At 45.4% G+C, this 135,356-nt stretch overlaps 1 protein-coding gene across 1 annotated transcript; it reads left to right on the top strand.

Moving 5' to 3' along the window:
• The first annotated feature begins 37,277 nt into the window (after window positions 1-37,277).
• On the top strand, window positions 37,278-110,731 carry SOCS7 (suppressor of cytokine signaling 7). Its single transcript, XM_077252276.1, has 10 exons — window positions 37,278-38,041; window positions 72,514-72,578; window positions 72,662-72,766; window positions 84,666-84,767; window positions 90,954-91,084; window positions 91,173-91,341; window positions 92,058-92,186; window positions 92,515-92,650; window positions 105,609-105,766; window positions 109,174-110,731. Exons 1-9 carry the CDS (start codon window positions 37,293-37,295, stop codon window positions 105,727-105,729), a joined length of 1,707 nt encoding a protein of 568 aa, XP_077108391.1. The 5' UTR covers window positions 37,278-37,292; the 3' UTR covers window positions 105,730-105,766; window positions 109,174-110,731.
• Window positions 110,732-135,356: the final 24,625 nt, after the last annotated feature.

The raw sequence follows: 135,356 nt of genomic DNA on the forward strand, positions 1-135,356 counted from the left end.
CACCCCTGGCAGAGACCCTACAGTCTCTCCCTTCACAACACCCCCTGCCACAGGGTGTTGCTCCGTTCAATCCCGTCAGCGTTCTCTCTCTAACTTCCTGCCTGACCCCCAGTTTACCCACTATGGTGGGGAGTGGCCTAATGAATAGCACCCTTAGCTCCCCCCGGAGGCCCAGCTGTGAAACATATTGGTGTCTGTGATACCTGATTGGAGGAACTCCTTCGGTGCCATCGAACGTACCATGGCTCCCCTTAGCGGCGAAGCCACAGCACTGCAACGACCAGGACTCTGGGGCGCTGCACTCCCCCCTGGTTAAACACAGTACTCCGGGACTGGGAAGAAAAACAACAATACAGATTAGCAAAAAGACATACAATTTTGTTGAGTGCAAAACGATAAGTATACTTGAACAGGCTTCCCTTTATGGGAGGTGAGGACACTTTTAACGTTACAAACATGGTCAACATTATAAATTACAGGCTATGCATAACTCCTGTTACCCAACCGGGTATTCTACTTAGTGCAAATTCTGGAACAATAAATTAACATTGCCTTTAAGAAACATACACTCTTAGTTTACCAAAGGCCTTCCTATAATCACATTACAGGGTAAGGTAACTTCACATTCTCCTACTTTGAACCTGCAGGACCGCCTGTCCCTATGGCACCAGACCTACTGCCTCTCCTTTCTTTTACAGGACCGCCCCGTTCAGCCAGGGCCTACTGCCTTTCGCTACTATACATAGTATAGACATAACATTCCTTTCGTTTAAAGAACTCTGAGCCCGCTCTACTCGGCTCCTTTAAGGACTCACTCTCTAACCCCTACGGGTTCGCCTTCTGTCCTTAGTAACAAAGTAACTTTCTATGGGGACGCAGGGTTGACCTTCTATCCTCACCTTCATCATTACTTCCTTACTTTCAGCTATGCAGATCTCTATATCTACCCCTACGGGCTCTCTGCATCTTTTCTTTCTGCAAAACATTATTTTTAGATTTCACAATTCAAACAAATTCAACACATATAACTTTTCATGTAAAACAGTTACATTTCTTTTCAAAGCATCATCATGGCATTACTGTTCTGCAACAGTATCTTTCTCAAGTTCAATTCTTCACATCCCCTTTAAGAGGGGACCAAGTCTTTCTGAGGTAGCTCGTCTCCTCAGCCTACCAGTCCACGCAAAGGTTCCGGTATGGTATCTTCGCAAAGTGTCTTTAACTAGAACCAGTAGAAAAGGTATCTTCACAAAGTGTCTTTGGCTCAAACCAGTAGGGAGCACCTTTAAGAAGGTGCAAACTATTTACAAAGGAAAGTTCGAATCATGCACAGTTCATGATTTCTGCAGTTTGTATAACTTTAAAACTTGTATAAACTTCAGGAAAACAACAGTGACCCCGGGTCAACAAAGGGATCCATTAACCCTGGACAGGTTTAGCAGCAACTTAAAAGAACAAACAGTAACTATTTACATTTTCATGGTATCGAGGTTTATTCTTCTTCCGGTGGCTTGGGTTCCTGAACCCCGGCCACTGTAGCACGGACACCAGCGGCAAGCTCTGCAGGGACCACCTGGTCGCCTGCTGTCTGAATTTGAAGCCTAACTCTGTCGGCAAGTTCAGGAGCTGCTACAAAGCGTACAGTAGAAACAGTAACAAGGTCTGGCAGCCCTGGAGTGACCACAGTTGGGGCCACAGGTGCCATTCTCTCAGACTCGTATCGCTGAACTTTCCGGGCACGCCATCCTTGTGTGTTCCAGTGACGGGTATACGTCACCTGATCCCCCTCCCGGAGTGGTTCACCTTCTCGATCACAGCAGGGAGTCTCCACATCGTAGCCGGCAACGAAGATGCCAGTAGGTAGACCCGACTCCCAAATGGAACCCCACCCCTTCTTTGGGTGGAACGCCGCCACCGTCCCTCGCCTGACAGCATCCGTCCCATCATAGATCATTTTTTTGCCCTGCAGTTCCCGTTTTTCAACTTCAGTGCGCTGCCCCCAATGCTGGAGCACGCATTGTTTGTATTGGTCCCAGGTAAGTATCGCAATAGTGAGACCTTCCATTGGAATCCCATCCTGCTCGACCCAGGGAACATCCCATCGGAACATCACCCCTCCTGGGTCCATTTCTATGGGCTCTCCCCACCTGGTTGGCAATGGTGGTAACAACTTCCCCAACGCGCCGGGGGTGAGAACCGCCCGGTCGATTGTAAACGCGGGGTTACTGTTGTGGGGAGGATCGGTCGGGAGAGCAGAACCGTCCAGGGGAGTAGGGGCGCCGCCCATACCTGCGCCTGATGTGGTTCCACCGGCGTCGCTCTGGTCCGTTAACGAGGACGAGGACGCTGGAGTCTGCTGCAGCCCGGACCGGGGCTCCTCCAATGGGATGCTCGGACTCCGCTCCGCTTGCTGTGGTTCCTCCTCCTCTAATTCCGAGGTCGGGATTGGTGGACGTAGCTTCGCTGTCGGATCCGCAGGCTTCCGGTCCATCTCCGGTGAAGAAAGGCAGGCCTGAACCGCTTCTTCCTCGCTCAGGCACTCGCCGTTCATCATCGCTGCCTGATAGTCGGTGGCAGTGCATGCACCTAGCTCCGCCATTTCTCTGAGGTCGGGCTTCTCCATCACCCGCTTCCCGCCGTTGCATATCAAGGGGTGTTTCTCTTCTGCTTTGGGGCAGGTCATTCCTCTGCAGCCAGAAGTGCAGGGGGCGGTAGCCATTTCTCGCGCCACACTGGGAATCTCCGCCCATAACACGCCCTCCTTCCCCTTGGGTGTAGCAATGGCGGCGCCTTTTGGCGGGAACTTTTGGCGGCTAGTGGCGCAGCACAGTCTTACAATAAAGTACAGTCCAAGCACAACAAATCACAGTCTCTAGGCACACATGACCTGATTCTTCAGGCTTAAGTAGGTCCTGTTCGTGACGCCAAGTTGGAGCGCCCCCACACCGCCGCAGGGCCGAGGGGTACCCGGAGCCAGGCCTCTAGTTCTCAGTCTCGGGGTTGTCACGGTGGCTAGACCCGGTCCGTGGCCCTGTCCGTCAGTGGGGGACGTCCGGTGCAATAGGTGGTAGTAATGGTAGCGATGTAGCGGTGCAGTTGTGGGGTGTAAGTCGCGGTAAATAACGAGGACACCAGGTTGCAGTCTCTTTACCTCTTTACTGGAGATCTCTGAGTCCTCAGTCCGGAATACGGTTCACCAGGCTACGCAAGTCCGGCCGGTCCAATGGCACCTCCAGAGTTCTCCTCTCAGGTGGAAATCTGTGCCTTCCTTCTTAGCGCTATGTGTTGTAGTCCTTCCCTGCTGTGCTCACGGAAAGTGACCCCACAACGGTTGTGTCTGTTTCTTAAGTTCCCTCACAACTCGATTTGATGTTCCTCTGTAATCCACCCCTTCCCTGTATTCAGGTTGGAATGGCACCCGTTTGTCGGGTAGGCCTGGAGTTCTTCCGGGACCCTAGAGACGCCCCTCTCCCGCAATTGCCCCCCAAGACTTCATAGGTGATATGTGGTAGACAGCCAGCCTGAGACCGACTGCCCTGCCGCTGTTTGGAGTATGGCTTGAAGCTGTATCCTAATCCACTCCCTCGGCGTTCCGGCCACCGGTATTGCGCCTCAGCAAGGTGCTGCCTCTTTCAGCACAACCCCTGCTGGTATTCTCCTTCTGCTTGATCTCGTTTCTCACTCAGCACAATCTGTCTCGCTTCTAGTCCTTTCTTGAGTCCCGCCGCTTCCAGGAGCCTGCGCGGACCCGTTACGTTCTTTCAATGCCAAGCCTCTGCCAGGATCCCACCCCTGGCAGAGACCCTACAGTCTCTCCCTTCACAACACCCCCTGCCACAGGGTGTTGCTCCGTTCAATCTTGTCAGCGTTCTCTCTCTAACTTCCTGCCTGACCCCCAGTTTACCCACTATGGTGGGGAGTGGCCTAATGAATAGCACCCTTAGCTCCCCCCGGAGGCCCAGCTGTGAAACATATTGGTGTCTGTGATACCTGATTGGAGGAACTCCTTCGGTGCCATCGAACGTACCATGGCTCCCCTTAGCGGCGAAGCCACAGCACTGCAACGACCAGGACTCTGGGGCGCTGCACTAGCGCTATATAAAAATAAAGATTATTATTATTATTAGGGTATAACATGAGAACAGTAAGGGTATGTGCACACGTTGTGGATTTGGCTGCGATCCGCAGCAGTTTTCCATGCAGTGTACAGTACCATGTAAACCTATGGAAAACCAAATCCGCAGTGCACATGCTGTGGAAAATTCCATGCAGAAACGCAGCGGTTTATTTTCCGCAGCATGTCAAATCTTTGTGCGGAATCTGCAGGGTTTTACACCTAGTCCATTATAGGAATCCGCAGGTATAAAAACGCAGGCGAAATGCACACAAAATCTGCACAAAATCCGCAGAAAACCCGCAGGGAATCTGCAGGTAAAACGCAGGTCATTTTACCTGCCGATTTTGCAGAATCCGCATGGAAAAATCCGCAATGGAATCCGCAACGTGTGCAAATAGCCTAAGGCATGTGGTCCAAACCTCCTCACTATCAGAGGTACCTTTGGGAGCAGGGATAGTTAGGGCCACAGCCTTAGGGACGGTGCACGGCTCCTTTCCCTAATCACGTACTGTCACAGTGTGACACAAGTCAATTACACACAATTAGCAGGGGAATAAGGTATGTGAATTTAAAAAAATAACTTTTATTAAGTAACTATTAAAAACAATCAGTAAGAGAATTAATGATATATATTATTATTATGATATATAAAAAATTATTAAATGACTTATGAATCGCCATACTTAAACCAGAAGTCTCAATATAGTAGTGCGGAAGACAGTACAATTATATCAATCCGCATAAAATACTAGCCAATGCCCCTTTAATAAATGTGGCTGTAAAACTAAGTTAGAGGGATAGCCAGTAAGTAAATTAATACACTGCTAAGCTGAGTAGTGAGAGTAATAAACTATCAGCAAAGAGAAAAAGTAGCAAAATCAATTAATTTGAGTAAAAGGGAATCTTAACCCCTTTCTGCCAGCTGACGGAATAGTACGTCAGCTGGCAGATCCCCTGCTTTGAGGTGGGCTCCGGCAGTGAGCCCACCTCAAAGCCGCGACATGTCAGCTGTTTTGTACAGCTGACATGTGCGCGCAATGAGCGCGAGTGGAATCGCGATCCGCCCGCGCCCATTAACTAGTTAAATGCCGCCGTCAAGCGCTGACAGCAGCATTTAACTAGCGCTCCCGGCCGCGCGGCCGGAGGTGCTCGCACCGCTGACCCCCATCACATGATCGGGGGTCAGCGGTGCATTGCCAAAACAACCAGAGGTCTCCTTGAGACCTCTATGGTTGTTGATGGCCGATTGCTTTGAGCGCCACCCTGTGGTCGGCGTTCAAAGTACACCTGCATTTCTGCTACATAGAGGTGATCTGTACTTCACCTCTATGTAGCAGAGCCGATCGAGTTGTGCATGCTTCTAGCCTCCTATGGAGGCTATTGAAGCATGCCAAAATTTAAAAAAAAGTGTTTAAAAATATAAAAAAAATAAAAAATATATAAAAGTTCAAATCACCCCCCTTTCGCCCCAATCAAAATAAAACAATTAAAAAAAAATCAAACCTACACATATTTGGTATCGCCGCGTTCAGAATCGCCCAATCTATCAATAAAAACAAAGGATTAACCTGACCGCTAAATGGCATAGCGAGAAAAAAAATCAAAAAGCCAAAATTACGTTTTTTTGGTCGCCGCGACATTGCATTAAAATGCAATAACGGGCGATCAAAAGAACATATCTACACCAAAATGGTATCATTATAAACTCCAGCTTGGCACGCAAAAAATAAGCCCTCAACCGACCCCAGATCATGAAAAATGGAGACGCTACGGGTATCGGAAAATCGCACATTTTTTTTTTTTTTTTTTTTAGCAAACTTTGGAATTTTTTTTCACCACTTAGGTAAAAAATAACCTAGACATGTTAGGTATCTATGAACTCGTAATGAACAGGAGAATCATAACGGCAGGTCAGTTTTAGCATTTGGTGAACCTAACAAAAAAGCCAAACAAAAAACAAGTGTGAGATTGCACTTTTTTTGCAATTTCATCACACTTGGAATTTTTTTCCCGTTTTCTGTTACACGGCATGGTAAAACCAATGATATTGTTCAAAAGTACAACTCGTCCTGCAAAAAATAAGCCCTCACATGGCCATATTGACGGAAAAATAAAAAAGGTATGGCTCTGGGAAGGAGGGGAGCGAAAAACTAAAACGAAAAAACGGAAAAAGCTCCGGGGGTGAAGGGGTTAATGTCATGTTCTCCACTAGTTACAAACTGGAAGTATTATGACAGGTGCTGTGTGCATAGTTAAAGGGAATCTGTCACCTCCTTTTAGGCCTATAAGCTAAGGTCACCGCCATCAGGGGCTTATCTACAGCATTCTATAATGCTGTAGATAAGCCACCGTTGTAACCTGAAAGAGAAGAAAAACAAGTTAGATTATACTCACCCAGGGGCGGTCCCGGTTCGGTCCGGTCCGATGGGTGTAATGGTCCGGGTCCAGTGCCTCCCATCTTCATAGGATGACGTTCTCTTCTTTGCTTTCTGCCGCCGCTCCTGCGCAGGAGTATTTCTCTGCTCTGTTGAGGGCAGCGTAAAGTACTGCAGTGCGAAGGCGCCGGAAAAGGTCAGAGAGGCCCAGCGCCTGCAGACAACAGGGCAGACAAAGAACACCTGCACAGGAGCCACGACAGGAAGCAAAGAAGAGGACGTCATCGTATGAAGATGGGAGGTGCCAGACCCACACCGCGACGCCCATCGGACCGGAACGAACTGGGCCCGCCCCTGGGTGAGTATAATCTAACTTGTTTTTCTTATCTTTCAGGTTACATCGGGGGCTTACCTACAGCATTTCAGTAGAGCTGTAGATAAGACCCTGATGGCGGTGGCTGCAGCTTATAGGCCTAAAATGGGGTGACAGATTCCCTTTAATGTGTGAGCGGCGTGGCTGTGCTATGAAATGCACAGAGCACAGGGCTAAGGTGAATCACACCCCTGTCCGCACTGTCACTGAGGTGCGTTAACTGCATGAAGTACACTGTCCTAGAACAATGTTCCTCTCAAATTCAGTGGGGATGCTCCACTCAGGCACAGTGTAAGGCCGGGGACACACTTAACGTATAAAAAAACGGTACGTTTTTCACGGCCGAGAATCGCACAAATGTTTCAAAAACAGTGATCCGTGTGCAGTGCGAGGATGCGATTTCCTCGCATCAAATGATCCGTGTGACATCCGTATGGCATCCGTATGCCGTGATTTTCTCGCAAGCTTGCAAAACCGACATCTAATGGATTTATGTGCTCAAATGTTCGGGAAAACATATATACAGTATATATACACTCACCGGCCACTTTATTAGGTACACCATGCTAGTAACGGGTTGGACCCCCTTTTGCCTTCAGAACTGCCTCAATTCTTCGTGGCATAGATTCAACAAGGTGCTGGAAGCATTCCTCAGAGATTTTGGTCCATATTGACATGATGGCATCACACAGTTGCCGCAGATTTGTCGGCTGCACATCCCAAAGATGCTCCATACAAGGCAGGATGGATCCATGCTTTCATGTTGTTTACGCCAAATTCTGACCCTACCATCCGAATGTCGCAGCAGAAATCGAGACTCATCAGACCAAGCAACGTTTTTCCAATCTTCTACTGTACAATTTCGATGAGCTTGTACAAATTGTAGCCTCAGTTTCCTGTTCTTAGCTGAAAGGAGTGGTACCCGGTGTGGTCTTCTGCTGCTGTAGCCCATCTGCCTCAAAGTTCGATGCACTGTGCGTTCAGAGATGCTCTTAGGCCTACCTTGGTTGTAACGGGTGGCGATTTGAGTCACTGTTGCCTTTCTATCAGCTCTAACCAGTCTGCCCATTCTCCTCTGACCTCTGGCATCAACAAGGCATTTCCGCCCACAGAACTGCCGCTCACTGGATTTTTTTTCTTTTTCGGACCATTCTCTGTAAACCCTAGAGATGGTTGTGCGTGAAAATCCCAGTAGATCAGCAGTTTCTGAAATACTCAGACCAGCCCTTCTGGCACCAACAACCATGCCACGTTCAAAGGCACTCAAATCACCTTTCTTCCCCATACTGATGCTCGGTTTGAACTGCAGGAGATTGTCTTGACCATGTCTACATGCCTAAATGCACTGAGTTGCCGCCATGTGATTGGCTGATTAGAAATTAAGTGTTAACAAGAAGTTGGACAGGTGTACCTAATAAAGTGGCCGGTGAGTGTATATATATATGTCATTGAGACACATATATATATATTCTGTATTTAGATTTCATTCAGCGCGATATCTGTGAACAGCCGGTAATTCAATTGCCGGCTTTGCATTTCTCCTTCACAAACCCGACATGATATGAGACATGGTTTACATACAGTAAACCATCTCATATCCCTTTTATTTGCATATTCCACACTACTAATGTTAGTAGTGTGTATGTGCAAAATTTGGCCGCTGTAGCTGCTAAAATAAAGGGTTAAATGGCGGAAAAAATTGGCGTGGGCTCCCGTGCAATTTTCTCCGCCAGAATGGTAAAGCCAGTGACTGAGGGCAGATATTAATAGCCTAGAGAGGGTCCATGGTTATTGGCCCCCCCGTGGCTAAAAACATCTGCCCCCAGCCACCCCAGAAAAGGCACATCTGGAAGATGCGCCTATTCTGGCACTTGGCCACTCTCTTCCCACTCCCTGTAGCGGTGGGCTATGGGGTAATGAAGGGTTAATGCCACCTTGCTATTGGAAGGTGACATTAAGCCAGATTAATAATGGAGAGGCGTCAATTATGACACCTATCCATTATTAATCCAATTGTTTGAAAGGGTTAAAAAACACACACACACACACATGATTTAAAAGTATTTTAATGAAATAAACACAGCGGTTGTTTTAATATTTTATTGCTCTCTCAATCCATTTTCAGACCCTTGCTTGGCAAAACAATAAACACACAATATACATACCCTCTCTGATGTCCTATCACGTCCCACGAGGTAATCCATCTGGAGGGGTTAACTAATATTACAGGCAGGAGCTGCGATAAACCACTCGCTCGTGCCTGTAATCCCCGGGTGCTGAAAGGAAAGCAGTGATCTATACTTACATTGAGTCGCGGTGATGCGCCCCTGCTGGATGTTCTCATGAACTGCAGCCTGGGAACTTTTTCCCACGCTCCAGGTCATATGAGGACATCCACCAGGGGGCGCATCACCGCGACTGAAGGAAATGTAGGTCAATGACCTACATTTCATTCATTCGCCGGGGAATTACAAGCACGAGCACACCGCTGCATTTAGCAGGGCTCCTGCCTGTAATATTAGTTAACCCCTTCAGATGGATTACATCGTGGGACGTGACGGTTCAGCTGAGGGTATGTATCTTGTGCGTTTATTATTTTGCCAAGCGAGGGCCTGGAATGGATTGAGAGAGCAATAAATTATTAAAACAACCGCTGTGTTTATTTCATTAAAATACTTTTAAATCATGTGTGTGTGTGTTTTTTAACCCTTTCGTACTATTGGATTAATAATGGATAGGTGTCATAATTGACGCCTCTCCATTATTAATCTGGCTTAATGTCACCTTACAATAGCAAGGTGGCATTAACCCTTCATTACCCCATATCCCACCGCTACAGGGAGTGGGAAGAGAGTGGCCAAGTGCCAGAATAGGTGCATCTTCCAGATGTGCCTTTTCTGGGGTGGCTGGGGGCAGATGTTTGTAGCCAGGGGGGGCCAATAACCATGGACCCTCTCCTGGCTATTAATATCTGCCCTCAGTCGCTGGCTTTACCACTCTGGCGGAGAAAATTGTGCGGGAGCCCACGCCAATTTTTTCCGCCATTTAACCCTTTATTTTAGCAGCTACAGCACCCAAATTTTGCACATACACACTACTAACATTAGTAGTGTGGAATATGCAAAAAAAAGGGGGATATGAGATGGTTTACTATATGTAAACCATGTCTCATATCCTGTCGGGTTTGTGAAGGAGAAATGCAAAGCCGGCAATTGAATTACCGTAGGCTTTTCTAGAGAACACCGCTGCGTATTTCTCGCAATGCACACGCATGGTCCGTGTGTAATCCGATTTTTTCTCGCACCCATAGACTTGCATTGGCAAGTCTCGGCCGAGATACGCTGACAATCGCAGCCTGCTGCGAGTTCCCTCGGATCCGAAATACGGTTGAGAAAATATCGGATGATGGGAGCTGAACCATAGATTAACATTGGGCCGAGTGCTATGCGATTTTTTATCGCATAGCACTCGTCCGTATTACGGTCTAGTGTGACCCTGGCCTAACACTCGATATGACCACACAGGGTGTTATTAGGAGATGCACGTTGAGAGTACTCTGACAGACTGCTGGGTGTACAAACAGAAATGTACACTCTGCATTAAGGGTACCGTCACACAGTCACACTTTGGACGCTACGACGGCACGATCCGTGACGTCGCAGCGTCGTATGAGTATCGCTCCAGCGTCGTAGACTGCGGTCACACGTTGCAATCACGGCGCTGGAGCGATGCCGAAGTCCCCGGGTAACCAGGGTAAACATCGGGTTACTAAGCGCAGGGCCGCGCTTAGTAACCCGATGTTTACCCTGGTTACCAGCGTAAACGTAAAAAAAAAAAACCGTACTTACTCACATTCCGGTGTCTGTCCCCCGGCGTACTGCTTCTCTCCACTGTGTAAGCAGCAGAGCCGGAAAGCACAGCGGTGACGTCACCGCGTCACCACTGTGCTCGCTTTCCGGCTGGCAGGCGCTCACAGTGCAGAGAAGCTGAGACGCCGGGGGACAGACACCGGAATGTGAGTATGTACTGTTTGTTTTTTTTTACTTTTACGCTGGTAACCACGGTAAACATCGGGTTACTAAGCGCGGCCCTGCGCTTAGTTACCCGATGTTTACCCTGGTTACAAGTGAACACATCGCTGGATCGCTGTCACACACAACGATCCAGCGATGTCAGCGGGAGATCCAGCGACGAAAGAAAGTTCCATACGATCTGCTACGACGTACGATTCTCAGCAGGATCCCTGATCGCTGCTGCGTGTCAGACACTGCGATATCGTATGGATATCGCTAGAACGTCACGGATCGTACGGTCGTAGCGATCAAAGTGTGACTGTGTGACAGTACCCTAAGTTACCTTCAGATAAGGTTTTTACATTTTTTCAAAAATTATTCTATTGGACACCACTTAAGGACACACTCCTTCGCAGAGTTTTTAGGCTGCCGTCACACTAGCAGTATTTGGTCAGTATTTTACATCAGTATTTGTAAGCCAAAACCAGCAGTGGGTGATAAATACAGAAGTTGTGCATATGTTTCTATTATACTTTTCCTCTAATTGTTCCACTCCTGGTTTTGGCTTACAAATACTGATGTAAAGTACTGACCAAATACTGCTAGTGTGACAGCTGCCTTAGGCCTGTCCCACACGTCCAGATAATTCCGGTACCGGAAAAATCGGTACCGGAGTCATCCGTGTCCGTGTGTCCGTGAGCTCACGTAGGCCATCCGTGTGGCACACGTGCGGCACACGTGCGGCAGCCGTGTGCCGCCTGGGTACCACACGGACCGTGCAGGAGAGACAGTGCTACAGTAAGCGCTGTCGCCCCAGCATGGTGCTGATGCCGCCATTCATCCGTTCTCTCCAGCGCTCGCTGGGGAGAAGGGATGAAAAATCTTTTTTTTTTTGTGTTTCAAATAAACTTTAGGGCATCCTCCCCCCTCCCACCCCCTGTGTGCCCGGCCGCCGGCATTAAAATACTCACCCACCTCCCTCGACGCTTGCTCTCCGCCCCGCAGCTTTCCTGTATGAGCGGCCACGTGGTGCCGCTCATTACAGTTGATGAATATGCGGCTCCACCTCCCATAGGGGTGGAGCCGCATATTCATCACTGTAATGGGCGGCACCACTGACCGCTCATACAGGAGAAGCTGCGGCGCGGAGAGGAGAGAGGAGACATCGCGGGAGCTAGGTGAGTATTTCTCTGCATCTGCAAAGGGCCGGGCAGCGCACTGGGGATGGGAGAACACCACCAAAGTTTATTTTTAACAAAAAAATAGAAAAAATTTATCTTTCATCTCTTCTCTCCAGCGAACGCTGCGGGGGAGAAGAGATGAATTAAGCCTTCAAAACCACGCGGGGGGGACAGCGCTTACTGTGAGCGCTGTCTCCAGCACGGCACACGGACTGCACACGGAAAACATCCGTGTGCGGTACGTGTTTTACACGGACCCATTGACTTTAATGGGTCCGTGTAATCCGTGCGCTCCCACGAACACTGACATGTCTCCGTGTTTGGCACACGGAGACACGGTCCGCAAAAAATCAATGACATCTGCACAGATGCATTGATTTCAATGTGTCTACGTGTGTCAGTGGCTCCGGTACGTGAGAAAACTGACACCTCACGTACCGGAATCACTGACGTGTGAAACCGGCCTTAGAGACGTCTTTCTTTTTCAAATATTTTTTTTTCCTGAATTGCTTTTGACAGCTTTCTGATTGGGCAGTGCCTAGCTTGGAGCAGATTCCTTCAGGAGACACTCCAAAGAAGTGACATGCACTTTTTTTTCCCACCAGGTTTTTTTTTTTTTTTTAAAGCTGAAGCGGAAAAAATATTGTAAAAAAACTGAACATAAGAACAGCAAAGTAGTTTTACAGTAGAAATGAATAGGAAGAGTCTTCAAGTGATTTTTTTTTTATTTTGAGCTGCACTGCGTGTGCACATACCAATCACACTCGTTATAAAATGGGAATCTACAATGAAACAACATATAGCCTATGATGTGGCAATGGAGTAAAGTGAAATCTAAAGGGAGGACCTGGAGAGCATACTTGTGCCTTGGGACATGTATTCTGGGAGTAAGAAAAGATTGGGTCTCTCTCTATTCATATTCACATATTTGTAGACATGACTGATTACGATATCGGAAAAGTATATACGGTATATCCAGTGAACAGCCGCTTTCCATTCTTTTTGCTCATTTCAAGTCATTTGTGTTTTTGGAACATTGTGTGTCAACAGCATATACAATATGTTTTCCCTAAAGCCTAAAAATGGTTTATTGCATTCATTTCTGCAATAGTCTCATGAACTGACAGTTCTAATCTGCGATTTAAATGCCAGATTATGATAGAATTCTGATCCAGCTTTTCTTTCAGTATGTCTGTAAATCCACACGTTTTCTCAATCATGACACTGGCTCCATCTGATGTTAAACCTACAAAGTTTTTTTTTGTTCACTTTTTTTTCACAATGCACACACATTAGGATTTGACTCCCCTTGCTGGTTCCAATGGTCATCATCACATGACTGTAGGTGTGCAGTTTGCATATTAGCGGTCACATGCCGAATAGAGTATGAATAGAACATTACAAAGAGTGACTACAACTGAGGCGGTCGAAAAGGATGAGTTTTCCAACAAAAACAAATTCCTTCTTAATTCCTTGTTTAACCCCTTCATGACCTTGGGATTTTTCGTTTTTCCGTGTTCGTTTTTCACTCCCCTCCTTCCCAGAGCCATAACTTTTTATTTTTCCGTCAATTTGGCCATGTGAGGGCTTATTTTTTGCGGGACGAGTTGTACTTTTGAACAACATCATTGGTTTTAGCATGCCGTGTACTAGAAAACGGGAAAAAAATGCAGTCCCACACTTGTTTTTTGTTTGGCTTTTTTGCTAGGTTCACTAAATGCTAAAACTGACCTACCATTATGATTCTCCAGGTCACTACGAGTTCATAGACACCTAATATGACTAGGTTATTTTTTACCTAAGTGGTGAAAAAAAATGCCAAACTTTGCTTAAAAAAAAAAAATTCCGCCATTTTCCGATACTCGTAGCGTCTCCATTTTTCATGATCTGGGGTCGGTTGAGGGCTTATTTTTTGCGTGCCAAGCTGGCGTTTTTAATGATAGCATTTTGGTGCAGATACGTTCTTTTAATCGCCCGTTATTGCATTTTAATGCAATGTCGCGGCAACCAAAAAAAGGTAATTCTGGCGTTTCGAATTTTTTTCTCGCTACGCTGTTTAGCGGTCAGGTTAATGCTTTTTTTTTATTGATAGATCGGGCGATTCTGAACCCGGCGATACCAAATATGTGTAGGTTTGATTTTTTTTTATTGATTTATTTTGATTGAGGCGAAAGGGGGGTGATTTAAACTTTTATATTTTTTTTTTTTTTTTTTCACATTTTTTTTTACTTTTTTTTTTTTTACTTTTGCCATGCTTCAATAGCCTCCATGGGAGGCTAGAAGCAGGCACAGCACGATCGCCTCTGCTACATAGCAGCGATTTGCTGTTCGCTGCTATGCAGCAGAAAATCAGGTGTGCTGTGAGCGCCGACCACAGGGTGGCGCTCACAGCTGCCGGTGATCTGTAACCATAGAGGTCTCAAGGACCTCTATGGTTACAATTCTGAAGCATCGCCGACCTCTGATCATGTGACGGGGGTCGGCGATGCCGTCATTTCCGGCCACCCGGCCGGAAGCGCCGGTTAAATGCCGCTGTCTGCGTTTGACAGCGGCATTTAACTAGTTAATAGGCGCGGGCAGATCGCGATTCTGCCCGCGCCTATTGCGGGCACATGTCAGCTGTTCAAAACAGCTGACATGTCCCGTCTTTGATGCGGGCTCACCGCCGGAGCCCACATCAAAGAGGGGCTTCTGACCTCGGACGTACTATCCCGTCCGAGGTCAGAAAGGGGTTAAGGAGTTTTTGGAGAAGTGTTCCATTTCATAAAGAGGTTTTGAAGAAATCTCGGGCTTTGTGCAAATGGCGTCACTTAGACACAATCACGAAAACACCCGCCGCTATTAACTAGTTAAATGCCGCTGTCAAACGCTGACAGCGGCATTTAACCCCTTTCTGACCTCGGACAGGATAGTACGTCCAAGGTCAGATCCCCTGCTTTGATGTGGGCTCCGGCGGTGAGCCGACATCAAAGCCGCGACATGTCAGCTGTTTTGAACAGCTGACATGTGCGCGCAATAGCGGCGAGAGGAATCACGATCCACCCGCCGCTATTAACTAGTTAAATGCCGCTGTCAAACGCTGACAGCGGCATTTAACTACCGCTTCAGGCCACGTGGCTGGAAATGAGCTCATCGCTGGCCCCCTTCGCATGATCGGGGGTCAGCGATGCATCAGGATAGTAACTATAGAGGTCCTTGAGACCTCTATGGTTACTGATGCCGGCTTGCTGTGAGCGCCACCCTGTGGTCAGAGCTCATAGCAAGCTTGTAATTAAGCTACATAGGAGCGATCTGATGAACGCTGCTATGTAGCAGAGCCGATCAGGCTATGCCAGCTTCCAGCCTCCCATGGAGGCTATTGAAACATGGCACAAGTAAAAAAAAATGTTTAAAAAAAAAAATGAAATAAATAAAAAAAATCAAAGTTTAAATCACCCCCCTTTCGCCCCATTCAAAATTAAACAATAAAAATAAAATCAAATATGTATATATTTGCTATCACCATGTTCAGAATCGCCCGATCTATCAATTAAAAAAATGTACCTGATCGCTAAATGGCGTAGCGAGAAAAAATTTGAAATGCCAAAACTACATTTTTTTTGTCGCCGCGACATTGCATTAAAATGAAATAACTAATGGTATCACTAAAAACGACAGCTCGGCACACAAAATATAAGCACTCACCCGACGCCAGATCACAAAAAATATAGACGCTGCGGGTATCGGAAAATGGCGCAAATCTTTTTTTTTTAGCAAAGTTTGGAATTTTTTTCACCACTTAGATAAAAAATAACCTACACATGTTTGGTGTCTATGAACTCTTAATGATCTGGACAATCATAATGGCAGGTCAGTTTTAGCATTTAGTGAAGCTAGCAAAAAAGCCAAACAAAAAACACGCATGGGATTGTACTTTTTTTGCAATTTCACCGCACTAGGAATTTTTTCCATTTTCTAGTACATGACATGGTAAAACCAATGATGTCGTACAAAAGTACATCTCGACCCGCAAAAAATAAGCCCTCACATAGCCATATTGACAGAAAAATAAAAAAGTTATAGCTCTGGGAAGGAGGGGAGCGAAAAACGAACACGGAAAAACAGAAAATCCCAAGGTCATGAAGGGGTTAACTAGCGCATCCGGTCGGAAATGAGCGCATCGCTGACCCTCGTCACGTGATCGGGGGTCAGCGATGCATCAGCATAACAACCAGAGGTCTCCTTGAGACCTCTATGGTTGTTGATGCCGGATCGCTATGAGCGCCACCCTGTAGTTGGCGCACATTGCAATGCTGTCATTCTACTACATAGGGGCGATCTATACATCGCTCCTATATAGCAGAGCCGATCGAGTGGTGCCAGCTTCTAGCCACCCATGGAGGCTATTGAAGCACGCCAAAAGTAAAAAAAAAAATGTTTTAAACACTATGAAAAAAATGTAAAAAATATAAAAGTTTAAATCACCCCCCTTTCGCCCCATTCCAAATAAAACAATAAAAAAAATCAAACATACACATATTTGGTATCGCCGCGTTCAGAATCGCCCGATATATCAATAAAAAAAGGATAAACCTGATCGCTAAACAGCGTAGCAAGAAAAAAATTAGAAAAGCCAGAATTACTTTTTTTGGTCGCCGCGACATTGCAATAAAATGCAATACCGGGCGATCAAAAGAACATATCTGCACCAAAATGGTATAATTAAAATTGTCAGCTCGGCACGCAAAAAATAAGCCCTCGCCCGACCCCAAATGGAGACGCTACGGGTATCGGAAAATTGCGCAATTTTATTTTTTTTTTTTAGCAAAGTTCGGAATTTTTTTTTACCACTTAGATAAAAAATAACCTATGCGTATATTTCAATTCTATCTATTCTATTCTAACCTATTCTATACTGCATGCGGCATCTGCCGGCTTTTAAAATTGCATTGCATACAGATTGTGCAGCGCCCCAGAGTCCTGGTCGTTGCAGTACTGATGCTCCCCCGCTAAGGGGGGCTATGGTACGTCTGATGGCACTGAAGGAGTTCACCTGACCAGGTATCACAGACACCAATACACTTCACAGTCTGGCCTCCAGGGGGAGCTAAGGGTGCTATGTATTAGGCCACTCCTCACAATCTGGTAAAACTGGGGGTTAGATAGGAAGTTAGCCAGAAGCTGACTGGGTTGGAACCAGGCAACATCCTGTGGCAGAGGGTGTTGCAGGGGAAGATTCAGGGGGGTCCCTGTCAGGGGTGGGATCCTGACAGCGGCCTAGCGAACAGAAAGAACGTTACGGGACCGCGCCTGCACTTCATCGCGGCGGTACCCCAAGAAAGGACAAGAAGCGAGGTTTATTGTGCTGAGTGAGAAACGAGATCAACGCAACAAGGAGAAACACCAGTAGGAGTCGTGCTGTAAGACGAGGCAACATCCTACTGAGGGGCGTAGCCGGTGGCCGGAACGCCGAGGAAGTATTGAGCTCCAGGCCTTACTTCAAACCTATGGCAGGACAGTCAGTTATAGGCGGGCTGTCTCACCCAACATCATCTAAGCAGACACAGGGGGCAACATCTGGAGAGGGGCGACTCTAGGGTCCCGGAAGACCTCCGAGCCTACCCGTCATACGGGTGCGTCCTAGCCATATCATCTGGGGGACCAAACAGAACATCATAATCGAGTTGTGAGGGAACTTCAGAAACAGACACAACAATTGTGAGGGCTATCCCATAAGCACAGCAAGGAAGGACTACAACACACAAGTGCTAGAAGGTAGGCACAGATTTCCACCTGCAAAGGGAACTCTGGAGGTGCCATCGGACCAGCTGGACTCACGCAGCCCGGTTAACCGTATTTCGGACTGAGGATCCAGAAGCCTTCAGTAAAGAGGTAAAGAGACTGCAACCTGGTGTCCTTGTTATTTACTGCGACCGACACCACACCACAACAGCATCACTCTCCACCTTCATTGGATGCCCCTCAGCAGGGTCACGGGCCGGGTCTAGCCACCGTGACAACCCCAGGACTGAGACACAGAGGCCTGGTACCGGGTACCCCTCGGCCCTGTGGCAGTGGGGGCGCTCCAACTTGGCATCACGAACAGGATCTACTTAAGCCTGAAGGATCAGGTCATGTGTGCCTTGGAACTGTGATTTATTGTGCTTGGACTGTGACTTATTGCAAAGACTGTGCACTGCCATTTGCCGCCAAAAGTTCCCGCCAAAGACCGCCGCCATTGCAGCGCCACAGGGAGCGCAGAGGAAGAAGAAGGGCATACCATGGGAGGAGACTACCAGAGTGGCTCCAAAAACGGCGACCGCCCCCTCCGGCTATTGCTGCGAGATGATGACCTGCCCAGAAGCAGAGGGGAACCACCCCCTGATTTGCAACGGCGGGAACGAGGTGAAGGGGGAGCTCGACCTTGGAGAAATGGCAGAGCCAGGTGCATGCACTGCCGTCGAATGCCGGACAGTGAAGACGATCAGCAAGTGCCCGGGCGGCGGCGAAGTGACCCCGGGTTGTCCTCACCAACCAGAGATGGATCCGAACCCACCGCAGCTGAAAGACTCGAACTTCTTGGAGACGCTGGCGGAGAATCCGAGCCCGCCTATCCCGACCACGGAGCCATGGCGAGCGGAGCCACATCGGGAGGCCGCCTTGGAAGAGCCGCGGTCCAGGCTGCAGCCGACTCCAGTGTCTTTGTTAACGGAACAGATCGACATCGGTGGAATCACATCAGGCGCAGGTATGGAAGGCGCCCCTACTCCCCTGACCGATCTTGCTCCCCTGACTGATCCCACTCCCGCGACCGTTCCTCACCCCGACAGTGACCGGTTCCTCTCAGCGGAGCTGGTGGTGCTAACCCCCGACACAATGGGGAAGCTGGTGCCTCCGCTACCGATCAAGATGGGGGAACCCCTAGATGTGAGCTCAGAGGGGGTGATCTTTCAGTGGGATACCCCCCGGATTGGGCCAGATGGAGCTCAGGAGGAAGGCCTCACCCTTGCTGTGCTCACTTGGGAACAATATAAACAATGCCTGATCTTACACTGGAAAAACCGAAAAGAGACAGAACAAACTGACGCGCCAAAAGTGAAACACCCAAAGCCTGCGCACGGCAGGAAAGACGTGGTAAAGCGGGGAACTGTGCTGGCCTTTCACCCAAAGCGGGGTTGGGGCTCCATACAGGAACCGGGACTACCCACTGACGTCTTCGTTACTAGTCACGATGTGAAGACTCCTTTCCGCAATCGATACGGTGACCCATTATTGCAAAGGGGGGATCAGGTGACCTACACCCGCCACCAGAGTGCACAAGGATGGTGCGCTCGGAACGTCCAACGGTGTGGGCCAGAGGGGGTGTCGCCCGTTGCCTCGACCATGACCGATCCGGACTTGACAGATCTTGCTACTATCGCCACCGTACGCCTTGTTGCAGCTACCGAGCTTGCAGCCAGGGTTAGCCTTCGAATCCAGACACCGGGTGACCTGACTGCACCCGAGAAACCAACCACCAATACTGACATCGCATCAGACGGAGACCAGGGACCGAAGCCGCCACGGTCAGGAGATGTCCACTACCGGCTGATGTCTTGCAATTTACTATGAAGCTTTAAAGTGCTTTGCAAACTGTATATAGTTAACTGTCCGTCTTTCTATGTGTCTTCTTGCTGCTATAACCCCCTTAAAGGGATCCCTTAGTTTACCCGGGATCCCTATTTTTGCCTTTTTGCTTTTGTTTCTCGTTCATCATTGTTGAAAAGAACTGCTGGATCATGAACACTGCATGATTACAAACTTATTGTAAATAGTTTGCACCCTCTTAAAGGTGCCCTCTACTGGTTTTACAAAGAAAAGGACTCTTTGCGAAGAAACTGTTCTTGGAAACAGCACCGGAGTCCTTGCTGTATACGAACTTGCAGCTTGAGAAGTTGCACTACCTCTGAGAGACTTGGTCCCTTCTTAAAGGGGACGTTCACCAATAGCACTTAAAGTCGGATAATGCTTACATGTCAAAGTTATATGTAGATAGCTAGTTAATTGTGAGAAATGTTTAATAATGTGTTAAGAGAATGGGGCCAGGAAGTGAACCCATACGGGGTTAGTCGTTGAGTCCTCCTAGGAGCCATACAGAGATGGCTCAGTGATCTTGAATTGAGAGAAGGTTGATAAGTTCTATACTGTGTATAGTAGCAGAAAGGCAGTAGGCCTGGGCGAGAAGGGGCGTTCCTGCAACAGAGCGAGAGGCAGTAGGCCTGGGGCAGATAGACAGGCGGTCCTGCAGATGTAAAGGTGGAAAATGAAGAAAAGTTGATTAGCCTTATAGTGTTTTATAAGAAGGTCTTTAGTGGATTCAGCGTATACATCCTTAAAGGGAATGTTAAATTATTGTTCAGAAATTGCACTAAGTAGAATACCCGGTTGCGTAAGAGAAGTTATTTATAGTATGTTATTTAAAATATTTAACCATGTTTGTAACGTTCAAGTGTCCTCACCTCCCATAAAGGGAAGCTCTGTTCAAACTTACTTGTTATTGCATTTCAAAAATTGTATGTCTTTTTGCTGACATGTATTGTTGTTTTCTTCCCAGTCCAGGAGTACTGGATTTAACCGGGGGGGAGTGCAGCGCCCCAGAGTCCTGGTCGTTGCAGTACTGATGCTCCGCCGCTAAGGGGGGCTATGGTACGTCTGATGGCACAGAAGGAGTTCACCTGACCAGGTATCACAGACACCAATACACTTCACAGTCTGGCCTCCAGGGGGAGCTAAGGGTGCTATGTATTAGGCCACTACTCACAATCTGGTAAAACTGGGGGTTAGATAGGAAGTTAGCCAGAAGCTGACTGGGTTGGAACCAGGCAACATCCTGTGGCAGAGGGTGTTGCAGGGGAAGATTCAGGGGGGTCCCTGTCAGGGGTGGGATCCTGACAGCGGCCTAGCGAACAGAAAGAACGTTACAGGACCGCGCCTGCACTTCATCGCGGCGGTACCCCAAGAAAGGACAAGAAGCGAGGTTTATTGTGCTGAGTGAGAAACGAGATCAACGCAACAAGGAGAAACACCAGTAGGAGTCGTGCTGTAAGACGAGGCAACATCCTACTGAGGCGCGTAGCCGGTGGCCGGAACGCCGAGGAAGTATTGAGCTCCAGGCCTTACTTCAAACCTATGGCAGGACAGTCAGTTATAGGCGGGCTGTCTCACCCAACATCACCTAAGCAGACACAGGGGGCAACATCTGGAGAGGGGCGACTCTAGGGTCCCGGAAGACCTCCGAGCCTACCCGTCATACGGGTGCATCCTAGCCATATCATCTGGGGGACCAAACAGAACATCATAATCGAGTTGTGAGGGAACTTCAGAAACAGACACAACAGTTGTGAGGACTATCCCGTAAGCACAGCAGGGAAGGACTACAACACACAAGCGCTAGAAGGTAGGCACAGATTTCCACCTGCAAAGGGAACTCTGGAGGTGCCATCGGACCGGCTGGACTCACGCAGCCCGGTTAACCGTATTTCGGACTGAGGATCCGGAAGCCTTCAGTAAAGAGGTAAAGAGACTGCAACCTGGTGTCCTTGTTATTTACTGCGTAATCAACTGGAGATGACCCCTGTTAAGGGCAACCTAAAGAATCATCTTCAGAGGAAATGTGCCGTAAAGTGAAGGCCATATTTTTGGAAGATCGTTGGGTCAAAGTCAATGTTATATAGCTCTTGACTTAGGCATTTCAGTTGGCATGATTGCTAGTATCATTCATGATGTTAAAGGTCATTTCCTGGTGAGTGCCGCGAGTGTTGACGCATGAGGAAAAAACATGTCAAGAGCAATGTAGCCAAATGAATTTAGAATTGTTTAGAGAAAGCTTTGTTTTCATATTCAGGTAGATAAATTATTGAACACCCCTTGCACTTTCCAGCCATCGTCTTCAGCTGATTTTCGGGCTGCGCTAGTCCTGCGCCAGTATCTTTTTACCTCAGCTACTGACTGACCGGAAGACAGAGGTAATGGTCACATGCTCTTAAGGCAAGTATATGAGAGCCTCTCGTAGACTTACACTGAGTTGTGACTTTCGGATGACGTAGGAAACACTGCAGCGATCTGGCAGGTCACAATGTCCAGAAGATTGACCGCAGTGGCACCTATAACAGATGAAGAAGGCAGCTGGTAAGTATAATGCTAGGGGCAGGGAATGTAGATTACCACTCCAGTACTGCAATAACAAAAAAGCTGGAGTGGTGCTTTAAGTGCTTTTTTGCAGATTTTTGATTGGACAGTGCTTAGTTTGGAGTGTTTTCTATCAGGAATTGTTTCAAAGAAATGACATGCACTCTTTTTCCACCACCATGCATTTTTCAAAAACTGAAGTGGAAGAAAACGCACAAAAGACTGAACATATGAACAAGCAGGGTGGTTTTACAATAAAATTTAATAGGAAAAGTCTTTAAAGCATTTGTTGAGCGGGGTCTATAAAGCTGATAAAGCTCTATAATTTATGCTAACTGGTAAACGAAAGCAAGTTTCCCCATATAGTTGCATTTTTTTTTAATATGTCCTGATGTCTTGTTCTGGCCACACATCATATGACTCTGCCTATCAAGCTATACTCTTTTTGCAATGACGCCTGACCATGCTACCAGCATGCCTAACTGCATATAGATGCTACATCAGCTTAATGTAATCTCTAAGGCCATGTGCACACGTAGGTTCGGGTCCCTGCGGGTTCTCCCGCAGCGGATTTGATAAATCTGCAGGACAAAACCGCTGCGGTTATCCCTGCAGATTTATCGTTTTGTTTTGCGGTTTCCGCTGCGGGCTTTGGTTTTACTATTGATGTTGCATATGCAGCATCAATAGTAATGTTAAAAATAAAAAAAAAAATTGTTATACTCACCCCCTCTGACGTCCCGATCTCCTCGGCGCTGCACGCGGCGGTCCGTTTCCAAAGATGCTGTGCGAGAAGGACCTTCGTGACGTCACGGTCATGTGACCGCGGCGTCATCACGGTCATGTGACCGCGACATCACCGCAGGTCCTGCTCGCACAGCAAACCTGAGACCGGACAGCCGCGTGCAGCGCTGAGAGGTGAGTATAGCATTATTTTTTATTTTTATTCTTTTTTTTTACCACAAATATGGTTACCAGGGCCTGGAGGAGAGTTTCCTCTCCTCCACCCCGGGTAGCAACCGCACATTATCCGCTTACTTCCTGCATCGTGGGCACAGCCCCATTCGGGAAGTAAGCGGATCAATGCATTTCTATGTGTGCAGAATCGCTGCGATTCTGCACAAAGAAGTGACATGCTGCAGGTTGTAAACCGCTGCGTTTCTGCGTGTTTTTTCCCGCAGCATGTGCACAGCGGTTTGCGGTTTCCATAGGGTTTACATGTAAATGTAAACGCTATGGAAACTGCTGCGGACCCGCAGCATCAAAATCGCCGCGGATCCGCGGTAAAACCCGCAAAGTGTGAACATGGCCTAAAGGGCTGAAAGAATGGGCCCTATCTTCTCCCGACTGCACCTTTGCTTATACGGGTCATATACACAGATGACTGAGATGCCAGAGTAAGAAATGTAGTCTAAGGTGCTGGACTAGAAGTTCCTCATTTAGCTTTCTATAGATGTTTATTGCCCTTTCAGAAACTTTCTGTGGACTGTAGAAAACCTTTTGGTGGGTTGTTTAAATTATAAGCCTATATTTCCACGGGGCGTAATCTCTGCGCTTTGGATGCAGCGGATACCTCGCTCCGCCCAAAGAGCCGCTTCCTGTTGTACGTGCGGTGATTCCACATGTGTTCATTGAACACATGTGGAATCACCGTATCGTACACTGTGTGCAGAATTATTAGGCAAGTTGTATTTCAGAGGATTATTTTTTATTATTGATCAACAACTATGTTCTCAATCAACCCAAAAGACTCATAAATATCAAAGCTTAATATTTTTGAAAGTTGGAGTGGGATTTTTTTAGATTTGGCTATCTTAGGAGGATATCTGTTTGTGCAGGTAACTATTACTGTGCAGAATTATTAGGCAACTTAATAAAAACCAAATATATTAACATCTCACTTGTTTATTTTCACCAGGTAAACCAATATAACTGCACAAAATTTATAAATAAACATTTCTGACATGCAAAAACAAAACCCCCCAAAATTAGTGACCAATATAGACACCTTTCTTTATAATGACACTCAACAGCCTTCCATCCATAGATTCTGTCAGTTGCTGGATCTGTTTACGATCAACATTGCGTGCAGCAGCCACCACAGCCTCCCAGACACTGTTCCGAGAGGTGGACTGTTTTCCCTCCCTGTAGATCTCACATTTTATGAGGGACCACAGGTTCTCTATGGGGCTCAGATCAGGTGAACAAGGGGGCCATGCCATTATTTTTTCTTCTTTGAGACCTTTACTGGCCAGCCACGCTGTGCAGTAGTTGGAGGCATGTGATGGAGCATTGTCCTGCATGAAAATCATGTTTTTCTTGAACAATACCGACTTCTTCTTGTACCACTGCTTGAAGAAGTTGTCTTCTAGAAACTGGCAGTAGGTCTGGGAGTTGACCTTCACTCCATCCTCAACCCGAAAAGGTCCCACAAGTTCATCTTTGATGATACCAGCCCATACCAGTACCCCACCTCCACCTTGCTGGTGTCTGAGTCGGAGTGGAGCTCTCTGCCCTTTACTGATCCAGCCTCTGGCCCATCCATCTGGGCCACCAAGAGTCACTCTCATTTCATCAGTCCATAAAACCTTTGAAAAGTCAGTCTTAAGATATTTCTTGGCCCAGTCTTGACGTTTTATCTTATGTTTCTTGTTCAAAGGTGGTCGTTTTTCAGCCTTCCTTAACTTGGCAATGTCCCTGAGTATTGCACACCTTGTGCTTTTTGATACTCCAGTAACGTTGCAGCTCTGAAATATAGCAAAACTGGTGGCAAATGGCATCTTGGCAGCTTCACGCTTGATTTTCCTCAATTCATGGGCAGTTATTTTGCGCCTTTTTTGCCCAACATGCTTCTTGCGACCCTGTTGGCTATTGGCCATGAAAAGCTTGATTGTTCGGTGATCACGCTTCACAAGTTTGGCAATTTCAAGACTGCTGCATCCCTCTGCAAGAAATCTCACAATTTTGGACTTTTCAGAGCCCGTCAAATCTCTCTTCTGACCCATTTTGCCAAAGGAAAGGCACACCTTATATAGGGTGTTGATGTGATTATACAACACCCCTCCTCATTACAGAGATGCAAATCACCTGATTTACTTAATTGGTAGTTGGCTCTCAAGCCTGAACAGCTTGGAGTAGGACAACATGTATAAAAAGTATCATGTGATCAAAAATACAACTTGCCTAATAATTCTGCACGCAGTGTATTCATAGACTGTGTTATTTATCTTGCGGAGACAGAGCGTCTTCGCAAGATAAATGGACATACTGCAGTCTGTAAAGACACGCCGCATGTCCAGTTACGCAGGGCTGCCGGATGCGGCCCTGAACGCATAGTGGAGACAGGATTTCATAAAATCCCTTCCTCTATACTGTAACATCTGGATGCTGCGGATTGGACGCTGTGGATGTACGCAGCGTCCAATCCGCAGCAAATACTGAAGGTTTCCTGACAGTAGAAACATATCCTTACTCGCCCGAAATTGTCTCACTTCCCAGAAAAAATGACTGATGGGTATGACATCACAATTATCAGTTCTTCTTGTCAGATCAAGCTGTCTGCCTGGAGTTATTCTGCAGGGGACTATTTAGAGAAGCATCAGACTGGTAAGAGGGTGTCTAGTGGGAATTATGATGAGCAAAACTCTAACAGCTTCTGCGGCCCTCTGCAAATTTTTGAAAGGGCAGAAGCAGCAATAAAGGAATTGCTATGCACTGCAACCACAACACCATTGATGGTTATGATCCCAAACTAAAAATGCGAATATTCAGAAGGCTAGTAGGTCAGAATACAGAAAATCAACCAGAATAAAGTCCAGTATGAAAAAGGGCGGCTACACACCAGAAACTAGTCAGATTTTTCACAAAGGTAATGTATCATTGATACTTGTTTTTTAGCTGAAATAGAATAAAGAATTGACATTTTTATATGAAAGGAATTAGGATGTGAGCTTTTCTATCTTCTATACTATTATCTTGATTGATGGCCTGCAACTACAAACTACTGCTTTATCCTAAAACTGTTTCTACTAATACTAGCTGACATCAGAACTACAATCGTGGTAAGCTCTGCCTTTTTGTTTTTGAGGATTATAATGCACCAGGAGCAATAAACAGTACAACATCTGGCACTTGATGGGTGCCACAATGGATTTAAATTGGGCAACCTGCTGTCCTTTTGGACACTGAACTGTGCCCCTTTCATTTGACAGACCTATCGGCAGAATGACATTCCCCTGCAAGAAAACAAGACTTGCAGCGCTACACAGTAAACTGGAATTCACGTTGTCTTATAATAGATTTTGATGGAGCAGTAAATAAAATAAAAATTATGGTTTCACAGTTTGCTGCTCCAGTTTTTATAGTGGCAACTTGTATTAACTCTTGGTTGTTATGAAGAGTGATCGGATGAGTTGCAAACTCAATCCTTGCCATGAAGAGACTGAAGGTCTATTTACATGGACCAACTGGAGTAACATTTCAACTGTACGACTGCCGAATGGTACATTTTTACCTATGGGCGTGCGTCTAAATGCCTGTTTACGAGGCAGACCAAAGTAAACGATACGCAATGAGTGATTTATACTAGATCGCTCAGTGGGCATAGGATGCTATAATTATCAGCAGTCCAAGTCCTGTTTCACAGGATGATGTATGGCCAAGAACGAATGATCTTTAGTGCTACACAAAAGATCATTTCACCCAGTGAATGGACGTTTTGCACATTCATCAGGTGTTCAGCTATCTGGTTACACAGCAAGATAATCGTGAAAACAGCGTTTTAACAACGCTTGTTCATGATTATCTTGCAGTATAAATGCCCCTTTGGGGCTAGGTGAACAAAACATTGACATTTTGGGTCCATGGCTAGGAAACTTCCCAGATCTAAAGGTATGTGCACACGTCAGGATTTCTTGCAGAAATTTCCTGAAGAAAACCAGAAATTTTCTGCAAGAAATCCGCATTTTGTTTTTGCATTTTTTTCCCGTTTTTTTCGCGTTTCTTTTAGCATTTTGCAAGCGTAATTAGCTTGCAGAATGCTAAAGTTTTCCAAGCGATCTGTAGCATCGCTTGGAAAACTGATTGACAGGTTGGTCACACTTGTCAAACATAGTGTTTGACAAGTGTGACCAACTTTTTACTATAGATGCAGCCTATGCAGCATCAATAGTAAATGATAGAATGTTTAAAAATAATAAAAAAAATTAAAAAAATGGTTATACTCACCTGCAGACAGCCGATCTACTCAGCGGCTTCCGTTCCTATAGATTGTGTGTGTGTGTAGGACCTTCCATGACGTCGCGGTCACGTGACCGCGACGTCATCGCGGTCATGTGACCGCGACGTCATCGCAGGTCCTTCACACACACCATCTATAGGAACGGAAGCGGCACCATGCACCGCTGAGAGTCGGGAAGACTCCGGGGGCCATCGAAGGTGAGTATATAACTATTTTTTATTTTAATTCTTTTTTTTTTTACCAATTATATGGTGCCCAGTCCGTGGAGGAGAGTCTCCTCTCCTCCACCCTGGGTACCAACCGCACATAATCTGCTTACTTCCCGCATGGTGGGCATAGCCACATGCGGAAAGTAAGCAGATCAATGCATTCCTAGGTGTGCGGAATCCCCGCAATTCCGCAAATTTAATGAACATGTTGCTTTTTTTTCCGCGATGCGATTTTTTCGCGGAAAAAAATGCAACATTTGCACAAGAAATGCGGAATACACTGTAAATAATAGGAGGCATATGTAAGCGTATTTTTCGCGTTATTATCACATTTTTATAGCGAAAAAACGCGAAAAAAACCGCGAAAAATACTGAACGTGTGCAGATGGCCTTAATCCCATTGAGAACCTTTGCTGAATCCTCAAAAAGTGGATAGACAAACACAAACAAAGAAATTGTGATAAACCCCAAGCACTGATTACACAAGAATGGGCTGTCATAAGTCAGCATTTAAGTCTTTGCGTTTACGTAGAAAATAGTTGCTTTTTATTCATGTGCACAGGCACCACCAGATTATAAAGAAAAACGGATGATTGCGGACAACAGGGTTAACGTTTCGACCAGGCACGGTCTTTCTCAAAACCTCACTTGTGTACGAGGAGTGAATGAGAAAATAAGGGTATAGGAGGAGAGTCCCAGAGAACTGCTCCAGGTAGATTTCAAAGGTAAGGTGTCCGTCTCATTGGTGATGCAGTATGAGACGGACACCTTACCTTTGAAATCTACCTGGAGCAGTTCTCTGGGACTCTCCTCCTATACCCTTATTTTCTCATTCACTCCTCGTACACAAGTGAGGTTTTGAGAAAGACCGTGCCTGGTCGAAACGTTAACCCTGTTGTCCGCAATCATCCGTTTTTCTTTATATATTATCTGGTGGTGCCTGTGCACATGAATAAAAAGCAACTATTTTCTACGTAAACGCAAAGACTTGAGTGCAGCTGTTTTTCTTGTATATTTGACTTTGGATGTCCAGCCAGCACCTCCCTTTCTGAACTCTACAGTGTGCACATCATATCTCCCTCTGGATAAGTCAGCATTTAGCACAGAAGCTGATATCTAGCATGTCAAAGCGAATTGTAGAAATCTTGAAAATTAAGGGACAACACTGTAAATATTTAGTTTTTGTATAAAGTTGATGTATTTGTCATTAAAAGTGTGAAACCTATGAAATGTTTATAATTGAATTTATCTTTATTTATTTTACTCACTTATATAGCACCAGAAGAGTGTTTTACAGAGACCTGTATCGGCACTGTCCCCATTGGGGCTCACAATCTAGATTCCCTATCAGTATGTCTTTGGAGTGTGAAAGGAAACCGGACAACCCGGAGGAAACCCATCCAAACACAGGAAGAACATACAAACTCCATGCAGATGTTGTCCTTTATGGGATATGAACACAGGACCCCAGCTCTGTAGAACAATGTATACCTTAGAAATATCTGCATAAAAGATCTAAACCAAAGGAAGAAAACCTGGTAAAGAATAAACTTTGTGTCACGCTCAAAACTTTTGATCTCGGCTGGACACTCAACTCCCTCCATTAGCCAGCAGCTACTCTGTGGAGACAACTCAGGGGCCTCTTCAGCGAAAGCTAAATCTCCACATAAGGTTGAAAAGGTGAATACTAGAGCGTCCCTGGGATCTGGTAGGTGGAGAAATTTGGGCCAAGTCTGACTATGAAAGCTCTATCAAGGGTTGATGGACCCACTTAACATTTAGAACTATTTATTGGTTTTGGGAAAAAGACTGGACCTTCTTCCAATGTTACTTATGGTATCTCTTATGGAAACTAACAGAAAAATAAAATGTCAGTATGAGCTAGGTCACAACAAATGAAAAAAGGGCCTGTTCCACAAGGTACAATTTTTTTTGGGATAGAGGCTCAGGATGGATGATGGTTGCCAGTGTATATTATACAAATGTGGAACGCCCGCCAGGGCCTAGGGGTTACTCGGTACCGGGTCCGGTCATCATTAAAGGGATATGTCACGGTGGCAGCGACCCGGTCCATGGCCCTGGGTGTCCAAATGAAAGGGAAGGTCTTTAAAGGGGTTTGTAAAATAATATATGTTTGTGACGCCACCTGTGGTACTCGGTCAGGGGTGACTGACGCTGCTTAAAGGAGTCCACTGGGGAGATGGTATGGCAGCAGGGATGGTATGGCTTCCAACAGGTGAAGCTGGGTCCCCAGGGCTTCTAGTGTAGTAGATGAAGATGGTGTAGTAAGAAACAGAGGATACAAGTTGCAGTCTCTTTACCTCTTTACTGTAGAATTCAGGCAGCCACAGTCCAGGGTACCAGATCACAGGTACTGGTATGGTCCGGCCGGCTTGGAAGCGAATCTGGAATCTCCCTAACCAGGTGGGGTTGGAAGCCTTCCTTCTAGCTCTGCATTGTAGTCCCTTGCTGCCTTAGGCCTCACACAAGGTCCTCACGTTTTCTCTCTGTCCCCCTTTAGGTAGGACAATACCCATATGACAGGTAACTTGAGCCTTTTTACAGGGTCTCTCAGATGATTCCGGGCCCTATCTGCTACTGTGTCTTCGGGTGTTAATTGTAGACAGGTGACTTGAAATCTAGCTGTCCGACGGTTTCTGCCATGGGGCATGAAGTTACCCCCACAACCTCGATCTTCCAGCTACCGGAATTCTGCGCTTCAGCATGGAGGAAGCTCATTCGCAGCTTCCCTCCAGCTCTTTACTCTCCTGCGCTCCACTTCCTCTCTCAGTCTCCTACAGACTGCTCTGTTCTCGTTCCTTCCAGGAGCTGCAGCACCTCACTTGGCTGCACGGCCCCAGCTTTCCTCTCAGACTCTCTCCATCTGCTTCCACTCTGCTCTGTCAGACTCCTCTCACTGTCTCTCCCTCCGACAGACTAACTAACTCCTCCTCCAGACCAGAATATATATCATCTAGGGACGCTCCCCTGAAGCCGGGTTCAGAGCTCCCCCTTCTGGCCTGGAGTCAGAACAGTGTTGTATATGCTGCATACCTGATAAAGAGATCCTTCCTTGCTTCCAAGCATGACATCACTCTCCCCATGAGGAAAGCATTGCCACTGTAACAACCGGTTACCTGGGGTGTTACACTCCCCTCGTTAAATCCAGTACTCCCGGGCTGGGAAAACAAAAACAACAATAAACTGGTTTGAAATGTTCAAAACATTTTTGATATGCATATCAACAGGTACAAACTTTTGCTTCCCTTTATGGAAGGTTGTTTCCTTGAACGTTGCAAAACTTTAATACAGGGTAGAAAATAACTTTTTCAAAAACAGAACTTTCTTATGACACTAAATATTAAATATGAAATGATGATCACCCTTTACGGGTATACTATCTTTAGCAACATCAAATACTAGCACTTGCTCTAGTAAAGTGCAACAAAGTCAAGACATTTTCAGGAACTGAGGTAGTGCAACTGTCAGTATTCCGGGTTTTCCAAATCACCTTGTGAATGATCTTGCCCTTTGTTAAGATGAAGTTTGCTGTTTTTGTCTGCCCTACTTCCTGTTCGTTTGTTTAAAACCCGATTCAGGTGTCAGCTTCCTTGCTGGAGTATTCTGCATCTGTTCTCCTTCAGCTCAGCTGCTGGTTCTGAGTGTGTCTCTACCTCTGGCTCTGGACATTCTCTGCATATGTAAGCTACACTCTCTATGTTATTATTAGTCTGCTGACTTGGAACTTAACCCCTGGTTCATTCCTCCTGGTAAGAACTGTGTTTTTGAACTATGTTTCTGGACTTTGTTTCTGGACTGTGTGTTGCTACTTAATCCTTCATTTACTCCCCCCGGTGGGAGCTGTTGGAAACAACACCAGTATAATACTTAAATGTGAACCTGTTTCTGAATTTACCCATGTTTATGCCACGTCTGGAATCAACTTGTGAACTAGTTTCTGGACTTACCCGTGTTAATGCCACACCTGGGATTAACTTGTGGACTTGTTCTGGACTTCCCTGTGTTTACTTCATACCTGAATTTGACTCTTTCTGCACTGACAGTGTTTGGATCTGCACCACGTCACCTGTCACACTCACCTTTTTTATCACCTTGCTGAGGACTCTGCCTTAAGAACTCTGCCGATTTGCTATATATGTTTCAAGGACTTGTTTCATTCCAGGACACTGCGGGTTATCAGTATATTGTTTTGGGTGTTATTGCTGTTGTACAAATACACTATTTGCACAAAAGAAACCCGTCTCTGTCTGTTCATTGCCCCACGCTATCAGAATCCTCGAGTTTCTACAATAGTATTATAGCAACCTTTAAAAGTGCAAACAGTATTCAAGTCTTCCAATATCACATCAATAACACACTTATTCAGTAAATGGTGAGATCTTTCCCACTAACAACAGCAATGACGTGGGGGACCCACCCTAAACCCCCAACGTAGGTCTTGTGCAGGCTGCAAGGCATAAGTGGTCTCCTCTTTCGACAGCTTCTTCGGTCACGCCTAACGGGTTTTCCTTCTCGGTCCCTTTAATACAAAACAACTTTTTTTTAAGGTAAACATTAATAAACAGTTTATTCAATGGTTCCATGTAAAACCAGTAGAAAGCACCTTAGAAGGTGCCAACTATTTACAAGGAAAGTTTGTGGACCATTCACAGTCCATGGCCTCAGTTTCCCTTTAGACAAATTAACTTTTCAAACGGAAACCTTGACAGGTTAAACGAACTTTAACTGTTTGAAGTCTTATCTGTACAAATTTTGCTTCCAAGGGTATACCTATACATTACAGTCTCCTTGTAGCGCGATCATGTCCTCCTCCGCAGGTCCCTGTTCAAACACCACGGGTTCAGTATAGCTAACCCAGGGCCCACTGGTTGGAACTAGCGGGGCTGTCATCTGACCCAAGCTACAGTCTCCCTGTTCCCAGCACAGTCGACGATCTGCCCCTCCGAGCTTCGGCATCAGCGGATCGGTAGGGGGCCCACCAGGGTGTCGTCTGGCGCAGGGGTTGCAGCGGGACTTGAGGCCAGGGTACCCTTGGTGTACGGTGACATTTCACTGAGGGACTTAAAACCCTGGTCGGGGGTGTACAGCGGTAGGGGTGACTCGGGCCTAGCTGTTGGACCTTCCGCCGCCGGGGTCAGGGTCGCACCCCTTACCTTTTCTTCTGGAGTACTGGATCTTCTTTCCCGCTCCGGGCCGGACAAGGTTGCTGACGGTCGCCCGATAAGGTTTCCAGGCCTCTTTCCACCTGGCCACAGCCTCCAGCTGCATCTGCATGAGCTGCAGGGTGAGTTCCTCCACTTCTTTCCGCAGGAGGTCCGGATCCAAAGTCGGTGGCTGGTACAGTTCTTGTGGGTTTCAGCTGGGGGAGTTTTCCTGCTCCACCCCACGCTCCGATGCTCGCTCACCTCCCTCTGCCATTCTGCTTTCCGGCACTTCCTCCTCGGTCTGGTTTCCCGCAGTTTCACTCCACCACGTCTGTCTTCGTGGGCAGTTCCTTTTCTTCCCGCCATCCCAGACCAGGAGGCGGACCTATCTCGTTGATGGCATACTTCTCTCACATAGTAGTATTGGTGAGGGGTGGCCATGGCTCTCGTGCCATTTCTCCAGGCTCCTCCCACGACAACACGCCCTTCTCCTCCTGCACACCACATGGTGCTATAATGGCGGCAGTTTTGGCGGCAATTAAAGTTCAACAGTCTCTCAATATCTCAATAAAGCACAGTCTCTGAGGCGCACAAGACTCACTTTAATGGGTCGGTCCATCCTGTTCATGATGCCAAGTTTTGGAAAGCCCCGCAACTGTGCCGTGGGTAAAACGCATGCGGAATTGGCATGCGTTTTCCCACTAAACACTAGCGTTTTACAAGCGTAATTAGCTTGCAGAATGCTAGCGTTTTCCAAGCGATCTGTAGCATCGTTTGGAAAACTGATTGACAGGTTGGTCACACTTGTCAAACATAGTGTTTGACAAGTGTGACCAACTTTTTACTATTGATGCTGCCTATGCAGCATCAATAGTAAAAAGATAGAATGCTAAAAATAATAAAAAATCGTGATATTCTCACCTTCCTGTGTCCCCTGCAGCCTTCCCGCTCCTCGCGATGCTCCCGGTAGCTTCCGTTCCCTGCAATGCCTCGCGGCAATGACCCCGGATGACGTAGCGGTCTCGCGAGACCGTTACGTCATCAGAGGTCATTGCTGCAAAGCATCCCTGGTAACGGAAGCATCGCGAGGAGCGGGAAGGCTGCCGAGGACGCCGGAAGGTGAGAATATCACAATTTTTTATTTTAATTCTTTTTTCTACAGGTATATGGTTCCCAGGGCTTGAGGAGAGTCTCCTCTCCTCCACCCTGGGTGCCAACCGCACATGATCCGCTTACTTTCCGCATGGTGGGCATAGCCACATGTGGAAAGTAAGCGGATGAATGCATTCCTACGTGTGCGGAATCCCAGCGATTCCGCACAAAGAATGAACATGCTGTGTGTTTTTCCGGAATGCGATTCCACTGCGGAAAAAAATGCAACATGTGCACTAAAATTGCGGATTGCATTGTAATAATAGGATGCTTAATGTATGCGTTTTTTCGCAGTTTTATCTAGTTTTTATAGTGAAAAAAACACAAAAAATCCTGAACGTGTGCACACAGCCTTACAGCTATCAAAACCAAACAACCTGCCATAATATGAAAGATAGCTGCTGAATTTATGGGTGATTAAGGGTAATAAATCATGCTATGGCTGCCCACTGGCGTGGGTAATTGTCTCTCATTGTTACTTATTTCTGAATGACATTATGATTCCATAAATAAAATGAGATCAGTTCTACACGATACAATGTATGTATGGGTAATTATTCTACTTGTAGGCAGAAAATGTAAAATAAAAATCAGTTGTTACAAACCCAAAGCGACACATGCAAAACACATGATGCAAGACTGAGCCAATGTCCGCAGGGAGTACAGAACATGAGAAATGTTACTGTAATCCCTAGAGAATGAATGGCAGCTCAAGTCATAATAAAATTAACTGTTACTGTATACTTACCCATATACAGCAGAACTAGCACTGGTTGTATATCAGATGTTCTAAGGTTACTATCACGTCCACAATACCCCTGCACATAGTGTCGCCATATAGTGTCCAAATAATACTCCTTTAAATCCCCCCTTCTAACTGCAAGACCTGGAGAGAATAGATACCGACAGTCCAGAACCTACCAGTACTGTACTCATTTTTCGGAAACAATCCTGGAAACTTTAGGGATGTGTAAGGGTGAAGGTTTCCAAGTGGGACTGTGGTCAGGAAGGCATCATACCGGGGAGAGGAGAAGGCATCACACCGTGGAGAGGAGAAGGCATCACACCGTGGAGAGGAGAAGGCATCACACCGTGGAGAGGAGAAGGCATCACACCGTGGAGAGGAGAAGGCATCACACCGCGGAGAGGAGAAGGCATCACACCGTGGAGAGGAGAAGGTATCACACCGTGGAGAGGAGAAGGCATCATACCGGGGAGAGGAGAAGGCATCACACCGTGGAGAGGAGAAGGCATCATACCGTGGAGAGGAGAAGGCATCATACCGGGGAGAGGAGAAGGCATCACACCGTGGAGAGGAGAAGGCATCATACCATGGAGAGGTGAAGGCATCATATCGTGGAGAGGAGAAGGCATCATACCGTGGAGAGGAGAAGGCATCATACCGAGGAGAGGAGAAGGCATCATACCGGGGAGAGGAGAAGGCATCATACCGGGGAGAGGAGAAGGCATCACATCGTGGAGAGGAGAAGGCATCACACCGTGGAGAGGAGAAGGCATCACACCGTGGAGAGGAGAAGGCATCATACAAGGGAGAGGAGAAGGCATCACACCGTGGAGAGGAGAAGGCATCACACCGTGGAGAGGAGAAGGCATCACACCGTGGAGAGGAGAAGGCATCACACCGTGGAGAGGAGAAGGCATCATACCGTGGAGAGGAGAAGGCATCACACCGTGGAGAGGAGAAGGCATCATACCGTGGAGAGGAGAAGGCATCATACAAGGGAGAGAAGGCATCACACCGTGGAGAGGAGAAGGCATCACACCGTGGAGAAGAGAAGGCATCATACCGTGGAGAGGAGAAGGCATCATACCGTGGAGAGGAGAAGGCATCACACCGTGGAGAGGAGAAGGCATCACACCGTGGAGAGGAGAAGGCATCACACCGTGGAGAAGAGAAGGCATCATACCGTGGAGAGGAGAAGGCATCATACCGTGGAGAGGAGAAGGCATCACACCGTGGAGAGGAGAAGGCATCACACCGTGGAGAAGAGAAGGCATCACACCGTGGAGAAGAGAAGGCATCATACCGTGGAGAGGAGAAGGCATCATACAAGGGAGAGGAGAAGGCATCATACCGTGGAGAGGAGAAGGCATCATACCGTGGCAATGGACCTGATCAGGGTGCACATTTTGACTCTCTATTTCCAACTTCAGGCTGGGAGGATGGAATTAGAGGGACACTTTTAAGGGTCAAATAATACTGTGATTGAACTCCCAAATAATACCGCCATACACTACTAAATAATACTGGTTGCTCATGGTTAAATCCTAAGATTGCCATCCTCATGGCACCCTCGGTAATGGAGTAACCCTGCCCAGCTTGCCTTCCCTCAGAGACCAGACCTGGGCTTGTTGCAGATATATTCGTTATTAGATCATTATCAGAGCGTTCCATACCTTGGAGACTGACATCTTCTGGAAGCAAAAAACAAAAGTTCTTTCACTTACTAAAAGTAGAAACCTTAAAGAGATTGGCCCCTATCAAGAAACGTTTGCCTCTTGGTTCCGTAAGGTTTTAAAAAACATACTGAGCTTTATCTAACATCCCTGAATCCAATGCTGGGCCTCTGCTCCGGCCCCAGTCTCTGTTGTTAGGCTGCAGCGGTGTTGTAACATCGATGGTGCTGCAGCCAATCAGTGAGCTTAGTTACCCTGCCAACATACACAGCCAGTCAGAACAATGATTTCACCCGTGCAGCCAAACAGTAGAGACCAGGGCAGCAGTGGAGACACACTGCTGGACCTGGGGAGGGTAAGTAATGCTCAGTTTGTTTGTTTTTAAAGGTGACTGATCCTATGGGCAACCATTTTTTTAAAAAGGGATGTCTTTTAAATTGTCAAAAGAGAGACCTTAAATACCTCAAAACAGTCTAAAAGAAAAAAAATAACTTTGTTGCCCATAGCAACCAATCAGAATACAGCTTTCATTTTACCAGGACTGCTTAAAAAATGAAAGGTTGAATGGTTGCTATGGGCAACAGAGTCAGTTCTCCTTATATTACTGCACACTAGAGCCTAGAGAATTTTTCATCCATATAACAAATACATTACATACGCTCTGCCCCAGAAAGCACGGTTTTTTAAAGTATGTTAGAGACAAGCAATCTGATTGGTTGTTCCAGCTGCTCTTCACCTGTTGTAAGGCCCCTCCCACCAAATGTTTACATTCACACATTCATAAACAGGACAATCACAGGTAGCGTCTGATCCACCAAGAAAATGGCGGCCCTCTTATCCAGCGACACTTTTCTGATGACTTGGCGCATTTGACAGCTCTGTGGGCGGAGCGTCATTCCACTGCATGGAAACAAGCCCCGCAGCTGTCACTCAGCAAACCGGAAGTGACGTCGTCCTGTATCGGATACGGGGGGCGGGCTCCGATGAGGGAGCTGTCGGAGCTCGGGCAGCGGAGCTGGGAGAGGCCGAGGCTCAGGCCGGGGCCTGCAGAGCCACCGGGGACATGCGAGGCGCAGCGGCAGAGGAGGAGGCCGCGTCCTACCGGGTGCTGAGCCGGCTGCTAGGCTGCGGAGCAGAAGCCGGGGAAGAGGCGGCCAGACCCAGGCTCATGGTGTTCCGGAATATGCTACGAGGGGAAGAGGTGGACGATGCGGAGGCCTCCAAAGAGCCGGGGGCAGGAGTGGAAGCGGTGCCCGCAGAAGGGGCTCCTCCTCCGGCAGAGCTCTGCAACCGGCACCGCAAGGCCGCGCAGCCTGGGGAGGGCCTGGAGCTGCAGCTGGGGGCGCTGGGACTGCGGGGGGCCGGCTGTCCGTGCGAGGAGACCAGCGATGCCCTGCTGGTGCTGGAGGCCCCCGAGGCCCGGAGACTGGAGGAGGAGGACGACGGGGAGGCGGGAGACGGACAGGCCGGAGCGGCGGTGCGGAGGAGTGCGGGCAGGAAGGGCTCTCTGCGGATCCGGCTCTCCAGGATCTTCCGCACCAAGAGCTGCGCCGGCTCCGCGGGGGCTGCGGACAGGAGAGGAGGCGGGGAGCTGGGGGGCTCCGGGGGCAGCCTGACCGACATGTCCCGGGACAAGGAGCTGGAGCTGGGCAGGTGAGAGGCCGACAGGTGCTGGCAGGGGGGGCCGGAGCGGTGGGTGCTGCTCAGGTGTAGCAGAAGGTATATTTCCTGGAGGCTGTGATTGTTGGGGTCCTCCAGCCCCGCTCCCGTCTGGGGTGAGTGGTGACAGTACACGGGCAGAGGGTCAGCAGTATGGCGGCCATTCACCCCAGTGGGGAAGTGGAGCCAGAGAACAAGCAACTCCGTCATTTACCTGGAATCAAAAGTCATCTCTCTCCTCCAGAACAGGAGACTTTTCTTGTGTTCTGCTCCTTGCAACCTGTCTGAGGCGAGAAGTGCGGGGCTTGTCTAGGTCAGCGACGCAGTCATGCCCCCAACCTGCGCTGTCAGCCGTGCAGGATCCCGGGAGGCAGGAGAGCGCTGCGCACAGAATGGCGTCTTGTAAAGCTCTGTTCACACTGTCAGGAAGTCCCAGCTCCCAGTTTTGTGAGAAAGTAATTCATGTAGATACAGGACAGATGCAAATCGCACCGGAGGTTCCCATTGCCTATAATGGGGTCAGTTTATTTTCTGATGTTTACTTGGATAACTGTCATTGCACTTTGTTTTCTGGTAGAATAACGGATGCCATAACAGAGTCCAATCCCGCCCCATTATAGGTGGTGTTTCCTGGTGCTGTCTGCACCTGTCCTGTTACAGGTTCATCTCTAAATGATCTGTTTCTGATCCGCGAACGCAGATGTGGAAAGAGCTGATTTCTATCTGCACAGAAACTGACCGGTTCTTCTGATTTCATAATTCACAGCTTCACCACTTCTGTTTTGGATTTCACCTCCTTGTAAGCGCTCAATCACATGTCCGTTTTTCATGGACGAATGCCATCCTTTTTTCAGGGATAGCAGTCGTATCCATGACAGACTACTGGGCTGTTCACATGTCCGTGATATTTTTTTTCTGGACCCAGTGGGCCGTACAAAATTGCAGACATGTCTGATATTGAGCCGAGCGTCTGATCAAACTTGGCAATAAGTCTGAGTTCTTGAAACAAATCAAACACCACTCAGATGCCATCTTTGTGCTGTCTTGTTTCTGAATGCTAGAAGGTGAATAAACTTTTTTTTTTTTTTCTTTCTAATCCGTGAAAAAACTGATAAAACACTTTCTGTGATTTTCTTTTTGTCCCAAGGGTGGTCCCATCAGTGATTGACAGCTATGTCTGTAGCCACACTTGTACAAAGAAAGCTGCCAATCACTGATAAGACCGCCCACTGAACCGAAAATCCCAGAAAGAGCAGAGGATTAAATGATTAAATCTTGGGTTATACTGAATCTTTTATCCACAACTATATATCCATGCACTAAGTTCCCCTGCTCTATAACGTGGTGCCTACACATTGGACTGCATTTTCATGGTGACAGGTTCCCTTTAAATGTTGCTGTCAGAGTTGATTGAGATTTTCAAAGAGAATACTTGTGCATCCATTTTTTGTAGAGCTAGGAAACCCAGGGCCATCGATCATATTCCTTATCGCTAGGCTAACTTCCGCCTATCTACCTTTATTATATAGGTTAATGTACTGGCATGTAAATTTATTACAGCACATAATGGTTAAATATAAATGAAAGGAAATCGGACAGCAGGATTTGTGCTTCAAAGCTATTAAAGAAGCCCTCCCTTAAAGTTTTTTTTTCTTGCACAAAATTTGTGTATATGTAGTGTGTATGCTCACCTACTGCCGCCTATCCCCTGTTAATATACTTGCCTCCCACTGCCTACCCCATTCCAGCTCCTGTTCTCAGTGACGTTACCTCTCTTCACTCTCCGGATCACACTGTGCTCTACGTGACCCAGAAATGTTTTTTACAATTTAAGTCTATAGAGCGTCAGAACTTTGCTTTATAGGTTACATTGTAAGAAGAGGCTTCTGGCTCACTCATGGAACACAGTGATCCGGAGAGTTTGAGGAACGTTGATGTCACTGAGAGAGCAGAATGATGCTGGATATTGGAGAAGGGGGTCGGTGAGTATATTGAAATACACAATGTACACACTATATTATGTATACTGATTTAGTGGAAAAAAAAAGAAATTCATTGGAGGACTTCTTTAAGAAGCACTTTATTACCCCTCTCTGATATTGTTTTTAACCCCTTAAAGGGCCACTGTCACCCCCCTCCAGCCGTTATAAACTAAAAGAGCCACCTTGGGCAGCAGTAATGCTGCAGTCTAACAAGGTGGCTCTTTTAGTTTTTGATTCATTTATTACCTCAATAAAGCGTTTTAAAAATTGGCCACAAATACCAGATATTGTACCTGGAGGCGGTCCGAATCGTCCTCTATCAATCTCCCAACTGCCGTCACTCTTCTCTTCAGGGGCGATGGTCGCCGCCCCTTTCGCGCTGTTACTTCTTAAATCCGGCGCCTGCGCTGTGCGTGCCTGCCTGGGGCAGGCGCAGTCTTCATTGTCAGTCACAGCTCAGACGCAGGGTGCCTGACTGCGCCTGTGCGGGCAGTGCGGCCACCCTGTTCCTAAATCCCCGCCCCGCACTGTGTTATTCATTATGCACAGTGCGGGGCTGGGGTTCCTGGGCATGCGCACTGTGCTTGTCAGACGGTCCCCCGCCTTCCAGCGTTGTTCTTTGTGGCTGTTCAAAACGTCAGCAATGAAACCTGTATATTCCGGCAATGCTGGAAGGCGGGGGAGCGTCTGACAAGCGCAGTGCGCATGCCCAGGAACCCCAGCCCCGCACTGTGCATAATGAATAACACAGTGCGGGCCCCAGGCAGGCACGCACAGCGCAGGCGCCGGATTTAGAAGCAACAGCGCGAAGGGGGCGGCGACCATCGCCCCTGAAGAGAAGAGTGACGGCAGTTGGGAGATTGATAGAGGACGATTCGGACCGCCTCCAGGTACAATATCTGGTATTTGTGGCCAATTTTTAAAACGCTTTATTGAGGTAATAAATGAATCAAAAACTAAAAGAGCCACCTTGTTAGACTGCAGCATTACTGCTGCACAAGGTGGCTCTTTTAGTTTATAACGGCTGGGGGGGGGTGACAGTGGCCCTTTAACTACCGCTGATACGCCTGTTAACGGCTACAGTTAAGTGGCCTTATTCCTCAGCGCCACTTTTTAACAGTGCTGAGAAATAAGGGCATAGTGCACCCCCAACGTCGGAAAATCTCTGTGGTCTCGGAGAACATGATTCCAGTTTTTTTTTTTTTTATCATCCCCAGTCTCGTAATCGCCGTTATTTGAAAAAAAAAAAAAAAAAGTCAGATTTTCAATTCATTTCTCTCTCCTCTGATATGATCTAGCATACCAGAGGAGAGAGAAATGGGGTCCCCCTACCCACCACGTCATCTTCCTGGAAGAAAATGGCACGCGTAGTGTGCCCGCTGAAATCTGGCGGCTGGTACCCAGCAACAATAAGAGATTTCTTCTATTGGTTCATTTTGATAGACCCTATATCAGTGTTCAAAATAAAAAAATAGTAAATCACCCCCCTTTGTCACCACCTTAGATAAACTAAAAAAAAAAAGTACCATATTTCTTCTTGCCTTCTTTGCAGCTAGGGTTGAGGTTAGGGTTTGGGTTGGAGTTAGATTTGAGGGTTCTACTGTTTAGGTACATCAGGGGGTCTCCAAACACGACATGGCACCACCATTGATTCCAGCCAATTTTGCGTTCAAAAAGTCATATGTTGCCCCCTCCCTTCTCAGCGCTGCCATGCGCCCAAACAGTGACTTTCCCCCACATATGGGGTTTTGGAGTACTCAGGAGAAATTGCACAAGAAATTTTGTTTCATTTTCTCCTGATATCCTTGTGAAAATAAAAAAAAGTTTGTGTTTTAAGTAACTTTTTTTGTGAAAAAAGTAAAATGTTAATTTTTTCGTTTCACATTGCTTTAGTTCTCGTGAAGCACCCAAAGGGTTAACAAACTTCTTGAATGTGGTTTTGGTGCAGTTTTTAGAATAGTGACTTTTGGGTATTTTCTGTCATGCTGACACCCCCCCAAACGCACTTGAAATGTGAGTTAGTCCCTTAAAAAAAAAAAAAAAAAATTGTAAATTTTGTTGGAAAAAATCAACTTTTATCTTTTATAACGTCCTAACAAAAAAATTGTTTTCGGAATTGTGCTGATGTAAAATAGTCTTGTGGGAGATGTTATTTATTAACTATTTTGTGTAATATGACTCAGATTTAAGGGCATAAAAATTAAAAGTTTGAAAAGTTCAAAATTTTTGCCAAATCTCTTGTTTTTTTTTTTGTTTTTTTTACAAATTAAAGCAAGTCATATCAAATCAATTTTACCACTAACCTGAAGTACAAAATGCGTTCCAGAGCTATAACCTCATAAAGTGACAGTGATCAGAATTGTAAAAATTGGCTTGGTCACTAAGGGGTTAATGAACCCAGTACTATTCTTGAGTGTCATCAGTGTTTAGCACACACATGGCCTGCAAAAAACATAGGCATGTGAACAGCCCTATATATTATAAAGGGAATGTTATCTGTGTACTGTATATACTCGAGTATAAGCCGACCCCCCCCCCCCCTAATTTTGCCACAAAAAACTGGGAAAACTTAATGACTCGAGTATAAGCTTAGGGTGGGAAATGCAGCAGCTACCAGTAAATTTCAAAAGTAAAAATAGATACCAATAAAAGTAAAATTGAGACATCAGTAGGTTGTGTTTTTGAATATCCATATTGAATCAGGAGCCCCATATAATGCTCCATACAGTTCATGATGGCCCCATAAGATGCTCCATACAAAATATGCCCCATATAATGCTCCATAAAGTTTGATGGGCCCCATAAGATGCTCCATATTAAAATATGCCCCATATAATCCTGCATAAAGGTTAATAATGGCCCCATAAGATGCTCCATAGAGACATTTGCCCAATATAATGCTGCACAAATGTTGATTATGGCCCCATAAGATGCTCCATAGATATTTACCCCATATAGTGCTGCACAAACGTTAATTATGACCCCTATGGGAGGTGGAGCCGCATATTCATTACTGTAATGAGCGGTACCATGTGACCGCTCAGTACAGGAAGAAGCTGAGGCGCTGGGAGAACCAGGAACCGCGCCAGAAGCAGGTGAGTATTACTAGACAGCCCCCGCTCCCCCTCCCCTGCCGACCCCTGGGTATGACTCGAGTATAAGCCGAGAGGGGGACTTTCAGCCCCAAAAAATGGGCTGAAAATCTCAGCTTATACTCGAGTATATACGGTAGTTTCATTTAACCTCTTAGGCTATGTGCACACGTAGAATGGTCCACTGCAGATTTTTCCGCAGTGGATTTGATAAATCTGCAGGGCAAAAACGCTGTCTTTTTGCTGTGGATTTCACGGCGGTTTTCTATAGGAGCAGCTGTAAAACCGCTGCGGAATCCGCAGAAGGAAGTGACATGCTGTGGAATGTAAACCGCTGCGTTTCCGCGCGTTTTTTTCCGCAGCATGTGCACAGCGTTTTTTGTTTCCCATAGGTTTACATTGTAATGTAAACTCATGAGAACCTGCTGCTGCGGAAACACTGCAAATCCGCAGCGTTTTCCACATCGTGTGCACATACCCTCAGTGACGGAGCCAAATTTTTGAAATCGGTATCACTTTATGTGGTAATAACTCTGGAACGCTTCAACAAATCCCAGTGATTTTGATAGTTTTTTCGTGACACATTATACTTTATGATAATGGTAAATTTAGGTCGATATGTTTTGTGCTTATTTATAAAAAATATTAGAAATTTGAGAAAAATGTTAAAAAAATTGCAATTTTCAAACTTTGAATGATTGTCCCTTTAATCCAGATAGTCATACCCCAGCAAAACATTAATAAATAACATTTCTCTCATGTCTGCTTAAGGCTACGTTCACACTAGCGTTGTGCGTCGGCGACGCAACGCACAACGCACGCAAAAACGCGTCAAAACGCACGCAAAAACGCTGCGTTTTGCGACGCATGCGTCGGTTTTTGCCGAAAATCGGACGCAAGAAAAATGCAACTTGTTGCGTTTTCTTGGTCCGACGCTTGCGGCAAAAAAGACGCATGTGTCGCACAACGCAACAAAAAAAACGCATGCGTCCCCCATGTTAAGTATAGGGGCGCATGACGCATGCGTCGCCGACGCAAACCCGATGCACATTAGCTTAACGCTAATGTGAACGTAGCCTTACATCAGCACCATTTGTAAAATGTTCTTTTATTTTGTTAGCATTTTAGGAGGTTTAAAAATGTAGCAGCAATTTTTCAGTCTTTCAAGGAAATTTAAAAAATTTGTTTTTTAGGGACTTAGCCATGTTTGAAGTGCCTTTAGGGGTCCCATACATTGGGAAACCCCCAAAAGTGATACCATTTTAAAAACGGTACCCCCTGACATATTGAAAACTGCTGTCAGGTAGTTTATTAACCATTCAGTTGCTTTTCAGGAATTAATGCAAAGTGACATGACAGAAATGACAATGTGTATTTTTACCACCTAAATGCCTCTAACTTCTGAAGAGGTTACAACAGCCGGCAGACTTGGGCCCGAATTTGGTCATGAATTGCCAATCGCAAACATCAGGACCACACAATCATGATCTGAGGGCACCAATTGGGATTAGGAGGAAGCCCCCACACTGTTAACCATTTACAATGATGTAGTCACTATTGAAAGCAGCATCTAAGGGGTTAAACAGATTTGAATGCTGCAAACACTGATCATGGCTGATGCAGCAAGTTGTCAGCTATAGTGTACTGCCGACAGCTGCTGGATTGTCACCTGTGCGGGGAGGCTATTCTCTTATATCTCAGGTCAGTTAAGACGTATTGGCGGTCATTAATGGGCTAAAAAAAAAAATCTGTGTTCTAATGTATACATGCCAAATTGACCTGCGTATAGTACATTATGCAAACCCTCACCACAGCCAAGGTGAACACATGCAAAAAAAAAAAGTTTAACCCGTGGCATGTAGAATGGAAAATTAATACTCTGGTCTTAGGGCCAAAATTAGCCCAGTATTCAACTGTTTTAAAGGGATTTTTCTAACTAAAGCTTCATTGAGATGTCAGTGTTTTTTCTCATACACACAGAAAAGTTCTGATTTTCATCAGTGTGCTGGTAAGATTTTCTTCAGCGTTTAGGTAGTGTCAATTTTTGTAATTAGTTTCAGCACATGAGAACATTTCTCTAGCTTCTCCTGTCAAAAATGAATATCAGAAAGAAATATAATGCAACTTATGTTGACATCCTAGTGCTGTTAAAAATTTTTTTTTTTTCTTCTTCCTCAGACCCATTGGCAAGTTTGATCCTTGATTCTGATCTAGATTGGAAATGTCTCCACGTTTTGATGTGGACCATGTGGTCCAAAAAAATACATGGACGTGTGGAGAGTTCTATAAATTATAATGGGATTTGAGTTCTATCTGTGAAAACCACTGATAAAACCAGTGCATAAAAGCCAATGTCTGAATAAAGGTACCTTCACACGAAACGACATTATAACGATATCGCTAGCAATCCGTGACGTTGCAGCGTCCTCGCTAGCGATATCGTTTCGTTTGACACGCAGCAGCGATCAGGATCCTGCTGTGATGTCGCTGGTCGCTGAATAAAGTCCAGAACTTTATTTGGTCGTCCGATCGCTGTGTATCGTTGTGTTTGAAAGCAAAAGCAACGATACCAGCGATATTTTACACTGGTAACCAGGGTAAACATCGGGTTACTAAGCGCAGGGCCGCGCTTAGTTACCCGATGTTTACCCTGGTTACTAGCGTAAAATGTAAAAAAAACAAACAGCACATACTCACATTGCGTCCCCTGCAGTCTGCTTCCTCCTCTGACTCAGCGCCGCAAAGTGAAAGTGAAAGCAGCACAGCGGTGACGTCACCGCTCTGCTCTCACTGTACGGCGCTCAGTCAGTCAGGAAGTGGACGCAGGGGGACGTGAATGTAAGTATGTGCTGTTTGTTTTTTTTAGATTTTACGCTGGTAACCAGGGTAAACATCGGGTTACTAAGCGCGGCCCTGCGCTTAGTTACCCGATGTTTACCCTGGTTACCAGGGGACCTCGGCATAGTTGATCGCTGGAGAGCGGTCTGTGTGACAGCTCTCCAGCGACCAAACAGCGACGCTGCAGCGATCGACATCGTTGTCGCTATCGCTGCAGCGTCGCTTCGTGTGAAGGTACCTTAAGGCCGATGATGTGAACTGCACTGTTGGTTGAATTTTCAAGATGAGCCGTGGTGTTCTTCCCTCTCCACAGACTTTTCCTTGATAGGCAGTAGGTGTAATTTGATGCATCACTCCAGACAGATTTGTAGGCAGATATAGGCTACTTTCACACATCAGGTTTTTTGCATCAGGCACAATCCGGTAAATGTTGGAAAAAAACGAATCCAGCGCAGATTGTGAAAAACTGATGTGACGGGTCCGGCTAGCATATCCAGATAATTGGATAAAAAAAATTTGGAGCATGCTCAATTTAAAAAAACGGAATCTGGCTCCGGAATCTGTCATTTTCTGGATCCGACACCTTCCGGCTCCCATTCTAGCAAACAGCTTCCATTCTAGCTTTTTCGCCAGAGACAAAAAACATTGCTATGGACGTTTTTTCCAGAAACCGGAAAAGGCAGATCCTGCGAAAACCGGACGAAACGCAATGTCATCCGGCGCAATGCGGCACTAATACAAGTCTATGGGAAAAAAAATAGATCCGGCAGCAACATTCGCCGGATCCGTTTTTTTTTTAAATTTAACCGGATTGAACCTGACAGCGAAAACCTGATGTGTGAAAGTGGCCTAAGTTTTCAAGCATGAATGATCAGTGTAGGAGACAAAAAGTGACTGATAAGTGTGAAAAGTAACATTTTTCTCTACTAACATATTGCAAAGTGTCGAATCTTCACTTGTAGTTGTTTTATTAAAGTGTAGTTGCTATACAAGTTGTAGCTTAATGATCTATTGAACATTCTGATTGGTCTGAGAAAAATGACCAACCCCCCTCCACCCCGCTTCTATCCGTTCCAAAAAAAAAAAAAGAATGTACAGTAAACTGTTCACTGGGCATAAATAGTTCACAAATTGCTCTATTGACAATTTTTCTGATTTATTAGGGTACCGTCTCACATAACGATTTACCAACGATCACGACCAGCGATACGACCTGGCCGTGATCGTTGGTAAGTGGTTGTGTGGTCGCTGGGGAGCTGTCACACAGACAGCTCTCCAGCGACCAACGATGCCGAAGGCCCCGGGTAACCAGGGTAAACATCGGGTTACTAAGCGCAGGGCCGCGCTTAGTAACCCGATGTTTACCGTGGTTACCAGCGTAAAAGTAAAAAAAACAAACCGTACATACTCACATTCCGGTGTCTGTCCCACGGCGTTCTGCTTCTCTGCACTGTGAGCGCTGGCCGGCCGGAAAGCGAGCACAGCGGTGACGTCACCGCTGTGCTTTCCGGCTGGCGCAGACACAGTGCAGAGAAGCAGAACGCCGGGGGACAGACACCGGAATGTGAGTATGTACGGTTTGTTTTTTTTTTACTTTTACGCTGGTAACCACGGTAAACATCGGGTTACTAAGCGCGGCCCTGCGCTTAGTAACCCGATGTTTACCCTGGTTACAAGCGAACGCATCGCTGGATCGCTGTCACACACAACGATCTAGCGATGACAGCGGGAGATCCAGCGACGAAAGAAAGTTCCAAACGATCTGCTACGACGTACGATTCTCAGCAGGGTCCCTGATTGCTGCTGCGTGTCAGACACAGCGATATCGTATGGATATCGCTGGAACGTCACGGATCGTACCGTCGTAGCGACAAAAGTGCCACTGTGAGACGGTACCCTTAGAGATGCAAGTGAGTAGTTATCCAATATACTGTAATAGAGCTCTGAGACCCCAAACCACTTAGACACTACTCTGAGACTTCTGCTACTGGAAATCTGTCCCAAACAAAAGTTAAAAGATCTCTGAAATCCGAGAATCATAGATTCCAATAGAAAATGTATGAGCATCACCAAGGGGGGTGTGAGCCTTACAGGGCTGATTCATTCTAAACATTGGTGGTGATCACGGACTTCACCCTCGTCGTCTTCTCACATGCATCTATGACAACAGTTTATCATAGGTGTCCTATTTGTGCTCTATTCTGTTTATACCACAGACAGAATATTTCTCATTTTGAGGGCAAATTATCGGATGGAGAATTACATTCAGAGGAGCTACAGATGTAATGTAATAGCGTAGAGCTTATACCCCTTTTATACTGCTCAGAGATCTGTTATGGATACCTGACACCATCTTGCAATTTCCTTGTATTGTTCAGTTATTTATCCATATGGCTGCCATGTAATACTACAATTACCCTGCAGTAGCCACTACAAGGGAAATGCGCCCTTCTGGCCTGCTGCTTGCCAGGAGCAGGATCTGTGGCATTACGGGATGCATCTGATTGTGGCAGCGCTCACATTCTGGAAGGGGCAGTCCAGGTCATTGTGGTCTGATCTGCAGCTCTCAGCAGCTGGCACTACAGTGTATGAATCTGTGCTGGACCACTTCATGCAGTGTTGACATCCAATTGTTGTAGGATAATTTTGCTTGTGCTGCTAATTGGAGCAATTTGCAAAGTAAGCCATGTATATTTGCTGCAGTTTCCCGAATGTATTCTTGTGGTGCTTGTAGGTGGTTTGCAGACGTACCTGTGACACAGAGGTCCACAGGTAGAAAGTGTTGCCCATCCAGCCATCACATCAGAACAGGAGCTGGAATATATGTGAAGCATGTAATTTATGGTGAGCAGTGGTTTTATCGTTTAGATATATATATATATAGTTGACATTAGGAGCTGATGTTGCTGCAAAGAACTCCACATCCTGCCTCACTCTAGTTTTCCCTGATAAACTATTTATGTACTGTCCGTATGCTAGACACTAAATGTGTGACTGGTTGTAGTTACACCCGTGAGATCATCGGCCAAAATGCAATGGTGGTAATAACTCTCTAGGCACCTTCAGTGCAGTCCCCACCAAGCTGACTGTCCCTGTCTATGTGGCTCAGTGCTGCTACTACAGTGAATGCATTCCCTGGCTCATTTTCTCTGCTGATTGGTTGGAATACCAAGGGTCCGATCGTTTTTTTTAGAATTGGCTATCTTAGGAGGAATCTGTTTGTGCAGGTAACTATTACTGTGCAGAATTATTAGGCAACTTAATAAAAACTAAATATAATCCCATCTTACTTGTTTATTTTCACCAGGTAAACCAATATAACTGCACAAAATCTACTATATAATTGTCTAAGGGTCACTTCCGTCTTTCTGTCTGTCTGTCCTTCTATCTGTCACGGATATTCATTGGTCGCGGCCTCTGTCTGTCATGGAATCCAAGTTGCTGATTGGTCTCGCCAGCTGCCTGTCATGGCTGCCGCGACCAATCAGCGACGGGCACAGTCCGATTAGTCCCTCCCTACTCCCCTGCAGTCACTGCCCGGCATCCGCTCCATACTCCCCTCCAGTCACCGCTCACACAGGGTTAATGCCGGCGGTAACGGACCGCCTTAAGCAGCGGGTAACTCACTCCGTTACCGCCGCTATTAACCCTGTGTGACCAAGTTTTTACTATTGATGCTGCCTATGCAGCGTCAATAGTAAAAACATCTAATGTTTAAAAATAATTAAAAAAAAATTAAAAATCATTATATACTCTCCTTCCGCCGGCAGGTTTCGGTGGCAAGGATGGTATGCGCAACGTTATCACAGGGCCTGCACGAGAAGGACCTGCCATGACGTCACGGTCATGTGACCGCGACGTCATCACAGGCTCTGCGCGAGAAGGACCTGCCATAACGTCACGGTCATGTGACCGTGACGTCATGGCAGGTCCTTCTCGCGCAGGCGCGAAGAAGCTGCGGTACCATGGGACAGGCAGGGACAGCGCCAGGAGCAGGTGAGTATTTCATATTCACCTGTCTGCGTTCCATCTGCCGGGCGCCTCTCTTCCCGTCCTCTTGCAGTGACTGTGCAGGTCAGAGGGCGCGATGACGTATTAGTGTGCGCGCCGCCCTCTGCCTGAACAGTCAGTGCGGAGAGACGAGATGCTGAGGAGCAGCGACGAGAGGTGAGTATGTGTTTGTTTTGTTTTTTTGTTTTTTTATTGCAGCAGCACTACATGTGGCACAATGCTGTATGGTCTATATGGGGCCATAAAGAACTGCATGGAGCATTATATGGGGCATCTATGGGGCCAGAACTGCATGGAGCATTATATGGGGCATCTATGGGGCCAGAACTGCATGGAGCATTATATGGGGCATCTATGGGGCCATAACTGCATGGAGCATTATATGGGGCCATAACTGCATGGAGCATTATATGGGCCATCTATGGGGCCATAACTGCATGGAGCATTATATGGGGCATCTATGGGGCCAGAACTGCATGGAGCATTATATGGGGCATCTATGGGGCCAGAACTGCATGGAGCATTATATGGGGCATCTATGGGGCCGGAACTGCATGGAGCATTATATGGGGCATCTATGGGGCCGGAACTGCATGGAGCATTATATGGGGCATCTATGGGGCCAGAACTGCATGGAGCATTATATGGGGCATCTATGGGGCCGGAACTGCATGGAGCATTATATGGGGCATCTATGGGGCCAGAACTGCATGGAGCATTATACTAAGTGACTGGGCAAAATACTACGTGGACATGCATATTCTAGAATACCCGATGCGTTAGAATCGGGCCACCATCTAGTTTAGAAATAAACATTTCTGACATGCAAAAACAAAACCCCAAAAAATTAGTGACCAATATAACTACCTTTCTTTATGATGACACTCAACAGCCTTCCATCCATAGATTCTGTCAGTTGCTTGATCTGTTTATGATCAACATTGCGTGCAGCAGCCACCACAGCCTACCAGACACTGTTCCGAGAGGTGTACTGTTTTCCCTCCCTGTAGATCTCACATTTTATGAGGGACCACAGGTTCTCTATGGGGTGCAGATCAGGTGAACAAGGGGGCCTTGTCATTATTTTTTCTTCTTTGAGACCTTTACTGGCCAGCCACGCTGTGAAGTAGTTGGAGGCATGTGATGGAGCATTGTCCTGCATGAAAATCATGTTTTTCTTGAACGATACCGACTTCTTCCTGTACCACTGCTTGAAGAAGTTGTCTTCCAGAAACTGGCAGTAGGCCTGGGAGTTGAGCTTCACTCCATCCTCAACCCGAAAAGGTCCCACAAGTTCATCTTTGATGATACCAGCCCATACCACTCCCCACCTCCACCTTGCTGGCGTCTGAGTCGGAGTGGAGCTCTCTGCCCTTTACTGATCCAGCCTCTTGCCCATCAAGAGGCACTCATCAGTCCATAAAACCTTTGAAAAGTCAGTCTTAAGATATGTCTTGGCCCAGTCTCGACATTTTATCTTATGTTTCTTGTTCAAAGGTGGTCGTTTTTCAGCCTTCCTTACCTTGGCCATGTCCCTGAGTATCGCACACCTTGTGCTTTTTGTTACTCCAGTAATGTTGCAGCTCTGAAATATGGCAAAACTGGTGGCAAATGGCATCTTGACCAGCTTCACGCTTGATTTTCCTCAATTCATGAGCAGTTATTTTGCTCCTTTTTTGCCCAACACGCTTCTTGCCACCCTGTTGGCTATTTGCCATGAAACGCTTGATTGTTCGGTGATCACGCTTCAAAAGTTTGGCAATTTCAAGACTGCTGCATTCCTCTGCAAGACATCTCACAATTCTGGACTTTTCAGAGCCCGTCAAATCTCTCTTCTGACCCATTTTGCCAAAGGAAAGGAAGTTGCCTAATAATTAAGCACACCTTATATAGGGTTTTGATGTCGTTGGACAACACCCCTCCTCATTATAGAGATGCTCATCACCTGCTTTACTTAATTGGTAGTTGCCTCTAAAGCCTGAACAGCTTGGAGTAGGACAACATGTATAAGGCTGCCGTCACACTAGCGAGTTTTACGGACGTAAGAGCGCATAAAATACGTCCGTAAAATACGCCTAACAAACGGCCCAATTATTCCCAATGGGTCAGGTCCTATCAGCCGTATATAACGCATCCGTAATATACGCCTTTCTACGGCCGAACAAAATCGCAGCATGCTGCGTTTGTCAGCGTATTGCGCAAAAAATACACCAATAAAAGTCTATGGGGGCGAGAAAAATACGGATTCCAACCTGTTTGTTTATTTCATTAAAATACTTTTTAATAACGTGGGGTTTTTTTTAACCCTTTCAGACAATTGGATTAATAATGGATAGGTGACATAATTGATGCCTCTCCATTATTAATCTGACTTAATGTCACCTTACAATAGCAATGTGACATTAACCCTTCATTACCCCATATCCCACAGCTACATGGGAGTGGGAAGAGAGTGGCCAAGTGCCAGAATTGGCGCATCTTCCAGATGTGCCTTTTCTGGGGTGGCTGGGGGCAGATGTTTGTAGCCAGGGGGGGCCAATAACCATGGACCCTCTCCTGGCTATTAATATCTGCCCTCAGTCACTGGCTTTACCACTCTGGCGGAGAAAATTGCGCCCACGCCAATTTTTTTCCGCGATTTAACCCTTCATTTTAGCATCTACAGCGCCCAAATTTTGCACATACACACTACTAACATTAGTAGTGTGGAATATGCAAAAAAAAAAGGGGATATGAGATGGTTTACTGTATGTAAACCATGTCTCATATCCTGTCGGGTTTGTGAAGGAGAAATGAGAAGCCGGCAATTGATTTTACCGGCTTTTCACATATATCGCGCTGAATTAAATATAAATACAGAATATATGTGTGTCTCAATGACACATACCGTATTTATCGGACTATAAGACGCACCGTGTTATAAGACGCACCCCAAATTTGGGGTGAAAAATGCAGAAAAAAAGATTTTTTATAAGATGGGGGTCCGTCTTATTGTCCGAATTTAAGATCTCTTACCTGAGGGCAGGCAGTGGCAGAGCAGGGTCACAGGAGGCATGGTGGTGGCAGAGGTGAGGTGATGCTGAGGTGCGGTGGGCGGAACGGCGTGCACCTGAGCAGGGTCCCATCCTGCTTAGGTGGGTGACGCCGTGGCCTGGTGTCCATGGGGAGGTTGCTGTGGCGGTGGCAGACGTGCGGTCACTTCCTCAGGTGGCAGCGGCCAGGGTCCCTTCCACATTTGAGGTGACGCCACAGCAGTAGTGAAGGAGAGCAGCAGAGCTGGGTGGTTTTCCTGGTGGCGGCGGGCTTACCGGCATTGTGGCGGCGACAGAGGTGCGGGCATGATGTGGCACGGTGAGCTGTATGGCGTGAGCAGGTCCCATCCATATTTGAGGTGAATCCGCGGCCCGGTATTGATGGAGAGCAGCAGCGCTGGTGAGTTACGGTATTTTCCGGTGGCGGCGACCATCTTGCTGAGGCCGCGCGTGCGCAGATTCACTACTCTGCGTTCCAGGGCTTCAGGAAAATGGCCGCCGCGATCTCCATCTGCGCACGCGCGGCCTCCCGCGGCCATTTTCCTGAAGCCCTGGGACGCAGAGTAGTGAATCTGCGCACGCGCGGCCTCAGCAAGATGGCCGCCGCCACCGGAAAATACCGTAACTCACCAGCGCTGCTGCTCTTCATCAATACCGGGCCGCGGATTCACCTCAAATATGGATGGGACCTGCTCACACCATACAGCTCACCGTGTCACATCATCCCCGCACCTCTGTCACCTCCACAATGCCGGTAAGCCTGCGTTCCGAATATAAGACGCACCCCCCATTTTCCTCACAATTTTTTTGGGGAAAAAGTGCGTCTTATATTCCGAAAAATACGGGATATAGATATATATATATAGATAGATAGATAGAAAAAAGGAACAGCACACTGCTATTACTTATCTCCGGGTGCATAGCCTCCAGGCAACCTGTCCACTGGTCGTCCACATTCAATAAATATCAAAGAAGAGGCAGCACTCCATTTCTTCCAAAAAGTATAGGATTTATTCAAATCCACATGTCAGTGCGACGTTTCAGCTCTACTGAGCTTTTCTCAAGCAGTGGATACAGCTTCCTTAGTGCATATATATAGTACTCAGCCATCCTTAATTACAGCCGTTTGTGTTAAGTTATATACGGTACTTAAATATTTCTAATAAAGTGCATCTGTGCATTATATGTGTAAACAGTTTATGGGCCATGCCGTTCTTACCGCCACAGGAGCTTGTTAGTGATGGAGGACGCCATTAGATCTGTCGGCGTTCATAGACATCTATTGTGCATGTCCGTTACGTCATATTGCTTGGTTGAACTGCAGGTCAATGGTTGAATTCGGCGCATGCGCAGTAGCGCTAGAATTCGCCATCTTTTTGGTGGTATAGTTCCTTTAGTGCTATACGTGTATATGCGCAGGCGAAAGGGGCGTATTAATGCGCCATTTAGCTAATTAAATATGTAAGCAGGCAAAAAAGCGTCAAATGACGCCACCTACTGAAAATATACATAACCATTATCGCCACCATTCAGCATATATAGAATTCATAGCATTTTTTAACTGCCAGTACCGTCTACATTCTATATGGACTATAGTCCGTAAAAAAATATATATATATCGCCTTAGGGACATTATTAACACTGCCCTGATACTACGAGTATAACCTTGTACAGGCCACACCCGCAGTTCCAATAGCGTTCAGCTATACGCAAGTCAAACCCCTACGGTCAAACTGCCCACAGTCAGAATTGCTATATGGCAGTGTAATATCCCGGCGTATTACCAATGTTCTCCTACATACAACATGTTACTGTTATGCTTTTAATTTAGGAAATGTAATTAATGCATTTTCCTAATTTTATTCTCTGTTTAGATAAGAAGTCGACCATGCTGGAATATTGCCTGGAAGGACCTTGTGAACATGGAGGACACATATATTAATATTAAAAAAGTCTGGAAATTTATATATTATGTAATATAAAATTTTATTCAATTTACTTAGCATGTATTGCGTTGAACTGAGGCCAATTAAATAAAGCAAGTTAAATGAACGCTATAGTATCCGTCATGTTGTATGTAGGAGAACATTGGTAATACGCCGGGATATTACACTGCCATATAGCAATTCTGACTGTGGGCAGTTTGACCGTAGGGGTTTGACTCGCGCATAGCTGAACGCTATTGGAACTGCGGGTGTGGCCTGTACAAGGTTATACTCGTAGTATCAGGGCAGTGTTAATAATGTCTCTAAGGCGATATATATATATATATATATATATATATATATATATATATATATTTTTACGGACTATAGTCCATATAGAATGTAGACGGTACTGGCAGTTAAAAAATGCTATGAATTCTATATATGCTGAATGGTGGCGATAATGGTTATGTATATTTTCAGTAGGTGGCATCATTTGACGCTTCTTTGCCTGCTTACATATTTAATTAGCTAAATGGCGCATTAATACGCCCCTTTCGCCTGCGCATATACACGTATAGCACTAAAGGAACTATGCCACCAAAAAGATGGCGAATTCTAGCGCTACTGCGCATGCGCCGAATTCAACCATTGACCTGCAGTTCAACCAAGCAATATGACGTAACGGACATGCGCAATAGATGTCTATGAACGCCGACAGATCTAATGGTGTCCTCCATCACTAACAAGCTCCTGTGGCGGTAAGAACGGCATGGCCCATAAACTGTTTACACATATAATGCACAGATGCACTTTATTAGATATATTTAAGTATATAACTTAACACAAACGGCTGTAATTAAGGATGGCTGAGTACTATATATATATATATATATATATATATATATATATACATACATACATACATACATACATACATACATACATACATACATACATACATACATACATACATACATACATACATACATACATACATACGCACTAAGGAAGCTATATCCACTGCTTGAGAAAAGCTCAGTAGAGCTGAAATGTCGCACTGACATGTGGATTTGAATAAATCCTATACTTTTTGGAAGAAATGGAGTGCTGCCTCTTCTTTGATATTTATATATATATATACTGTATATATGTTTTACCGAACATTTGAGCACATAAATCCATTAGATGTCGGTTTTGCAAGCCTGCGAGAAAATATTGCAGTACGGATGCCATACGGATTACATACGGAGGATGCCATGCGCAAAATACGCTGACACACCCTGCCTACGGATGACATACGGACCACTATTTTGGGAACATTTCTCCATATTACGGCCGTAAAAAACGGACCGTATTGTCTTACGCTGAGTGTGACGCCGGCCTAAAAAGTATCATATGATCAAAATACAACTTGCCTAATAATTCTGCACACAGTGTATTTTACTTGTGGTTTTGTGCCGCATCCTGTCTTGTGACTGGTAAGGAAATGCTGTATAGTAGCACATCATTTGGTTAGAGGAGCTTTATTATAGTCAAAGTTGATGAGCTTTATTAGAGACCTCAGTTATATATCCTGTGAGGGGGATCATATGCGAGGGTCAATGTGTGTCCCCCAGGATGCAGACAGGGTCCTATTAGACCCGCTGGAGCCCCTTGTGTTCAAAGCAGAACGCCTGTGAATCACAAGTCCAAATAAGTGTGGATTGGGTCCAAGTAGTTGACCCAGTCAGATTTTTAGGAAAACCCGTCAAGGGCTTTTATTTTTAGAGGGATTTGCGGGTTTGGTAGTGGGGAGAATCCCTCTCTCCACTCTGGGTTTTAGAAATGGCTCTATAGTCACGATTCCATTTAATTCTGTCAGTTTTGTCTTGGTTTGGTCAGTTTGGAGTTTTCAAGCTGCAGAGCAGAAAGCTCTGTGCACCCAGGTCTGTGTGGACCTAACACAGAGCCAGGGACTTCAAGGAGGCTGACGCACCCAAAAAACACGGCGGTGTCATTGCCCACGGCAAGGGGTTTTGATCACGGACTGTATTTGTGGAGACCCGGCTGCGATCCGGAGGATATCACTCCTGTATGTGAGTCTGAGAATAAAGACCTTGTTTATGTTGAACTTACTGTGATCTCTGCCTGTCTATCACACTGCACCAACCCCGCTGCACTACAATCTATCATTGCAATACTAAGTAATCGTCTTCTTTAAGACTCACAAAAAACAGTGCGTCATCCCTTGTAGAGTCCGTGATAGGCCCTTAAAAGCCCTGAAGATTTGGGGTCCTGAGGTTGCCAACCCATTGCTTGAAACAATTGTCTGATGAAAGCCTATAGTAGTCACAGCATAGTGCGAGGAGGACATTGGTAAGTATAAAGCCTATAGTAGGCACCAGCGTAGTGGGAGGATGACAGTGGTAAGAACTTTTCAACCTTTTCCCACATATCATGCTTCAAACATAAAGATACCAAATGTACATTTTTGGTGAAGAATCAACAACAAGTGGAACACAATTGTGAGATTGAACTAAATTTATTGGTAATTTAAAATTTTTGTGGAAATTCACAAACTGAAAATTGGGCGTGCAATATTATTCTGCCCCTTTACTTTCAATGCAGCAAACTCACTCCAGAAGTTCATTGTGGATCTCTGAATGATCCAATGTTGTCCTAAATGCCTAATGATGATAAATATAATCCACCTGTGTAATCAAGTCTCCGTATAAATGCACCTACTCTGTGATAGTCTCAGGGTTCTGTTTGAAGCACAGAGAGCATCATGAAGACCAAGGAACACAACAGGCAGGTCCGTGATACTGTTGTGGAGAAGTTTAAAGCCGGATTTGGATACAAAATGGTTTCCAAAACTTTAAACATCCCAAGGAGCACTGTGCAAGCGATCATATTGAAATGGAAGGAGTATCATACCCCTGCAAATCTACCAAGACCCGACCGTCCCTCTAAACTTTGATCTCAAACAAGGAGAAGACTGATCAGAGATGCAGCCAAGAGGCCCATGATCACTCTGGATGAACTGCAGAGATCTACAGCTGAGGTGGGACAGTCTGTCCATAGGACAACAATCGGTCGTACACTGCACAAATCTGGCCTTTATGGAAGCGTGGCAAGAAGAAAGCCATTTCTCAAAGATTACCATAAAAAGTGTTTAAAGTTTGCAACAATCCACCTGGGAAACACACCAAACATGTGGAAGAAGGTGCTCTGGTCAGATGAAACCAAAATCAAACTTTTTGGCAACAATGCCAAACGATATGTTTGGCATAAAGACAACACAGCTCATCACCCTGAACACACCATCCCCACTGTCAAACATGTTGGTGGCAGCATCATGGTTTGGGCCTGCTTTTCATCAGCAGGGACAAGGAAAATGGTTAAAATTGATGAGAAGATGGATGGAGCCAAACACAGGACCATTCTTGAAGAAAACCTGTTGGTGTCCGCAAATGACCTGAGACTGGGACGGAGATTTGTCTTCCAAAAAGATAATGATCCCAAACATAAAGCAAAATCTACAATGGAGTGGTTCACAAATAAACGTATCCAGGTGTTAGAATGGCCAAGTAAAAGTCCAGGCTTCAATCCAATCGAGAATCTGTGGAAAGAGCTGAAGACTGCTGTACACAAACGATCTCCATCAAACCTCACTGAGCTCCAGCTGTTTGCCAAGGAAGAAAGGGCAAGAATTTCAGTCTCTCGATGTACAAAACTGATAGAGACATACCCCAAGCGACTTGCAGCTGTAATCGCAGCAAAAGGTGGCGCAGCAAAGTATTACCTTAAAGGGGCCGAATAATATTGCACGCCCCACTTTTCAGTTTAATTTCCACAAAAATTTAAAATAACCAATAAATTTCATTCAACTTCATAATTGTGTTCCACTTGTTGATTATTCACCAAAAATGTACATTTGGTATCTTTATGTTTGAAGCATGATATGTGGGAAAAGGTGGAAAAGTTCCAGGGAGCTGAATGCTTTCACAAGGCACTGTATAAAGCCTATATTAGGCACCAGTGCAGTGCCAGAAGGACAGTGGTAAGGATAATGCCTATCGTGGGCACCAACTTGATGTATGAGCTCAATAGTAAATCAGTGAACCCTTACTCCATTTTTTGCATTCTCAAAGCTATTGTGCCCGTACACAGCTTTGTTCACACGCTTAAGACCATTGTTTTGAGGGATAAATGGGGATCTCATGCCTAGGACCCCCTCCAAGCCGCAGGACATTTAAGTGCCTATTACATAGTTAAAGAACCTCTCCTTTGAAGATTTTTTTTATTTTTGCATATTCAATTGAAACTAGAAGTTTTCATACACAACATAAAATGACACGTGCGTGTTTTTCTCAATATCTGACATGGAATCAGAAAAACGCTAACGTTTTAGGTCAATTAGGATTACCGTAATTATTTTTGCCAAATGTTTTGCCCAATATCTGGTCATATAATGGTTAGATGGAGACCTGGAGAGGCGTACAAGCCAGTGTCTTGCACCTACTGTGAGATTTGGTGGAGGATCGGTGATGAATATGAGGACGCTTTAGCTGGAATTGGGCAGGTTGTTCTTTGCGAAGGACATATAAATCAAGCCCCTTACAAGGTTATCCTGGAAAAACAGTTGTTTCCTTCTGCTCAGGCAATGTTCCCCAACTCTGAGGACTGTTTTTTCCAGCAAGACAATGCGCCATGCCACTCATCTAGGTCAATCAAGGTGTGTATGAAGGACCACCACATCAAAACCCTGTCATGGGCAGCCCAATCTACAGACCCACTGAAAACCTCTGGAATATAAAGAAGAAGATGGATAGTCACAAGCCATCAAAGAAAGAACTGCTTAAATTTTTGTACCAGGAGAGGCATAAGGTCACCCAAAAGCAGTGTGAAAAACTGGTGGAAAGCATGCCAAGACGCATAAAAGCTGTGATTAAAAATCATGGTTATTCCACAAAATATTGATTTCTGAACTCTTCCTGAGTTTAAAACATTAGTATTGTTTCTAAATGATTATGAACTTGTTCGGGTTGTTTTTTTTTTTTTTTTTTTTTTTGCATTATGTGAGATCTGCAAGCAATGCATTTTTTTATTTTGACCATTTCTCATTTTCAGAAAATAAATACAAAATGTATTGCTTGGAACTTCGGAGACATGTTGTCAGTAGTTTATAGAATAAAAGAACATTTTACTAAAAAATATACCTATAAAGAGAAAAATCAGACAAACTGAAAATTTTGCAGTGGTCTCTTAATTTTTGCCAGAGCTGTAAATATATAATTTTAAAATAAAAAAAGGGAATTAGGTAGAAGTTTTGGCACCCTTGGAGATTTGTATGCGCCAATAACTATGATCAAGGTTTCAGACATTAACTAGACTGTTAGGGTTATGTCTTGTTCACTATCGTCGTTGGGAATGGGCAGGTGATGCAAATTTCTCAGCTTTATAAAAACCCAGCCTCCTAACCTTGTACCAAAAAACAGCAGCCATAGGATATTCTAAGCAGCTGCCTAGAACTCTGAAAATGGTGGAGGCCCACAAAGCAGGAGAAGGCTATAAGATGGCAAAGCGTTTGCAAGTTGCCCTTTCCTCAGTTCAAAATGTCATCAAGACATGGCAGTTAACAGGAACAGTGGAGGTCAGGTAGGATCGGATTGGTATTGGTAAAGAGGCGAATCAGAACCCCTACTTGACTGCAAAAGACCTTCATAAAGATTTAGCAGACTTGGGAGTTGTACATTGTTCTACTGTTAAGAGATACCTGCACAAATATGGCCTTTATGGAAAAGTTACCATAAGAAAACCTTTCTTGTATTCTCACTAGTGATGAGCGAATATACTCGTTACTCGAGATTTCTCGAGCATGCTCAGGGGTCCTCCCGAGTATTTTTTAGTGCTCGGAGATTGTTTTTCTTGCCGCAGCTGAATGGTTTACAACTGTTCGCCAGCATAAATACATGTGGTGATGCCCTAGCAACCAGGCAACCCCTACATGTACTTATGCTGGCTAACAGATGTAAAACATTCAGCTGCGGCAAGAAAAACTAAATCTCCGAGCACTAAAAAATACTCGGAGGACCCCCGAGCATGCACGAGAAATCTCGAGTAACGAGTATATTCGCTCATCACTAATTCTCACCATAAAATTCAGTGTCAGAAGTATGCAAAAGAACATCTAAACAAGTCTGATGCATCTTGGAAACAAGTCCGGTGGACCGATGAGATTAAAATAGAACTCTTTGGCCACACTGGTCAAAGGTATGTGGAGAAAAAAGGGCACAGAATTTTTCAGGAAAAAAAACATCTTGCCAACCATTAAGTATGGGGGTGGATTAATCATGCTTTGAGGTTGTGTTGCAGTCAATGTTAAGGGGAACATTTCATGGGTAGAGGGGGAAAAATAGATTCAATGCAATTTCAACAAAGTCTTGATGCAAACGCAACGCCATCTATGAAAAAAAAGCTGAAGTTGAAAAAAGGATGGCTTCGACAAATGGATAATGATACTAAACACACTTCAAAATCCACAATAGACTACTTAAAAAGGCACAAGCTGAAGGTTTTACAATGGCCCTCGGTCTCCTGATGTGAACATCATTGAAAATCTGCGGCTAGACCTCAAAATAAACGTGTGCAAGAAGACACAGGAAGGTCAGAACTGGAAACATTTCTCAAGGAAGAATGGATGAAAATCCCTTAAACAAGAATTGAGACTCTTGGCTGGCTACAAAAATCATTTGCAAGCTGTGATATACGCAAAAACGGGTGCTACTAGGTACTAACCATCAGGGTCCCCAAACTTTTGTGTATAGCCCCATTTTCTGTTTTGTAATTTCTAAGATGTAATGGAAAACAAAAATATATATTTTTTTAACTGTTCACAATAACAGCTATTTTGACCAGTGGCACCCCAACACATATATTACAACCACACTGTTACTCACCCTTATTGGGTCAAGCGCTCTCTTTCCGCTACTGATGTGTGACAGCCCACAGCACTAACGTCACTTTGCCAGCTCAGTAGCCAATCAGTAGAGTTGTGAGCTGAGAATTCCGTCTAAGTGGTTAGAGGCACTGAGCTCGCTGGCTGCCACACTGTCAATGTGTCAGCACCATGGCCACTATGAGGTATTTGAAGTAGCCTCAACACTAGACTTGGTGAGCAAAGTGTGATGACCCAAGATTGTGCTCTGCTTCTGCATGTATGGTAGATAAGCCCCGCAGCAGCACATCTGACACACAAGTCGCTGGGATAAGGGGAGGTTTGCCTATTAACATGGAAAGTCTCTCGACGTTTTTAGAGTACACTCCAGGAAAACTAATACTGTTGCACTAGGAATCTCTGGTGTCATGGTCGGCTCCCTCACAACTTACACGAAGGAAAATTTAAGTTTTAAGGAGTTATCTACCCCCTAAAAAATATATATCTTTTCATAAACTGTCAAGCATGTGCCATTATAAAAGAAAGCATAGCATACATGTCTTATCAATCCCTCACCAATTCATTCCCACAATTGGCTCATGATCCCTGCCAGTCTGCATGTTTCTTCTTCTGGCCACACGGCCATGTGATGCTGTAGCGATCACATGCCTGACAAAATCTGATTCCTGTGGCCGCAAATGATTTTATTTTGTAAAATGGGTTCTTAATATGTATTCATTACCTTACACATTGATCTGCCCTGTCGGTAAGAGCTTTGTCCTCCCTCTGTCCCGGCAGGGGTGGTCACAGGCCACTCCTGCCATGTGATGGCATCATATTTCGACTAATAATGACCATGCTGATGTCTGTCTGCGTTATTGAAGCAGGCTAATCATGTGCTAGGCATAATCGCTCATTTTTGCTGGCCAGTTCTACATGTTGAAGGAGGTGTTCTACGGGCACAGAATGATAGTTGATGGTTTATTCTGGTTTAGGCAAGGCAAGACGTGACGTAATGCAGCATGGACATCCACATATGAACGTCTGGGGCTTGGGTGGTGATAACTGCAGGCCGAGCTGCTATTTAAGATCTGTGCTTTAGTGGTAACAAGAATTATTTTCTATGGCTGCTGTGACATAGGAAAGCACCAGATTGTAAAATCTGTACACAACGTGTCATCCCATGACCAGGTAGAGCCACGTACAGGTGGATATACGGCATGCTCTGAGACGGGGAGACGCTTGGAGTATGTCATTTGTGTTATGACTGCTGCAACTTGATATTTTTGAGTTTCTTTGCCATGGGAACTCTGTATTTTCTTGCATGATTTGTGACAGGGTGCCAGGCCCTCCTTCGGATCCTCTGTCTGCACACAGTGGAGGTGGCATCACATTGCTCTACAGGCTTTCTGTGTTTTTCTCTATAGTTATGATAAGTTGGAGAAAAGTAATTTTGAGCGATGGAGAGGGTTAATTAAAAACAAACAAAAAGCACTGGACCGACACATGGTATTTTGGTTAATGCAATTGAGTTTTGAGTCCTCAAGTGGTGAGGGCTGCTTGGCATAAAATCACGCCATGGGCCACAATTAGTATTTACTTCAATGACTGGAAGTTCATGGAAAATCCTCATATTCTTCATTGATCTATATACATCAAGTTTACAACCTGGAAAGTGATCTGTAGTGTTATGAGCTGTGACTAACACCTTCCAATATTGACTGGCTGCGTTATACCAGTGTCGGGGTCGTAACGACAATATACCCTCATTCACCAGTCATTCCAAATTAAACTATAAGCATGTGGTACCGGGTAAGAATGAGTCAGACAGGTAGCTGGTTCAATCTCAGTGCATGCTCGTGGATCCACACACATGTGTGTAACCGTCACAGCAACTGAGCTTTATTTTCCAAATAAACGGTACTAAAAAGGAATGCAATAGGCGGGGTTTATGCAGTATACATCTAGTGTCCAGTCTCTCTCTCCGATTCGTCAGAACATCTCCCGGTGGTTACTTCTTTCTTCACATTCCTGAGTTATCTTTTCAGAAGAAATGAAACTTTAACCTTTCAGATTCTGAAGTGAAGAATGAACACTGGCAGCCATCTTTAATACAGTTACATTTGCATTAGCAAGGGAAAACTTATTGTTTCACAGTATAAGTTATATAAAAGTACAAAAGGTATATAAGAAAATATATTTTCACCTTGACAATCCCCCCTAAACACTACGTTTTTCCCTTAAAGAAAGATCCTTCGAGACTGTCCATGTGATGGGAAAAGGGGAGGTGGATTTCTTCATCCAGACGCCTCAGAAACTCTCCCCTAGCGAGAGGCCTCCAGGCAGCTGAACCCTTCACTAACCTCACATGGAGTTCTCCCACTGTCCCTAAACTAAATCTCTTGGCATCATCTGAGAATGGGGTTTTTTGTCTATTCTCTTGAGAGGAATATACTTCGGGATCTCCCCTGGATCAGTACCATTGTACTCTGGTGGATCTATTTCTTGATTGAGGAAGGCGCCAGTCGGAGTTGCTTTGGCAATAACCTTTTTATACAAGGGAATAACACAACAGAGAATTATCGATCCAACTATAAGGAGGGCAATCAGTACCAAACAAACTTATTGAAGGAATCCCTTGATCCCACCTAACCAACTGGAGAAGAAAGATGTGTCTGCTCCAGCATACATGACACGTCGTTTTATTGTCCTAATTTGTTCAACTTCTTTAGAAACCTTCAGGTCTTTCGGATCTACATTTCGCCATTCAGGTCTGGCTGTCTATATTTCATCTCGTAAGTCTTTGGTCATACCGTCAATGAATGTATTTACCAATACTCTAACATCAAGTGGGTTTATGGGACTGTACTCCATGTCTTCCCATTTCAGCTATAACCGTCCAAAGTATAGCTCTACACTCTCTCCTTTGTCACATCTGTAGAAAATCTTAATTTGCGTCCTAGCACGTCACCTATTTTTGCGCTCACTAACTACCTAGGCCTGCCTAGGTGCACTTATACGTCCATCATATTGTCTTTATCTGAAAAATGGGAAAGTTTGGTTCTCAGGGTCAGCCAATTGTTTTTGCGTAGCTAGCTAGTCAGAGGGCCTCCAGGGATAATACTCCTGTATCTGTCTTACCCTACCTGATGTGGTTGGTTCTCTGGTGGTGGGGGCGTGACATGACATGCTGGTCTACAGCTCCTTCCCAAAAGGATTACTGTCAGCCTACTCCTAAAAGTTAATGTCCCCACTATCCGCCAACCACAATCCTGTGTCAGCTTCTTATGTCACTACATGTGATCTTGTCTGGACAGGATTCAGTGTAATTCTCTTAGGTCGGGTTGCAGCACTGGTCATACAAGTGTTAGGGCCCAAACCCTCAACTATATCCTGAAAGGCATCTTGGCTAAAATTGACGAACCTTTGTTCCCTGTAATATATATAATTGATCCATTCAACATTTTTATTAATCTGCACCTGTGGGATTATAGAAGCAAAGCCGGCATAAATCTGGTTCTGGGCTTTAAACTGGTCAGGCACCCCCCTTGGCACTCCAATGGCATCAATATATACTAGTGGATCTTCTTCATAACTCATATGGAGCTAATCAAGACTTCTCCTCTTTCTGGTAGGTTCATCAGGTATCTTTGGATCCCAAGGTAAAATCTTGAACTGCATGGCTAGTTTAACAAGGGTGCATTGGCCTATCCAGGCATTAGGCAACCTAGGACGGAGCTTACCATCCCCACATAACCAATAAATGTCATACATATAATGTGTATGTTTGATTAGCAAGTCAGTATCTAGGGAACTGTTCTCCTTGCAGAAACCTGTCTCGAAGATGCCTACTGGTGTACCTGTGGTGTCGTGGGAATTATAACAGGTGTAATTGTCAGCTAATACGGTTACTTCTCCTGGGACCTTTAGTCTGGGTTCCTTATGAATTAGTGGGACATAATCTGGGCAATCAGTGGGCTTCAAACCTTTCAACAGATTAATGACACAGGCAGTGGTGTTGTCATCAGGAAAAAGCAATGCATGTGTGTATAGGTGTGTATTCGCAGCAGCACAAGCAATACATCCTACAGAGATATTCTGGACTCTTACATTGTATCTCACCCATTCTAACCATAGGTTTTTCCTTGGGGCTGTTTGTGTTTCTATGGAGAAAACCTCTTGCCAACTGAGACCTGGAATGGGGATCACTTCATTAACTACATTTCGCAAACGCTCACCTGGGCCTGTTTTAGGTGTACTGGTAACAGGGGCCTTGGTTGGTCTAGAGCTAATATCCTGGAGCTGTATATGGCCTAAATACCCATAGGGTCCAGCACTAAATACATAATTATAATGCCTTCCCAATACGAACGTCTGCAGATCAGCAGATTGGGGGTTTTCAAGATTCAGGAGGAGGGGGTGACAGCTTCTACCCCATTTACAGCCTCTAGGTGGTTGCAGAAGGGCTATTAGATGCATTCTCTCACAAAGACTCCTACCGTCCCATCCTTGGGGAACATGGCTTCGCTAGGTTTATATCCCCAATCATCTCCCGTATAAAACTGGATGATTCCCTCTACCACCCGTTCAGTCTCAAGGCACTTGACTACATCACAGAAATCAAATTGCCAGATATTCACCAGGGCTGTCAGGTTTACCCAGAGAATAGTGGGGCCAGAATTCTTATTTACAATAGGGGCCGAAGAGGTAGGGGCGAGGATGGCCCCCAGTCCCAAGGTCAAAAACAACAGCAACATTTCCCTTCAGTCACTACTGTGACTAAACACTGGTTCGGTCTCTTTACAATATGAGGCGTGGATCCAGGTGCTCTTTCCTTCAAGTTTTACTGCAGTGGGGGTGACCAGGATCACCGTGTGGGGTCCTTCAAATCTCGGCTGGAGACAATCTCTGCACACAAACTTTTTCACATACACCAGGTCTCCTGGCACAAAGGGATGGTGTCCAGGAACCTTGTCTGGGTCTGGAAGAGAACTGAAGACAGTTAAATGCACTTTGGCAAGGTGTCCATGTAAGGCCTGCACATAGCTAGTCAAGTCCTGGTACTTGAGTTGCAACTGTTGTGGAAAGAAACATTCAAGATTGGGGCCCCTGCCAAACAGATTCTCATACGGTGACAGTGCTGTCTTCCTGTTTGGGGTATATCTTACTGAAAACAAAGCTAGAGGAAGGCATTCTGTCCATGGTTTACCAGTCTCTGCTATTGCCTTCTGGATTTTAAGCTTAAGAATTCCATTTAGTCTCTCCACTTTTCCACTGTTCTGCGGATGGAGTATGCACTGCTTGACTTACCCCCAGTGCTGCCATTACCTCTGACATGATCTCTCCAGTAAAATGGGAACCCTGATCGCTTTCAATGACTTCAGGAACTCCATACCTGCATATGATCTCAGCCATCAGTTTCTTCGCCGTTGTGTTAGCCGTAGCTTTGGCAACTGGGTAGGCTTCTGGCCAACCTGAAAATAAATCAATGCAGACCAACACATACTCATACGTCCCTACCCTAGGCAACTGAATTTAATCAATCTGCAGTCTCTGGAATTGGTTAAAGGGGCCGGGGAGTGTGTTTGGATGGGGTTTTCACTGTCCTACCCTGATTATGTGTGGCACATATCATGCAGCTCTGTACCTGCCTTTCTGCGCAGGTGGAAAACCCCGGGGGCAATCCATTGTTTCTGTAGGGTGTCACACATGGCTGTCTTCGAGTGGTGCACATTCCCGTGCAGAACCTGTGCCATCATTGGGTACAGTACCTGTGGTAGGCAGACCTTTTCACCCCTCCCCCATAGTCCAGTGACTGTATCAGAGCAAGCCCCTATCTTTTGCCACCTATTTTTCTCCTCCTTACTTGCCTGTTCTTGTAACCGGGCTAAGATGTCTTTCAACACAAGTGGAGATGGTGGGGTGTCTAGGTGATGTACTTGAGAGGCTACAGGAGTGCTTGCTGCTTTCTTGGCAGCCTGGTCTACCAGTGCGTTACCCTTTGTCCGTCCATCAGTGCCTTTGGTATGTGCCTTTACCTTTATGATGCCTGCTTGGGTGGGAAACTGTAGTGCATTCATAAGTTGCTAGACTGCCTCAGCATGTTTAAAGGGGTGGCCATTTGCTGTCAGGAAAGCCCTGGCTCTCCAGATAGGCCCATAACCGTGTGCAATGCCAAAAGCATACCTAGAATCAGTGTAGATATTTACAGTCTTACCTTCTGCTAGTTTGCACGCTTCTATGAGCGCCTTGAGCTCTGCTTCTTGTGCAGACATATGAGCTGGCATTGACTCTGCCTTGATTACCTCATGTTCTGAGACCACAGCATATCTGGTACAGTAGCATCCTCGGTCATCTTGGTGACGGGATCCATCTACAAAAAGCTCAAAATCAGCATTAGAATAGGCACACTAGAGACCAGCCGTTTCCTGAGACATCAATTCTAGACAATCATATGGTTTGGAAACCTAAGCTTGTTCCTCTGGATCCATTCTAGAAAGAAAAAGAGTGTCCTTGCTCATGTCACCTATTCCTCCCCCCTTTGGATCCAGGGGAACTAGGAGAAAAGTAGCGGGGTTCAGGACAGTGCACCTTTTCAAAGTCACATTAGTAGGCATGAGAATAGCACACCAAAGTCGCAGCTGTCCAGCCATGGACATGTGGCTAGGTTGTACCTGGTTAAGGATACTATGTACATCGTGTGGGGTGTGGACCATCAGTGGGTAATCCAAAACAATCTCTGAAGATTTGTGTAGCAACAGCTGGACAGACAACACAGCCCAAACACATGAGGAACTTCCTCTTGCCACCGTATCCAGGCGGCCGCTGTAATAAGCAACAGATCTCTGTTTGTTTCCATGAAGCTGAGTCAGCACACCTGTAGCATGTCCTGCATAGGTGAGCTCTGTCTGCAAGGCAGTCTGCAATACTGTACGGCAGTGCTCGGGTGTCTTGTAATCATATACGGGGCCTGCAGTGTGTAACACTATATCACAGGGCAAATTCCCTCTTTGGATGGACATAGCGTCTCCTGGATGCAAGGGGTCATAAGTGGCAAGGTAGGCCTGACACTCTTGGGCTATGACTGGGCTTCCCTTGTTAGCTATCTGTTGGGCCAAACAACCTCTATGTGACAGGGTAGAGTTAGCTGGGTTCACTATGGCTCCTATCTGGTGGGTAATTATGTCCCCATACCCTACTGAGAAAAGAACCTGGGATTCCTGAAGTGTGATGTAGTAGCGTGAATGACAGGGGAACCAAACTTCAGATTCCTGGAAAGTCTGGCCTTGTAAGTGTGAAGGTTTCACGGGCACACGAAGAGGAGATGTAGGAGCCTTTCCGGGCTGGGGGGTCTGCCATTTACACCGATTAAAACAAACTCTTAATCTGAAAATTGACATAACGAAGCTAGGGAGGGACCATATTATCCAACAGGGAGCCCCCCTGTTGATCTTCAATTTGCTATATATAAGCAGGTAATCTTTTACCAATCTTTCAATTACTTACAAGTTTTCCTCTAAGACTAGGCACAGGTCTATTTCACTTCCAATTTCATACAGTACTTATTGCTTTAAACATAAATCTCTCAGCGTGTACTAATCCAAGGACAGAGAAAACTTAGAATGCAATACATGGCCCCCCTTCCCTCTAGCCCACAGCACCGAGGGGAAATATTTCGAGCAGGTCGCGCAGGGATTCACTCACCCCTCCCCTCTCCTACACAGCACTGATAAAAAGCTCCGTATCTTCTACAAAGTCACAAATTGCAGCAGTTTTCAGACTTAATTTCTACAAAACTTTCCTATGATCCTCCGTGGTCTGGGCGGAGCCCCAAGGACAGCCCGTACACACACACACGCGGCAGGTCTCCACCCAGGTTGGATTCTGCACAACACAAACAGGACACACCTACGCTTCTGGAAAGCTCATCCTGCCGCCATTACAGGTGGCTGGGACTGCATTTTCATCATCAGTGGCACGGCGGGCATTTTACAATCTGTAAAATCACAGTTCAAAGGCATTTTATAACCAAACACGGGTTCTACATTGTCTGATCCTCCCTCTCCATCAACCTATTTTCATCCTTTGTTCTTTAAGCTTCGCGCAACTCGCAGATGAGCTTGCGCTTGTTCTAACAATCCTTTATCTTTCAACATGCCCCTTTTATTTTCTATGAGATTGGGCTACATAGCCGGCTGCAAACCCCCTGACGAGGGCAATCCTACATGCTTATACAATCTCTTCAACATTCTTGACTGCCTTCTTTCCCTCCCGTGACTCCACTATTGCCCTGACTTCCACAGCATCCTCATCTAACTTGTGGGGCACGGACTTCTTCTGCTTTAAGATACGCAACATGACTCACAGAATACTGTGTCCTCCTGCAGTAGGCCACTGGCAGCGATCTTCAACACTGGTGTTTTAAAAACACGGAGCCTCTCGCTCAACGTATAAGAAAAAAAAGCCTCGCGCTCAATATTTCCTGTCCCTAACCTGAGCACCAGTGATTAACAGACTATCCTGCCACGATATTCCAAACCGTTGGGAGGCGGTCTCCTAGTGAGAGCCCTTCACAGAAATACAGGTGGTCCCCCTCCGGGACGTCTTAAATTACCTAGTTGGTACAATATCACAGAGGCTGCGTCTCCTATCCCTTCCTCTAAGCCGCCCCACAATCTACAACTAGCTCAATCTTTCACTCCACTTCACTACTAGACAATAGTCATGGGTAGGGTGGTTGAACGGAGTACAATGACCGGTGGAGGAGGTGTGGTGTACATGAGGACGCGCCGGATGCGACGTCTCTCAGTTGCTGGTTCAGAGCGTGGCACAGGATCGCGTTCGATCTCACCACTCGACCGGTCACTCCCCAGACCCAAGGAGACCACAGACAAACCAATAACGGCTGAGACACTAGCAAGTGTGACACATACAGTGTATATGATCGCCACTTACCGTGTGCGGAGGGTGATCAGTCCTCGAGGTCAGCCACTACGGGTATCATCCGCAGACATCCAGGCATGGGTCCAGAGGGTCTCGGATCGCTGTCCACGCCCCCCGTTGGGCTCCAAATTGTCGGGGTCATAACGACAATATACCTTCATTCACCAGTCATTCCAAATTAAACTATAAGCATGTGGTACTGGGTAAGAATGAGTCAGACAGGTAGCTGGTTCAATCTCAGTGCATGCTCGTGGATCCACACACGTGTGTAATTGTCACAGCAACTGAACTTTATTTTCCAAATACACGGTACTAAAAAGGAATGCAATAGGCGGGGTTTATGCAGTATACATCTAGTGTCCAGTCTCTCTCTCCGATTCGTCAGAACGTCTCCCGGTGGTTACTTCTTTCTTCACATTCCTGAGTTATCTTTTCAGAAGAAATGAAACTTTAACCTTTCAGATTCTAAACTGAAGTGAAGAATGAACACTGGCAGCCATCTTTAATACAGTTACATTTGCATTAGCAAGGGAAAACTTATTGTTTCACAGTATAAGTTATATAAAAGTACAAAAGGTATATAAGAAAGTATATTTTCACCTTGACACCAGTATATACTATGGTGAAACAATAGCGAGTAAAAATTAGTGTATATATGACATCAAGAGTTGTCATAGGACTCGGTCTAGTTTGGACAGCCTCATGGGGGACACCTGACAGTTAAGCTCCCTAACGACATCAACAGGTTTGGCCGACATTCTATATAATTGTATGTTCTCCCAGAGATAAGATGTCACCAGACATGTCCGATGACCGCTCTCTCATGGAGATCCCACTCACGGTCAAACAAGAGTTCCTGTGTATGGGAGAGCCGACTGCTACCTAATAAATATGGCAGGCTTTAGACAACAAAAAGATCAGCAGTCCAAAATCGCATAAGCCGGATCCTTAATGCCCCCAACAGTCATCTCTCTGGGATTCTCATGGTCAGCTGAGCTCTGCAATATCGTCCTGTCAGCTGAGCTCTGCAATATCATCCTGCTCAGTGGACCTTAGTCAAATGTGTAGAGTTATACCACAAAGTATATTTTGATAAATATATCTTGAAATTAAAATTAGTTCCACAATTGGATGTTAATTATTTTTTTTTCCCCCCTGTGCTGAGATAATCTTATAAATGTGCCCCTGCTGTGTACTGTGTAATGGCCGTGTCTGACCATACAGGAACATGGTCTGATCATACCACAGCTCCTGGCCGGGGGAGGAAGCAAAATAGTATACAGACAGGACAGCTTGGGATCACAGCTGCTTTCTGTGAGGTAAAACATTTTCCTATCTGTTTGAAAACATGTTTTCCTTATAGAAAGAATCAGCTGCGTCCCCATGCTGTCCTGTCTGTATACTCTTTTGCTTCCTCATACCATGTTCCTGCATGGTCAGATGCAACCATGACACAGTATTTTTTTTTTTTTTTAGCACATACATCCAATTGTGGAAATAATTTTTACTCCCAAGATCTATTAATTAAAATATACTTTGTGGGGAAAACCCTCTTTTAAGTTCTGTCATAATCACAGGCAAGGATTATTTGAATCTGTATGGTCTGCTCTGCTAGGTGACGAGTAATATTCTTGTGTTATGATATATCCTGTATTGTCCTGTTTTCATATGATATCTGGGTTACCATAGAAATGACAATTTATTTTTTTTTATATATACAGGAAGCCCCGTTTGACCAGAACTCAAAGTGCCTTCTCTCCGGTCTCCTTCAGTCCCCTCTTTACCGGTAAGTGGTTAAAAATGCAAATCCTTTCGCCCTGATTATGCGTGTTCCCATTACATTGTTTAATGTGGTTTTCTTTGTGACAGGTGAAACGGTATCTCTTGTGGACGTGGACATATCACACCGAGGTTCATGCTCTACCCACCCGCCTACCCCACCCCCACCTCCTCGCAGGAGCCTAAGCCTTCTAGGTAATGCCCTGTCAGGTGTCGTCTTTTATGCCACTTTAAAGGGAATGTGTTATCCAAGAATTACCTATTGTTAGTTTTTATGTCAAAGGGAACCTGGCAGCCGAATGAACACCTAGAAACTAATTATATGGCTCCATCTGTCTTTTAAGCCTGATACTGTTCAACAACACAGTTGCATAGGTTAAAAAAAATTCCTCGCTCCATCAAGTTCAACCTTCCTCCACCAATTGTACATTTTGTCACTAATTTAACTATAACCCACAATGTTATGTGTATCATGGAAATCATCCAGCCCTTTTTCAAAATGTCAGTGTCTGCTATTACCGCCTCTTGTGTTAGCCATTTTTACTAACTGTAAAGAACCCTTTCCTATTTAGCTGCCGGAATCGCCTTTCTTCTACCAGTAATTTGTGGCCCCGGTCCTCAGTATGGTCTTAGGAAGGAATAAGTCATGTGACAATCCTTTGTACTGACCACACATATATTTATACATGTAAATGAGATCTCCTCCGAAGAGGCTTTTTTCTAACGTTTCCAACCTCTCACCATATGACAGGCCTTCCATCCCTTGTAATAATCTCGTTGCCTGCCTTTGAACTGACTCTTAACTTCTGAATTTCCTTTTTAAAATGTGGAGCACAAAACTAGATCCCATATTCTAGATGTGGCCTCACCAGTGATTAATAAAGGGGTAACAATACGTTGGGATCATGGGATTGTATCTCTTTTTATACATCCTAAAATCTTGTTTGCTTTTGTGGCTGCTGCTTGACATTGAGTACTGCTGCTCAGCTTACTTGTAACCAGAACACCCAAGTCCTTCTCCTGTTCTGTAGTCCCAAGTATGGTCCCATCTAATGTATATGCAGCTATAGGATTACTCCGTCATAGGTGCATTACTCTACATTTATCTACATTAAACCTCGTTTGCCCATTCATACATCTTATCCAGATCGTTTTGCAACATTATAACAAAATTGTAAATTGAACAAAAGTAGCTAATTCATATATATATTTGATGCTGCTAAAAATGAAAATGACAGAATAAATTGAGAATTGGCTCTATTTTTTAGTTTACAAGTGTTTATTGTGGAGAATTGTATTGCAGTAAATGTATGGAAACAAATACCCTATTTTTCCGACTAAGATGCACTTTTTCCCCCCAAAAGTTGGTTGGATAACGGGGGTGCGTCAGTCGGAATGTACCTACAGTTATCGTGGTGGCAGCAGGAGTCAGGTGATATTTCTGGTGGTCCGACGCTGCAGGGCAGTGATCTTGCTCTCATCCCAGCCCGGTGCGGCAGGTTCAGAGGCGGAGGGGGGGCGCTGGGCTCCAGCAACATTTTGTGAAAGCGTGAAAATGGATGCATGTGCAGATTGAGACAAAACAGCTGACACGTGCGGAAAAAATGTGGGCTCAGCGCTGAAGCCCACATCAAAGGGAGGGGGCCCGACATCGGCGTACTATTACGGCCAATGTCAGAAAGGGGTTAACATGATAACTAAATGCTAAAATCTGTAAGAAAAAAATTGTCACCATTTTCCCACACCTGTAACTTCTCCATTCTTTGGGATTTGAGGCTGGGTGAGGGTTTATTTTTTTGCACCCTTAGCTGACTTTTTATTGATACCATTTTGGGGTAGATATAATATTTTGATCGCCTGTTATTGCATTTTATTGCAATGGTGTGGCAGCCAAAAAAACATGATTTTGGCCTTTTTTTTTTTTTTTTTACCAATCTGATTAATTTACTTTTATATTTTACTACATTGGATATTTCTGAATGCAGCGATATCGAATGTGTATTTTTTTTGTTTTCAATTTTCAAAGGGGGGTGATTTGAACTTTTGTGGTGAGGTGTGTGTGTATGTGTGTGTGTGTGTGTGTATATGTATGTATGTATGTATATATATATATATATATATATATATATATATATATATATATATATATATATATAGTTAGTGTGTGTGTGTGTGTGTGTGTGTATATGTATGTGTATATATATATATATATATATATATATATATATATATATATATATATATATATATATATATATATATATATATATATATATATATATATATATATATATATATATACATACATATACATACACACACACACACACACACACATACACACACACCTCACCACAAATATATATATATATATACATATTTACATTTTCTCTGTCGCCCATGACGGCACCACGGAGAGAGGGGATCCGCCCACCAAGGACAGGAAACCTACAGATAAAAAAGGCGGTACCACTCTCCCGCATCAGTTGGTTTCCTGTCCTTGATGGGAGACCTACAGACTCACCAGAAGAAGATCATCGTGGGATTCCGGGGCCAATCAGTCCGACTCAGGCAGCTGGGGTCCCTCTGCCTCGGCTGGTGTGGTGACCCGAAGCGCCACCGCTGGGGCTAGTGGGCCTCTAGGGTGTGCGGGGGAGGTGACATGGAGTTCGCGGTCACCTCCCTAGGTAAGATGCAGCAGCGGCAACATCCAGGGGGGTCCCTCTGTGGTTGCGGGAGAGGTAGCGCGGCTCTCCCCCCTTCAAGCGTCAGTCTGCACACTGCATGGCCAGGAGGCGTGCAGGGACCGCGCATACAGGCTGCAAGCAAACCGGGAGCTCCGGAGAGGCAGCGTTTCATGTGCGCCATGGGCAGCGCCATCTTGGGCCGCCCGCGCGTGCGCGGGAGCTCCTGCGGCGCCGAATGGCGTGGGCGCCGGCGTTCTGCGAGCGCTTCTGCGCAGTCACCGGATGGGCGCTTCTGCGCAGGCGCCGGGTGGGCGCTTCTGCGCAGCCGGCGGCGGCGTTCGCTTCTGCGCAGGCGCCGGCGGGGGACTCTTCTCGCAGGCGCCGACAGAGCGCTTCTGCGTAGGCGCCGGATGGGCGCTTCTGCGCAGGCGCCGGATGGGCGCTTCTGCGCAGGCGCCGGATGGGCGCTTCTGCGCAGGCGCCGGGAACGAGGCCGCAGCTATTGCGCAAGCGCACCACGGGAAGCGCGGCGATATAAAATGGACCTGGCTCCAGTCATCAGGAGGCGAAAGACCGCAGCGCAAGCAGCGGCACAAGCCTCAACACCAGCGCAGAGCGCAGCACTAGTGCAGAGCACGGCACCGGCGCAGCGGCCAGAGCAGAGCGGCGGCAGCCGCATCATCAGTCGATTGACAGCAGCCTACGTGAGGCCATACCTGCAATCAGAATGAGTGACATGGCATCACCCTTACCTGAGTCACCACCACCACCATCAGCATCGCCGCAGCAGCAGCAGCAGCAAAAACGGCGACAGCAAAAAGGACACCAGGACACCACCGGTAAAGAACGCCAAAGGTCCCAACATAGCAAGGAGTCCAGTACGGCGTCGGGGAAAAAGACGGACATGGAGCATCCTCAACCGGTATTTATGGGTCCTGGAGGTGGTAAGTGATCTTCGTGAAAGTTAGAGACAGTAAGGGTATTATTTGTCTCTTTTTCTCTAGGGAAAGAAGAGCTTAGGGAAAACCAAGCATAGGATTTGTGCCCTGTGTAAAGAAGATCTTCCAAATACCTGGGAGAAAAGACTTTGTAGTATATGTATACAGCAAACAGTATCCGAGGGGCTTCCCGGGTTTGCAGCTGACCTCAAAACCCTGATTAAGAATCAGGTAGAAGACACCTTTAAATCTCTGAAAAGGGGAAAAAAACGGAGGAAGACTAAACACAGGTCTCCGTCCCCGGTGTCTAATACAGACAAGGATAGTGCGGACTCAGATTCATCTGACTCCTCCACCACCTCCTCCTCTTCTTCGTCATCTTCCTCTGGGGGTCACAGCTGTTTCCCCTTAGAAGACACCGATGGCCTCATTAAAGCAGTGAGGAGCACTATGGGGTTAGTAGACTCTCACCCCAAAAGGTCGGTTCAGGACATCATGTTCGGAGGTCTTGAGCAAAAGAGAAAGAGGGCTTTTCCACTCAATGAAACTATTTCCGCACTAATCAAAAAGGAGTGGAAGAAACCCTTGAGAAAGGCGTTATTGACGCCAAAAAGGAAGTACCCCTTTGAGGACGAATCTTGCTCCTTCTGGGAAAAAGCCCCCAAGCTAGACGTAGCTATTGCCAAAGCGTCTAAAAAATTTGCCCTTCCTTTTGAAGACATGGGGGTCTTAAAAGACCCTATGGACAAAAAAGCGGATGCTTTTCTCAAAAGTGCCTGGGAAGCATCTGGAGGAGGTCTAAAGCCAGCAGTCGCAGCCGCATGCACGTCCCGTTCATTAATGATTTGGTTAGACCAACTGGAGGGCCAGCTAAAGGGGAAGGCGTCCCGTGACTCCATACTGAACACCTTGCCGGTACTAAGAGGGGCGGCCGCATTTTTAGCAGATGCTTCTGCTGATTCTATTAGATTGGCTGCCAGGTCAGCGGTCTTCTCTAACGCGGCAAGGCGCGCCCTCTGGCTTAAGTGCTGGCCAGGGGACTTACAGACGAAGTCTAAATTATGCACTATTCCTTGTGAAGGGGAATTTCTGTTTGGCCCCACCCTGGACGACATCCTGGAGAAGGCAGGAGATAAAAAGAAATCTTTTCCTGCCCTGGGTTTCCCCGCTTACAAACGGCCCTTTCGGAGCAAGAGGTTTTTCCGTAAAAAGCAAGGGAGAAACCAGGGAAAATGGGAGGATAAGAAAAACAGAAATAAAGGGTACCTGTTTAATAAAAACCCCGGCGACAACAAGAAACCCTCTCAATGAAGGTTGGCCCCGGGTGGGGGGGAGATTGTCACTCTTTCTCCCGGCCTGGGAAAAGATTACATGCAGCCAATGGATCCTGGGCATAATAAAATCAGGTCTAAAGCTAACATTTCTGAACTCCTCGTCCCTTCTTTTCAATAACCTCTCCAAAGTCTTCAGCGGAAGAACAATGGGCATTAGAGAACGAGGTCCTAGGACTAGTGGACAAGGGGGTTCTTCTAGAAGTCCCTCCACAAGAAAGAGAACAAGGTTATTATTCCCCTCTATTCCTGAGAAAAAAACCAGATGGGTCTTACAGGACTATCATAAACCTGAAGAGCCTAAACAAATACCTAGAGATTCAACCATTCAAGATGGAGACGATAAAATCCTCTATAAAAATGCTTTTTCCTCGGTGTTTTATGGTAGTCCTGGACCTGAAGGATGCCTATTATCACGTCCCCATCCACATAGATCACCAGAGGTTTCTCAGGATAGCAGTTCATGTCAGGGGGACATTACGCCACTTTCAATTCTCAGCCCTACCGTTCGGACTGGCAATAGCCCCGAGAATATTCACAAAAATAATTTCGGAGGTAATGGCTCATCTCAGAGAGCAAGACACCTTGATTGTACCATACCTGGACGATTTTTTGATAATAGGCTCCTCCCCCCAACACTGCAGCAATCAGCTGGATACAGTGACAAGGTCCCTACAGGATCTGGGTTGGCTGATAAACTTGAAAAAGTCCAGACTGGTACCTTCCCAGGTCCAAGAATATCTGGGTCTAATACTGGACTCTATAAAGGAAGAATGCCGTCTTCCAGAGGAAAAAATACAAAGCATGATAAGACGAGTGGCCAAAATACAAGCCCTCCCTTCTATAACACTACGCCAGGCTATGTCCCTCTTAGGATCCATGACTTCGTGCATACCGGCGGTCCAATGGGCGCAGCTCCATTCGAGACACCTTCAATGGCAGATTTTATCAGAAGAGATCTCTCTGGGAGGGCATTTAGAAAGTCGGTTGAGATTATCTCCAAAAACAACTCAGTCACTAACCTGGTGGGCATCACTAAGGAATCTTTCCCAGGGAGTCCCATGGGTAATCCCAATCTCAAAGATACTGACGACAGATGCAAGCCCCAGTGGCTGGGGGGCTCATTTAGGCGACCTAGTAGCTCAAAACACCTGGCCAACATCCCTGCGGGAGGAATCCTCCAATATGAAAGAGCTCCTTGCGGTCAAGTTCTCCCTCCAGGAATTCTTGGGGGCCCTTCACTCCCACCACGTCAGAGTCATGTCGGACAACAGGGTGGTAGTAGCATACCTGAATCACCAGGGGGGGACTCGCTCCAAAAAACTGATGGAGGTAACCAACGAAATTTTTCAGATAGCCGAGAGCAACCTTTTATCCCTGACAAGTCTACACATAAGGGGGGTGGACAACTTCAAAGCGGACTTTCTAAGCCGCTCCAGTTTAAAGCAAGGAGAATGGGAGCTAAATCAGACGGTATTTACCCAGATTACAAGAAAATGGGGGGTTCCCAACATAGATCTCTTTGCCAACAACACAAACAAAAAAGTAACCTCCTTTTGCTCCATAAATCCTCAAGGGAACCCGGTAGCCCTGGATGCGTTTCTGATTCCATGGCGGCATCATCTAGCTTACGCATTTCCCCCATTTGCCCTGATTCCGGCAGTGCTGAGGAAGATTCGGGAGGACGGGGCTCATGTAATCTTGATAGCCCCGTTCTGGCCGAAGAGACCTTGGTTCTCTTGGATGAGGAGAATGTCGATATCCGACCCGTGGGTACTCCCAGACCTCCCAGACTTGCTCTCCCAAGGGCCGATCAACCATCCACAAGTTATGAACTTGCACTTGACGGCCTGGCATTTGAGAGGAAGCTACTAGAGGATAGAGGATTTTCACCAGCATTAGTATCCACTCTCTTACAAAGTAGGAAACCGGTCACGACAAAACAATACGGGAAGATATGGAAGAAATTCCTATCATCATCAGGTTCCAAAGTAGGAGAAAAGGTTCCCCTTAAAACTGTATTAGAATTTTTACAAAAGGGGTTGGAGATCGGTTTAGCCACAAGTACCCTGAAAGTCCATGTGGCAGCATTGGGAGCCCTGTTTAATTACAATCTGGCAGGGAATCGATGGGTTTCAAGGTTTATCAGGGCAGCAAGCAGATCAAGGCCAATTCCAATTAAAACCTCCCCTCAATGGGATTTAAATTTGGTCCTTAGAGCCCTGACTAAACCTCCCTTCGAACCCTTGGAGGAGGTCCCATTAAAAATCCTATCCCTCAAAACTTCCCTGCTGGTTGCCCTCACATCCGCTCGTAGGATTAGCGACATACAAGCTTTATCTGCTAACCCTCCATACACTCAGGTTTTAGAGGATAGAGTTATTCTCAAGATAGATCCTGCATACCTCCCGAAAGTGGCTTCCCGGTTCCATAGAACTCAAGAGATCTCTCTTCCCTCCTTCTGTCCTAACCCTAAAAATAAAGAGGAGGAAGCATTACATACGCTAGATGTAAGGAGATGTCTCATACAATATTTAGAAGCCACTAGAGAGAGTAGGGAGGATGCCTCTCTTTTTGTATGCTTTCAGGGTCCCCGAAAGGGGAAAAAAGCCTCCAAATCCACTTTGGCAAGATGGGTCACGGACGCTATCAGCTTGTCATATTCGTCAAGTGGAGTGTCTGTTCCAGGGGAAGTCAAGGCTCACTCAACGAGGGCAGTGGCGGCTTCTTGGGCGGAGAAGGCCGGAACCTCTATCGATCAGATATGTAGAGCCGCTACTTGGTCATCACCTTCCACATTCTATAGACACTATAGATTGGACCTTATTTCCTCTTCGGACCTTACTTTCGGTAAAAGGGTTCTGGAAGCGGTGGTCCCTCCCTGAATGTACAATCTATGAAATCTCTCCGTGGTGCCGTCATGGGCGACAGAGAAAAATATAGTTCTTACCGATAACGGTATTTCTCTGAGCCCATGACGGCACCCGTACATTCCCTCCCTTCACTTATGGGTGTGCACGTTAATATAGTGCCATAGTTTATTTTTTGATAGGCCACGGGGTATCTCAATTAAGTTAATATAAAGTAATGTTGAAACTAATAAGCTGTTCCATAGTCTCCCATCGTTCTCTAGTAAACAACTGATGCGGGAGAGTGGTACCGCCTTTTTTATCTGTAGGTTTCCTGTCCTTGGTGGGCGGATCCCCTCTCTCCGTGGTGCCGTCATGGGCTCAGAGAAATACCGTTATCGGTAAGAACTATATTTTTTTCTTTCTACTGGCTTCAGTAGTCCCCTTACAAGACTTGAAGCTGCGATGGATTGCTTGTGCTTACCCATAGCAGGGCTTCAGCAGTAGAGATGCTGCAGAGCTACAAACTGCAGGCAAATCTCCGAACTTGAAATTGCAATAAATGTAGTTTAGTTTATGTTCTTTGGCCTGTGTAACGATAGTTTGTCATAAAAGTTCCCAATAAAAATGTGGAAGGTTTTTTTTTTTTCTCACAAATTTCACTTTGTATCCCTGAATTGTGTATATAATTAATTTCCTTGCCCCACATCTCCTATTTTAAAAACAAGAGCAAATGATTTTGCACTATGATAACATTCTGTTCTCGTGTGGTCATAGAAATGTGAGTGACATCATTTGAATGCATTTACAAAGAATTCACGAAAATTTGTTGGAACGGTGTTATAGGCAACCCGGCCGTGTGGGGGAAGTTTACAGTATATAGTGATACAGTACTTACTTTTTCTAACTTCTGTTGCCACATATCCAAAGGACCTTGTCTAGTTGGAAAATGGTGCAATATGAGCGGACCAGTTGTGTCTGCTGATGGCATGCCCACTGAGACATTACTGTGATCCTTGATCTGGCCTCGCTATTTTCTTCCTTAAAGGGAACCTATCACCCCGTTTTTTAAAGATTAGATAAAAATAGTGTGAAATAGGGGCAGAGCTGGGCTTTACATTAGTGCCTTTTTGGTGCCTTTACACCCCCGTTAGGCTGCCGAAATACCTTTGTGAAGTGGCCGTTTTGTCCTGTCACTCAAGTTGGTCAGGTCGGATGGGCGTGGTCACAGCGCTGTTTCTCCCCCAGATCAGGCTCTTCATTACGTTGGTGGCGTAGTGGTGTGCGCATGTCCAAGGTCCCGAATCCTGCACAGGGGTGTGAAAATAGCAGCGATGTCCGTTATTCCATTGGTGGTCGGTGGGCGCGGCCATCTTGCTTTGGCCGCGCGTGCGCAGAAGCGGCGCTCTGCTGGCCGCGGCTTCAGGAAAATGGCCGCGGGCATCCGCACGTGCGCAGATGGCTATCGCGGCGGCCATTTTCGTGAAGCAGAGTTCGCATCTCGGCTTCACGAAAATGGCCGCCGCGATAGCCATCTGCGCACGCGCGGATGCCCGCGGCCATTTTCCTGAAGCCGCGGCCAGCAGAGCGCCGCTTCTGCGCACGCGCGGCCAAAGCAAGATGGCCGCGACCACCAATGAAATAACGGACATCGCTGCTATTTTCACACCCCTGTGCAGGATTCGGGACCTTGGACATGCGCATACCACTACGCCACAAACGTAATGAAGAGCCTGATCTGGGGGAGAAACAGCGCTGTGACCACGCCCATCCGACTTGACCAACTTGAGTGACAGGACAAAACGGCCACTTCACAAAGGTATTTCGGCAGCCTAACGGGGGTGTAAAGGCACCAAAAAGGCACTAATGTAAAGCCCAGCTCTGCCCCTATTTCACACTATTTTTATCTAATCTTTAAAAAACGGGGTGATAGGTTCCCTTTAAAGGGTACCTGTCACCCCCAAAATCGAAGGTGAGCTAAGCCCACCAGCATCAGGGGTTTATTTCCAGCATTCTGTAATGCTGTAGATAAGCCCCCGATGTAACCTGAAAGATGAGAAAAAGAGGTTATATTATACTCACCCAGGGGCGGTCCTGCTGCGGTCCGGTCGGATGGGAGTTGCTGTCCGGTCCGGGGCCTCCCATTTTCATAGGATGACGTCCTCTTCTTGTCTTCACGCTGCGGCTCCAGCGCAGGCGTACTGATTTACCCTGTTAAGGGTAAAGTACTGCAGTGGGCAGTCGCCAGGAAAGGTCAGTGAGGCCCAGGCCCTGCGCACTGAAGTACTTTGCTCTGCCCTCAACAGGGCGAATCGGTAAGCCTGCGTTGGAGCCGCAGTCAGAAGACAAGAAGAGGACTTGGCTCATCTTCCATTTTGGGGGTGACAGGTTCCTTTTAACTTTGCATCCCGTGGCTGCTTGTGAACTCTGCGAGTACAAGCATGCGCAGTGTGGCCTCAAACCGCTGGCATGTAGGGAGAGGTGCACTGCGCATGCCCGGAGTCGCAGCATACACAAGCAGCCATGGGATGAAGAGGGTGAGGCCGGATCAGGGAACACAGTCCAGCCTCAGTGGGCATGCTATCGGTAGACAGTCTTTTAGAATAGACAAGGTCCTGGTTTTGTGGCGATAAAAGCGCTTTATACTGTAAGCTTTCTCCATACAATGGGGTTGCTTGTAACCAGCAGTAAGACACATGCAGCCACAAAATTAGTTTCTAGATGTTGATCCATCAGTTGTGTTCTTTTTAAATGTATTTTTAAAGATCTTTTTCTTTTTTTTTTTTCTTTTTTTTCCCTTTCTTACAATTTTCACAGATCCTTGTTTGTATAGAAGTACAAGGTCATTGTGCAAGCTGGGGGTCTTGTGCGATCAGTTTTGGATAGAGAACCTGTCCGCATGATTTTGCATGTTAAAGTAAAGGCATGGCCATAATGATGCTATTATACAGATAACTTGAATGAAGAAATCCACATTTGAAGTTTTAGTGCAATAAGGTTCAGATGCATAGAGGTGGGAATGTGGGTATGATTTTTTTCTTTGCTTCTGTCCTGGCCCCTCCACCCGCCTCTGATGTCTTTATTTGCCTCCTGTTTGAAAGTTTGCGCCGATGATGTCCTCACAGTGGGCGGCAGTTGCTCAGATTGATCTTCTAGCCGTCTTCAATATAATGTCGCTGGTGGAGGTCTTGGGTAGTTAATGAGCGGAGTCTCGATCTGTGCATGCACCGCCACCAGCGTCATTTTATTGAAGACCACTGGGAGATCAATCTGTGTAAGCGCCACCCTCAACGAGGACGGCACCGCCTGTGCAAACTTTCAAACAGAAGTCAGATACAGACACCAGAGGCAGGCGGAAAGGCCCGGGCAGGAGCCGAAGACCCTACCCCGTTCAGCCCCTATGCATCTTATTAATTATAAACTATTTCAGGGAAGGGAGGAAAGGGGGAAAATGGATGGGCAAGCATAACCAGGGAATAAAGAGGACTTGGAGGTATCAAGGTTAACCGTGGAACAAAGTGAACAAGAAAATTACAATTAAAATCACATTTACAAAATTAAGTACAGTAATTCCAATGAAGATAACAGAAAATGAGTAGGTACATTTCACAATTGGGATTTCACGGAGAAATTTCCAGCCAGTGTGACCATTTTTTTTTTTTTGCGTATTTAGTGTAACAATTGTAGATTATAGCACATTTAAGCTCATAATCTTTGTGAAGAGAGATTTTATTGATTTATGTCTTGAATCTTAGGTGTGTCTGGATTTTTCCTGTTAAAGGCAAATGTATTTTTTGTCACAGAGAATTTATGTAAAACTAGAGGTCTTAAAGAAGGTTCTATGTCACCTATACCCAATGAGAGAAGTGCCAATTGTGGAGAGATTTGTAAGTTTTTATGTAATAAGCTATCGATGAGAAATCAGACTTTCAACCATAGGGGCGCGCCTATGCATCTTAAACTTATCACACCAAAACTTCACATGATAATAGAACAGCAACCATGAGGATTTCATCACTAGAGGTATCTAGTTAATCTGTATAACCGTGCCACTATGGCCATGAATTTTACTTTGACGTGTAAAACTGTACTGACAGGTTCTCTTTAAGAACCCCTGTAAAATAGAAAAAAAATCAGACTGGATCTTTCCACAACCAATCAAAATTTGGTTTTCAAAAATGAAATGTATGTACAAGATACTGGATAGGTTCATTAGGATTCTGTCCATTATGTGTATATATTTTACTACTCTATAGTGTGTATGTCTTTATAAATTTTCCTTCTTACAGATGACATTGGCGGTTTACAACCAGCGTCTGTTCTAGTAGGTCCTATGGGGTCCTCGCTCCAGTCGTTCCCACTGCCCCCTCCGCCACCGCCACATGCTCCTGGTTAGTCTTTGTTACTATAAATTCTAATATTGGATATTTGTGTTGATATTGACATTACATTTGCCTGTATTAATTTACTATAATTTTTAGGAGTGCCATTTCCCTCCCCCCCCCCCGATTTTAGCTTATTGTACAAGTTTGAAATGTTTTCATGGGGTACTAGAGGAAGAGACGTGGGGACACCATTTTCAAATTTTCTTGAGACACTTTTCTTGGCAAGGAAACTAATAGCCTTGCGCTGGATGGACAATACGTATCCATCTCTCAGGGCATGGATTGAGCTGGTAAATTCAATCATACCATACGAGCGTACCTTATACCAGAATAGGGGCTGTTTAGAGAAATGTAATAAAATCTGGGATGTATGGAACTCATCGTACCTTACTATGTCATCACGTGGTTGATTGTCTGGTTCTATTGTGATAGAACTTAAGGTAAAATATGCTTGGTTCGCGCTGGGCTTCAGTATTATTTTATAGATGAGATGGGGATTATTTTGGCAGTAAAATAGTTTTAAGGTTTTAAATACTGTAGGCATACTGTAATTTCCTGAACCTATATGATCCGGTCTATGTATTGAGACACACATTAATGCAAACTCTTTATATACTCTGTGTTTTTTATGACTACTATGATGAGTGTATTTGACCTGGATATATGTAAACTATGTATGTCCAGTTGTTGTTGTTGTTGTTGTTGTTTTTGTTGTTTAAACGAATTTAAAATGTTTTCATGGACTACATGTCCTTTTGAGAGAGTAACATTTAACCCCTTAATCCCGTATGACGTACTATCCCGTCAAGGTGACCTGGGACTTAATTCCGGGTGACGGGATAGTACGTCATACGCGATCGGCCGCGCTCACGGGGGGAGCGCGGCCGATCGTGGCCGGGTGTCAGCTGCCTATCGCAGCTGACATCCGGCACTATGTGCCAGGAGCGGTCACGGACCGCCCCCGGCACATTAACCCCCGGCACACCGCGATCAAACATGATCGCAGTGTACCGGCAGTATAGGGAAGCATCGCGCAGGGAGGGGGCTCCCTGCGGGCTTCCCTGAGACCCCCGGAGCAACGCGATGTGATCGCGTTGCTGCGAGGGTCTCCTACCTCCTTCCTGGCTGCAGGTCCCGGATCCAAGATGGCCGCGGCATCCGGGTCCTGCAGGGAAGGAGGTGGCTTACCGAGTGTCTGCTCAGTGCAGACGCTGGTAAGCCTGCACCGATGTAAGTGAGATCGGTGATCTGATAGAGTGCTGTGCACACTATCAGATTATCGATCTGTGATGTCCCCCCCTGGGACAAAGTAAAAAAGTAAAAAAAAAATTTTTCCACATGTGTAAAAAAAAAAAAAAAAAATTCCTAAATAAATAATAAAAAAATATATATATTATTCCCATAAATACATTTCTTTATCTAAATAAAAAAACAAAACAATAAAAGTACACATATTTAGTATCGCCGCGTGCGTAACGACCCAACCTATAAAACTGCCCCACTAGTTAACCCCTTCAGTAAACACCGTAAGAAAAAAAAAAAAAAAAACGAGGCAAAAAACGCTTTATTACCATACCGCTGAACAAAAAGTGGAATAACACACGATCAAAAAGACTGATATAAATATCCATGGTACCGCTGAAAACGTCATCTTGTCCCGCAAAAAACAAGCCGCCATACAGCATCATCGGCAAAAAAATAAAAAAGTTATAGTCCTGAGAATAAAGCGATACCAAAATAATTATTTTTTCTATAAAATAGTTTTTATCGTATAAAAGCGCCAAAACATAAAAAAAGATATAAATGAGATATCGCTGTAATCGTACTGACCTGACGAATAAAACTGCTTTATCAATTTTACCAAACGCGGAACGGTATAAACGCCTCTCCCAAAAGAAATTCATGAATAGCAGGTTTTTGGTCATTCTGCCTCACAAAAATTGGAATAAAAAGTGATCAAAAACGGTCACGTGTCCGAAAATGTTACCAATAAAAACGTCAACTCCTCCCGCAAAAAACAAGACCTCACATGACTCTGTGGAGCAAAATGTGGAAAAATTATAGGTCTCAAAATGTGGAGACGCAAAACCTTTATTGCTATAAAAAGCGTCGCTGCACACTTGCGTTTTTGTCTGCGGTGTTTTTTGCACAAAAAAACGCATGCGTTTTTTCCCTATATTTAGCATTGAAAACGCATGCGTTTTTTGGTACGGGTTTGGTCGCGTTTTCAAACGCATGCGTTTTTTTTCTGCATGCGTTCATTTTCAGAAATACAACCTGCAGTATTTTCTTGCGTTTTTAAGCACATGCGTTTGCGTTAAAAATGCATGCGTTTTTATCGAAAAAAAAAACAGAAAACACACTGAAAAGCCACCCACCACCATCAAGGTGATAAAGAGATCCAAACCCTAACCCTAACTCTAACCGTTTAATGAACATTTTCTGACAGTCATAGTGCCACGTATTTCAGTGCCACGTATTTCAGTGCCACGTATTTCAGTGCCACGTATTTCAGTGCCACGTATTTCAGTGCCACGTATTTCAGTGCCACGTATTTCAGTGCCACGTATTTCAGTGCCACGTATCACGTATTTCAGTGCCACGTAGCACGTATTTCAGTGCCACATATTTTAGTGCCACGTATTTCAGTTGCACGTATTTCAGTTGCACGTATTTCAGTTGCACGTATTTCAGTGCCACGTATTTCAGTGCCACGTATTTCAGTGCCACGTATTTCAGTGCCACGTATTTCAGTGCCACGTATCACGTATTTCAGTGCCACGTGTTTCAGTGCCACGTGTTTCAGTGCCACGTATTTCAGTGCCACGTATCACGTATTTCAGTGCCACATATGTAAGTGCCACGTATTTCAGTTGCACGTATTTCAGTGCCACGTATTTCAGTGCCACGTATTTCAGTGCCACGTGTTTCAGTGCCACGTGTTTCAGTGCCACGTGTTTCAGTGCCACGTGTTTCAGTGCCACGTATTTAAGTGCCACGTATCACGTATTTCAGTGCCACGTATTTCAGTGCCACGTATTTCAGTGCCACGTATTTCAGTGCCACGTATTTCAGTGCCACGTATTTCAGTGCCACGTATTTCAGTGCCACGTATTTCAGTGCCACGTATTTCAGTGCCACGTATTTCAGTGCCACGTATTTCAGTGCCACGTATTTCAGTGCCACGTATTTCAGTGCCACGTATTTCAGTCACGTTTAGGGTTAGGGGTAGGGTTAGGGCTAGGGTTGGAGGTAAAGTTAGGGTTAGGGTTGGGGCTAAAGTTAGGGTTGGGGCTAAAGTTAGGGTTAGGGTTTGGATTACATTTACGGTTTGGATTAGGGTTGGGATTAGAATTATGGGTCTGTCAGGGCTAGGGGTGTGGTTAGGGTTACCGTTGGGATTAGGGTTAGGGGTGTGTTTGGGTTAGGGTTTCAGGTAGAATTGGGGAGTTTCCACTGTCCAGGCACATCAGGGGCTCTCCAAGCGCGACATGGCGTCCAATCTCAATTCCAGCCAATTCTGCGTTGAAAAAGTAAAACAGTGCTCCTTCCTACCGAGCTCTCCCGTGCGCCCAAAAAGGGGTTTACCCCAACATATGTGTTATCAGCGTACTCGGGACAAATTGAACAACAACTTCTAGGGTCCAAGTTCTCTTGTTATCCTTAGGAAAATAAAAATTTGGGGGGCTAAAAATCATTTTTGTGGGAAAAAAAAGAATTTTTAGTTTCACGGCTCTGCGTTATAAACTGTAGTGAAACACTTGGGGGTTCAAAGTTCTCACAACACATCTAGATAAGTTCCTTGGGAGGTCTAGTTTCCAATATGGGGTCACTTGTGGGGGGTTTGTACTGTTTGGGTACATCAGGGGCTCTGCAAATGCAAGGTGACGCCTGCAGACCAATCCATTTAAGGCTGCATTCCAAATGGCGCTCCTTCCCTTCCGAGCTCTGTCATGCACCCAAACAGTGGTTCCCCCCCACATATGGGGTATCAGCGTACTCAGGACAAATTGGACAACAACTTTTGGGGTCTAATTTATCCTGTTACCCTTGTGAAAATACAAAACTGGGGGCTAAAAAATCATTTTTGTGAAAAAAAAAAAAAATAATTTTTATTTTCACAGCTTTGCGCTATAAACTTTAGTGAAACACTTGGGGGTTCAAAGTTCTCAAAACACATCTAGATAAGTTCCTTGGGAGGTCTAGTTTCCAATATGGGGTCACTTGTGGGGGGTTTGTACTGTTTGGGTACATCAGGGGCTCTGCAAATGCAACGTGACGGCTGCTGACCAATCCATTTAAGTCTGCATTCCAAATGGCGCTCCTTCCCTTCCGAGCTCTGTCATGCGCCCAAACAGTGGTTCCCCCCCACATATGGGGTATCAGCGTACTCAGGACAAATTGGACAACAAATTTTGGGGTCCAATTTATTCTGTTACCCTTGTAAAAATACAAAGCTGGGGGCTAAAAAATCATTTTTGAGAAAAAAAAAAAATTATTTTCACGGCTCTGCGTTATAATCTGTAGTGAAACACTTGGGGTTTCAAAGCTCTCAAAACACATCTAGATAAGTTCCTTAGGGGGTCTACTTTCCAAAATGGTGTCACTTGTGGGGGGTTTCAATGTTTAGGCACATCAGGGGCTCTCCAAACGCAACATGGCGTCCCATCTCAATTCCAGTCAATTTTGCATTGAAAAGTCAAATGGCGCTCCTTCCCTTCCAAGCTCTGCCATGCGCCCAAACAATGGTTTACACCCACATATGGGGTATCAGCGTACTCAGGACAAATTGCACAACATTTTTTGGGGTCCAATTTCTTCTCTTACCCTTGGGAAAATAAAAAATTGGGGGTGAAAAGATCATTTTTGTGAAAAAATATGATTTTTTATTTTTACGGCTCTGCATTATAAACTTCTGTGAAGCACTTGGTGGGTCAAAGTGCTCACCACACATCAAGATAAGTTCCTTAGGGGGTCTACTTTCCAAAATGGTGTCACTTGTAGGGGGTTTCAGTGTTTAGGCACATCAGGGGCTCTCCAAACGCAACATGGCGTCCCATCTCAATTCCAGTCAATTTTGCATTGAAAAGTCAAATGGCGCTCCTTTCCTTCCGAGCTCTGCCATGCACCCAAACAGTGGTTTACCCCCACATATGGGGTATCAGCGTACTCAGGACAAATTGTACAACAACTTTGGGGGTCCATTTTCTCCTGTTACCCTTGGTAAAATAAAACAAATTGGAGCTGAAATAAATTTTGTGTGAAAAAAAAGTTAAATGTTCATTTTTATTTAAACATTCCAAAAATTCCTGTGAAACACCTGAAGGGTTAATAAACTTCTTGAATGTGGTTTTGAGCACCTTGAGGGGTGCAGTTTTTAGAATGGTGTCACACTTGGGTATTTTCTATCATATAGACCCCTCAAAATGACTTCATTTTTTTTTAGGGACCACATCTCATTTGGTGTTGTAAAAATGAGAAATTGCTGGTCACCTTTTAACCCTTATAACTCCGTCACAAAAAAAAATTTTGGTTCCAAAATTGTACTGATGTAAAGTAGACATGTGGGAAATGTTACTTATTAAGTATTTTGCGTGACATATGTCTGTGATTTAAGGGCATAAAAATTCAAAGTTGGAAAATTGCGAAATTTTCAAAATTTTCGCCAAATTTCCATTTTTTTCACAAATAAACGCAAGTTATATCGAATAAATTTTACCACTAACATGAAGTACAATATGTCACGAGAAAACAATGTCAGAATCGCCAAGATCCGTCAAAGCGTTCCAGAGTTATAGCCTCATAAAGAGACAGTGGTCAGAATTGTAAAAATTGGCCCGGTCATTAACGTGCAAACCACCCTCGGGGCTTAAGGGGTTAAAGGGAACTCCTGGACACTGTGTAATCTGGTTCATTAATAGAAATCCACTCTCCATATTGTGACTCTCTAGTTGGCTAGTGCTAATTCATATCCTTCGTCTGACCTTACTAGGGCTCTTACGAAAAGCATGGGGGAAAAGAGAAAATGAAATAACAGAAGTGGAAAATCACACACTGGGTGGATTAACAAATTGGTTGCCATTCTTAACTATATACTTTGTGCATAGAAAGGAATGCCGTAGGGAGGTGGTTGTACAAAGTTTGGTCTGAAAGCATCTAAATGCAAATATGTCTTTTGTTACTGTTTTGCAGATCCTCTGCCACGATTGGTACCTCTTCGTCCTCCTGAGTGTGCCCCAGTCCCGCTGGTACAGCCGTTACAGTGCCCGATTCTCCGGCAGGATCCTAGTAGTTTTGCTGCAAGTTTAAGAGAACTGGAAAAGGTTGACTTTGGTTTATAAGTGATCTGCCCCTTACATTCTCTCTTCTTTTAAGCACTTTAATATACTTTGCTTCCCTTTCTTCTTACAGTGCGGTTGGTACTGGGGTCCTATGAACTGGGAGGATGCAGAAATGAAGCTAAAAGGGAAGCCAGATGGTTCATTTCTTGTACGAGATAGCTCTGATCCCCGCTATATCCTGAGCCTCAGCTTCCGATCGCAGGGCATCACCCATCACACACGCATGGAGCACTATCGGGGTGAGAATCAATGGTGCCATGTCTGAAGCAGCTGGACTGCTAATGGTCGACACTTTACGCAGATTAGGGCTGGTCTAATAATAATAATGGCCTGGAATAACAAAATTGGCTTGCGTTTGTCTCCACAAGGCTTTTTTTTGTTTTATCCTTGTTAACAATTATCCATGGCAGATCCACAGTTCACAGCGTGTGCCAACATCTGCACAGATTTTTATCAGTATTTGTGGGTGAGGGTTTAAAATCCCCAGTTACTAGTCTTTTACTTAAAGGGAATCTGTCACCCCAAAAATGGCCTATAAACTAAGGCCACCGGCATTAGGGGCTTATCTGCAGCATTCTGTAATGCTGTAGATAAAGCCCCCGATGTAACCTGAAAGATAAGAAATACAGGTTAGATTATACTCACCCAGGGGCCTCCCATCTTCATACGATCATTTCCACTTCTTGCCTCCTGCGCAGTCGTACTTTGTCTGCCCTGTTGAGGCAAGCGTAAAGTACTGAAGTGCGCAGGCGCTGGGCCTCTCTGACCTTTCCCGGGGCCTGCGCACAGCAGTACTTTTTAGGGTGACAGATTCCCTTTTAAATTTGTTACAGATTTTCAATGCTGAATCCACAATTTATCTGAACATGGCCTTATGGTTGCTTCACAATTTCATTTTCTGCAATGTAGTTATGATGGTGATGTATTAACCTTTTGTTCTCCACTTGCGGTTTAGGCACATTCAGTCTGTGGTGCCATCCGAAGTTTGAAGATCGGTGCCAGTCTGTAGTAGAGTTCATAAAACGGGCTATCATGCACTCAAAAAATGGGAAGTTCCTGTATTTCCTGCGCTCACGGGTGCCAGGTTAGTACATGGAAGCGTAGTCACTATCCTAGGTGTGTGTATGACTGCCTGATAAGACTTGGGCAGCATGGTGGCTCAGTGGTTAGCATGGTTTCTTTGCAGCTTTTGGGTTCAAATCCCACACAGGATGACGTCTGCCAGGAGTTTGTATGTTCTCTGTTTGCATGGGTTTCCTCCAGGTTCTTCAGTTTCCTCCCACACTCCAAAGACCTATTGATATGGAATCTAGATTGTGAGCCCCAATGGGGCTTTACATTTTACACAGGACTTATACAATTATTTTACTTAGTTGGTAGAATTTTATTCACCTGACCGCTGTCTCTTTCAGGTCTTCCTCCTACGCCAGTACAACTATTATACCCTGTGTCCCGCTTCAGCAATGTGAAATCTCTGCAACATTTATGCCGCTTCCGTATTAGACAACTGGTCCGGATAGACCACATTCCTGAGCTCCCTCTACCCAAGTGAGTATTGAGGTCTTAGTTCATAGCCTGAGGCCGCATCTTGTACTTTTTCAGAGATGATTGTCATAATGTTGGGTAGTTGAAAGCCACATTAGACTGGAGCAATTTGTTGCACTGATACACTGTTTCCAATTCTCACGCACAGACTTTCTTACCATTCAGTAAAATTGGGTTGAAAAATTATTCATTCTTCACAAAACTTTTAGTGCACATTCCCAAATATTAACAAAAACCATTAGAATCAATAATGCTATACACCCGAGATCATGAATAGTATTGGGCTTGGCGTATTTTCGATGCATCCAAAACGCTGCGCTCTATATTACACAGTTGTGTTTTGGAACCATGCGGATTTACCACATCTAAGACCAAGCGTTTATGCTACAGAAATTAACATGCTGCCTACTGGAAACCTGCACTGCAGGTGGGTTTATGCAGCGTTAAAAAGCGGCACAGTGGGCATGACATTTCTATAAATCCCATCCACTGTGCTTGTAATGTAGAACACAGCGAAAATACGCTGCCTCCAAAAGGTCGTGGGCACGCAGCCTGAGAATCCTCAATGTCGACTGAGCCAGTTCAATGTCTGACTTAAGATCAATATAATGTAGTTGCATAGAAAGAAGCAACAATCAAAGATGAAGAAAATGCGGCACTCACCCTTTTGCAGTGGAGTCATTATCTTTTATACCATAAAGGTTTCAACAAACGAATTCCATGGGAGCGGCAAGTGTTCAGAGCAGGTATTTTACCTACTTCCGTCACAATGCTGAGCACCAATTACCCATAATTTTGCAAAGCTGCATGCCGATTATCTAACGGATCTGCTACACAACAGTGCAAACTGCCCTGGTGCCGTTCATTCATCTTTGTGTGGATATCCATACATCATACACAATACACAGTCATACCAGTCCCTATGCAATCGTCCTCGCCCCTTAAATGTCATTAAGTAACACGTTATGCAGACATATGATGGAGCTAAATATACAGAAGGCTATGCTGGGAATCCCTTAGGGTAGTGTCTGTTATTGCTAACCACAGTCTCCATGCCTTGTTAAATTTATAGCCACATTTCCAATTTGTGTTGAGAAATTTATATCGTGGAATGTATTTGAGTAATTGCAGCCAGTGTAGCGTACTGGGGGCTTCTGTGGATTTCCATGCTAGTATAATTATCTTTCTAGCACAGTACAATAGAAATATAAAAAAGAGTCTGTTGTAGGACCCATCAATAAGCTCATCTATAACACCCAGCAGGCACACTCTCTAGGGCAGACCGCGACAGCCGTGGGGCTGGAAACCAGATGTCTATGGTCCACACCGCTCGCTGTCTCCATCTGCGCTGACTGCATTGGTGGAGGAGGGGCCTCCGTCCACTTCCTCCACCAATCAGCATGTGAAACAGCTGGCACAATGACATGATTTCATTGCGTCAGCTGTGTACTGCGGAGAGGGGTGGCTATGGGGGTGACATGCAGCACATGGGGATTCTATGGGGGTGACATGCGGCACATGGGGGAGGCTATGGGGGTGACAAGCGGCATATAGGGAGGCTGTGTGGGGCTCATGCCATATATTGTGAGGCTGTGTGGGGCTCATGCAGTATATATAGGGAGGCTGTGTGGGGCTCATACCTTTATATGGGGAGGTTGTGTGGGGCTCATACTGTATATAGGGAGGCTGTGTGGGGCTCATGCAGTATATATAGGGAGGCTGTGTGGGGCTCATCCTGTATATAGGGAGGCTGTGTGGGGCTCATGTTGTATATGGGGAGGCTGTGTGGGGCTCATGCTATATATGGGGAGGTTGTGTGGGACTATGCTGTATATGGGGAGCCTGTGTGGGGCTCATGCTTTATATAGGGAGGCTGTGTGGGGCTCATGCAGTATATAGGGAGGCTGTGTGGGGCTCTTGCTGTATATGGGGAGCCTGTGTGGGGCTCATGCAGTATATAGGGAGGCTGTGTGGGGCTCTTGCTGTATATGAGGAGGCTGTGTGGGGCTCACTCTGTATATGGGGAGGCTGTATGGGGCTCATGCCGGATATGGGGAGCCTGTGTGAGGCTCATGCTGTATATGGGGAGCCTGTGTGGGGCTCATGCTGTATATGGGGAGCCTGTGTGGGGCTCATGCTATATATGGGGAGGCTGTGTGGGGCTCATGCTGTATATAGGGAGGCTGTGTGGGGCTCATGCTGTATATGGGGAGGCTGTGTGGGGCTCATGCTGTATATGGGGAGGCTGTGTGGGGCTCATGCTGTATATGGGGAGGTCTTGTGGGGCTCATGCTGTATATGGGGAGGCTGTGTGGGGCTCATGCTGTATATGGGGAGCCTGTGTGGGGCTCATGCTGTATATGGGGAGCCTGTGTGGGGCTCATGCTGTATATGGGGAGGCTGTGTGGGGCTCATGCTGTATATGGGGAGGTCTTGTGGGGCTCATGCTGTATATGGGGAGGCTGTGAGGGGCTCATGCTGTATATGGGGAGGCTGTGTGCGGCTCATGCCGTATATGGGGAGTCTGTGTGGGGGTCATGCTGTATATAGGGAGGCTGTGTGGGGCTCATGCTGTATATGGGGAGGTCTTGTGGGGCTCATGCTGTATATGGGGAGGCTGTGAGGGGCTCATGCTGTATATGGGGAGGCTGTGTGCGGCTCATGCCGTATATGGGGAGCCTGTGTGGGGGTCATGCTTTATATAGGGAGGCTGTGTGGGGCTCATGCAGTATATGCGGAGGCTGTGCGGGGCTCATGCTGTATATGGGGAGACTGTGCGGGGCTCATGCTGTATATAGGGAGGCTGTGTGGCACTCATGCCGTATATTGGGAGCCTGTGTGGGGGTCATGCTTTATATAGGGAGGCTGTGTGGGGCTCATGCAGTATATGCGGAGGCTGTGCGGGGCTCATGCTGTATATGGGGAGACTGTGCGGGGCTCATGCTGTTCATGGGGAGGCTGTGCGGGGCTCATGCTGTATATAGGGAGGCTGTGTGGCACTCATGCCGTATATTGGGAGCCTGTGTGGGACTCATGCCGTATATGCGGAGCCTGTGTGGGGGGGCTCATGCCGCATGTGGGGGAGGCTGTGTGGGGCTCATGCTTTATATTGGGAGCCTGTGTTGGGCTCATGCCATATATGCGGAGCCTGTGTGGGGGGGCTCATGCATGTGGGGGAGGCTGTGGGGGGCTCTTACAGTATATAAAGAGCTAAGGGGCTCACACGATATATAGGGGTGTCGGCATACTTAATTCTGCTCAATATTAAGTGATAGTTAATATTAATATAATTATCAATGATATAATAATTATAATATATTAATATTGAGTAGAATTAATTTCACGGTCTCTCATTTGGCCCCTCAGGAAAATTAATTGCTCACCCCTGCCCTAGGGAATTCAAAGTGTTCAAGGAAAAATAACAGAAGTAGCTCAAACCAGAATGGAAGAATTTTTGGACCAAAGTGCAGAAAGGAGCCCACTGCTGCTTGACAATGAAAGCACAAATCATTCACACAAACCTCCTCAGCCTTTCCGGAGTATAATGTACTCTATTTTGAAAATTTGTGTGTTTGAAACCGTTCCGAACACTCTCATTACTGAAGAATAACTTGTATCTTCCATCTCTTCCTGTTCCTCCCACGTTAAGTTCGGGGATATCTGCTACACATTTCACATTACCGTTATCAAAAGGCCTGACAGCAGAAGACTGGAGAGAAGAATATGCTTGAGTGAGGGGTTTAGGCAAATCAGTGGTCCCAAATAGTAGCCCTTCCAATTTTGAAAAGCCTAGGGTCACTGGCGCTACTCCAACTCTGCAGCAAGTTGTGTGTATATAAGAACTTAGCAGTATCGGGAACCGTATATCTAGCATGCAAATCCTTAAAGGTAACAGATCCAGAAGTATCTGCCAAAATTTCTTCTACCCTTCTCTTCAATGTCCCTTTGATATCATGTACATGCCTGGAAATCCCGCACCTGCGCATCTTGCTTGCCGTTGCTTTTCTGCACTGTGGGGAATTCACCTACTGTGTGCTGGAGATTACTGGGACTGGAAGTTAGTGACTCTCCATTGTCTGAGCACATCAAAACTGAAGACAGAGCAGAGGAGAAAAGGCAGGCAGAATACGCAGGCACGGGATTTCTGGCATGCGCACATGATGTCAAAAGAGACACTAAAGAGAGGGGAGGAGAAATCTTGTATAATGAAGACCGGAGGCAGTCTTATCGTCCAAGCAACGTACGCCCCATATCTTGGAAGATCGAAGCCAAAAAAGATGATTTTTACTGAACATCAAGGCATCATGCAGGAGGCATACAGGTATGACTAATTTCAGCTATACAACCCGTATGCCCATATTAATAAGGCAAAAATAGTGGCAGCATTGCCCATGTCAATATTTAACCGCCAATAGGATTCACCCCCTCCTCCTTCCTTGCCAGTAGAAGGTCCAAATCAAACTTTCCAAGAGGCCAAGTGTTCCTCTGGTAATCCTAACCAGGGAAGAATCTAATAAATATAACAATTTGGGCAACGATATCATTTTAAAGAGATTTATGCACCCAATATGTTTTATAGGGAGATGTTGCTTGGACTTAAGTTACCTCCCTGCCTTATATTAGAGGATCAGTTTTTAATGCAATAAATTGTTTTTCCTGTTGAGAAACAATAACTTCCAAATACTTAAATTTATCAGAAACAGGTACACAAACATCTTGAATCTGACACTGACTGTATGATGGCGACAGAGGGAATAGAATCGATTTCTACCAATTAACTTTTAAACCAGAAAATAACCCAAACTCATCCTCCAGCCTCAGAATTTTGAAATTTTGGGGTGCAAAATAGGATTAAGAAAAAAAAAACACCTTTTCAATAAAATGGTGGTGCATCTTAAATTCCCCATTAATGGTAGCTTTCCTGGGAGGCAGCTTCATGAGGCCGATGGTGGCAGGAGTAGGGCGATGCTGTGATGCTTGGGATTTCAGAAGGTGGCGGCGCCGGTTAATGGAGTCCATTTTTCCTATGATATGTCTGCTATGGGTTTCTGGGAGATTGCAGCCGAAGGCGGCGCATGTGCAGGTTGAGATACTGGGAGATGAGGTGTAGTCTCCCGAGATCAATCTGCACATGCGCTGCCTCTGGTTGCCATTTTACTGAAGCCCATCGCAGGGATATCATAGGGAAAATGGACTCCATTCACCGATGCCCTTCTGAGATCCCAGACACCGCAGCATCACCCCACCCCTGCCTCCCGAAGCAGCCACCCTGCCTCCCGAAGCAGCCACCCTGCCTCCCGAAGCAGCCACCCTGCCTCCCGAAGCAGCCACCCTGCCTCCCGAAGCAGCCACCCTGCCTCCCGAAGCAGCCACCCTGCCTCCCGAAGCAGCCACCCTGCCTCCCGAAGCAGCCACCCTGCCTCCCGAAGCAGCCTCCCTGCCTCCCGAAGCAGCCTCCCTGCCTCCCGAAGCAGCCTCCCTGCCTCCCGAAGCAGCCTCCCTGCCTCCCGAAGCAGCCTCCCTGCCTCCCGAAGCAGCCTCCCTGCCTCCCGAAGCAGCCTCCCTGCCTCCCGAAGCAGCCTCCCGAAGCAGCCTCCCGAAGCAGCCACCCTGCCTCCCGAAGCAGCCACCCTGCCTCCCGAAGCAGCCACCCTGCCTCCCGAAGCAGCCACCCTGCCTCCCGAAGCAGCCACCCTGCCTCCCGAAGCAGCCACCCTGCCTCCCGAAGCAGCCACCCTGCCTCCCGAAGCAGCCACCCTGCCTCCCGAAGCAGCCACCCTGCCTCCCGAAGCAGCCACCCTGCCTCCCGAAGCAGCCACCCTGCCTCCCGAAGCAGCCACCCTGCCTCCCGAAGCAGCCACCCTGCCTCCCGAAGCAGCCACCCTGCCTCCCGAAGCAGCCACCCTGCCTCCCGAAGCAGCCACCCTGCCTCCCGAAGCAGCCACCCTGCCTCCCGAAGCAGCCACCCTGCCTCCCGAAGCAGCCACCCTGCCTCCCGAAGCAGCCACCCTGCCTCCCGAAGCAGCCACCCTGCCTCCCGAAGCAGCCACCCTGCCTCCCGAAGCAGCCACCCTGCCTCCCGAAGCAGCCACCCTGCCTCCCGTGACACTGCGCCACTGCCGCTGGCTCCCAGTGAGCTCACATAGGATTATAAGACTCACTCCCATTTTCATGACTAACGTGGAGGAAAAAAGTGTCTTATAATCCAAAAATACAGTAATTCATGGAAGAACCAATGTGCGCCAGATATACGAAGTTATCATCTCCATATTAGGAGACTTTTTCTGCTAAGGACCATCAGATTATACCATTGATGTCCTGAGCCTGCCAAATAGCCATGGCCGATGGCCAATTGTGGATGAGATTTCACCCAAAAACTACGGCATAAATTGACCTGTGGGACAGGTGTACAATCCATAACATGTGGATTTAACTTTTTGCCATGGAAATATTGACATTTTTCAAGATTTAGTTTGAATCTTGCTGCAGCTGACTTTACAGTGACTTTCCCTCTGTCGAAAGTCTGCTCTCGATCATTTGTGTGCAGAATTTGAGGTTTGCTGCTCATTTTCTATATATATAATTGCTTAAGCGGTACTTCTGTCTGTTTGTCTGTAACTTCCGTAACAGAAATCCCGGGTCGCTGATTGGTCGCAGCCGGCCAGCCGCGACTAATCAACGATATTGGGGCGGGAGTTAAACACCGCTTCAGTTTTTACTATTGATGCTGCCTATGCAGTTTTTTTTAGCAGGGATATGGTGCCCACATTGCTATATACTGCGTGGGCTGTGCTATATACTGCGTGGGCTGTGCTATATGCTGCGTGGGCTGTGCTATATGCTGCGTGGGCTGTGCTATATGCTGCGTGGGCTGTGCTATATGCTGCGTGGGCTGTGCTATATGCTGCGTGGGCTGTGCTATATGCTGCGTGGGCTGTACGCTGCGTGGGCTGTACGCTGCGTGGGCTGTGTTATACGCTGCGTGGGCTGTGTTATACGCTGCGTGGGCTGTGTTATACGCTGCGTGGGCTGTGTTATACGCTGCGTGGGCTGTGTTATACGCTGCGTGGGCTGTGTTATACGCTGCGTGGGCTGTGTTATACGCTGCGTGGGCTGTGTTATACGCTGCGTGGGCTGTGTTATACGCTGCGTGGGCTGTGTTATACGCTGCGTGGGCTGTGTTATACGCTGCGTGGGCTGTTATACGCTGCGTGGGCTGTGTTATACGCTGCGTGGGCTGTTATACGCTGCGTGGGCTGTGTTATACGCTGCGCGGGCTGTGTTATACGCTGCGCGGGCTGTGTTATACGCTGCGTGGGCTGTGTTATACGCTGCGCGGGCTGTTATACGCTGCGTGGGCTGTGTTATACGCTGCGCGGGCTGTGTTATACGCTGCGCGGGCTGTGTTATACGCTGCGCGGGCTGTGTTATACGCTGCGCGGGCTGTGTTATACGCTGCGCGGGCTGTGTTATACGCTGCGCGGGCTGTGTTATACGCTGCGCGGGCTGTGTTATACGCTGCGCGGGCTGTGTTCTACATACATATTCTAGAATACCCGATGCGTTAGAATCGGGCCACCACCTAGTTAAATGTATAATTTCCCATATTTTTGCAGATCTCACTATGCATTTCAAAGGGTAAAATGTACTTGATTCGCCACTACTAGTATTATCACTTTTTTTTTTTTAAACATGATATCAAGTAATTTTTTTGTTTTCCTGTTAAATGCTTCTTATTTTTGCCAATGATTTTAGAGCCTTTTTGGCACCTACTTACAGTTTAGAATCAATTTTATTGTAACATGTGGCTGCTTTGATTTCATCTCGTGTTCTGAAGTGAGTAATTTCCAATGCTTCAGAATTGTATAGAAATAGTCATTTAGGGATCATGAGGATGAGATCACATGAAAATGACTGGTTCAGCGTGACCAGCACACGGTGTGATCTGCTCTTGACCTAATGTGCATCAGCCTGGTTTAAGAACTGGTGATCATTCTCAATATGCAAGACTAGTGCCAAGTTTTTACAGAAAGGATTTTTCTTTTTTTAACCCATGATTTGTCTGAAAAATTCTTTCTATAGTCCCTGTGTATATGGGCAAAATCCCCTCCCTTCAATAGGGGAAAGGGTTTTATATGACCTAATAAGTCTTTTTTCTTTAACCCCTTTCTGCCAGCTGACGGAATAGTACGTCAGCTGGCAGTATCCTCCGCCCGTGAGCCCTCCTCAAAGCCGCGACATGTCTTTCTCACAGAAAGTTATTGCAATTACACATGTTTATATCCTTTGTGTGAGTTGGAACAACATAAAGAGAAAATTAGGTAATTTAGACATCATTTCTCACAACCCAAAGAATGGGCAGGACAAAATTGTTGGCACACTCAGCTTAATATTTGGTTGCAGTAGTGTATTCCAAAGGTTGGCAATCAATCATCTACTATATAATTGTCTAAGGGTCACTTCCATCTTTCTGTCTGTCTTTCACAGAAATCCCAAGTCGCTGATGGGTCGCGGCAAAACAGCCACGACCAATCAGCGACGGGCACAGTCCGGCGGCAAAATGGCCACCCCTTCCTCCCCGCAGTCAGTGCCCGCTCCATAATCCCCTCCAGTCAGCGCTCACACAGGGTTAATGGCAGCGCTAACGGCCCGCGTTATGCCGCAGTGTAACGCACTCCGTTAACGCTGCTATCAACCCTGTGTGACCAACTTACTATTGATGCTGCCTATGCAGCAATAATAATAATAATAATAATAAAAAAAAATCGTTATATACTCACCGTCCGTCGGCCCCTCGGATCCAGAACAGGCCTTTCCCGCTCCTTGCGACGCTCCGGTGCTCGCTCCATGCATTGCGATCTCGCGAGATGATGACGTAGCGGGACCGCAATGCACTCTTGAGACCGAAGCGCGTGAGGAGCGTCGGTAACCGCTTCGCCTGAATCCGGGGACCAACGGAAGGTGAGTATATAACTATTTTTTATTTTGTTTCTTTTTTTTTTTTTTTTTTTAACAGGGATATGATGCCCACATTGCTATATACTACGTGGGCTGTGCAATGTACTCCGCGGGCTGTGCAATGTACTCCGCGGGCTGTGCAATGTACTCCGCGGGCTGTGCAATGTACTCCGCGGGCTGTGCAATGTACTCCGCGGGCTGTGCAATGTACTCCGCGGGCTGTGCAATGTACTCCGCGGGCTGTGCAATGTACTCCGCGGGCTGTGCAATGTACTCCGCGGGCTGTGCAATGTACTCCGCGGGCTGTGCAATGTACTCCGCGGGCTGTGCAATGTACTCCGCGGGCTGTGCAATGTACTCCGCGGGCTGTGCAATGTACTCCGCGGGCTGTGCAATGTACTCCGCGGGCTGTGCCATGCTCTACGCGGGCTGTGCCATGCTCTACGCGGGCTGTGCCATGCTCTACGCGGGCTGTGCCATGCTCTACGCGGGCTGTGCCATGCTCTACGCGGGCTGTGCCATGCTCTACGCGGGCTGTGCCATGCTCTACGCGGGCTGTGCCATGCTCTACGCGGGCTGTGCCATGCTCTACGTGCCTTGTCCCAACAGCAATTTTAAGATCTCTCCACAGGTGTTCCATGGGATTTTGATCTGTACTCATTGCTGGACACTTCAGAACTCTCCAACACTTTGTTTCCATCCATTTCCTGGTGCTTCTTGAAGTATATTTAGGGTCATTGTCCTGTTAGAAGACCCATGACCTAGGATGCAAACCCAGCATGGGCACTACATTGCGACCCAAAATCCATTGGTAATCTTCAGATTTCATGAGGCCTTGCAAACAGTCAAGGCACCCAGTGCCAGAGTTAGCAGAACAGCCCCAAAACATATTTGAACCTCGACCATATTTAACTGTAGGTACTGTGTTCTTTTCTTCTCACGCTCCATTCCATTTTTAGTAAACAATAGAATGATGTGCTTTACCAAAAAGCTCTATCTTGGTCCGATCTGTCCATAAGACGCATTCTTAGAAGGATTTTTGCTTACTCAAAAACATCTTTGCAATCTGCAGTCTAGTTTTTGCCTGTGTCAGCAGTGGGGGTCCTCCTGGATCTCCAGCCCTAGCATTTAATTTCATACAAATTTCAGTGTATAGTTTGTGCTTACACTGATCCACCCTGAGCCTGAAGTACAGCTTAAATTTTTTTGTAACTTGTTTGAGACTGCTTATGTACCATCTGAGCTATCCTGCGTTGCAACCTTTAATCAATTGTACTGGGAGATCTGCTGCAGTGCTACAAGTTGTAAACTTATGTTGCGCACCATGGACAAAGGAACATCAAGATCTCTGAAAATGGACTTCTATCCTTGAGATTGTTGATATTTTTCAACAATTTTTTGGTTCTCAAGTCCTCAGACAGTTCTCTTCTCTCCATGCTTAGTGTGACACTCACTCTCACACTGCAAAGATTGAGTCAGCTTCTCCTCTTTTTATCTGGTTTCAGGTGTGATTTTCATATTGCCCACACCTGTTGCTTGCCACAAGTGAGTTTGAATGAGCATCACAATTTGCCTATTCGTCTGTTTTTTTTGTTCTGTTCCAATACATGGAAAGTAAACTAAATGTGCTAGTGCAATAATTTTTGGGGCGAAGTATTTCATTTTCTGGAACCATGTTAAGGCTGACAAACACTCTCGGCGTGTGTGTAAAATAAATAAATATATATATATATATATATATATATATAATCAGCACAAAAATTAAAGAAAAAAATGGGCTTTAATGCCTGAACGGTGTGGCAACGTTTCGGATATAGTATCCTTTCTCAAGCAGTGAACATACAAATGAAGTGAGTATATATAGAAAACACACATGTTTTTCAATAAAAGATCGTTTAACAGTCTTTAGCTATTTAAGACCTCAAAACAGTAACGATCATTAAGCCAAAAAGTGCAATCAGTGCCATTATAGTAAATCTGTTCAATATATGACTCATGTACATACATCATAAAGTGCACAGTGATAACTTTTAAAATTTACCAAATGGTCAATCAAAACAACTCAGGTGTCCCAAATCTGTGAAACAGAACATGTTGCACACTTACAAATATAGTCTCACATGTGTATAAATCTCCGGTGTTCTGACACCAGTGCGCATGTCTATGATATCAACACAAGACCCAATGAATTATGGTCCGCATTTGCGCACTACTATGCTGAAGGTATCAGCACCATGTTGGAAAGGTGCATACCTAATTATATCCCAACATGTTATACTGTCCCCAGCGTCTTCTTAATATAAATGCATCATACGCCCTGCTAAATGTGGAATACATATATGCATGACGCACAAAAAATATTGTCTCTTCCCTACCACTGTTCGGATCAGTGTGTGTGTAAATACAATTCTCCGTCCTATATAATTATCATTTCCAGCATGAGCACTAATTATTAGTCACAGCCAGGCAGAGCCCCTGCTAAGTGCTGTTTATGTTGCTCTGGGAGGTTTGGGGGCTGTGCTGTTGTCTGCTGCTGTCTCGCAGCTTGTTCACCCCGTCAGAACATATAAAACATTGCTAATACTCATGTGTGATGCTGTGCAACCCACATTATAGATTGGGAGGCTATGGACTTCTGAATACAGACACCTCTTACTCTTTACCACTCGCAGGCCTTGGCATGGTTAAGTGACACTGACTTTCTGTCCAGATTCCATTTCTTTTTTTCTTTTTTTTTTGCAAAAAAAGTGACATGTCTATGGCTTTTGTGACTGCACATCAATATAGACTATTTTTCCCTAAATCAATGTCGCTAGTAAACCTTTTTGACCTGCGTTTCAGACAGATATTATGCTCCCCTCTGTATTTACCACTGCATAGATACACAACTTCTGAGTAGCGGGATTATTATATATAACATTTTTTAAGTCAGTTGCCTCCAACCTGTGGCTTGCGTCACGTAGTGTGTGACTTCTAGGGTATGCCAAGAGTTATACCACTACATCATCTGAAGAATCACCGCTTGATACTAATGCTTTTGCACTGCTGCTTTTCCAAAAAGAAATCTAATCTAGTCACAATTCAGTAGAATATTAAGATTATGTTGGGTGGCCTGAGAAATTTATCGAAATTCGGGGATGAGCTGCAATGCCAGACGCAGTCTGTGAACAATAGCTAAAATGTATTCAAATCCTAAGCAGCCCCTTTAAAATTTTGATAGAAGGCTCAAATATGGAATTAAAAAACAAAACAAAAAAACTTTTGCCGTAGGTTAATTTTTGGAGTTTGGAATATCCCTTTATCATCTAGGAGATAATTAATAGTTTGATCTGAGTTCCACCAGTTGCCAGAATGAACGTCTTTTATGCCTGGCTCCTACTTAGCCTTAAGACCATAGTCAGGAGACATTGAATGTAGCCTTCCTCTCCATTCATTTTCTGTGTACGAGAGTTCAGATGATGGCCGAGTAAAGCACTGTGAACATCATCTGGGCCATAGATAATGATGGAGCCACAGGGCACATGATGATTAACTGCTTGACTCAGACCTTCTGGGTCATGGTCTTGCGGCTAGTGGAGAAGGGATGGCAGACCTGTCAGGTTTTGGGGAATGGTTGGGTACTAGCAGGAACCTATCAGTTTTTACTGTTGTAGTTTTTGGAGACAGGAATATATGTATATTTATTGGTGTTTTGGTAATGGCCAATAAATATCATCTTATCATCTTCTTGCTTAATCCTAAAGTACAAACAACCTTGATTACTACTGTAAAGAATGTGATCATGGTGTTCGCTGACTTCCTCGTTAAGACTGCATTATTTGTTAATGGGTGCGTATACAAGAATATGGAATGTTTTACAGGCGCATTTGTGCTTCTAATTTATTTTTAGTAGTCCTGAAGGCCCTTATAAAAATAGTTTGAGTCTCCACCCTAGTTACTTAGCAAACTAGCATATTGTGGAGATGTTGTTTTACAAGCAGTCTTCCCATTTGTTCTTCTCCAGGCCTCTCATCTCATACCTGCGCAAGTTCTACTACTATGATCCGCAAGAGGAAATATACCTGTGTTTAAAGGAGTCCCGTCTTGTTCCCAAAATGGAGTCCGGGACAGAGAGCTCCACGTAGCAAGGCGTCTACATGTAACTTATTGTGTTGGACCCAGGTAATTAAGAAGAGAATTTTCATTGTATCCTGAAGGGTAATATACATTTACTTGTGATGTAGTTTTTCTCATACATGGTTTTCTCCAAGATAACCCAACTGTGTGTGTTCTACGATGACATATAAAAGTCATCTAGGTTTTGTTCCTCAGCATGCACGCCTCTGGTGAGCTACTATAAAATGCTAATATGGTCTGATGAGGCTTCTGATAATCAGGGAAAGCTGGATCCACACTGATGGGCTTTATTACTGTGATTTGCATGTAACCCTTTCCCAACCTCGGTCATATGACTAATGTCAAGTGTACATTTATGGAACATGCTCAGGAGCTGAACTGGCTCCATAAATGTCAGGTGCCCGTTGTATTATACAGCCAGGCATCTTCCTCCATCAGCAGTGATTGGCGCTGTCTCTAATCATTTGTTTGAAAGGGAACCTGTCACCCGAACAAACGCTGTTAATATGCAGATATGGGGTTAATCTGCAGGTTAATTGTGTTACTAACCTGCCCAGTGCTCAAAAGTTACCCGAACGCAACGGGGAGAAAGTGAACTTTATTCCCCCTGGCAGCGTTCAGTTTTCAGTCATGAGCGTGGCGCCGGTGCTGGTTCAGTCTGAGTATAGGGTGTCAGCTGTAACCTTGCCCCCGGCCCTGACTGACACTGCCTCTACATTAGTGCCGACTGTTGGTCAGAGCTGGGGACGTGGTTATAGTTGCCACTCTATATATAGTGTGACTGAACCGGCGGCGCCCCAGTCATTTTCTCCCTGCAGCGTTAGGCCGGTTTCACACGTCAGTGGCTCCGGTACGTGAGGTGACAGTTTCCTCCCGTACCGGAGACACTGACACACGTAGACCCATAAAAATCAATGCATCTGTTCAGATGTCATTGATTTTTTGCGGACCGTGTCTCCGTGTGCCAAACACGGAGACATGTCAGTGTTCGTGGGAGCGCACGTTTTACACGGACCCAATAGAGTCAATGGGTCCGCGTAAAACACGGACCTCACACGGACATTCTCCGTCTGGGGTCCGTGTGCGTGCCGGAGACAGCGCTACAGTAAGCGCTGTCCCCCCCACATGGTGCTGAAGCCGGTATTCATATCTTCCCTGTAGCAGCGTTTGCTATAGAGAAAATATGAAGAATAGTGTTAAAAATAAAGATCCATGTGTCCGCCGCCCCCCCACCCCCTGTGCGCCCCCCCGCTGGTCAGAAAATACTTACTCGCTCCTTCCTGGTCTGGCCGCGCCTCCTACTGTATGCGGTCACGTGGGGCCGATCATTTACAATCATGAATAGTCGGCTCCGCCCCTATGGGAGGTGGAGCCACATATTCATGACTGTAAATGATCGGGCCCACGTGACCGCATGCAGGAGAAGCCGCGGCCAGACCAGGAAGGAGCGACAGCCGACGGGGGACCCGGGTAAGTATTTTCTGACCAGCGGGGGGGCGCACAGGGGGTGGGGGGGCGGCGGACACATAGATCTTTATTTTAAACACTATTCTTCATATTTTCTCTACAGCAAACGTTGCTGCAGGGATGATATGAATCGCAGCTTCAGCACCATGCAGAGTGGGTACCACACGCTCTGTGTGGTACCCACTCGCCATACGGGCGGCACACGTGTGCCGCACGTATGGCCTCCGTGAGTTCCCAGGCACACGGACACGGATAACTCCGGTACCGATTTATTCCGGTACCGGAATTATCTGGACGTGTGGGACAGCCCTTAGGCTGAGTGCAGGCACCAGGCAAGTTAATAACCCTATTAACTTGCAGATTAACTCCATATCTGCAGGTTAATAGCGTTTTTTTCTAGTGACAGGTTCCCTTTAAGTGCTTCAAAGCCACTGTTAATTTCTGACCGCAGCATTTAAGTTTGGCAATCAAGGATTGGTGGATCCTGCTTCATCTTCATAAGAAATTTCCAATACATATGGCATTACCAAAGTATTGTAGTATATAGTACAAGCCATAAAGCGATCATACAGTAAAGTCCCTAATGGGACTAAAAAGTGGAAAATAATAAAAAAAAAAGCCTAAAATTTTAAATCTCCCCCTTTTTTGATAGTGAAATAAAGAAATGGCAACATGTTTTTTTATCTCTGCATCTGTAAAATGAATTGACCTATATGGCAAACCGTGTAAAGGTAAAAAATATATATATTTTTCTGACTATAAGACCATAACACGCACCTAGGTTTTTGAGGAGGAAATTGTAAAAAAAAAAAAAATTTGAATAAAAAAATGTGGTCAATTCTGTACTAATATCCAGTATCTTGGTATATATGGCCCCGTCATCCCTATCTCGATATGCATGCTCCCCTCATCCTTACCCCAATATGCATGGCCTCCTCGTCCCTTACCTTGGTAGTCCCGGCCCCCCTGAGAAAAACATTAATAAAAAACAACATAAACCATTATACTTGCTTTTCTGTGCTCCCTCACAGTGTCTTGTACGATGCCAGCAGCTGATTTAAGCAGCGAATGGCAGGAATGCTATGCGCTGCTTGCAAGCCGAGGACCGCTGCCAGAGTACTCGCTGCTCTCCACGCCGGGATTATGTGCGTGGAGAGCAGTGAATATTCATTGCGCTTTACTAGCGGGCACAGTGTTAGCTGCAGCCGGCGGCTTCCTGCAGCTGGCGGGTGTTCACATGTGCCCACTACTAAAGGGAATGAATATTCACTGCATTCCATGCCTATGGGAGTGGAGAGCAGTGAATATTCATTGCCTTAAGAAGCTGGCACACGCGAACGCCGGGGAGCTGCAGGAAGCCAGCTGCTGTAGCGAACAGTGTTTCCTCCATTAAAGAGAAATTAATATTCACAGTTTTCCACTCGCAGGGGCGTGGAATACAGTGAATATTCATTTCTCTTTAGCGGTGGGCACAGGAGTTAGTCGCAGCTGCCGGTGCCTGCCTCCTGTGGCCCACTGTTCCTCTGCTGCCGCTCCCACACCTTCCCACCACAGCTAGAGCAGGTATATGTGGACTATAAGACGCACCCCCCATTTTCTTCCACATTTTTGCAGGAAAAGTGCGTCTTATAAGCCGAAAAATACGGTAATCAAACTGGCAGAATTGCCATACTTCAGTCACTTCTCCTACCTCAAAAAAAAAAAAATGCATTAAGAAGTAATCCAAAAGTGTGTTCCCTTTAAAAGGCAGCAATAAAAATGACAGCTCGCAACATAAAAAGCAAGCCCTTATTCAGCTTAATTGAAGGGAAAATCTAACAGTTGTGAGGCTCAGAAAGTAATGACACAAACCAAATATTTTTGTTCTTTTGCAAAGTTGTGAATTATTACTTTAAACCATTAACATATTTAAAAGCATTTTATTTCTTGTAATGTTATAGGATGACTTTTCACAGCAGACTAATGTTCACCATATCTTTTGGTAGGAAGCGTTGTGCTGGTATGAGTACTCTGGACCCCCACCCCAGGGGATGGAGGAATATGACTGGGGGGACAAATCTTCAGTGGACCACGTCTAAGTCTCCCTCTACATTGCCCCCTGTAAAGACTAAGGGGCGATAATTTAGCTTGGACTTGGGTGTCACACTGCTAGCACCCTGACGTACCCCCCTGATCTCCAAGAGCCCCCACTGGAATGTAAGTTGCTGGTCACCGTTCTGCCAGCATCCTTACTATGTTACAGTATTGTATTTTGATGAAATTTCATTGTAATGAAAGTGAACAACAGGGTTTCTTAACCCACCATAGCTACTGAACAACTGACCATCATCTACTGGATTGTCTTCAGGGTTTCCTGTGTGAGCTCCACTTGATATTCATTTACAATACTAGGGGGTTTCTTTCCTCCTACAAAATGGACAGTAATTTATTTTATTAGTGAAGGTCCACGCAGAGACCGTGCATCTCATGAACAGAACTGGAAGTCTTCTTGGTCCATTTTCACATAGTGGACAGACTACTACTAATGACCGTCTTGCCCTCAACCTGCTGGAGGGAGGACACATCTGAGTTTTACTACTGATGGAAAAGAGAAAGTCTCCGAAGTGCTGAATGTCCTTCCGTCCTGTCATGTGGCTTCTCACATTTTGATCTCTCAATGCAGGTCTTTATAACACTGGATAAAGGTTACCACTGGAGATAATACATTCATCTCTAACCGCATGGTTATGGCTGTCCTATACACGGGTTAAATATTCCAGTAATTATTGCACCCGTATTGAGTGCCACCCGGCTGCTGCAGCCACCCTATGAGCCCACACAGAGATGATTGTGGAACCACAATTGTTTAGCCTTTTTTATTTTAATGTTATTTTTGTATTATTTATCCTGAGGGGTAAGGATTTATTTTTTCTTTTGTTGCCCTTAAAAGGGAAAAAAATGTAAATTTAAACTCATGGAGTAAAGTGAAAGTTATCTCCAGCACAACCTTAAACCTCCCCTCCCTTTCCTTAAATTCATCGAATTTTGTGTATATTTTTGTTTCTGCGCTTAATTTATTGAAAATAGTTTGTGTAATTTATTTTATTGTCTTTCTTCCTTGTTGGATTTTAATATATGGAAACTGCTGCAAAACTGGCCCTGTGTGCATATTTGGGATGTCAGGAAAAAAAAAAATCAGTTTAAGGTGTCCTTCCCAGCCCTGTTTGTATATACTGTGTTATAGGCATGAGAGGGACACATTCTTTCCAATTTAATTTTTATTTTTTAAGCATATATTTTTGAATCTTCCCTCCCCCAAGAATGATTTCTTTGTAGACATTGAATAGAAGATAACTGCAAAAATTGTTTTGTGTTAGTGATCAGTCTTTCTATTATGTCTCTCCCGTCCTCAGCCCACCCCAAGACATTAAAACTTTCACCTATGTCTTGATTTAAATTCCTGTCTCTAATTAGAATTGACTTTTTTTTTTTCTTTCTGCCATGTTAATTACTTCAAGACGGGTGGAGAGTGGGTTTAAAATAAACAATTTAGATATAACTACATTCCCTTGTGTGATTGTTGTCTGCGTTACTGTTGTAATTGCCATAGAGTATGTGCGCTGCAGCTTTGGTTATCATGGCTCTGTCTTCTGATACACAAGTACCTACATATCCAATACAGACTTGTAAGCCCACCTTAACATGGACCTCAGCTCTGCAAGAACACAAAGTGAGCCTTTTCTTATAATGATCATTGTCATTAGCAAATCAGATGATTTCTCTCAGTATTTGACAGATGAGGATTTACTGCCTCGCCAGATTTTGCAGTCATTAATTAAAACCAATTTATTTGCCCACTTATTTCCTTTCTTTCAGATCAGGTCTGTCTCTATTTCTTGTCGTAAGTGCCTAAACAGCCCCAGTTCCTTTTATTATATTTGTGGCAGTTTCACCATTCTCATTCAAAGGACGAACATCAGCACATTTGTCAACCAAGCCTGTTTTGCATATTTCAAAGTAAAACTTGGTGATCAAGAAAAGTCTTCAGCCCCTCACATGGCGTGCAAGCAGTGTGCTGAGAGTTTACGGATGTGGACAAAGGGAATACATAAGATGCCAATTGTTATTCCTATGGCTTGGTGAGAGCCAAGAGATCATTCCAGTGACTGTTACTTTTGTAAACTGATAACTTCAGGACATAACTAGAAAATTAAATATAAAATCGAGTATTCTAGTCTACCATCAGCTAATATGTCCAGTGCCTCATTCAGCTGACTTCCCAGTGCCAGGTTCCCTCTTCTCAGCATTATGGTAACAAAGTGACAGCGATGATTATTTTGAAATTGAAGATGTCTCCGTTCGTAAGGGATTTGACCAGCATGAGTTGAACAAATTGACATGAGATTTAGGACCATCAAAAAGGCTTCAGAACTCATAGCGTCTGTCAAAACTGCATGAGAAAAACTTGTAGAAAAAGGAGCAAAGGTATCCTAAGTTAGTGCAGAAATGCAATTTCTCTGGCTCAAAATTAGAAGTGACAGTGGCTTTCATTGCCATAACATACATGGTTTAATTGAGGAATCGGGAATTCCAAGCTATATCTCAAGTGAATGGCGAGTGTTCATTGATCGCTCAAAGCGGAGATTAAGGTGTGTCCTCCACAATGGCAGCTTACTTGGTACAAACCCAATTGGTTACTCAGTCTCTCGGCGTGTCTGACCAATCGAATATGAAGAGGAAGTCCGGGCTGCAGCTGCTCTCATTTCCTCTTCATGTTCAATGTGAAAGGAGGCGGAGACAGTGACGCCAGCGCTGATTGGGCGCCGGGGTCACGTGTCACAACAACACGGGAGCCCCGGTGAGAGCGAGTGTAGACACCGAGGTAAAGGCACCAGCACTGGAGGTGAGTATGTTGGGTTTTTTTTTTTTTTTTAATCGGGGCCAAGCGAGGGATATGAGAAGTTGTCCAAGTAGTAGGTAACTTCTTCAAATAAAAATTACATTCAGATTATTTTTTGTACCATTTTCCATTGTGCATCTTGTATGGTTTTTGTAAACTCAGGGGAAGGGTATCCTGTAGCTTAAATTCTTGTCATAGAGAAAAAATGGCATCCCTTTGGTGTTCAGCAGTCAAAGTTAGTCTAAAACAAGTGTCAATCTGAAAATTGTTACCCAGATTAATTCACTGAAAGTGAAATACAAAAGTGGAGAAATAATTTGCCAATGCATCTCTATGGCCAGCAAATCACCAAAATGCAATTCAGGTGGAAATTTGACTCACCACTTGATAAGGGCTTGAAATAAATGCCAATATTCTGTATGGAGTTAATCAGAAATGTAATAAAATGTCCCTGTGATGAAGCCCAGAGTACAACTTCCTGAAAGGGGCAAAACTGTAGGTAAAGGAAAGGCTGCTGGTAAAGAGTTAATCAGAATCTTAAAAATACCCTCAGCCAGCAGTAGCCACAGTGAACTGAAGACTGTTACTATCTTTGCCTCTATTGATGCAGCTAATTTCTCCTCTTTTCCATCTGCTCCACAATGTACATAAGTCCGTCGATCATCACTTTCTATATAGCTACTGATGATTCTATCCGCTCAGCCGTGTCAACCTATTGGATACTCTTAGCTATTTCTTCCCATGCTTCCGTATTGTCCACAGATTCCTTTGATTCATTGATGTTCATTCCCTGTAGAATGATGTGAAGGGCTTCAGTCTCTCCTGTATCCTTTTACCACCGATCATTCTGAGTAGCAGCTCGCCTAGTAAATGTGCCCTCATCATACAGTATGTCTGAAGAAGGCCAGTTTCTGTCTGGTGACAGGGACATTACTGGGTCTATATCTTTAACATCTTTGTTGGTGATCTTGGCTCAGTGGTGCACATTTGTATGTTTGCCTTACTGAACTAACCTAAATTTAAAGGAATATTTACATCAATAGAACCGTTCATTACATTAGCACATCACCAGAACTCAGTTTTGAGTATTTGAGGAGACTATGGAGAGTTTCTGCTCCAAAAAAATCAGTGTGAACATTTGCTAACTGAAACTGAATTTTTGGAGCTCTCCAAATCCACTTCATTATCTCAAATCATTAAGATTCCTAAGTTTTATCATATCCATGAAACATGTGGATTTCTACATGTATACAGGAACCCAGGGCTGTGGAGTGAGTAAGCCAAACCTCAGACTCCTCAATTTCCCTTTCTCTGACTCCACAGCACTGGTCACTACTGAGCATTACATAACGTGCAGCACAGATTCATCTCAACTAAAAGCCCAGATCCTCAGATCAGGAACAGAACAGACATTTATAGGACATTCCCCTTATTCCTGACTCCACAGCACTTCCTAACTACTGAGCATGTACGTAAAGTGCAGCGCAGATTCATCTCAACTAAAAGCTTAGATCAGGAACAGAACAGACATTTATAGGACATTTCCCTGTCTCTGACTCCACAGCACTGGTCACTAGTGAGCATGTACATAAAGTGCAGCACAGATTCATCTCAACTAAAAGCCCAGATCCTTAGATCAGGAACAGAACAGACATTTATAGGACATTCCCCTTACTCCTGACTCCACAGCGCTTCCTAACTACTGAGCATGTACGTAAAGTGCAGCACAGATTCATCTCAACTAAAAGCCCAGATCCTTAGATCAGGAACAGAACAGACATTTATAGGACATTCCCCTTACTCCTGACTCCACAGCGCTTCCTAACTACTGAGCATGTACGTAAAGTGCAGCACAGATTCATCTCAACTAAAAGCCCAGATCCTTAGATCAGGAACAGAACAGACATTTATAGGACATTCCCCTTACTCCTGACTCCACAGCGCTTCCTAACTACTGAGCATGTACGTAAAGTGCAGCACAGATTCATCTCAACTAAAAGCCCAGATCCTTAGATCAGGAACAGAACAGACATTTATAGGACATTCCCCTTACTCCTGACTCCACAGCGCTTCCTAACTACTGAGCATGTACGTAAAGTGCAGCACAGATTCATCTCAACTAAAAGCCCAGATCCTTAGATCAGGAACAGAACAGACATTTATAGGACATTCCCCTTACTCCTGACTCCACAGCGCTTCCTAACTACTGAGCATGTACGTAAAGTGCAGCACAGATTCATCTCAACTAAAAGCCCAGATCCTTAGATCAGGAACAGAACAGACATTTATAGGACATTCCCCTTACTCCTGACTCCACAGCGCTTCCTAACTACTGAGCATGTACGTAAAGTGCAGCACAGATTCATCTCAACTAAAAGCCCAGATCCTTAGATCAGGAACAGAACAGACATTTATAGGACATTCCCCTTACTCCTGACTCCACAGCGCTTCCTAACTACTGAGCATGTACGTAAAGTGCAGCACAGATTCATCTCAACTAAAAGCCCAGATCCTTAGATCAGGAACAGAACAGACATTTATAGGACATTTCAGAACTTTCCCAAATTCTTATGGAAACATTTACAGCACATCCTGCATTGAACTATTGTAAACAGTGCATTTATATATTTTAGAAGTCGGTCCATTTTATACTGACTCCACAGCTCTGAGATCAGAACCACCGTCAGTGAATGGATGCAGTGCCAAGCTTATTACTGCCATCAATTGCAATGTTGGGTCATCCCCATCTACAACTGTCTTTCATGAACCTACAACTCCCAGTATGTCCTTACCAGTCATCTCCTTAGAATTGTTAAGCAACTCCCAGCATCATCAGACTGTGGACCATACGGGAACCACAAAACTGATGAGACGTTTTCAGTATGACATAAATATTTACTTCCAAGTAGCTTTTTATAGGTGACATTTTCTCTGATTAAAGATGTTCTTTTCTTCTCAATTTTGTCTAGACGCCATGATGAGATTTTACACCCAAAGCTCATTTCTGCAGACTTCCCTAAGCGGCACTTCCCAACACACTGCCATTAAAAATAGAAGTATCATTATAATGCCCCATGAATACAAAAATCTCCTTTGCTGTGCCCCTAAATAAATAATTGTCCCTCAGTGTGCTTCCTGCACAAATATCACCCTCCACACTGACGTTCTCCATATTATTCCTCCCCTCACACATTGCCCTTCTCTATAATATCCCAGCCCATACTGCCCCTCTCCAAAATATCACTCCAAGCTCCCCCTTTCCCGATCTCCCCCAGACTACCTCTCTGCATAATGTCCCCTCTACGTCTTGCTGTACTATGCCCCCTTTCACAATCTGTCAATTGCTCCCATAATGTCCCCCATTGCACCATAATGTGCCCTTGCAGTAACCCCAGACGGCCCCTTCCACCGGCCCCCTCATATAAAATGAAAGCACATTTAATGGTGGGATTAACGGTGCCTGCTATCTCCGCTGCCACTGGCAGCAGTGTGCTGATCTCCTCACGTCTGTGAGGGTGCTACCCTGCCCCAGTCCCGGTGACCCAAGTTTTCAAATGTATCCATTTCTGAAATGCGCAAAAACATTTGAACATGGGTAGAATGGGAGCGGCATCTCCCGGACAGCTCCATGGGCCGTAACCAACCGTGTGAGGGGCCGTACGTTATGCAAGCCTATCTTACCTATTTATGGGATATGACGAGACTTCTCCAGCACCACAACTCAAAAGCATCCATTTTTCTTCTGTTTTTTTTTCTCTAGTCACCTTCCACGACGGCATACGGAGGTTGCCTCTTTGCCCTAATGGGGAACAGGAAATGGAGAGGTTAAAAGGCCCTCCCACCTCCCCCTCACCAGTGTCTTTCCTGTTCCCCATGGGTCAGGAGAGGTTTCCTTCGTGTGCGGTGGTGGCCGGTAACTACTGCACCTACTAAGGCTCTGCCTATAATAAATCCGGGCAGCATGGGGTCGTATCTCACCTCCCCCTTTGGTGCTGCTCCCGTCGCGCCGCGCTGCGGTGTCCTCGGGACCGTTCCCTGGCCTTCCCGCGCCCCCGTGAGGGCAAAGCAGGCCAGTGATCCCGACTGGAGTCCTCCCTGAGCTCTCCGGTCTCCTCTCCTCCGCGCACCGCTGGTGACCCGGAAGTGATCGCGCGCGTCACTTCCGGTCTTTTCGGCACTCACTGAAGGCACTTCCGCCGGCGGCGCCTCGTGCAGGACGCTGTCCTCCACCCAGGACCATGGAGGGGAGGAGGATTCCACAACCGCTGGGGGCAGGGACATGCCACAGAGCATAAAACCTGCCAGAAAACGTCGCAGGTAAGACCTTCCCTGTCATGGAGAGCAGTACCTGCCCTGCGTCTGCAGAGCCCAGCGCTGCCCCTGCCACAGTAAGTGTTGCAGGGACAGGGGTCTTTAGGTAGTGATCTAGGGGTATTATTAGTTGTGACTCTCTCTCCCCTCTCATTTCAGGGAGAAAAGTCTGCGCCTAAAACTACTACTAAAAAGAAGTGTGCCATCTGTAACATTAAGCTGCCACCCTTATGGGAGAAAAAACTCTGCAGGACCTGTACTGACAAAATTGTCAGGGCAGAACAACCTTCTTTATTGGAAGAAATCCGCTCCTTGGTCAAGCAAGAGGTGCAATCCTCCCTAGCGGCCTTTACCCCCCCACCCCCACCGCCACTCTCCCCAGCTAAGAAAAGGAAAATCCAGGATGAGGATTCTGAATCTGAATCAGACCTCTCCTATGCCTCATCCTCGGGTCATCGGGAAGAACCTACGTCCCCTATAACCTCTGAAGCTAGGAAATATCTTTTTTCTTCAGAATGGGTCGAGGATTTAGTGGCTGCCGTGCGCAGTACTATGGGGCTGGAGGAAGCGTCAGAACCGCAGTCCATACAGGACCAAATGTTTTGTGGTATAACTAAGGGTAAACGGGTGGGGTTCCCAATTCATTCAAATATATCTGATCTGATTGAGCAGGAGTGGGAACTACCTGAAAAACGTCTCCGTACCCCATCAGAGATGAAGCATAGATTCCCCTTAGAAGGGGATTCGGCCAGATGGGATGTCCCCAAGGTTGATTCACAAGTGGCAAGAGTGGCTAAAAGAACGGCTCTTCCATTTGAAGACTCGTCACAATTAAAAGATCCGATGGACAGAAAAATAGAGAGTCTGTTGAAAAAAATGGTGGGAGACGTCCACGGTAGCACTCAAAGCCAACATTGCATCCACATGTGTGGCTAGAGCTCTTTTTCGCTGGTTAGGAGAACTGGAATCTCGCATATCCCAGGGCACCTCTAGAGCTGAATTATTACACTCTACCCAGTCTGCTTAGAGCCACAGGTTTCCTAGCGGATGCATTTATGGAAACCATTAGAATTGCTGCAAGGTCTTTGGTACAGACTAATTCAGCCAGAAGGGCGCTTTGGCTAAAAATGTGGTCTGGTGATATCACCTCAAAAGCCAAACTATGCGCCATACCGTTTAAGGGTAACTATGTTTTCGGACCTTCCCTTGATGACATCTTGGAAAAGGCAACCGATAAGAAAAAGGCCCTCCCGGAACAAAAAGCTCCCAAAAAGAAGTTTTTTCGTCCCTTTCAGGCCCAAACCCCTCAGAGAGGGAAAGGCAAGTCCGGGAGATGGAGTTACCCGAAAGGAGGGGGAAGAAATATCCTTATCCCTCAGCAGCAGCCACAGCAGTCTCAGCAGGAAAAGCGGTGACTCCGACCCACTGGGGGGAAGACTCTCAAAATTTGTACTCCAGTGGCAAAACATCACCAATTGTCCCTGGGTCCTCAACATCATCAAAGAGGGTCTCTTAATAGTTAATTTCCTCCCCCCCTCGGGGTCTAAAGATTACCGCCCTTCCCTCCTTGAAAGACCAGGCCATATTGGAGTCGGGTCTCAGGGCCCTAAAAATGTCAAATGCAATATCTCGGGTTCCGGAATCAGAGAGAGATCGGGGACATTTCTCCCGCCTGTTTCTGGTTCCCAAACCATCGGGCGAGTCCCGTATTATTATAAATCTAAAGGGTCTCAACCGGCATATCAAATACCGAAGGTTCAAGATGGAATCAGTGAAAAATGCCATCCCCGTGATAAGCCCGCACTCCTACATGGCTACGATCGATCTGAAAGATGACTACTTTCACATCCCCATTCACCAGAGACATCGTCAGTATCTCAAATTTGCAGTACAGAAGGGACATCTAATAGAGCACTATCAGTTCAACGTCCTTCCGTTTGGGATCTCCTCTGCTCCAAGAGTATTTTCCAAAATAATGGGGGAAGTAGTCTCCTTTATCCGGAGGCAAGGCGTCTGTATAGTGCCTTATCTAGACGACCTTTTGTTAGTGGCTCCTACCAAACAAACCCTGGAGTCTCATGTATCAAAGACTCTCAATATTCTGACATCTCTTGGATGGGTTCCAAATCTGGAGAAATCACACCTGAGACCCTCCAAATGCAGGAAGTTCCTGGGAGTTCTCCTAGACTCTGCAAGACAAATGTCCTTCCTTCCATTGGAACATCGTCTAACCCTAATATCAAAGGTCAAGACGTTCAGAGATGCCAGATCCCCTACAATCAGAGAAGGCATGTCTCTTCTAGGATCTATGACAGCCTGCATCCAATCGGTACCAAGGGCTCAAGCCCATTCCAGAATACTTCAGGCACATATCCTGCAGAATTGGAACGGTCGTCCCAGTTCCTTGAACAAAAAGTTGTACACACCAGGTCGTGTCAAAGCCTCCTTGGCGTGGTGGATAACCCCGAGAAACTTACAAAAGGGGGTCAGTTGGACTCAAGTCCCTCTGACTATAGTTACAACAGATGCCAGCGAGAGGGGCTGGGGGGTCCATGATAAATCACATCCCCTTCCAGGGTCTCTGGGACCAGTCGACAAGCAGAAAGTCATCCAACTACAGAGAACTAAAAGCTGTAGAGGAAGCTCTGCTAGTAGGGAGTCACCTTATCAAGGGATATCACGTCCGAGTATATTCAGACAATATGACTACGGTGGCTCACATCAGGCGTCAAGGCAGTTCCATGAACAACAACCTGAAGAACATATCTGCCCGACTATGCTCCTGGGCAGAGAGACATCTTTTATCCCTGACGGCAGTTCACCTGAAAGGTTCGTCCAACACTCAAGCAGACTATTTAAGCCGCAAGGACATACATCCGGGAGAATGGTGTCTGAGCAACCGAAGTTTCGAGATGCTGGTGACCAGGTGGGGTCTCCCAGAAATCGACCTATTTGCATGGCGCCAAAACGCGAAAGTCAAAGCCTTCTTCTCCCTAAACCCCAGAGATGGCTCCAAGGGAGTGGATGCTCTGGCCCAGAAATGGAATTTTCGGCTGGCCTATGCATTTCCACCAATTCCAATACTGGCAAAAGTTTTGCAGAAAGTTCGGGAAGAACGGACACCTACTATATTAGTAGCCCCGTTGTGGCCGAAAAGAAGCTGGTACAACCTAATGAATTTACAGGTAGATGGCCCGTTCCAATTTCAGATGGAGAAAGACCTTCTTTCTCAAGGACCAATCCATCTCCTGGATGCTCAAAAATGGAATCTGGCGGCATGGCTACTGAAGCCCAGGTATTGATAGCCAAAGGACTATCAGAGCCAGTGGTTTCCACGCTTCAAAAATCAAGGAAACCAGTAACCATTGCAATATACAATAAGGTCTGGAAAAAATTCTTATCCTTTTGTCTTCCTCAAGTTCCAGATGCCTTCAATCCAAATATATCACAAATTCTAGACTTTCTGCAAAAAGGATTAGAAATAGGCCTCAGGCCTACCACTCTTAAAGTCCATGTTTCCGCCCTCAGTTCAATATTTGATCAGGATCTGGCAAATCATCACTGGATTAAGAGGTTCATGATATCAGCTTCCAGGATGAACCCTAGAAAACGAACAACTATACCACTATGGGATCTCAATCTGGTATTACAAGGGCTTATAGGTCCACCCTTTGAGCCATTATCCTCCTGCTCCCAGAAAAACCTGATCTACAAAACAATTTTTCTAGTGGCCATTACATCAGCAAGGAGGGTGGGAGAATTACAGGCCCTCTCAATGAGAGAACCATATTTGTCTATTCAAGATGACTCTATTAATACTGCGCCTAGACCCGTCCTTTCTTCCAAAAGTCGTTTCAGATTTTCACCGCTCTCAAGAAATCGTTTTACCTTCTTTTTGTCAAAATCCTACAAATCCAAAAGAAGAGAGATTTCATATGCTGGACGTCAGGCGCATTGTATTATTTTACCTAGAGCAAACCAGCTCTTACAGAATTGATCAGAATCTATTTGTCCATCCATCAGGACAAAACAAAGGAAAGAAGGTAGCCAAAAGTACTATTGCCAACTGGATCAAGAAAGCGATAGCAGAAGCATACCTTGCTCAGGATAAAACCCCTCCAGTGGGAATCAAGGCTCATTCGACTAGATCAACCTCAGTCTCCTGGGCAGAAAGAGCAGGTGCATCAGCAGAGCAAACCTGCAGGGCAGCTACATGGTCTTCGTTGCATACTTTCTTCAAACATTACAGATTAGATGTAATGCCCAACAAGGATTTAGCCTTCAGCCGGAAAGTACTCCAGGCCGTTGTCCCTCCCTAGCGCCAAATTAGTTGGTATTTCTCCGTATGCCGTCGTGGAAGGTGACTAGAGAAAATAGAATTATTCTTACCGTTAATTCGGTTTCTAGGAACCTTCCACGACGGCGCTAGTTCCCTCCCTATACTCCTGGATTTAAATCTGGGATTCAAGGTAAACTGGTGCTATGGTTTTCAGTTATAAGTCACTGGTGAGGGGGAGGTGGGAGGGCCTTTTAACCTCTCCATTTCCTGTTCCCCATTAGGGCAAAGAGGCAACCTCCGTATGCTGTCGTGGAAGGTTCCTAGAAACCGAATTAACGGTAAGAATAATTCTATTTTTTTTTCGTGAGTGTCCACGTCTTTCATCCGGATGTCGCAATTGGGAACACAATTGCAGTGATCGGTCTTTGTTTGACAGTGATTGAGATGACTTTGCACTTCCATATTTGGTCCATGCCCGTAAGGGTATGGGCACACGCTGTGGATTTTGCTGCGGATCCACAGCGTTTCCGCAGCTGCGGATCCGCAGCGGTTTCCCATGCATTTACAGTACCATGTAAAGCTATGGGAAATGAAATCCGCAGTGCACATGCTGCGGAAAAAACTGTGCGGAAACGCAGCGGTTTATTTTCCGCAGCATGTCAATTCTTTGTGCGGATTCCGCTGCGGGTTTGCACCTGCTCCAATAGAAATCTGCAGATGAAAACCCGCAGAGGAAACCGCAAAAGAAACTGCGATAAATCCGCAGTAAAAACCGCAGCGGTTTTTCACTGCGGATTTTGCGAATCCGCTGCCGAAAATTCCGCTAAGGAATCCGCAGCGTGTGCACATGGCCTAAAGGTGCTATTTGACACTTGAGCTTTGCTACATTACTGAGATAGGAGATGGCAGTTGCCACAGATAAGATACTAAATAGAGGTGAGCAAGATGCTTGAGGCAAAGTCCTTCGTCCACCTCTTTTCTCACTTCTTTGTTGGAGATGACAGTTGGTTTTCAAAAGATTCTATGTAGAAGAAAGAGGAGAGGAGGAGCTCTGCCTCAAGCATCTCACTCACCTCTATTTAGATTCTTATCACCAGACCCTACAAAACATAAGGAATGTAACAGCCAAAGTAAAATCAATAAATCTTTATTGGTAAACAGACATACAGTGCAGACCAAAAGTTTGGACACACCTTCTCATTTAAAGATTTTTCTGTATTTTCATGATTATGAAAATTGTAAATTTACACTGAAGGCATCAAAATTATGAATTAACACATGTGGAATTATATACTTAACAAAAAAGTGTGAGACAACTGAAATTATGTCTTATATTCTAGGTTCTTCAAAGTAGCCACCTTTTGCTTTGATGACTGCTTTGCACACTCTTGGCATTCTCTTGATGAGCTTCAAGAGGTAGTCACCAGGAATGGTCTTCCAACAATCTTGAAGTAGTTCCCATAGATGCTTAGTACTTGTTGGCCCTTTTGCCTTCACTCTGTGGTCCAGCTCACCCCAAACCATCTCGATTGGGTTCTGGTCTGGTGACTGTGGCACCCCATCACTCTCCTTCTTGGTCAAATAGCCCTTACACAGCCAGGAGGTGTGTTTGGGGTCATTGTCCTGGGGAAAAATAAATGATGGTCCAACTAAACGCAAACCGGATGGAATAGCATGCCGCTGCAAGATGCTGTGGTAGCCATGCTGGTTCAGTATGCCTTCAGTTTTGAATAAATCCCCAACAGTATCACCAGCAAAGCACCCCCACACCATCACACCACCATTAAATCACCTGTATTACGTTAAGTTGAGTGCCGAGTTTTTGCTATATCAAAGCAAAAGGTGGCTACTTTGAAGAACCTAGAATATAAGACATATTTTCAGTTGTTTCAGACTTTTTTGTTTAGTATATAATCCACATGTTTTAATTCATAGTTTTGATGCTTTCAGTGTGAATGTACCATTTTCATAGTCATGAAAATACAGAAAAGTCTTTAAATGAGAAGGTGTGTCCAAACTTTTGGTCTGTACTGTATATATGATAAAAACAAATAAAATGTGGATGTTAACAACCAGTCTAATCCACAGATATCAACTAGCCCACCAGGAAGAAGCTGTACGTGAAACTTACATCGGGGTGTTCCTCTTGGCTACTCCACATACTGGTTTTGCCCTTCCGCCACTTTCATATTGTATTAATTGCTATATCCAGCATAAATTTTATCTTTTATGTCCCCTATTGGATATTTCTGAATAGAATGTGAACATAGTCACAGACTGTACTTTTTTTCAGGAATCCACTCCCCATTTTTCTGTTAGACGGTCTTTCTACTTAGCTGCTTCTATTTTGTATTGCAACCAGCTATTTGGCGATTCGCCAGCACTATCATTTATGGTATGATTTATATAATTTATTAAAAAAATTTTCTTGGGGATAGATACTTATATTTGTTTTTTTTCTTTTTATATGTTTATATGCTTCATGATCTATTGACAAGTTGATTTCTGGGCTTGTTTTGTAGATTAGCCTTCTGCTTGACATCCTATTTATAGTGCTTTGGAACAAAGCACTATACTTATTCCATCGTGGTAAACTTCTTATTATTATTCAGTCCGCAGTTAATGCGGCCCGAACCGCTTCACTCACAGACTCCAGTGAGGTGTCATTTCGAAGCCAGCGTCCCCAAGAGGTGTGCTAAGTATTTTTCGTGTCGATCGGATTTGTAGTTTTGGCGCAATTTGCGTTTGAAAAAAGTGTTTCAATGCATTTCAATAGGGAAATTTTCCCAAACGTTTATAATGGGCCTGATTTCTGAGGCAATTTCTAAAAATAACTGCCACCTGGCTGATTAGCTCATTGATATGCGCAGTCAGACTCAGTTACTATGCCAACGCCTGCGAACTGTACCAAGACACAGTTTTGCCAGATAATATCAACTCTTAAAGTGACCCGCCCACCAAATCGGATCCCGAGGTGCGCAGCCCGCCAAATCGGACCCAGGGTGGCGCTGCCCGCCAAATTGGACCCAGGGGGGCGGCGCCCGCCAAATCGGACCCAGAGTGGCGGCGCCTGCCAAATCGGACCCAGAGTGGCGCCGCCCGCCAAATCGGACCCAGAGTGGCGCCGCCCGCCAAATCGGACCCAGAGTGGCGCCGCCCGCCAAATCGGACCCAGAGTGGCGCCGCCCGCCAAATCGGACCCAGAGTGGCGCCGCTCGCCAAATCGGACCCAGAGTGGCCTCAACCCTGAGGGGCTACAACTACCAAACCAGCGCCTGAGGGGCACCCAAGTGTGAAAGTGTTGCAGGGGCAGCCCGGGCACCATTCTAAAGCACTATCTGTAGTTCCTTTCAGGAAATACCCATCTATTTCTCTCTATCAGCCATTCCCCCATCCTGCTGTCAGTCTTTTTCTCTGTTATCAGCCATTCCCCTGTCCTGCTGTCAGTCTATTCTCTCTGTTATTAGCCATTCCCTTGTCCTGCTGTCAGTCTATTCTCTGTTATCAGCCATTCCCTTATCCTGCTGTCAGTCAGTGACCCGGGCCACCAAATCGGACCCAGAGTGACCCGGGCCACCAAATCGGACCCAGAGTGACCCGGGCCACCAAATCGGACCCAGAGTGACCCGGGCCACCAAATCGGACCCAGAGTGACCCGGGCCACCAAATCGGACCCAGAGTGACCCGGGCCACCAAATCGGACCCAGAGTGACCCGGGCCACCAAATCGGACCCAGAGTGACCCGGGCCACCAAATCGGACCCAGAGTGACCCGGGCCACCAAATCGGACCCAGAGTGACCCGGGCCACCAAATCGGACCCAGAGTGACCCGGGCCACCAAATCGGACCCAGAGTGACCCGGGCCACCAAATCGGACCCAGAGTGACCCGGGCCACCAAATCGGACCCAGAGTGACCCGGGCCACCAAATCGGACCCAGAGTGACCCGGGCCACCAAATCGGACCCAGAGTGACCCGGGCCACCAAATCGGACCCAGAGTGACCCGGGCCACCAAATCGGACCCAGAGTGACCCGGGCCACCAAATCGGACCCAGAGTGACCCGGGAACTACCAAACCAGCGCCTGAGGGGCACCAAAGTGTGAAAGTCTTGCAGGGGCAGCCCGGGCACCATTCCAAAGCACTATCTGTAGTTCCTTCAGGAAATACCCATCTAGTTCTTCTTATTATTATTAGGCTTTTTTCCGCAGTTAATGCGGCCCGAACCGCTGAACGCACAGACTCCAGTGAGGTGTCATTTCGAAGCCAACGTCCACGAGAGGTGTGCTAAGTATTTTTCGTGTCGATCGGATTTGTAGTTTTGGCGCAATTTGCGTTTGAAAATTGTTTTCTCCTCATTGGAAAGCATTGTCTCAATGCGTTTCAATAAGGAAATTTCAACATAGGGTATAATGGCCTGGTTTCTGAGGCAATTTCTAAAAATAACTGCCACCTGGCTGATTAGCTCATTGATATGCGCAGTCAGATCCAGTTACTATGCCTACGAGCCCACTAGGAAACAGGTTTTGTCAGTCAGATAATATCAGCTACTCTCTGTTATCAGTCATTCCCCTGTCCTGCTGTCAGTCTATTTCTCTCTGTTATCAGCCATTCCCCGTCCTGCTGTCAGTCTATTTCTCTCTGTTATCAGCCATTCCCCTGTCCTGCTGTCAGTCTATTCTCTCTGTTATCAGCCATTCCCTTATCCTGCTGTCAGTCAGAGTGACCCGGCCCACCAAATCGGACCCAGAGTGACCCGGCCCACCAAATCGGACCCAGAGTGACCCGGCCCACCAAATCGGACCCAGAGTGACCTGGCCCACCAAATCGGACCCAGAGTGACCCGGCCCACCAAATCGGACCCAGAGTGACCCGGCCCACCAAATCGGACCCAGAGTGACCCGGCCCACCAAATCGGACCCAGAGTGGCCTCAACCCTGAGGGGCTACAACTACCAAACCAGCGCCTGAGGGGCACCCAAGTGTGAAAGTCTTGCAGGGGCAGCCCGGGCACCATTCCAAAGCACTATCTGTAGTTCCTTCAGGAAATACCCATCTAGTTTATTTTTGTTTTTATCATATTTGCCATTTTACCAATAAAGATTTCATGATTTTGTTTTGGCCTTTACACTCCTTATGTTCTGTTATTTGATGAGGGCCCTCTACTACTTTGGTCAGTTATAGACCGGTATTCTAGAACCTTATCCGTAGCAGCTGCCATCTCCTATCAGCAGTGTAAGAATCTGTCCTCACTGAATACAGAGAATCGTGACAATATCTCATCAGGACTAGGAAAGAAAAAATAACAAAAAAAAGCATTTCTGATATTTCATGTGTATATTGATTTATAAAATAAAAATTATAATGACTGTTATGCTTTAAGTAACAAATCTCTGAGATCAGGGTCTCTGCCCTCACATCATGCTCCTCTCAGTAGGACAGCATGTGCATGACAGCGCGGCAAACACTGTATCTGACTGGCAGTAATATCATTACCACCGGTCAGACTGCTGCAGTTCCCACGCTGCGGCTGCGAATGGAGGTAAAAAGTTTACCCGGTCACTGGCGTAGGCTGATAGAACTACTATTCCCATCAGCATACGCCTGCTGCCACCAATAACCGTGAGAACAGACGCGGCTGGGAGTATTCATCAGCTGGCGCCTGTGCTTTAAATACATTTAAAGAAGAAGAAACACTGCGTGGGTTCCCCTGTATCTTTGATAACCAGCCAGGCAAAACTTGCAGCTGGGGGCTACAACCCTCAGCTGTTCGCTTTAACAAGGTTGGTTATCACGAATAGAGGGGTCCCCACATCATTTTTTTTTAATTATTTAAATAATTAAAAAAAAATGGCTTGAGGTCCCCTTCGTTTTTGAGAACCAGCCAAGCTGAAGCAGATAGCTGGGGGCTGGTATTCTTAGACTGGTAAGAGGCCATGGATATTGCATCATAGACACCTCCATTACTAAGCTGTGTCACAGGACATTACAAAGGTAACATCAACCCCACAAATATAAACCCCACTTGCCACCACCACACGGCAAGTGGGAAGAGCCAAGCAAAGTGCTAGAATTAGCACATCTAATACAGGTGCTCCTCACAAAATGAGAATATCACAAAGTTAATTTATTTCAGTTCTTCAATACAAAAAGTGACACTCATATATAGAGTCATTACAAACAGAGTGATCTATTTCAAGTATTTATTTCTGTAAATGTTGATGATTATGGCATACAGCCAATGAAAACCCAAAAATTCTCAGTAAATTAGAATAATTAACAAAAAAACACCTTCAAAGTCTTCCTAAGCATTTTAAAAAAAAGGTCCCTTAGTCTGTTTGATTATACTTCACAATCATGGGAAAGACTGCTGACTTGACAGATGTCCAGAAGGTAGTCATTGACACACCCCAGAAGGAGGGTAAGCCACAAAAGGTCATTGTTAAAAAAAAACCCTGGCCGTTCACAGAGTGCTGTATCCAAGCATATTAACGGAAAGTTGAGTGGAAGGAAAAAGTGTGGTAGAAAAAGGTGCACAAGCAACCGGGATAACCGTAGCCTTGAAAGGATTAAGAAAAAGCCATTCAAAAATTTGGGGGTGATGCTCAAGGAGTGGACTGCTGCTGGAGTCATTGCTTCAAGACCCACACACACAGATGTATACAGGACATGGGCAACAAGTGTCACATTCCTTGTGTCAAACCACTCATGGCCAATGGACAACGCCAGCAGCATCTTACCTGGGCCAAGAAGAAAAAGAACTGAACTGTTGCTCACTGGTCCAAGGTGTTGTTTTCAGATGAAAGTAAATTTTGCATTTCATTTGGAAATCAATGTCCCAGAGACTGGAGGAAGAGGAAAGGCCACAATCCAAGCTGCTTGATGTCTAGTGTGAAGTTGCCACAATCAGTGATGGTTTGGGGAGCCATCTCATCTGCTGGTGTAGGTCCACTGTGTTTTTTCAAGACCAAAGTCAACGCAGGCGTCTGCCAGGAAATTTTAGAGCACTTCATGCTTCCCTCTGCCGACAAGCTTTTTGGAGATGGAAATTTCATTCTCCAGCAGGACTTGGCACCTGTCCACACAGCCAAAAGTACCAATACCTGGTTTAAAAACAACAGTATCACTGGGCTTAATTGGCCAGCAAACTCGTCTGTACTTAACCCCATAGAGAATCTATGGAGTATTGTCAAGAGGAAGATGTGCTGAAAGCTGCTATCAAAGCCACCTGGGCTTCCATAACACCTCAGCAGTGCCACAGGCTGATCACCTCCATGTCACTCCGCATTGATGCAGTAATTGATGCAAAAGGAGCCCTGACCAAGTATTGAGCTCATTTACTGAACATACATTTCAGTAGGCCAACAGTTCAGATTTTAAAATAATTTTCAAGCTGGTGCTATAAAGTATTCTCATTTACTGAGATAATGACTTTTGGGGTTTCAATGGCTGTAAGCCATAATCATCAACATTAACAGAAATAAACACTTGATATAGATCACTGTGCTTGTAATGACTCTATATAAAATACGAGTTTCACTTTTTGTATTGAAGAAGTGAAATAAATAAACTTTTTGATGATATTCTAATTTTGTGAGAAGCACCTGTAGATGTGTCTTTTCTTGGCGGCTGCTGGCGGCTATTTTTAGACTGTGTGTGTGTGGTGTCAATATCCATGGCCATTTTTTTTTTTATTTAAATTTTTAAATAAACTGTGTGGGGACACCTCTATTTTGATAACCTACCTTGCTTAAGCTGACAGCTGAGGGTTGCAGCCTGCAGCTGTCAGTTTTGCATGGCTTGTTTTGAAAAATACAGGAACACCCATGCTTTTTATTAATTATTATTTATTTAGAGCACAGGCGCCGCCTACTCTCATTGTTATTGGTGGCGGCAGCTGATGGGAGTAGTCCCATCAGCCGATTCCAGTAAACTTTTTACCTCTGATCACAGATATGGGTTCACGCTGTCATCTAACGGCATGGGAACCGTGGCTGTCTGACCAGCGGTAATGATTTTACCGCCAATTGGAGGCAGTGTTTGCCGCGCTGTCATGCACATGACACCACAAGAAACATTTGGTGATGTCGAACGTGAACAGTAACATGGACTTTGTGGTGAAGTCAGTGTTCGGGGTCCATGCTCGAAGAGCCGGTGTTTGGTTCGGATCACGAATTTTAATATTTGGGTTTGCCCATCTGTAGTCCAGACCAAACCTTGAAAAGCCACGCCATAGAATTATCCCTCTTCCATCGACTTTACAGTCGGCACAATGCCATCAGGCAGGTAACGTTCATCTGGCAGTCACCAATCTTGGACAGGTCCATGAGACTTCCTTAGAAAAGCATGATTCGTCACTCCAAAGCACGTTTCCACTGCTACAGAGTTCAGTGGTGGCAGCTTTACACTACTCAATCTGACACCTTGCATTGTGCTTGATGATGTAAGGGTGTTATGCAGCTTCCCGCCCACTGAAACCCATTACATGAAGCTCGTGGTGTACAGTTTTTATGCTAATGTTATTGCCAGAGAAGGTTTGATTCTGCAGTTATGGAGTCAGCAGAGCCTTGGTGACTTTTATGCACGATGCTCCTCAGCACTTGGGGGCCCCGCTCTGTAACTTTACATGATCTCCACTTTGGGGCTGAGTTGCTGTGATTCCTCAATGCTTTCACTTTTCAATAATATCACTTGTACTTGATCATATAATATTTTGAAGGGAATACATTTCATGAACTGACTTTTTAAAATAGTGGTATCATAGGACAGTAGGATAAAGTCAATGAAGGAAATATCCAGCATCCACAAAAATGATAGAATACAAATTAACTTTTAATAAATCATTTTAAAAAGTGAGATATATGTGCATAATTGAACAGGCTCTTGAATTCTTAAGCGTTTCAGATCACATGGATCCTTTTTCATAGTCAGATACAACCACTGAACTGTTATTTAACCCCTGACAGAGTGGGGTGTCTCAGCATGTGATATCTTACATAATACATATTGCTTATATATGGAAATATAAAAAGGTATTAATAGACCGAATATCACTACATCAATAATAATGCATAAGGTCTGTTCTATAATTTAACCCATGAGTTGTTCGTGTATCTAATTTGATGATCCAGAAAGGAGACAGGAGTTTGGCAAACTAATCATCTCCTCTCCTAGGTTTATGCACCCTTTCAATACCATATACTTGAAGTTCATTAGAATTCCCGGAGTGCATGTCGTGGAAATTTTTGGATGCTTCCGAAATAGAATTATTCTTTTCATGTTGTTCTATGGATGGTAAGAATGATGGGCTGCAGCTATGTGCTCTGCAATTCCAATACCAACTTTGTTCATATATGTAAACACGTGGTCAAAATTGTTGGTACCCCTCGTTTAATGACAGAAAGGCCCACAATGGTCACAGAAATAACTTGAATCTGACAAAAGTAATAATAAAAGATCAATAAAAACGAACAAATGAAAGTCAGACATTGCTTTTCAACCGTGCTTCCATAGAATTTTTTTTTTAAATAAAACTCATGAAATAGGCTTGGACAGAAATGATGGTATCCTTAACTTAATATTTTGTTGCACAACCTTTTGAGGCAATCCCTGCAATCAAACGATTCCTGTAGCTGTCAATGAGACTTCTTCACCTCTCGACAGGTATTTTGGCCCACTCCTCAAGAGCAAACTGCTCCAGTTGTCTCGTGTTTGAAGGTCGCCTTTTCCAGACGGCATGTTTCAGCTCTTTCCAAAGATACTCGATAGGATTTAGGTCAGGGCTCATAGAAGGCCACTTCAGAATGGTCCAATATTTTCCTCTTAGCCATTCTTGGGTGTTTTTAGCTGTGTGTTTTGGGTCATTATCCTGTTGCAAGACCCGTGACCTGCGACTGAGACCAAGCTTTCTGACATTGGGCAGCACATTTCTCTTTAGAAATCTTGATAGTCTTGAGATTTCAATGTACCCTGCACAGATTGTAGACACCCTGTGCCAGATGCAGCAAAGCAGCCCCAGAACATAACAGAGCCTTCTCCATGTTTCACAGTAGGGACAGTGTTCTTTTCTTGATATGCTTCATTTTTCCATCTGTGAACATAGAACTGATGTGCCTTGCCAAAAAGTTCTATGTTTGTCTCATCTGTCCATATGACATTCTCCCAGAAGCTTTGTGGCTTGTCAACATGTAGTTTGGCAAATTCCAGTCTGGCTTTCTTATGATTTTTTTTCAGCAATGGTGTCCTCCTCGGTCGTCTCCCATGAAGACCACTTTGGCTCATGCAACAACAGATGGTGCGATCTGATACTGATGTTCCTTGAGCTTGAAGTTCACCGTTAATCTGTTTAGGCTCTTTTGTTACCATTCGCATTATCCGTCTTTTTGATTTGTCATCAATTTTCCTCCTGCCGCCATGTCCAGGGAGGTTGGCTACAGTCCCATGGCTCTTAAATTTCTGAATAATATGTGCAACTGTAGTCACAGGAACATCAAGCTGCTTGGAGATCGTCTTATAACTTTTACTTTTAACATGTTTGTCTATAGTTTTCTTTCTAATCTCCTGAGACAACTATTTCCTTTGCTTCCTCTGGTCCATGTTGAGTGTGATACACACCATGTCACCAAACAGCACAGTGAGTATCTGTAGCCCTATACACAGGCCCACTCACTGATTCCAAGATTGTAGACACCGGTGATGCTAGTTAGTGGACACACCGCGATTTAACATGTCCTTTTTGTCACATTATTTTCAGGGGTACCATCATTTCTGTCCAGGCCTATTTCATGAGTTTTATTTATTTTTTTAAATTCTGTTGAAGCATGGTTGAAAAGCAATGTCTGTCTTTCATTTGTTCATATTCATAGATCTTTTATTTATTATTACTTTTGTCAGATTCAAGTTATTTCTGACCATTGTGGGTTTTTCTATCAATAAACGAGGGGTACCAACAATTTTGACCACGTGTATATCCTCCCTTATACCCACCGATAGTTATGTGGAAAACATGTATATATCAGTTTTGAGGATACAGGACCTCTTACAACTGTGCTCTTTTCAACAGTCATGATAGCGTCCAGCCTCAACAATGCCGCACTCCTGTTGAGCAGAAGAAATTTTCATAAATATGTCAAAAACTGTCATCACTTTTACTGTTGCACATCACAATACCATTATGGCTGCCCCACCATTGTCAGATTAGTAAGCAATGCCTGCCTATCAGAACATATTCACTGTGTGGCTGGCACACTATATGGGCACTATTCATCTGGATAGTAAACATTTTTTAATTGGACACTATTGCAATACTAAATAAATATGGACATGTCTCCTACAGTTTCATGGGTTGCTAGGTCAGTGACAAAGTTTGGAAAACCTATGGGACAAGCGATCTTTATGTATTAAAGTATATTTTGGGGGTTCCTACTAATTTATGGTATATGTGTTGCACTTTATTTTTATGTATTGGCATTACAATAATTCAGCACTTTTGTATGATGTCAGTTTACATTATTTTTTGGTCTCTTATGACAATTGCAAATGAATATAATTTCTAATGCTGCTTTTAGACTGTTGTAACAAAATTTAGTGAGAAAGCGGGTTAGCTTTTTTAAAATGTACCTGAAAGCTGCTTTCAGTATTTTGATTAATATTTCACATCAGTATTTGTAAGCCAAACCAGGAGTGGGTGATAGAAATACGTCACCACTTCTGTATTTATTGTACTTTTCCACTCCTGGTTTTCCCTGACAAATACTGATGTAAAATACTGACCAAATACTCAATGTGTGAATGTGCCCTAAGAAACATAAACTATAAACCAAACTGCAAAAATACAATAGATTTTAATGTCCTTTTAATGTGATTTTCTATGTATTATGTATCTAAGATTTCTTAGTGATAATATAAATTCGTTTTAAAATGCGTTTTGAGTATCCAGTTGGTGTTATTATGTTTTTCCACTAGAGGGCAATGTTTTCCATATACTTATTCAGTGTTATAATGGGAAACTGATGTTATTCCAATATGAAGAAGGCGAAATTCACTTAGTCTAACACGTATTTCTATTCCAAAAACACAGCTAAATTATATACAGCATGATTTTCTTCAAAATACAGATTTTAAGATTAAGAGGATTTGTAGTGAGATTTTTTTAATTCACCGTTATAAATAACACAATTAATAAAAAGATATAAATTTTGCTGTTTATTTACCAAGTCTGTAAATGTAACCTAACACCACACCACGCATTCTAAATACTGCTACTCCAATTTTGTGACCTCTCCCCTAGATGACCTGATGGCTGCAGTCTGGAAATTCCATTTCGTGGGCCCTGGTTGCCATGGAAACATTTCCTCCTTGATATATTTTGATGGTGGTCTGACTGGTAAAGGATATGAGTCTATATTCACCTTACTTCATACTGCCAATCAGTCGCCACCCTGCTCAGAGGTCTGAATTACAATCCGCTCATTCATTCCTGAAGTCGTCATATCCTGAGATCTAGGGCAGTGTGTATGTGCGCCTGCTTGTATGTATATATATATAAATATATATATATATATATATATATATATATATATATATATATATATATATATATTACAAAAAATGGAACAGCACAAATCTTTCACTTATCTTCGGGTGCAAAGCCCCCAGACAACCTGTCCACTGGTTGCCTTCAGTCCATAAACTTCACAAAAACAGGCAGCACTCCATATTCTTTGAGATAATATGCAGGATTTATTCAACCCACATCTCCGTGCGACGTTTCGGCTCTGAATGAGCCTTTCTCAAGCAGTGAGTATTACTTCATATAGCATATATATATAGACATCCTCATCATCCCCTAATCATAGCCAATTGATTAACCTCAATCCACTTATAAGTGTGGATCGCACTTTGAAAGACATGCCACAATCAAAATTGGGTTGAAAGATACCCTGGAGATATGCCACAACTAAAATGGTGACGGTAGGCGCTACTACGCATGCGCCCGATTCTAGATGCGGTATACGTACATTTGATTGGCCTTGATTCCAACACATGACTATGACGATATTAGAAGCGCTTAGACATGCACAATAGGTAATTTAGAATGCCGATAACATGTAGGATCCTCTATGAACAGCATGTCCCTCCAGGGGTAAGTGTGATTGAACAAACAGATGGATAGTTATTATCTGAGTGAAATGGCTTGTTTAATGATATATGAACACTGTACACTAATAGCACTGAAGCACTTTTATGCAAATTGTAATAATTCATAATGTACATGAGGTTAATCAATTGGCTATGATTAGGGGATGATGGGGATGACTATATATATGAAGTAATACTCACTGTTTGAAAAAGGCTCATTCAGAGCCGAAACGTCGCACTGAGATGTGGGTTGAATAAATCCTGCATATTATCTCAAAGAATAAGGAGTGCTGCCTGTTTTTGTGAAGTGTATATGTACATATGTATATGTGTATATATATATATATGTATATATATATATATATATATATATATATATATATATATATATAATCAGTACAGACTAAAAGTTTGGACACACCTTCTCATTTAAAGATTTTTCTGTATTTTCATGACTATGAAAATTGTACATTCACACTGAAGGCATCAAAACTATGAATTAACACATGTGGAATTATATACTTAACAAAAAAGTGTGAAACAACTGAAAATATGTCTTATATTCTAGGTTCTTCAAAGTAGCCACCTTTTGCTTTGATGATTGCTTTGCACACTCTTGGCATTCTCTTGATGAGCTTCCAGAGGTAGTCACCGGGAATGGTCTTCCAACAATCTTGAAGGAGTTCCCAGAGATGCTTAGTGCAGCGCCCCAGAGTCCTGGTCGTTGCAGTACTTTGGCTCCGCCACTATGGGGAGCTACGGTGCGTCCGATGGCACTGAAGGAGTTCATCTGATCAGGTATCACAGACACCAATACATTTCACAGCTGGGCCTCCGGGGGGAGCTAAGGGTGCTATTCATTAGGCCACTCCCCACCATAGTGGGTAAACTGGGGGTCAGGCAGGAAGTTAGATCAGAAAGCTGACTGGATTGGACGAAGCAACACCTGGTGGCAGAGGGTGTTGTGGAGGAAGAGACAGTAGGGTCTCTGTCAGGGGTGGGATCCTGACAGAGGCTTGGCAACTTGAAAGAACGTAACGGGTCCGCGCCAGCTCCGGGAAGCGGCGGGACCCAAGAAAGGACTAGAAGCGAGATAGATTGTGCTGAGTGAGAAACGAGATCAAGCGATAGGAGAATACCAGTAGGAGTCGTGCTGTAAGACCGGAGCAACACCCTACTGAGGCGCATTACCGGTGGCCGGAACGCCGAGGGAGTATTATAACAATCAGCTTCAAGCAATACTCTAAACAGCGGCAGGACAGTCAGTTTAAGGCGGGCTGTCTAACACATATCACCTATGAAGTCTTGGGGGGCAACCTGTGGAGAGGGGCGACTCTAGGGTCCCGGAAGAGCTCCGAGCCTACCCGTCAAACGGGTGCCGTTCCAACCAGAATATCAGGGAGGGACGGAGGATTAGAAGAACATCATTTAATCGAGTTGTGAGGGAACTTAAGAAACAGACACGACGGTTGTGGGGACTTTCCGTAAGCACAGCAGGGAAGGACCGCAACACATAGCGCTAGAAGGAAGGCACCGATTTCCACCTGTGAAGAGAACTCTGG

Source organism: Ranitomeya variabilis, chromosome 4 (assembly GCF_051348905.1).
Source record: "Ranitomeya variabilis isolate aRanVar5 chromosome 4, aRanVar5.hap1, whole genome shotgun sequence".
Classification (NCBI taxonomy): domain Eukaryota; kingdom Metazoa; phylum Chordata; class Amphibia; order Anura; family Dendrobatidae; genus Ranitomeya; species Ranitomeya variabilis.

Excerpts from the sequence above, each read along its gene's own strand:
- SOCS7 (XM_077252276.1), top strand. The coding sequence starts at position 37,293 with ATGGAAACAAGCCCCGCAGCTGTCACTCAGCAAACCGGAAGTGACGTC. Across the intron at positions 72,579-72,661 it reads CTTCAGTCCCCTCTTTACCG|GTGAAACGGTATCTCTTGTG; the intron begins GTAAGTGGTTAA and ends TCTTTGTGACAG. Across the intron at positions 91,342-92,057 it reads ACGCATGGAGCACTATCGGG|GCACATTCAGTCTGTGGTGC; the intron begins GTGAGAATCAAT and ends CTTGCGGTTTAG.